This window comes from Blennius ocellaris (assembly GCF_963422515.1).
Source record: "Blennius ocellaris genome assembly, chromosome: 9".
Classification (NCBI taxonomy): Eukaryota; Metazoa; Chordata; class Actinopteri; order Blenniiformes; family Blenniidae; genus Blennius; species Blennius ocellaris.
This window is the reverse complement of record NC_137658.1, coordinates 28,646,174-28,790,352: the sequence shown is the minus strand read 5'-3', so window position 1 is coordinate 28,790,352 and position 144,179 is coordinate 28,646,174. Positions and strand designations below refer to the sequence as shown.

The following is a 144,179-nucleotide window of genomic DNA, read 5'->3' as shown; positions in this document are numbered from 1 at the left end:
GTCCTTCAGTACCCGCCCCGGGATGTTATCCGGGCCAGCAGCTTTGCGGGGGTTAATTCCCTGTAGGGTCTTCCTCACATCTGCTGTGGTCACAGTGAGGGGTGTCACCAGGCGGTGGTGTGAGTCTAGTGCTGGGGGGGGGGGTGTCCGGGTCTTCGAAGCGGGCGTAGAAATTGTTGAGTGTGTCTGGCAGGGAGGGGTCACTTGGGCATTGTGCATTCCTGGTGTTGTAGTCTGTGATGCACTTGATGCCCTTCCACATGCGCCGTGGGTCGTTGGTGGTGAAGTGACCCTCAATCTTTTGGGAGTATGTGGCTTTGGCCCTCGCGATGCCTGCATTCAGCTCTTTCCTTGCCTCTCTGAGTGCTGGTGCCTCTCCTGCCCTGAATGCAGCATCCCTAGCCTTCAGTAAGGTTTTCACCTCAGCGTTCAGCCAGGGTTTCTGGTTCGGGTAGCAGGTGATTGTCTTGGTGGTGGAGACGTCATCAGCACACTTGGAGATGAAGCCGAGGACAGAGGAGGTGTATTCCTCCAGGTCCACCTCTCCCTCGTATGTGGCTGCCTCCCTGAAGACCTGCCAGTCTGTGCATTAGAAACAGTCCTGGAGCACAGCGGCTGATCCTCTGGGCCACACAGTGACTGTCCTCTTTGTTGGCCGGCTCCGTCTCAGCAGGGGGCGGTATGCTGGCGCCAGCATGATGGTGATGTGGTCAGAGAGTCCGAGGTGGGGGCGGGGAAGAGATCTGTATGCTCCGCGGATGTTGGTGTACACACAGTCCAGGGTATTGTTTCCCCTTGTGGGGATGGTGACGTGCTGGTAAAACCTGGGCAGAGTGTCTGTCAGTTTCACGTGGTTAAAGTCCCCCGCAACCACGTAAAACGCCTCTGGGTGCCTCGTCTGTAGTGAGCTAATGGTGTCGTGTAGCTCCCTTAGCGCTTCGTTAGCATTAGCATCCGGAGGGATGTAAACAATGGTGACGAACATCGCCGTAATCTCCCGCGGAAGATAGAACGGCCGGCATTTTACAGTCATTAATTCTATCGCCTCAGAGCAGTGGGTTTTTTCCAGACAGCAGTTGGTGCACCAACCTTCGTTCACGTACGCACACAGTCCTCCTCCCCTTGCTTTCCCGGTCGCGGTCCGCTCGGAAGAGTCGCAGCCCGTCGATCTGGAAGGCTGAGTCCGGCATGTTGTTATTCAGCCAGGTTTCCGTGAGACAAAGAACAGCACAGTTCCTCATCTCCTCCGAAACACTCATCCTCAGTCGCAGCAAGTCCATTTTGTTGTCCAGTGAGCGGACATTGGCCAAAAAGAGAGATGGGATCGGCGGCTTCCTAGCCTTTAGCTGGACCCCCGCGCCTGCCCGCTTCCCTCTCTTTTGTTGTCGGGTGCATCGCTTCCTCCTGCCGGCTGCTCCTCCGGCTCTGCTGCGCCACTCCGTTGTTCTCAGGAGCCGCCGTCTGCCGAGCGCCGATTTCAGTCTTGATGGAATCATGCCATCCGAAATGTCCCTGATGGCCACCAGTTCGGTGGGGCTGTACATTACTCGTCTGTTAAGCACAGAGTTACTGCTAAAAGTGGTCTCAGAGGTCGTAAAAAGAGGCTTTTTACCGGGAGCTCGAGAAGCCGCTGCGCTAAACATTAGAAAAACAATTAGAACTTCGCCCGTAGGTAGTGGCCGCGCTACCGCGCATAATACTCGCACTGTTGGCGATGACGAATTACAAAAGGAACCTGCCGTTGGCCGGGCTTAGGGCCCAGCCGTTGGCGAGGTCCCTACTTAACCTTATGTGTGAGTATTCTGCCCTCCCTTCCTTCTCGGGCCTGGTTGGCAGGTAGATAACAGTCTTCATAAAAAGATGACGCTTTGTGGGTTCACACCACGATTTATTATCTTCATATGAAAAAACTGTAAAACTAAGAACAGAGAAAAGCACAGTAAATAACGGCATACATAAAATATATGTATAGAAAAAGTCCGCTAGCTTAATGAAACCCATTGACATGTTGCCCGTTAGCATCGCCATTGCAACAGCTTATTCAAACAACTAAACTGAACTACATTTTACTGACTGAAATTAACACAAGTAGTGACCTCTTCAATACTTACAGACATATTGTCTTTATCACTAAGACAAGAGGAACAATGATGTAAATTCAGAAGATTTGTTCGACAGCTGCTGAGCACAAAACAGGAAATAAGGATGCCTGCAGGCTCAAACTCACATCCAAACATTACCTCCATGGCCTAATCACAATGCGCCCCCTGGTGGAACATGGCTGCTAGAACAGAGGCAGCACAGTAAGAGAGAAGTACTTTATTCAATTTAATCTAAAATCCTAAGTTGAGTCTGTAAACTGTGATTGTTGTTGTTGTTGTTGTTGTTGTTGTTGTTGTTGCTATTTGATGTTTTATTGAAATCTAACATTAAATCCTGTAATCAGAGAATTAAACAATTACAAACCTCACCTACTACTACTACTACTACTACTACTACTACTACTACTACTACTACTACTACTACTACTACTACTACTACTGCTACCTGTGAATTAAACATTTAAACTAAACCTTAAATTAAAAGCCCACGTCTCTTACATAGTTGTATTTAAGAACTAAATTTAAATTCTTCAAAGTAACCTTTAATCAGTAAAAAAAACTCTTTGAAGCTCTCATCAGAACCCTAATAAACTAATTTAGGATGTTGTGACATAGGTGCTAAGTTCTTCAAAGTAACCGTTCAGAGGTCAACTCTAACATCTAACTGATTAAGACCATGTATACTGAGAATTAAACATTAAACTGTTTTAAAACATCACCTAATACAGGTAATAAACATTTAAAACATCCCTAATACAGGTATTAAACTATGTAAACCCTTGTATACGTCAAAATTTAACTATTTAAACCCTTCAGGATTAAACAAAATAACCTTAATTCAGTAAAAACTCCCCATAATTTAAATTAGGGAGTTCCCACGCGCCCACCTGCCTGTTTCTTCAAAACAATCGTAAACTGATTAGAACCTCGTAAAATGGCCATAAAAAAACCCATAAAACGTGACTTTATGACCTCCACCCCCCCGGCCACGCCCCTTTTTGAGCAGGACCTCAAAGGGTTTAGGGCAGGACTATTCAACTATATTTTTTGGAGGGCCACATTTTCAGAAAGCTAAGAACCCGGGGGCCGGACAATTCCCTGAGCTATTATTCCTGATCTCAACCTGACACAAAGCTCTGCCACATTCAAAAGTCTTTTATTTTGGTACATGGCAAAAAAGTACAAATCACTGACTTTATACACATCATACTGTTTTTGTTTTGGGACAAAGGCTGTTTCAGCCCCATAAACACATTTGAAACGTCTGAAAGATTATGTGTGTCTTTCTGTATAATTTTGTAAATTCTGACATCTCTACTTGTAATACAAATCCCTTTCTTTCAACAATCCACAGAAGAGGGCAAACAAATTATCAGAATTGCAAGATTAGCTGAACTTGCCAATGGATTTCATGTCACACAGTCGCTGAACATTTTGAGCATCTGACAACAAAAGCTGTTTATCGAACAGATTTAATACCACAGCTTTTTATTTTTATTTTTTTGTTTTTTGTTTCGTTCTGTTTTTCTCTTTTCCTTTTTTTTCTACTTTTTTTTCTTTGTTTTATGTCCTTTTATTTTTGCTTTTTGTTATAATTGTTGTGATTATTTTGGTTTTTGCTCTGTTGTTGTTCAGGCTGGTTTGATCTCATGGCAGTTGGAAAATATTTAGATCACTGTGATTACTGTATTATTAAAAAGAAAAAAGATGTATGCAGCACTAACAAGGGTATTGCATGTATCTCCCCACCAAGTCTTTCTCTGTCTCTCCTCTCCTCTCCTCTCCTCTCCTCTATCCTCTCCTCTCCTCTCCTCTCCTCTCCTCTCCTCTCCTCTCCTCTCCTCTCCTCTCCTCTCCTCTCCTCTCCTCTCCTCTCCTCTCCTCTCCTCTATCCTCTCCTCTCCTCTCCTCTCCTCTCCTCTCCTCTCCTCTCCTCTCCTCTCCTCTCCTCTCCTCTCCTCTCCTCTCCTCTATCCTTTCACCCCAACCAGTCCGCAGAATTCCTCCACCTCTGACTCTGGTTTCTACAAAGTTTCTCCTGTTGGAGGAGTTTTTCTTTCCACAGTCACAAACACACCTGCTTGCTCATATGGATATGTTGGGCTTTTCTATTTTCTCTATAAAAGCAAATTGGAATGACTGTAATGTATCTAATATGTCTTTCTTTAAAAAACATTTAAAAAGTAAACAGAACTGATCTGCAGGCCGGTCTGATTTCATCCGCGGGCCGGAGTTGGCCCGTGGGCCGCCAGTTGAATAGGCCTGGTTTAGGGTCATAGATTATTTATTTTAGTGTTGGGATCTGCAGGACCACAGAAAGTTTGTTCATTTCTGGGGAGAGACAATATTCATTTGTCATGAGACGCAGTCATGACATGAATTCTGACCCAGGAAGGTGATTGACCATCACACCCAGTGGGGGTGGAGGGCCTTCTGCAGGACCTTCCTCCCCCCCCTTTCTGCTCACAAGACTCTCCCCCCATGCAATCAGCCAGTCACTGATTGGTTGAAGCTCTCAGGCTTCGACACCTCTGAAGTCACACGTTCAACAAAAGACTTCAGCCAGCCTCCATTCTCTCTTGCAAAGAAAGACTCCAAGGAGGTGGGTTGCTGAAGAGCAGCTCATCCAGCGTTAGCACACAGCTAACACCAGAGGCCTGCAACCAGAGGCCTCCACTCCTCAACTCATCTGCTGACCCGACCACGAGGGTCAGACCTTCCCCTGATCCAGAGACCAGCACCCAGAGTCTGATCTCCAGGGAAACCAACCGGTTCCTCCAGGACGGACCAGGGACCCTCACAGAACTTCTTTGTGTTTTTCCTGAACAAGCAGGAAAACCATCACAGACCTGAGCGACCAGCTCCTCAGTCTGGACAAAAGGAACAACCAGGAGCTGTAAAGAAGGACTCCTGAAACATCAACTCCATCTTCTTCTCCTCAGCCTGCAGAACCAGCAACCACAGTTAGCAGGAGGTGCTAACTACAGGAGAAGACACCAGCTTCCCTCCAGCAGGACAACAACTGAACTCCTTCAAGGAAGTGGGAACAACTGGGCTTTACCTGAGATTAGTTAAACCTGATGCTATGATAGAACTGTTTAACTTTATGAAGATGTGTTGATTCTGTTACAGTGATTGAGTTCTATAGATAATGATATTAGGAGCTGTTATCAACCTGTAAACCAACGTTAGCTCTGCCACAGACACAGGGTCTGCATGCTAATCTGCTTTACTAACTTGTTAACTCACAACCCTACACATATCACATCAAAGACAACATCACACAGTAACTGAACACCATCTGACGACTCCTGACGTTTTACAAAACAAGTCTCATTCACATCAACTCATTCTAGAAATGGTCCTTTAGCAGAGACACACAGGAAGCAGATGCTACGGCTAGCTTCTATTGTTCTTTTGCTATCAGCACATGGCCGAGCTGTAAAGGACAGACCTCCTGTTCTCTGATAACCTCCATTTGGAATGTAGTTTCTTGTGATCCGCCATCTTGTTTTGTAGTCCCATCACACGTCACACACACACACTCCCTCCAACTCTCTCTCTCTCTCTCTCTCTCCACACACACACACACACACACACACACACCAAGCTGTATATAGGTAGTTAGAATCTGTGTTTTATTTGTTTTCATTGTAAATAAATATAATGTTTGGAATCATACTTGCTGTTTTATTAATGAGCACAAAGGAGAATGAAATGTCGACTCTTCTGTGTTAAGAACTCCAAAATCCTTCAAGCTTTACTGTTAATTCTGGTAATTGTAATTAATTTAACTATTAATTCAAATTCCTGATTAAGTGTTTAGTATATCTTATGAGACTGATATAACTGAATTGGCTATCATTTCCTGTTACGACAGGTGGAGCTCCGAGGTTGTTGAATAATTTCAACATTATTAATAACTATCTTTGATAATTATTAATCATTATCGATAGCCAACCAAAACATAAATAGTGATCCTTATGAGGAAATAATGGTCCCAACATTAGTCATTTGGCACATTCTTAGATATCTCTCTTATCCAGTAACAATATTGAGCCTTCATCATAAAAAATAAATAAATAAATAAAAAAAAAATTCAAAAAAAGGCTTTGACATTATTTGAACAAGGTCATGCAATTTCAAAGGTAAAGGTTCTACCACTCGACCATAACCAGCAAAACTGCTGATTAGTGTGAATCTTACAAAGTCTTTATCATTGCTTCACTCAATTCAACCTTCAGTTTCTCAGCTAAAATAAGTTTGAAACTTGTACTCATAAATAATCAACTTAATTAATGTTGATTCTAGTCCAACTCTTTTTATTGACATTTTTCAAATCAAATGCAACTGAAATGGTACATTTCGAAAGCAATAAAGACCCTCATGCCCTCCTCCCTTAACCCACCCACCCCGCTCAGGTCAAACAACCTTGGACACATGGCACAAACCTACAATACAAACATAGACATTCGTACACACACTCATACCACGTAAAAGACAGACATTAAAGATTGGAAATGAGAATGAGAACCGGAGTTTTTCCAATGTTAGATTATAGAGGACTTCTTTAGTCCAACGAGCATGTGATGGGGGGTGAGCCAACTTCCAATTGTATAAAATTAGTCGCCTGGCCAACAAGGTCGCAAAGGCAACAGAATGTTTTAATGACTTAGAAAATGTGGTGTCAGGGGAGAGGCCGAATATAGCTGATAACGGGTTAGGAGGAATTGTCTGACCATATGCCCCTCCTATAGTGTTGAAAATACTCTCCCAGAAAGAACATAGCTTAGGACAGGACCAGAACATATGAATATGATCAGCAGGAGATTGTTTGCATCTAATGCAGATATTGCTAACAGAGAGGTAGATTTTAGATAGTCTTGAATTGGTATAGTGAACTTTGTGGAGGATTTTGCATTGGATGAGGCCATGGCGGGCGCATATCGAGGAGGAATGGACCAACTTCAGGGCGGAGTTCCAATGTTGCTTGGATACGTTCGTATTTAAATCACTCTCCCATGAGGCTCGAATTAATGATAAGGGGTTTGGGGCAATTGAGCGTAAGGAGGTGTATAGCACAGATATGCACTTTTTTATGATTGGGGCCCACCGATAACAAAGTGTCGATCAAAGTTTCCGGAGGACGATTTGGAAAGTGTGGGAACTGCTTCTTTACAAAGTCTCTCACCTGAAAAAAATGAAAAAGGTGGGAGTTCGGTAAGTCATATTTAGAAGACAGTTCGGCGAAGGATAAAAAGATTTATCTAATTTATCGAAAAATGATTTTGTGATAAATATGGGGACATGTTGAAAAAGGTAGAGAAATTTAGGAAGGGTGATCATCTTGATCAAGTTAACCCGTCCAGCGAGAGATAGAGGTAAAACAGACCAAAGGGCAAAATCCTTCTCTATTTTTTCAATTAAAGGTAAAAAATTTGCCCGGAGCATGTCAGACATATTTGCAGTGACAAAAATTCCCAGGTAGCGGATCCCGTTGTCTGCCCATTTAAATGATGTTAGAGAACGTGGGAGCTGTTTAGCTAATGCGTTAACCGGAAACAGTTCACTTTTTTGATAATTAACTTTGTAGCCAGAATACATGCCAAACCGCTCCAAAATGCCAAAGATCACAGGAAGAGAGTTAGCAGGGTCTGAGATATACAGGAGCAGGTCATCTGCATAAAGCGAGATTTTATGTAGAGTATTCGATCTGGTAATACCTTGAAAGCCATCTTCTGCACGCAGCCAAAGAGCAAGGGGTTCAATCGCGATAGCGAACAGGAGTGGTGACAGCGGGCATCCCTGTCTAGTGCCTCTTTTAAGAGAGATGGGGGGAGATAATGTGTTATTTGCACGCGCCGAAGCCACTAGGGACGAGTATAAGAGTTTAACCCAGAGAATAAAATCTTTACTAAGACCGAACCGACCCATTACCGTAAATAAATACTCCCATTCAACCCGGTCGAAGGCTTTCTCCGCATCAAGAGACACCACCACTGCTGGCGTCATGGGATTTGGTAAATGGATGATGTTTAGAAGGCGCCGGGTATTATGTGAGGACTGCCGACCAGACATAAAACCTGTTTGGTCCAGCGAGATGATGGAAGACATCACCCGCTGGAGCCGGAGAGCGAGCACCTTGGAGATAATTTTTAGGTCTACATTTAGGAGTGAAATTGGTCTATAACTGCTGCAGAGCAAGGGATCCTTCTCCTTTTTCAGGATAAGAGAAATAGCAGCTTTTGATAAGGATTCTGGGAGACGGCGGTTTGAAAATGCCTCATTATACATGTCTCTTAGAGCTGGAGCAAGAGCATTGGAAAAAGTCTTAAAATACTCCGCACTGAAGCCATCCGGGCCAGGTGATTTACTGCTTTGCAATGATTTAATGGCTTCTGTCTTCGGATAGATGGAATAAGCCTGGAGGATGCTTCCTCCCGGATACGGTGGGCTAAGAGCTTCCCAGCTTTTTCCCCAGATTCAAAAAAGCATTGTCTCGATTTGAGTATTTGTAATTTTGCTCTGTTGACAGACATAAGGTCAAACTCTGTTTGTAAGCCAAGGCGATCTTCATATAAGGTCGGGTCTGGATTGGAAGCGTACCCATCATCCAAATCTTTAATCCTTCGGAGCAACTCAGCAATGCGAGTGGTTTCTATTTTATTTTGGTTTGAAACAAAGGATGTAAGTTGACCTCTCATATAAGCTTTAGATGCTTCCCATAATATTGCTCTGCTTATTTCTGGTGAGTCGTTTAGTTCAAAGAAAATTTTAATTTGATCATGTACGAAATGCTTGTCTTGTTCTTCTGCCAGTAGAGTGGAGTTGAATCGCCATTGTTTAAAGGGTCTGATTTGAGTGTACATATTAATATCAACTGATGTGGGAGCGTGATCTGAGATTACGATGCTATGATAATTACATGAATCAATTTTGGAGAGTTATCTGTTGTCAACGAGAAAAAAGTCTATACGAGTGTAAGTATGATGTATATGGGAGAAATAGGAAAACTGTTTAGTTGTAGGAGAGGTATGTCTCCAAGGGTCTATAAGCCCCAACTGTTTGGTGAAGGTATCTAATGTTTTAGCTGAATTGGATAATGGAAGCAATTTATTAGATGAGCGGTCCAGCCATAGGCACAAGCAAGTATAACCAAGGTATCATACAGCTTGCCGGAGACAATAACATAACGGCCAGCTGGGTCTGCTACAGTTTTGCCGAGCTCAAATGGAACATTTTTACGAACAAGGATAGCAGTGCCCCTGGCCCTTTCGTTGAATTTTGAGTGGAAGATATGGCCAATCCAGCCCCTTTTAAGCCGTGAAACCTCTCTGCTGCGAAGGTGGGTCTCCTGAATGAAAAATTAATCTCCTCTAAGATGTTGAAGATGGGTCAGAATTCTGTCATTTTTGGTAATGTTTCCCGCGCCTCTCACATTCCATGAAATAAATCTAAGTGGTTCTGTTCATATCTCACCATATCCAATTAGGAGAGCAGAGCGGGCTGGTGTGTACAAGCAGACCAGATGGAGGACCGGTGAGTAGCTGATGGGAACTGCAGATAGTACTATAAAGGGGGGGGGGGGGGGGACAAGCAAACCAAAAACACAAACATAAAAACACAACATTCTCTCTCTGACACACACACACACAAAAACAATAGACAGCAATGCCAGGTAAATCAAACCTGGCAACCCCTTACAAAGCCATGGTCCCAAAACCTGAGAACCCCAATGTCGAAACTGAACTTTTAGTGTCCTTTTCACCGCAGTACGCTGTCCTTGCGCCTGCATGGAAATATCCATTTTGGCTTCCGGTATTTCCATCCCTTAAGAACAACAGTTCAGCTCAAACTGAGCCAGAACACTTTAGGGTGGTACAAAACTGCAACCAACACTCATAAATTAACGTAGAATGTAGAATGCTCGGAGAACTTTGAAGATCCAGAGAAGAGAGAGAAAAAGAAAAAAAAATATATATATACATACACATGTATGCTTAAAACAAATGTAATATTTATGATCAAACTTCAAGCCGACTCCATATAACCATAATTAAACATGGTAAAACACAATCCTCATGAACCTGGGGAAGAAGAAGAAAGGTAAAGAAAACCCCAATAAAACAGACAACACAATGTCAAACACACATACAGTGAACTTCTATCAGTCCGTATGCTGACTAATAAGGCCAATATCCGCGCTATGGCCCATAAGCGCCACCATAATAGGCCAAGCTGGTGCAGTGTAATTGTGCATTATGTAGCAAACATATTCATATTAAAGTCCTTTCGAACGATTTTAGTCATTTGTGGCGCCTTGGCTGCGCTTATGGGACTTAACAAAGTCCTGGGCATCTTCAAGAGATGTAAGCCGCCGTCTCTTTCCATCCTTGGTCGTAACCATTAGCTTAGCCGGGTAGTGGAGGGCTGGTTTGAGGCCGAGGTTGTAGAGATCCCTCACAACATCTCGGTACATGGTCCGCTGTTCCAGCACTTCAGGGCAGTAGTCTTCAAAAATGTGGATCGGGGAGTCCTTGTATTTCAGTTTGCCTCTAAGTTTCCGAGCTTCCCGCACCACCAGCTCCCTCGTCTGGAACCTGTGGAAGCAAATCATGACGGCTCGAGGCCTCTCACCGGGGCCTGGCTTAGCTGTTAGCGAGCGGTGAGCACGGTCCAACTCCGGGGCCGACGTCAGCGTAGGTTCACCGAAAACCTCAAATAGGAGTTGAGAGAAGAATGTTGTTGGGTGTGGACCTTCGATGTTTTCGGGTAAGCCAACAATTCGTATGTTGTTCCGGCGGCTTCTACTTTCTAGATCTATGAGTTTCACTTTTAGCCTAGCATTTTCCTCAGCTACAGAAGTTAGCTTGGTGTCCATGGCGAGCACGTCTTGGCTTATCGTGTCAGCGGATAGTTCCAGTGAGAAGAGACGCTTCTGGTGATCCAGAAGTGTGGTCTGAATGTTGTCTAGTTTCTTCTCCAGTTTGGAAAAGGTGGTGTTAAATTCCGATGAAAGAGACATCTTATGATCCGCTAGCATCGTTGTTAGTGTAGTGGATAATTTCTGCTCCTCAGTGACGGCCGGAGTTTTAGAAAGATGAAGTGAGACACAGGGTGAGATGCTTAGAGTGGAATTTATTCGGAAGTAAAGCCGGAGCGCTCCCACACCTGACAGACAAAGACACATTCCATAAAACGTCTTCACACACACACAGGCATGCACAATCTGCCCCCCCGACAAACTCTTCTCCGTTGTATATAAAGTTGTTTCCCTGTAATCTCATCCTCCGAGGCCAGTTGCTGGCACCACCAGTAAAAACAACGTTGATTAAGGGGCTCAAATCTAACAACAACGTAACCGGCCTGGGGGGCAGTGACCTGGCAGATGGCATAAATATCAGTGAATACGGAGGCCCGAAATCAAACAGATCTTAGATATTCTACAACAGTTAGCATAGCCATAATGGCACTCGCAGCCGGATCCTCCTTTTTTTGCTCCTCTTTCTTGGCTCTGCTAGACATATTCCTGTTCATTACGAGGAGTTAATAGTGTTGTTCAAAGTCAGCAGCAGTGTCGGCAGCAGTTAGTGCTCTCAGTCGAGCTGTAAATAATAGTAGTACTGAATTTAGTGGGAGCATGGAAATATGCGACTACTCCATCTCGTCGCCAAACCGGAAGCCAATTAATGTTGATTCTAAACTGTTTGTTAGCTTTAGCTGCCAACAAGCTGGTGTTTGTGACGACACGCTCCGGTTCTGTGAAGCAGTGTCTAAATCAGCGCCAGCCAATCAGCTCTGAGCTTCTAATGACCTAGTGGGGCTTCGAGCTTCAAGCCCCACAAGGCATCAAAATCACATGATCTGAATTAATGGAGCCACAGCCTGAGCATGCACACTTCTACTTTACGGCGCGCAATACACACTGTTGGTGAGAGAGGGGCGTGGATGGGTGTGGATCAGGAGAAAACAAAGCCTGAAGCAGCAATAGGACCCAGTCCTCACACAGTAATTATATACTCCGTAAGAGGAAGTTTTACTCACGGACAAGAAAATATTGTAGATAATCTTAAAGAATTAATAGCATATTTTACATGCAGTTCTTTCTGATGACAGCAGGTGGGGCTCAGCACCACCTACCCCTAATGACCAGTCGCCACTGGACACATCTGATCCAAATAAGCATTTTGAAATCAAAGGATCCCTCTTCAGTAACAAAAATGCAGATATTTGTGGTTACAGATAATTAAGCCTTAATTTGGACTCATGCAGGACCAGCGTGCTAGCGAGGCTAAGGAGGCAGCCTGCTAAACCACCGCTTCCAAGTGGCACTTGGCACTTGGATGCACTGCGTGAGTCCATCGATGAACTACAGGTGGCGACTAACAACATCGTCAAGAACAGCTGCATTCTGCTGATCACAGAATCCTGCCTCCACTCATCGATTCCAGACTCTGCTATTCAGCTAACAGGCTACACAATACAGTGCCATGACCGGACTAGCGACTCCGGGAAAAGCAGAGGTGGGGGGCTGTGTCTGTACTTGAACAACAACTGGTGTCACTGCTCTCCTGACTTGGAGAACGTGACTGTAAAATTCAGACCCATTTATATCACCAGAGAGTTTACCACCGTCCTTATCACCATTGTTTACACAGCACCAGATGCTAACGCTAGCACAGCCACCGGACTGGCTACACCGCGGGGTTAGCACCCAGCAGACCAGGCACCCTGACGCCATGTCTCAGGAGACTTTAACCATGTGGATTTAAAACTAGTGCTCCCCAAATTCCACCAGCACATGAAGTGTGCCAACAGAGGAGCCAACACATTGGACAAAGTCTTCACGAACATTAAGCACAGCTACAGGGCTAAGCCATTACCGCACCTGGGCCAGCCTGACCATGTATCACTCTTCCTGATCCCAGTATACACCCCACTCAGGAAAACTGCCCCCACCACCACAAAGACAGTAAAAACTTGGCCAGAGGGAGCCTCCCAGCAGCTACAGGATTGTTTCAGGAGGACCGACTGGGGTATTTTTGAACACCCAAACCTGGAGGTGTTCAGTGACAGTGTGCTGAGCTACATTGAACACTGCACAGACACTGTTATAGTTGAGAAACACATCCGGGTCTACCCCAATCAGAAACCCAGGATGACCACTGAGGTCCAGAAGCTGCTGAAGGAGAGAAACACAGCCTTCAGGTCTGGTGACTACAGCACAACCCGCCCCAACCTGAAGAGGGGCATCCAAGAGGCCAAGTTGGAATATAAAAGGAGGATAGAGGACCACCTGGAGAGCAGCAACAATAGGTAGGTGTGGTTGGGCATCCAGCACATCACTAACTATAGGATGTGCAGCACTGGCAGAGGAGCTTAACCATTACTTTGCCCGGCTTGAGGTGGTATTGCCGGAGGCTTCCGGACCTCACCCAGGAAACGACAACTCCATTGCAGGGTGGAGGTGAGGTGCACACTGCGATCCATAAACCCACGGAAAGCAGCCAGACCCGATGGCATCTCAGGACGTGTGCTGAATGACTGTACTGATCAACTGGCTGGGGCCCTCACCGGGATATTTAACCAGTGCTAGTCCATAGTCCCGACCTGTCTTAATTCCTCCATTATAGTGCCTCTCCCCAAAAAACAGACTATTGACAGTCTCAATGACTACAGGCCAGTAGCATTGACCCCTGTGGTAATGAAGTGCTTCGAGAAGCTCATCAGGAACCACATGTCATTCATGTCATTCATCCCCCTTAGTTCGACCAGTTTGCTTACAGAGCTAACAGGTCTACAGAAGACACCGTGACCACTGCTCTCCATGCTGTCCTGTCCCACCTGGAACATCAGGGGAGCTATGCACGGATGCTCTTTATAGACTTTAGCTCTGCCTTTAATACCGTCCTCCCCCACAGACTGGTGTCTAAGATGTTGGACATTGGACCCCCACCTCTCCACCTGCCTCTGGATTAAAGACTTTCTCACAGAGCGTATCCAGAGGGTTAGAGTGGACCCCCAACTCTCCAAAGCCATCAGTCTCAGCACTGGCTCACCACAGGGCTGTGTACTGAGCCCCCTCCTTTACACGCTCTACACCCATGACTGTATCCCCGCCCACCACAGCAACACCATCGTCAAGTTCGCTGATGACACCACAGTAGTGGGACTCATCTCTGGGGAGGATGAGTGCACCTACCGGGATGAGGTGGAGCGATTGACAGCATGGTGTCAGAACAACAACCTGCTCCTGAACACATCAAAAACCGAGGAGCTCGTTGTTGACTTCAGGAGGAAGAAACACAAAATCCGGCCACCACACATGAACGGGGTCTGTGTGGAGAGAGTCTCAGACTTCCGGTTTCTGGGAGTTAACATCAGCGATCACCTGACCTGGGGACTGCACACTACGGAGCTAGTGAAGAAGGCCCAGAAAAGACTCTACTTCATGAGGGTTCTCAGGAAGAACAGCATCTCGGAGAAACTTCTGCTGTCCTTCTACTGCTGCACAGTAGAGAGTGTCTCTACCTACCCTCTACGAGTGACACCTACTGTCTCTGTGCATGGTTCTCCAACTGCACAATAGCACAGAGGAAAGCGCTCCAGAGGGTCATACATGCTCCCCAGCGGAGAGTCAGAGGCCGTCTCCTCCCACTTGAAGACCTGCACAACTCCCGCTGCCTCAAGAGCGCAGCAAGGATCTTTCAAGACCCCTAACATCCTGGATATGGACCGTTTGAACATCTGCCCTTAGGCAGACGCTTCAGATCCATAAAGTTAAGGACAAATAGACTAAGAAACATTTTCTACCCCACAGCCATAAGATCACTAAATACTGCTGAATAACATAACGTGCAATAATCATGACTATGTGCAATACATTTCTTTTTTCTTTTTTTACTGTGACATGTGCAATATTCTCAGAGAAACGCATGACTGGATGACTGCATGATCATATGTCTGTTGATAGTTTAGGCTCTTATTCTCATTTTTTTTATAGAATTGTGTATTGTGTATTACAGATCTTATCTATTTATTACTTTTCTGCACCTGCACCTGAAAATCGGCACCTGGATTTCGTTGTACAATGTCACATTGATACAATGACAATAAAGATTTCTGATTTCTGATCAATATTGTATGGCATCACTGAGCCCACAAAATTATACAAACTGCTTCATTAGCAAGTCAAACAGAAACCAACCCAGGAGTGAGCATCCTGGGAGTGTGTGGTTCATTTGTGTGTTTTTAATGAAAAAATGGATGAAGCCAGATTTTGATTTATACGTCGTGCAGCTGCTAGCAGTGTGGGAGCACATTTATCCCACATTTTGAGGTCTGTCAGGTCCTTTCAACAGGTGAAGGTTGTCTGTGGAAATGTAGAAGTTATTCACAATGTTAATGTCAGGATCTGGTGGTGAACAGGATTCAAACGCCAACTAGTCCGGGATGTAATTTGAAAATAAAGTTTATTTTAAGTCGCTCCAACGGGGCGGCAGTCCGTGGCGAGGGATCGGGAAGCAGAGGCGGACGTCACGGAGACGGGGTCTTCCCAGGAGGACAGAGCGGCGCACACCGGGACTGGACGGGAGAACAAACGGAGGTCAGAATACTGAGCTGCTTCCACACAAGAAGCGAACAACTCAAAACAATAATCTCGAGGGACAGAGTCTAGGTACCGCAGAGTAAACGTAACGATCTTGCAATGAGAGCCTGGGATCCCGGACCTTAAATACTGGCTTCCCTCATTCACTTCAGGTGTGCGTCCTGCTCCGTCTGCTCCGCCTACGATCACACACGCCCCAAAAACAACAACACAACAGGAGACATCTGCGGGTTGTGACAGTTAATGCTGTGTTTCATGATGAACACAGCCCAAAGCCTCTGACTCCCCTCCACAGCTCTCTTCAGTATTAACTGCTCATGACATCAGACAAAAGGTCCATTACATTAGTCTGTTTTTCTACTCTATTTATGACTTATGGCTGAAATGTCTATTTATTTTCATGTTACTTTCGTGGATTTGAACTTATCATGGTACTCGGGTACTAGATTGTCAGGCTTTCACAGATTTTATTTGATGTTTATTTCATTTCTTATTGTTTGACTTTATTTTACTTAAATATCACGCTGTCACAGCATCTATTTCAATTTTTTTTTATGTATTAACTTCATTGGACTTGAGGTTATTTATTTATTTGTTTATTTGTTTATATTTTTATATTTTTAGTTATTTATGTTTTAATTGATTTATGTATTTATGAAAGTAATGTTTCACTTCACTTCACTTTACTTAATGATTTATTTATTTGTTTGTTTGTTTGCTTTCTTGTTTATTGAAGTAATATTTTACATTACTTTATCAGTCCAGCCCACTTCAGAAGAAAGTGTGCCGTCTGTTGGCACTGAATTAAAGTGTTTGTCTGGTTTAGAGTTAAGTGCTTGAGCGTTGCCCAATGCGGACAACAACAACAACCAAAACCCTTAAATGTTTTACTTGATGAGGATAATATTGTTCATATCCTGCACTACAGCAGTTGTTCTTGAAAGCTTTGATATTTCTCAGCAAAGATTTCCTACATCTCCAATAATGCAGTTCAGCTGCCGCCAGACATCAAACTCGAGTTTGTGTTGGGCTCCAGCAGATTTTGTGTGTGGGCGGCGTTTGTTTCCTGATTCAAAGTATCTCCGGCGTGTTTCATCCCGATGGGAGAACAACATCATGTCTGCATCATCTTTATTGTGTTTGGCGTTTTTTGCTCACACTAATGGATGCCTGCCTGACAGTTTTAAAGCACGAATACACACTTTTGCATCTCAAGGCCTTTCCTTCGTTGTCATTCAGTGAGGATGAAAATCTGTGAGAAGCATTTCAATGACAGTCACACAATGTTCACACGTGTCTGTGTCTGTGTCTGTGGGTGCAGACAGAAAAGGAAACAAACGGTTTGATGTTGCATCACAAGAAGCAAATAATGGGCCCAAACTGATCGCAGGCCTGAGAGTAAGAGGAAACTTTCATTAAAATTTCTCACTGTATAATCCTGTGAATTATTACGAGTAAATGTTGAGGTCGGACTCAGATAGTCTTTTTTGTAATGAATGCTAAATGTGTAAAATCTGGTTTGTTGTTCATTGAGAGCAGAACTCTGCCACCTCACATTGCCAGTTTTTGCTTTTCAGAGTGTCTCACCTTCAAACTTCTGTTTAATTTCTTTTACCAGGTCTACTAAAACAGCCTATGTTTTATTGATGAAATGTTTATCTCTTTTGGTCTTCATAGAGAACTCACTAGAAAATGCCAAGTTTCAATCCCAGGAACTTTTATTACTCAATAGTTTTAAAAGTAAATATATTAAATTATATATATATATTTGATACACTACGGATTTTTGAAGTTTTCCCACTTACAAAGCATGTGTATATATATATATATATCAGGTTTTTATTGACTGAAAGACGTCTGTGGAAAAGAGAAACCAGGTCTATACATACAGGTGTGTATTAGCAAATTAATAAGATAGCGTTCATTGTAAAGAAGTTTTTTTCATAGATGTCTGCTGTTATTACACCTAAAAAAAACTGTTTAGCATTATTTTTGGTCTCATGTTTTCCAACTATAATGACAATTGTTGAAGCCAACAGTAGTACAGAATGTGTTTCTACCATTTAAACTGCAGACAAATTTAGAAAGTAATAAAACATGTATTAATCTTGATTGACATATAAATCCACAGTGACTTTTAATGGTGATGTTTCGTTTAATTTTGTTGACCTTGTGAATGAAAATAAACTGGCAGATTTATTCTGAAGGTTGTTGTACAAAACCTCAACACAAATTGAGCAAAGCAGTTTAACAAGTGTTGGAATTCGTACCTGTGTTCTCCTGAATTCCTGCGTGTTCGTTTGATCCGGGAGAGGCAGAAACAGAGCGTTAATTTCTTCAATAATGAATTTAATAATCACACAAACAAGAGATTACAAAAATGCATATCAGATTATACAATGCTACAAAATTCCATATATCAGAGATTACATCATACGAGCTCGGACCGTTCTTCCTTGCAGACCCAAGTATATAGGCTGGGTCTACAGTGAAGAAGGGCTCCGCTGCAACGCGTGGTTCATATTTATACATTTGCATACGACACCTCAACCTCACATTGGTCAGTTCCTCATGATGTATGCGTTGCTATGGTGAAGTTGCTATTCCTTTGTCTCTAAAACTGCTTCAAACTGGTGTAACGTGAGGGTTCGGTGTGTGGTGGTTTATGCAGTCTTAATGCTAGAAAGAGCAGAATGGAGACGGATCATTTCTTCAAGTAGCACTTTTACTTTCTGCCCGCATTTCAGCTCTCCAACAACCACCTTTACTTCCCCTTTCTGACCCTCCTAAGCCTCGACTAACCAATCAGAAGCTAGAAGGGCTGAGGTAACTCTACGGCAACCCAAAAGGTACATTCAGCACATTTATAGTAGCTGAGAAGATTCCAACATGAAAATATGCAAATAACAACAACTGCAGTCATAACTACATTCTATTGACTGTGTAAACATTAACTCATTTTTATAACTTAACTCCAAAATGAACGATATGAATCAGATTAACTTATGAACTTTACATTTCCTCCCCCTCCCACAAAAGAAACGTCCCCATTTCACAGACATCAAGGGGAAATAAGTATCCCTTTCCCAAAAAAAAACACAAAAAAAACAAACAATGCAATTGTTTCACTTGAGAACATAGTCCATAAGGTATCTGGGAGGTTTAGCTTGACGTTTGTTGGGACACCGAGAAGAATCAGAACCTTGACCAGGAACAGGAGAGAGTGTCGTGCCAGACTGGAGTGCCCTAGCCTGTCCGGAAGAGGGAGCGGTCACACACTGAGTCCGAGGGGAAGGTGGCAAGGGAGAGCGGGAATGAGGCACAGGTCCATGCGGAGTCTGGGGCTGGCAACTGTGAGGGGCCATTTGAGGAGCATGGTTGCGGCCATCTTTGTGATAGCCCGGTGTTGCTACAGAGGTCAGAGTTTTAAAGGGCAAGGCACCTGACAATGCAGTCAAGCGAGGAAGCTGCGGCTGCGAAGATGAGTCACAATCAGGTGTCTTATGTCCACAATCAGATACAGGAGCATTATATGGTCGGAGACGGTTATAGTGGACAATCTGAGACTTGTCAGGCTGGTCCAGGCGGTAGTGAATCCTGTATGTCACACCAGGAGAATCCACATCAGAGCCAAGGCACTCCAATATTTCAAAGGGGCCTTTCCAGTGAGGAGAGAGTTTTTGTTTTGACGTAGTGGGGTCATTTAACCACACATGGTCTCCAGGAGCATAGGGTGTGTGCCTGACACTTTTGTCATACTGTTGCTTCTGCCGGTTGTGGGCACAGTCTCTATTCCATGCAGCAGAACCAAAGGCAGCCTGAAGTTTCTGAGTCAACTGTGCAACATAGTCAGTAGGAGAGAGGGGAATAGATGAAGATGGCATGTTATTTGGTAGCAGCACGTTGGCAGGCATTCTGGCTTCCTGACCGTGTGTGAGGAAGAATGGAGTGAAGCCAGTTGTAGAGTGAGGGCTGGTGTTGTAAGCCAGAGCAACTTGGTTGAGGCAATCATCCCATTCCCCAGGCTGCTGGAGAAGTGTCTTAGCTAACTGATCAATAAGTGTTCGGTTGAATCTCTCGATCATGCCGTCACACTGAGGATGATATGGGCTGGTCCGTGTCTTTTTAATGCCCAGCAGTTGACACAGGTGCTTAACCAAGTCTGACTCAAATTGACGTCCTTGATCTGTATGCAGCATTTCGGGGATGCCATGCTCACAGATGAAATTTTCAAACAGACATTTTGCAACTGTTGTGGCACGCTGGTCTGGGATAGCATACAAGTTAACATACTTGGAGAAGTAGTCTTGAACAACAAGGACGTACCTGTTGCCATGACTGGTAATGGGGAGCTCCAGTATGTCAGCTGCCACCTTTTGGAATGGTTCCGTAGCAACGATCGTGTTCATTGGGGCTCTCTGATGAGGTGTGGGGCTTCGTCTGGCATCACATGGAGTACATTGTTTGCACCACAGCTTGATGTCACGTGACATGAATGGCCAGTAACACAGTTGCTGTGCACGTTTGAGGACTTTATCTGCAGACAAATGACCCGTTACTGGATTTCCATGCAGTAGTTGTAGGATAGTGTCTTTCAAGGCCTGGGGAACAACAACTTGATGCAACACTGACTTAGTGGGTGAGTTGAAAACTTTACGACAAAGTAAACCATTGTGAAAGGTAAGTCTGTGGTACTCATGCCAAAGCGTTTTCTCAGCAGGTGTGCGTTTCTTCAAGCGCCAGTAGGGTGGTTTCTGACCTATAGTTTTCCAGCCAATAACCTCAGACAGTACAAGATCTTGTTGCTGTTCCTGTTTAAGATCTTCTTCAGGGAGCTGAAACATGATTGTGGAAGCGACAGACTGCGTAGCATGCTGCAAATCTGGACTTGAAAGCTGTGACTTAGTCTGGTTACAGGAAACTGGCTCTTGATCAGTACTGCAAGAGCTGTGATGGTGTACAGAACTTACAGGAGAGGACGGATTTTTGTCAGTGTATGGACTGGCAGGAGCTGGCCAGGGGGTGTCCTGCTCTGTTGGTCTGGTGTTTTCAGGGCAACGTGACATTGCATCTGCGTTGAGGTGGCGGTAGCCATCTTTGTGAATCACAGTCCATTCAAAAGGATCAAGTTCAAGAGCCCAGCGTGCACGACGGCCAGTTCTGTCATTATCAATGGGTATTTTTCTGAGACCCAAAAGAGGTTTGTGATCTGTAATAATGACAAATGGCTGCTTGTACAGGTAGTGGCGAAAGTGTCTTACTGCCCAAACAATAGACCAGAGCTCTCTATCATAGGTTGACCATTTCCTTTCTGCTTTTGTTAGAACATGGCTTGCATAGGCAATCACTTTTTCCTGATGTTCCTGTTTCTGAGCCAGCACAGCACCAATAGCAGAGCCTGAAGCGTCTGTGTAGAGGGAGAAAGGTAATGTGAAATCTGGAAATGAAACCACAGGGGGGTGTGAGAGTGCATGTTTCAAGTAAGTGAATGCATCCTGACATTGAGAAGTCCAGCAGAAGGGTGCATTTTTTTCAGTAAGTGCATGCAGTGAGACACTGTGATGTGCAAAGTTGCTGATAAACTTACGGTAGTATGAACAAAGTCCCAAGAATGCTCTTACTTCTGTCGCTGAGCGTGGAGTAGGCCAGTCTTGAACACTTTTCACATTTTTGGGGTCCGGCTGAATGCCACTTTTGGATACAACATGGCCCAAAAACTTTACCTGATCTCTGGCAAAACAACATTTTGATGGATTTAGTTTCAAACCACTCGACTTGAATCTGGAGAGGATTTCTTCCAGGTGCTGGAGATGTTCACTGAAAGAGCGGCTGTAAATGAGGACATCATCCAAATACACTAGGCAGGTTTTCCATGGTAGACCACGCAGAACCATTTCCATTAAGCGTTGGCATGTGGCTGGAGCATTAGTAAGTCCCATTGGCATTACTTTGAAATGATATAGTCCACTGCCTGTTGTGAATGCTGTCTTTTCACGGTCTGTCTCCTCCAGCTCAACTTGCCAGTAACCATGTTGAAGGTCCATTGTGGAGAACCAAGCAGAGCCCGACAAAGCATCCAGTGCGTCGTCGACTCTGGGAAGAGGGTGGGAGTCCTTGATTGTAACTACGTTGACTTTCCTGTAGTCCAGGCAAAAACGCCATGTACCATTTTTCTTGCGTACCAAAACAACTGGCGCTGCCCAGGGGCTATAGCTTTCCTCAATGACATCTGCTTTGAGCAGGTTTTCCACTTGAGTTTGTATTTCAGCTCTCTGTTCTGGGGTTACTCTATAAGCTCTCTGTTTTGTTGGTGTGGCATCACCAGTGCGAATATGATGCTTGATTATGTCTGTACGGCCATAGTCCTCAGAGTTTTTACTGAATACTTCTGTGTACTTCTGGAGCAGTAATTTCAGAGACTGAACCTGGGAGGATGACAGGTTTGTGTCATTGATCTGTACAGGTGGACCTGAATCATACACAGGAGAGGTTGCGCAACATGCCTCTCCCGCTGGTCGAATATCAACAGATGAAGCAGCATGAAACTCACCAAGGTGTTGACCAGAATGTAGCTCAATGTCGTCTCTTGAGGGATTTAAGACTCGAACCGTAGTTGTGCCATTTTGAACTTCGCTGAGTGAGTGTGCCACGACGATGTCACACGCTGGATTGGGCATAAGAACACCACAATAGTCAGTTGGCATAGGGGAAGCAGGTGTAGCTGCTGACACACAGGCCGTGATGAGGGTTTCACTCATAGCTGGAATCTTTGTTGGTGTTAGCACAGACACATTACAGCAAGCGGCCACTTCATGTCCTTTGGGTATTAGAGGAATTTTCATATCCCAAAGTTGCAGTACTTTGTTTCTGAGATCGAGGAGGGCATGGTGTTTATCCAAAAAATCCCAACCTAGTATGACTGGCTGGTATGCACCTCTAAGAACTTCAAACTCCTGCTGCCATACCTGTTTTCCAAGTCTGATTCCAACGGTTAACTTGCCTATGATATCCAGGTGCTGGCCATTGACTGAATGAGCTGGCACAGAGGAGGCTGTCATGGGACAGGTTTCTTTAAGGCTGGATGAGAGTTTCGAAAATCTTCACTCACAATGGAAACAAAAGAGCCAGAGTCAATTAAAGCACACACTTCAATGCCTTCCACAACAGCAATGATGTTAGAAGAAACAGAGTCATCAGATTGTGAGTCTCTGTCATCAGGCATTAACTGTGGCGTATCCTTCTGGGGCTGTGGTGCAGTAGCTGATGTTTGCCCCTCAACAGCAGCTACTGAAAGTTTCCCTGATGGCTGAAGCTGGAATTTGCACGCCTCTCAGGAGACTGGAAGCGGACACTACTCTTCATGTGTGGAGCTGCATCTCTATTTCTCAGTGGAGCTGGACTCGGGCTGCGTCTGTGTCTGCTACGATCGTTGTCATGGTAACCATACCTGGAGTACTGGTAGGATGAGCGTGTCGGAGAGTGATGTCTGCAGAATGCCGCCACCTCTGACTCTGGTTTCTGCAAAGGTTTCTCCTTGTTGAGGGAGTTTTTCCTTTCCACAGTCGCAAACACACCTGCTTGCTCATGTGGATATGTTGGGCTTTTCTATTTTCTCTATAACAGCAAATTGGAATGACTGTAAAGTATTTAAAAATAATAAAAAAAAAAAAAAAAAAAAAAAAAGGAGAGTGATGTCTGTCACTTTTGTCACTGTTGTTCCACTCATCGCGTCTCTGCTGATCAGAAGAAGGAGGACGATGTTCATAGCGGGATTCTGGATTAAACCCATAATACTTTTCAGGTGAGTGGTAGTTTCTGGGGCGTTGTCTGGTGTAATAGGGTGAGGGAGAAGGACTGCGTGCCCTGTATCGAACATCACTGGTGGAGGATCTGTCAGCTCTGGAGTCAAAGTGCTGTGCAAGGTGACTGTGTTTCTCATGTAACTGCTGTACTTCATGCTTTAAGCTGGTGACAGTAAGGGTCAGCTGCTCAACTGCTTGGAGAAGTTTGTCGTCAGCAGGTTTAGGACGAATCATAGCTACTTGTTCTGAAGGCTGAGTGCATGGGGATGCTGCTGTGGTCAATTGCAGCGCTGCGCGTGCTCTCTCGCATCGGCTAGCAATGCGCACGGCGTCCTCAAGGTTCTCTGCACCCATCTCATGAATTTTTGACTGCAAGACTGGGTCCAAACCAGCAACAAAACGGCGAAATTTCTCACCTTCCAGTGCGTTGTGGTCATAGTTGGGGAAAGCTTCCAGCACAAGACGAGTGATGTCAGCACTATACACATCCAAACTTTCACCGGACTTATGAGGGCGAGCATTCACATGTGTTTGGAAGAATGGCAGGGAGTATTTTGGTCCAAAAACTTCCTTTAGCTTCTCCTTTACTAGATCATAGTATTTCTGTGTTGAAGAAGGCAGGCTGCCCCAGTACAGGAATGCAGCATCGGCTAAGCGAGTGGGGAGGATGGAGGCCATCATGGGGGACAAATCAGCATTAGGCGAGGTCATAGCTTGTACTGCTACTTCAAAACGTCGAGACCAACCTGTAAAAGATTCTGTCCCATCTCCTTTAAAGGCAGGTGGAAGGTCAATTTTCAGGGCACTGGAGACAGTTGCTGTGGCTACAGCAGCAGCAGTAGATGGTACCGCATCCAATGGCCTGCGTTGTTGTCCGGGAGAGAGCTGCGGCTCATGCGCAGAGTTACTTTCGTTGTCAGACATGGCAGGAAAATGTCCGGTACAAAAGTTACAAAAAGCCACAAAATGGGGAGAAAAGCACACAAAAAAATCCTTTGTATCTCCAAAACTGTCAGCTAGTAGTTTATCCGCTGCTTAGTTTAGTTTAGTTTATCCGACGAGTGCAAAAAAAAAATGTCCGTGCAGCAAAACGTGACGATAATCCACAGAAAGTCAAAAAAACTCACCAAACGCACAAAATCACCGAAAGATATCCCACCGCTGCCACCAAATGTAACGTGAGGGTTCGGTGTGTGGTGGTTTATGCAGTCTTAATGCTAGAAAGAGCAGAATGGAGACGGATCATTTCTTCAAGTAGCACTTTTACTTTCTGCCCGCATTTCAGCTCTCCAACAACCACCTTTACTTCCCCTTTCTGACCCTCCTAAGCCTCGACTAACCAATCAGAAGCTAGAAGGGCTGAGGTAACTCTACGGCAACCCAAAAGGTACATTCAGCACATTTATAGTAGCTGAGAAGATTCCAACATGAAAATATGCAAATAACAACAACTGCAGTCATAACTACATTCTATTGACTGTGTAAACATTAACTCATTTTTATAACTTAACTCCAAAATGAACGATATGAATCAGATTAACTTATGAACTTTACACTGGTTTTACTCAGAGCTTGATGCTCCGTGAGACCAAAGTGACCTCTGACCTCTTATCTGTTCCAACCTTACCTTAACCATAAAATGTGCAGAGTGGAGCGCTGAGGAGACATCCCAACCAACTTGGAATGTCCCTGAACATTAATTTACAGCTTTGTTTTTCCCAACTTGAGCAGTGGGAGGAATCCCAGCTGTGTAGGAAGATAACAATACAATGTGTTCAGTTGTCCCACAGAAATCCAATGTTTAACTTGTATGTTCCTTCACAAGTATTCCAGTACCAATATGTGGTTTGAACGTTTCGCAGGCCGGTTGTGGCCCACAGACCTTACGTTTGACGTCCCTGATCTAATCCAAACATTGTAACTTCCAATTTTATGACATTCACACATTTTGGTAAAAATACTTCTCATACTGTTTACACAGTAAAAACCCTCCCCTGTCATGTCCTTTACCCAGCGCTTTGTCCTCCTGGTGTAGTGCTGACGACACCACAAGGGGGATGCAGACTGCTGTGGCAGCGTCCCAGTGGCTGAATGCTTCTCATTAACTTCCAGACGTAGCGTCGGGGGAGTTTCACCGCTCATCTGCAGAACTGAGGCATGTAAATGAAACATGATATTTTTTGCGGTGCCACAGGTGGGACCATCTGATTTTAGTCGTTTCAACAAAGACAAATATCCACAAAATATCTCCTTTAATACAATTATTTCAAACAAAGTTGCTGCTGCTTTTCATTCAGTTTTATAAAGATGACAGAAGCATCGAACCCCTGGGTAAAAAAATGTGTCTCACCCCATTTATACAAAAAAACCCAAATGATGTGCATGTAATTACAATGTGGAGGGTTTACCTCCACTGTTGATAAAGGCTATACATTTCACTTGCCTCTCTGTTTTTACACGAAGGTAATTAGATCACAGTCGTCCCCTCATGGCCACCTCCTGGATGTGAGAGCATCTTTCTCTTCTGTAACCCAAATCTCACCTAATCTAAAGCCCCGTCTCCACCGCACACAAGTGCCGGGGCGGAGCGGAGCGGTACGGAGCAGTTCGGAAGCACTAACCCCGACCGAAATTTTGGGTCGTGTCTCCACAGCAGAGAGGAGCATGAAAAGTGGGCGGGGCTTATGAGCTCCGCAGAAATGTGACATTATAACAGAAAAGAACGTCGTCAGATGTAGATCTTATGAATCCTCTGTTGTTGTTTAAATTCTCCACTTTGCACTGTTATTTTTTGCAGCGGAAAAAAAAAAAAAAGTTATTTTTTGCAGCAGTCATTTTTTGCAGTGGAGAGCTGCAGCGCAACTTCAGTGTTTGTTGTGAGAGAGCGAGTCGCTTGGCCGCTTGCCAGCGACTTGCCCCGCACTTGAGCGCTCGGTTGCGGGGCAAGTGGCCGGAGTGTTCCCCCCGGTTGGCTGAGGCAGAGACACGGGAGTCTGAGCTTTCTGCTCAAACGCAGGAGGTTCTCCACTCCGGCGCCTCCGTGTTCCGGCAGCACAGCGCCGGAACACGGAGGCGCCGAGCTCCGAGCTCCTTTTCATGGCTTCCGCGGTCCGTCCCCGCGATAAAGCGCCACTGACCGCGGCTGAACAGAACGCTGACCGCCTCTGGGAAGCGGAGCTGCCGGAGCACGATCAGCGCCGGAGACGAAAGCTCCAGACTCCGGTGTCCCGGACCGCATCAGCGCCACGGCGAGCGCTATGCTGCAAACAGAAAACTCCAACGCGATGCAAAGTCCCTCCCCCCGGTCTCCCCCTGCCTCTAGTCGCTCTTTCACCACAATTCAGGATTCAGCCGATACATTAACATATTGAGGGTGTGTAGTAAATCACTGACCAATCAGCAGACAGCTCCTCAAACTCAGACCCGTTCCATGGTCCTGGTACCCCAACGGATGGGTAGCGGAAAAGCGGTCGGCTTTGGAGCGGTCTGGAGCGGTTTAGACTGCATTACATGTCGTGAGACGCAAGCCGGAGCGGTTTAGACCGGTCTAGGCTGCTACTTTCTGTGCGGTGGAGACGGGGCTTAAATGTGAGAGAGGGCCTGAGTTCTAAATAAAATTACAGAGGACACAACAACAACTGAACTTAGACTTTCTGGGCTTGCATTTATTAAAGAAAATAAATAAATCAAAACAGGTCAATAGTTTTAAAAATGAAACAAAAATATTTTATATTAAACCTTTGAAACAAAAATAGTTTTCCAGAAGGGTTTTAAACCTTAATTAAATGAATCTTTTAATAGAAATTCCTTTATCAAACCTTTTTGTAACTCAAAAGGAAGTAACTTTTACTTCCTTAAATCAAATACCAACCCTTTAAGAAACAGAATTTCACAGAATACCAGTGAACAACAAAAAAGTGTACTTAAATTTCTAAAGGGCCCACACCTTCCATCAAGACAGTCAAGGGGATTTCAAGGGGAAAAATGTGAAAGTTGCAGGCCTGATTCGAAGCTGGGGTGCTGTGAGGCCCAAAACTAGTTGGCCACTTCGCTCTTTGCTGAGCCTCAAAATAAAAGGTGCACCTTACTCACGGGGTCCAAAAGAGCAGTTTGTGTGATGAGCAGGGGAAAGGGGAGATTCAACATCACTAACTGGGACTGGTGTCAAGCCAGCCCTCACTTTGGAAAAGGACGTCAAGCCAGCCCCCAGTCTTTTTACTGGTGCGCCTATACACTATGCATTACTGTAAAAGCATTCAAAAATGGATTTCAACTGACAGTAGAATTTGAATTGATATTAAATGGAATTTCCCTGTTATCATTGAACCAATACATATCAAACTAATAGTCGGCCACCCCAGGATGTCACACACCAAGTATCAGACCATTCTGATGTGGCATTTCAAAATAAGAGCCCTTTTTAAAAACACTTGTGGGCTACATACATATGACATTAGTCTTAGGTGAAATAGGTTCTTAAAAAATAATTTTAGACTAATTTAGAGCGATTGGTGCTCAGATGTGCTATTTCAGTATGCTCTTATTTTGAAGTGCCACATCAGATTGGTCTGAATCTTGGTGTGTGACATCCTTAGGTGGTCTACTGTCAGTCTGACTTGGAATGGTTCAATGATAACAGGGAAATTCCATTTAATACTAGCTAGCATGAGCTCAGATGTGGTATTTCAAAGGGCTCTTATTTTCAAATGCCACATCAGAATGGTCTGATACTTGGTGTGTGACATCCAAGCAAAGCTAAGCAGTGGCTAGTCACTTAGCATCTAACTTCTATACAACTGGTTGAGCTGTATTCACAGAAAGCAAAAAGTGCAGGGACGGAACGGAGCCTTAAGGAACGGTACGGCAAAGCGTAACCGGAGACAAATCTGCTGCTGGTGTCCTGCACTGGGACACGGGAGCCCTGAGCTTTCTGCTTAAACGCTGAACCAGCCACTCCGGCAGCTCCCCGCCGGAACACGGAAGTTACTCCGAGTGTCTCTTTGCATCGCGCACTCGGTCCGTCCCCACACCGCGCCTTCTGCCTGACCACCGGCAGCGCAGACACCGAGCTTTCTGTTCAAACCCGATGCAGCAGCACTGACCAACAGAATGCTGACCGCCGCTGCATCGCGTTTGAACTGCATTAAGGATCGCGAAACCGGCTGGAAGCTAACTAGTTAGCAACGTTAGCCTGTCGTCTTGTAAACACTGCCAACTCCGCGCTGCGGCACTATAATGACAGCATGTAGCACTGGACACACTCTGATTTAGACTGTAGTCTGTAATAAAGTCAGCTCTATATGGAATATTGTGTTTCCACACTGAAGAATCCTCCAGATTGTTGCTCTTTGCTCTCCTCAGTGAAGAGGAGCTCCGTACTGAGCACACAGAAGGCAAACGGGCTCTAGAAACACCTCAAAGTCGTTTTCAAACTATCAACAGAAGCAATGCATCGTTTACTCGTTGGTGTACATGATCATAGCACATTTGACGCAAAATAACCTACCTTATATGATATTATAGATGCAAGTCTTCCCAGAAGTTCTCCGTTGAAACGAACGCGATTTCGCTGGAACAGGAAGTGCGTTTCAAATGGAATTGTGGGACAGAAGTAAAAGTGGGCGGGGCGGAATAAGGTCAATATATTTGTTCATGCAGCTTGCTACAGATGCAGCTAGTTAGCTGGAGCGTGAACTCTCTGAAAATCCAATCAGAGGGCTTGAATACACTGACATCATGCTAGGCCTTCTAGAAGGATCTGAGTTGCCAATATCAAAATCTGATTGGTTGAAGCAGGCATGTGACCAACACTAGTTTTACACTGCAGACGCCTGCAGAATTGAAAGTGAAGGCCGAAGGCAGATTTCTTTTCCGGCCAACAGATGATAGCAAAAGTGTGATTTGTTAAAAGCTTTAATGTGGAAGTATGTGTCTGGAACCAATAAGAACAATTTATTGTTGCAAACTCAGCATAGAAATACTCAGCCCAATATTCTTCTTTCAGAGGTGTAAAATCCAAAATGTGTATAAATATATTAAATAAAAATCCCCTCATCATTGTTCCTCCTTGAGCTCTCAGGAACCTTCATGAGGTTCTGTTTAAATCATGGAGCCAGCCATGATTTAACAACCAATATGGAGCAATTAATTCCTCCACATCAAGAATTGGCATTCGTGGGTGCTCATTGAGCATTTCACCCTTGTTACTGAAACAAGGCGTTTCTGTCAAGCCATCTGTGTGAAGTGGTGACAGCTGCCTGCCAGCCAGAATCCTATCTCAGTGTCCTACACCTATCCTCAAACACCTGACATTCCCAAAGTCACATGCCGTGACTTTGCTGGTAGATACACAAAGATTTAAAAAGGATTAAAGTGTTGGAACTCCGACATAGGAACACAAGAGAGAATCTGAGGAAGATACATTCACAAGCCAAGATGGAAGAAAGTGAAGAAGCGCCTCCCCAACTGCAGGACATTCACAACAAATGATGCAGGTTAAAGGCCTGCAAAACTGAGTGAGCCCCCTCCACCCAGCCACAGACAGTTCTCAGTGCTGCCAGCAAGGCGGCAATACTGCTGAGAGTACATATATTGTTTAATTTAAATAATCAACTACGCACACTCGACAATGTCAGATAATTATCTATTGTCTTATTTAATCTTGTGCATGTTAGTATAATTCCTCCAGGTACGGACAGACACATGTGGTTTTTTAACTGATGAGTTTATTGAATAAATCGACTCAATGCTCCGACACACAGTGAAAACTAAAAAGCACAGACAAGACATTACACCTGGCCTACTGGAAGCTTGCTCTGTTCAGGACTCAAGGCAACAGAACTGGACTAACAACAACAGAACTGGACTAACTACAACAGAACTGGACTAACAACAACAGAACTGGACTAACTACAACAGAACTGGACTAACAACAACAGAACTGGACTAACAACAACAGAACTGGACTAACTACAACAGAACTGGACTAACAACAACAGAACTGGACTAACTACAACAGAACTGGACTAACAACAACAGAACTGGCCTAACAACAACAGAACTGGACTAACAACAACAGAACTGGACTAACAACAACAGAACTGGACTAACTACAGAGACAAACAAACAGTACTTTTCACCTCCTTCGCTGCCCCCCCCCCCCCCCCCCCCCCCCCCCACCACCACCATGTTTTGTGCTTTAAATGTTTATTTTACTAATACAATTGTTAAAATTGTTGTGCTATAGAACGAGTTGTAAAAATATTTCACGGCACATTATACTGTGTATAATTGTTTTTCTGTGACAAATAAAGGACCTTTTTTCTCACATTTTCACATCACTATGTTAACACGTAAAACTTTTGCTGTGAAAACGGCAAAACGTGACAATGTTGCTCGGAGGTACTGGAAATGGGACCTTTTGAAAGTTTTATATCTCCGTGGAAATAGCAGAACATGCTGATTTCCCGAAACTAGTTGTTGTGCACATGCTCAGTTGTGTCATGACTCCCAATCCACATTCTACTGGGACTTGGTAGTTTTATTTTGACAGTCACCATAAATAACAATTCAACTTAATTTCATTGCAAAAAACAACCAACAGCACCAACTAGTGGTCCAACATGAAAATCATTTTCAGTGTTTAGGACATTTTGATGGAAGCCAACAATGTTTTCAAAGTCTTTCAATCGTGTACTATTTTCTGAAATGAAACCACAAAAACGTGTTTTGAATTGATGTTGGGGAAACGCTGTGTCCTTGACGATGAAGGTTATAGATCAGCTGTAGTTTCTTTGACAGATGATATTCTGTTGAGTCTACGCTGAGGATCCAGGCCAGCAGGTATCCAAGGCCAACCTGCCATGTGTGTTTGAGCAATAAGCTGCAAACCTACCTGTGTCAAGTCCATCAAATGTAAAAACTCCTCTGGGAGATCAGGCTTGTTTTTCTCAGTGACCTTCTCTTCTGTGGCTCAACAGAGAGCAGAAATCAAAAATAGGCATTTTCAGGGAAGAGGTTGGAAGAGTGAAGTGGAGCATTGAGGCTTTGTCAGTTTGTCAGTCAGCTGGGCCACCAGGATGCAGGAGAGCATCTGACACAAGGAAGTTGGGGTATTTCTGCCTCCTTATCTCCCAAAGGAGGAGGGATCATATCAGGAAACTGTGAGCGAGGAAACGAGAGGAAACATGCTGTGGGTGTATATGATGCATTTTATCATTGCGGCATTCACAGTGGCCTCCTGTAGCTCAGCTGTAGCTTGTGCGACACACCGCAAGCAGCTCAGATTATTGATACGAAGCGTTGAGCGTCTCTTCAAAGTAAAGGCCCTAATATAGGGATGTAAGAAGTAGTAGAGAGCAGTGCATGCTATTCTATTTCCATACCACTAATGAAGACGTTAATATACTGTGGTCACATGGGAAGCTTGTTTTGTCCTGAAATCCTGCTGATGACATGTTGGACATTTGTTTTAATTCTCACACACATTAACAGAGACTTTCCTCAAGTACATTTTTTTTCAGTTTTCCTTTTTTTTCCTTTCTCTGGTCATCCATGAGCCTGAAGTGCCACTACACTGCCCCCGCAGGGCATCAGTGGTATTACACCCTTCCCCCAAAGGTCACCACAGGTATTATACACCACCCATAAAGTTCATCACAGGTATTACACACCACCCCCACAGGTTTAAGAACCCCATAAAGGGTTGTTAAACTGCTCCACAGTGCCTCCTCGGGTTATCATGGGTATTAAAAACTGCCCCCGTAGGTCATCAGAGGGACTACAGTCTTTCATATACATCTGTAAACTTTCTGAAACCTAAGCAGACAAAAGCTCCATCTGCTTGTTCAGTGTCAAACATATTTGGGCCTGAAGAAGATTCCTGGCTCTAACACAGGAATCATCATTTAGGATGTACTTTAGGGCCAGTCCAATTCAGCTTGCAAGGTGATTAACAAACATTTCAGGTTTAGCAAAGAGATATTGAGAAGGGAGGAGCTAAAGAAAATGTACAGACAATGAATAATTAATTGTGCCTGCCTCTTTAAGAGGCATCGCACAATTATTACAATCCTGGGAAAGCGCCGTTTTTTTTAAATTATTTTTATTCTTCCCACAAAGTTTGCCGGCCTACTAGTCCCACACCGTTTGGAGGACGTACACAGTGATATATCAAAACGTGCGCAATTATCGGGAATCCTGTGCATCCATTTACATTATGGATATCGCAAACGGTTTCCGAACAACACGTAAAAAACGGCGAAGAATTTCTCATCCGCTTTACATGGGAGCCCAGAAAAAACAGAAAAAAAATCACACTTTTTCCCCGCCACATCACATCCCCAAATTTTCAGCTACAGACTCAAACTTACTCTTAAAACGTTGCCGCACTTGTTCTGTATTCAGATATGTCCTCAGATTTTTGAAAAGTTTCACCAATTTTCAACTGTCAGCCTTTGAATGTCATCAAGTTTTCCCTCCTTTTTCCAGTTTTGTATGGGTGTGTATGTGAAAAGTTAGAGTGACAAGATTTCGGTCAGAGTGAGAGAAACTGCCGTTTTACAAACAAAAAAAAGTTTTTATCTCGTCACCACAGACACATTTCTTCGTCTTTCTCAACATATTATACATCAAAATGTAGCCACAGGCCTTATGCTTCTCACGAGGGGACACTTTTGTCTCAGAGAGACACGGTTCTCCCTCCAGGAGACTTAATTGATAGGGAGCGCAGGATTCTGTCTCATCCGCGCCAATACATTTTGACGAGTCATTTTCTCCCCAAATCCCCAAAGTTCAGCCATTTGTTTCAAGTCCTTACGGGAAGACGGAACCTCGTGAGGACACGAAAACCACACCGTACGTCCTTCAACTTCTCCCGACACCCACGGTGAAGGAATTTTTCACCCAAGTGTCACGGTTCTCCAACTATAAGCAGTTGTTCGGGACCTGCGTTTGTGCTTAAACACCTTCTTCCCTCAGATAAGGTCTCATAGTCTCTGCCACCTGCAGCAGCCTGTCAATCAGGAGCCGTCTCCATGACATCACACAAGCTGCTCCCAATCTGCCTGGCAACACACACGGCTCCTCTGATTGACTGGACCAGTAACATGATGGCTGACCACACAGTGCTCACACACACACAGTAGCTTAGGCACCATACTTTTCAATGCATTTTAATGCTGATGGCAATGACTCAGCATCAACACTTATTGGCATGCCAATTAGCATGCTACAAAGTTTGTTCAACTGAGCTGAAATTTGGAGGGTGGCCTCATGGGGGTGCTGCGATCACGGCGCACTAGCTAGTTAGCCGCCGCGCAAAGCTAATTGTCTCAGCATCTCAGAATGTGACGTAACTCCAGATTCCAGGTCAGCCACACCTGGGACGTATCCTCTGCGCTTTTCAGGCAAATCGCAGGTGTTAGCATCGCATGCTAACAAGTTTGTTCAAATGAGCTGACATTTGGAGGGTGGCCTCGTGGTGGCGCTGCGATCGAGAATCACTAGCTAATGACATGGTTTCCACGTACTTAAATCGCAAGTGTTAGCATTGCATGCTAACAAGTTTGTTCAAATGAGCTGAAATTTGGAGGGTGGCCTCATGGTGGCGCTGCGATCGAGAATTACTAGCTGACCACATGGTTTCCACGCACTTAAATCGGTGTTAGCTGTTAGCATCGCATGCTAAAAAGTTTGTTCAAATGAGCTGAAATTTAGAGTGTAGCCTCGTGCTGGCGCTGCGATCGAGAATCACTAGCTAATGACATGATTTCCACATATCTTTCACACTACCGCGGCCTCGCTCGGCAGGAGGGGGCGGCAGGTGGCAGGCACAATAAAATTTCCGTGGGAATTTTCTAGTTATATTTTATCATGCACAATTGCGGATTAATCATGCACATCCGCTAAAGGTGAAGGAATACACATAAGCTGCATATAATCCGCTGTGCTTAGCATGTCTGCAGATATACAGGAAACTGTAGGCCTCACAGGAAACTTTGCAACTTTGGGGGCCTCGCTCTTGTCACCTCTGCTGCTGGATGGAAAAGGTCAGAATCACTTGTTGCAGTATGTCAGGCGTAACAAAGGTTCTTTTGTGGTTTAAGTTTTTGGAGGATGCCGTTATGAAAAACATTGAAGTGTCAAAGTTCTTGGAAAATGTTGTTATGAAAAACATTGAAGTGTCATAGATACAATTCCTTGAAGTAATGTACGTTGCATTAACTTTGGGGTATTTCCACGTGGGGAAAAGGTTAAATAGCATTGCTGAATGTAACTCGGGGCTCACTTCTGCTGATGCCTGATCCTCCCGGACGGTGTGGTTGATGAGCCCGAGATCTCGTTTCAGTCCATGTATTCTGCCTGAAGGTAATTAATAAATGCTTGCTCAAATCAATTGATTTACTGTCTGTTCATCGAATTCAACCAACACAAATATAAACTAACCAGTTTTCCTTCATTGACAACACACTTCTGTGGTATGATACTTAGAGCACATATTTATTCTTGCTTTACACCAATTTCAACAGCTTTATTTTAAGAAATAGTCCAGCTTTGCTTTCACACTATGTCATAAGTCTGGTTGCCAATGGCTGTGTACATACATTCATAACCACACAATAAGTTATTCCTTTGCTGCCAATGATATTTTCTCCCAGAATAAAGTATTTGTTGTCAAATGCTCAAAACTGATACCAGCATCAAACCTGCTGTCAGTTTAGTCTAGACTGTGGCTAATTTGTATTTAGGATTGAATGATAATGTGGTAATATAGTAATAAGTCCATATATTTTCTGATACAGCCTAAATGTTACATTAAATAAAATGTTAACATGAAGCATTAAAATCAATGAGCAATCATCAGCATCAATGTTACTGCAAATGAATGTTCATTAATTATTTGATACACATTTCAAATGTTGAGTATTTGTCTTTTAAAACTTTGCACATTTCAAGTTGTGTTTGTTTTTCTGGCCTTTATTTAATGTATGTAAATGTTGCATGCAGTTTAGATAGTTATGCTGTTCTTATATGTTAATAATTTAATAAAGTAAAAACTTTATTTTACTGAGCCGTGCTCCTGGACTTTATTCATCATCATTCTGGGGCCGGGAGGTCCTTTTTGCCTATGGCCCCCAGGGGTCCAGAAACGCCCCTGCTCCCATAATTAAATGGTTTTATCATAATCTTGAACTGATTCAAATTAATATGAAGAACAAGACACATTAAATAATCGTTTGAAAGTCCATAATGACAATAATGTGTAATTTATTATAAATTGTATGATCGGCAGAGAGAGCAGGGTAAATTCAAAAGCGCTGCGCTGCTGCCCTCTGGTGGTGAGATTGGTTTCGTGTAAGTGCAGCACTGTGATGTGTACAGTTCTGTGGATTCTGCCTTAAAAACAGATCAGTCACATGTAGCCTATAAACTCATCACCCATTAAATACGGAGTGTAATGTCTGAATGCGGTGAAATACTGAAGTATTATAAACTGTAAGAATATACATGACACAGAAACATTTCCAAAAGAACATTTAAAGAATAAATCCTGAGTTAAAAAAGATGTGTTACAAGGAAATCTGTAAAAGCATTCTTATACAATAATTGTATTATACATGTTTTTAGTAATATTTGCTATAACCTCCTGAATACACTAGTTCAGATTATTCACCTGACTGACGTTATTTCTAACTTAAGTAGTGATGGAAAGTTTGCAGAAGTACTTGGTATCCAAGAATATCAGCATTAATGCACTGTACTAAAATATAAATGGCATCATGAAAAGCATCATGAATAAGACATCAGTTCCCGGCCTTGTGCCTCCTGCATACTGAAATAAACGTGATGATTTGAGATTTAATAAATAGTGGCATACAGAGAAGGATAAATCATCAAAGAAAAGTAAAAAAAAAACAAACCAAAAAACCTTTAAAATAGTTCCTGTGTGATTTTACACACTATTTTGCATGGAACTTTATCTCCGTCTGCTGAGAACATGCAAATTCCACAGACATGAAGCCCGGACTCAAACCATATCCAAAACTGTGAGGTGAGAGCACTGACCACTACACCACCTTCTGGGTAAAGTGAAAAATAATCAAAGGGTCAGTGACGCTGAATGACATATATATCCAATATGAATGATTATGATGTACTAATTCCTATTTTGCCTATAAAAATGAAGGAAAAAAATATTTTTTGGCGTTTATACCGTCGTTAAAGGTGTACAGGAGGATTTTCCTGAATTGTAGGAAAGACCCGCCCTCTCCACCTTTTGAAAAAATGTGCATGCGCAACGCTGTACCTGCTCCAGAGACGGAACGCCTACTAGAACGTGACGAGCCCAGTTCTCCTCGTGCACGCTCTGTTTACAAGTCGGCATCGCTCACACAAGCTCACTTTACAAGAAGATTTGCACTTTTTCCACTATGTCAGACTTGCCACCGGTAAGTGAAAGTCTATTTACGACAAGCAAACATTTTTAAAAGAATATGTGTAAAGCCAACCGTAATCAGGGATTGTGAATAAACATGTTTTCGTGTCTCTGTACAAGCACCTCTACAGCTACATAACTACTGACGATGCAAATTAGAAAACAAACTAATCAAGCCTGGAAAGCTACAATATAGACGTAGATAACTTTTACTGGAAGTGATTTGAAATGGATTTCTCCAAATAGAATGCCAAACTTTACCTGTCGAGTAGAAACTTGGCGACTGAAGCGTCAGTGGGAAGCCCAAACTGGGCTTTCAGCGCACGCCATCGTGTTTCTCTCTTCCCAAGCCTTTCTCTTCTTCTCATACACTTCCAAGACACTTGTTCTCTTGCGACCCTCTGCCATATTCAAAGTACCCGGTGAGAACTGCGAGCTCGCTGAAGGCGTAGCTCACCATATACACCTGAAAGCGCGCATGTGCAGAAAGTGAAAACTCATAGATCCACGCTACCTGGGGACGAGCACGTACGACGGCCTTACATCACCAGAATGATTGACAGTTGGGAGGACCAATAGTCTTGATGATCCACCTGGAAGAAGAAAATCCTCCTGTACACCTTTAACATAAGTTTACTTGCTGTGTTTCGTCGATCGTATTTCCTATTTGGTATTGAACCAAATAGTAAAGACCCGACGCGCTGCGTTCTACTTCAGTTTGCCACGGGGCCACTGGAAGAACATATTTTCATCGTCTTTGAATTGCACCGACTTGCGATGAATGTGAGACAAAAATAAACGTTTTATCCTTCCACCTGGGTCAGCTGCATTAAACATGAATTCTTGTCTGATGATCCTTCGATGTCGGCTCTTCCTACCATTGTGAAGCAGAATTCACCAAGCGTTGGAGTGTTCACCCACTAATAGGGAATGTGTACTGGGTTTAGACCGTCGTGAGACAGGTTAGTTATACCCTACTGATGATGTGTTGTTGCAATAGTAATCCGATCTGTCAGACAAGAATTGGGACAATAAGTGTCCTTTGTTTTTCAGAAGGACCAGCTCTCTTGTTTCCGTAGCAATGGCCTCCATGTGGGAACTGTCGTCAAAGATGTGTGCAGACCCCTTCACACACTCACACTCCTCCAGAGTTCTTCACCTCAGCGAAAATAAGAATGTCCTGGACCTGAAATGAACACGGATATACGAATAAAGAGTGAGAATGAAAGTTCTTGCTGACAGACAAACAATAGAAGTAGAACTAGAAAATTCCCGCGGAAATTTTATTGTGCCTGCCACCTGCCGCCCCCTGCTGCCGAGCGAGGCCGCGGTAGTGTGAAAGATATGTGGAAATCATGTCATTAGCTAGTGATTCTCGATCGCAGCGCCAGCACGAGGCTACACTCTAAATTTCAGCTCATTTGAACAAACTTGTTAGCATGCGATGCTAACAGCAAACAGCGATTTAAGTGCGTGGAAACCATGTGGTCAGCTAGTAATTCTCGATCGCAGCGCCACCACGAGGCCACCCTCCAAATTTCAGCTCATTTAAACAAAGTTGTTAGCATGCGATGCTAACACCAGCGATTTAAGTACGTGGAAACCATGTCATTAGCTAGTGATTCTCGATCGCAGCGCCAGCACGATTCCACCCTCCAAATTTGAGCTCATTTGAAAAAAATTGTTAGCATGAGATGCTAACACCTGCGATTTGCCTGAAAAGCGCAGAAGTTACCTCCCAGGTGTGGCTGACCTGGAATCTGGAGTTTTATGACATTCTGAGATGGTAGGCCAATTAGCTTAGCGCGGCGGCTAACTAGCTAGTGCGCCGTGATCGTAGCACCCCCATGAGGCCACCCTCCAAATTTCAGCTCAATTGAACAAACTTTGTAGCATGGTAATTGGCATGCTAACAAGTGCTGCTGCTGAGTCATTGCCATCAGCATTAAAATGCATTGAAAAGTATGGTGCCTAAGCTACTGTGTGTGTGTGAGCACTGTGTGGTCAGCCATCATGTTACTGGTCCAGCCAATCAGAGGAGCCGTGTGTGTTGCCAGGCAGATTTGGAGCAGCTTGTGTGATGTCATGGAGCCGGCTCCTGATTGACAAGCTGCTGCAGGTGCAGAGACTATGAGACGTTATCTGAGGGAAGAAGGGGTTTAAGTACAAACGCAGGTCCCGAACAACTGCTTATAGTTGGAGAACCGTGACACTTGGGTGAAAAATTCCTTCACCGTGGGCGTCGGGAGAAGTTGAAGGACGTGCGGTGTGGTTTTCGTGTCCTCACGAGGTTCCGTCTCCCCGTGAGGACTTGAAACAAATGGCTGAACTTTGGGGATTTGGGGAGAAAATGACTCGTCAAAATGTATTGGTGCGGATGAGGCAGAATCCTGCGCTCCCTGTCAATTAAGTCCACTGGAGGGAGAACCGTGTCTCTCTGAGACAAAAGTGTCCCCTCGTGAGAAGCACAAGGCCTGTAGCTACATTTTTATGTATAATATGTTGAGAAAGACAAAGAAATGTGGCCGTGGCGACGAGATAAAAACTTTTTTTTTCTGTAAAACGGCAGTTTGTCTCACTCTAACTGACATCTCACCCTCTAGCTTTTCCACATACACACCCATACAAAACTGGAAAAAGGAGGGAAAACTTGATGACATTCGAAGGCTGACAGTTGAAAATTGGTAAAACTTGTGAGAAATCTAAGGACATATGTGAATAGAGGACAAGTGCGGCAACGTTTTAAGAGTAAGTTGGAGTCTGTAGCTGAAAATTAGACGACGTGATGTGGCGGGGAAAAAGTGTGATTTTTTTTCTGTTTTTTCTTGGCTCCCATGTTAAGCGGATGTAAAAATCATCGCCGTTTTTTACGTGTTGTTCGGAAGCCGTTTGCGATATCCACAATCCAAATGGATGCACAGGATTCCCGATAATTCCCTACGTAGCGATATGCTTTTTGTCTACGTACTCCAAACGGTGCGGGACTAGTAGGCCTGCAAACTTTGTGCGGCAGAGGAAGAATAATATTTTTTTTAAAAACGGCGCTTTCCCAGGATTGTAATAATTGTGCGACGCCTCTTAAAGAGGCAGGCACAATTAACTAGGGTCCACCAGGTGGCGACTGACCTTCGAGGGTCAGTGTGAGTAGGTGTAATGATCTCAAAGGGATGCCAGAGGAAGGTAGGTGTCTGGTTCCGGGCTGTGACCGTGACGACCACCAGGGGTGTGCGGGGGCACAGGGAGGGAGAGCACAATGACTCGATCCGACCACCAGGAGGGTGTAAAGAGAGATTGCGATGACCTACGCAGCCATTAAGGGCATTTGACTCGCTCTTTCTGGGGATGAGGAGGTTGCTCGGCCACCAGATAAACAAGATGTCCGTCGCGGGGGACGCTCAGAGCAAGCAGTCTCACCGGGGCCGAATCATTTCTGTAACGCTGGAGTTCAACACACAAGAAAGGATGGATTGAATCGAGGATGAAATAAATGTTCGTGTGTTTGTGTGTGTGTGTGTGTGTGTGTGTGTGTGTGTGTGTGTGTGTGTGTGTGTGTGTGTGTGTGTGTGTGTAAGCCTGAGTGGGGGTGTAATGACCACGAGTGTCCACCAGGTGGCGGCGGACCTTGGAGGGTCAGTGTCAGTGGGTGCAATGACCTCGAACGGACACCAGGTGGCGGCAGGCGTCTGGTTTGAGGCAGTGACCGTGACGACCACTAGGGGCGTGGTGGCGCACGGAGGGAGAATGCAATGACTCGACGTGTCCACCGAGTGGCGGCCTCTCAAGAGATTGCAATCACCCTCGCGGCCACCAGAGGCGCTCGGCGCACTCTTTCTGGAGGGCGTGACGTCACTGTGCTCGTGCACGGCTCGTGAGGCTGCTTGGAGCGCGCCTGGGGGCTCGTGGCCGAGTTTTCCCAGGGACAGTGAACTACACACGGTCACACAAGCGCCTGGGTAACAGCTGTTGCTGAGCTGCCTTTGTTAGTGAGGAGAGGAGAAGAGGGAAGAGGGGGGGGGAGAAGAAGCAGTGGACATGGTTTGTCTAACTGCACAGTCCCGCCGTGTGTGTAACTGTGCAGTTTGTCCACAAGTCCAGATATGAGAATGTACAGGATCTACACACCCGGAGCAGCTGAGAGAGAGAGAGAGAGAGAGAGAGAGAGAGAGAGAGAGAGAGAGAGAGAGAGAGAGAGAGAGAGAGAGAGAGAGAGAGAGAGAGAGAGAGAGAGAGAGAGAGAGAGAGAGAGAGAGAGAGAGAGAGAGAGAGCTGCACAGTGTGGAGGTTCGCGTGGATGTAAATCCAACGCGCAGACACAGATTGGTTGAAACAGGGATCGGCGTCCCTGACTTCAACACAATAATAAACACACAGCAATATTACAGTCACGTTATTCTCATTGCCTGCCCAGACTCTAAGCCTTACTCAGTTGGACGAGGGTGAACGTGGTGGCCGGGGAAAGTCCGTTGATTTCCCGGCTGCGGGTTTGTTTCTCTGGCGTCCAGGGAAACAAGCTGAACTGGTCTGTGGGCAGGAAAAGTCCACAGGATGATCCGAGGAGCGCTTCTTGTGAGGAGGGGAAGGAGAAGCGGCTTCAGGTCTGCATGCGTGAGGAGTGTGCACTGGCAGCTGCACACTCGGATTCGGTGAAGAAGAGGAAAAAAAGGAAAAACGAAAAACGAAAGTAATTCCACGGTGGTTCTCGGCTCGTCCAGCGAGATGAGGAACTCCGGCCTGGTCAGCGTTAACACATGCAGTACTTTCTCTCCGTGCGAAGAGGTGCGTCCCGGCTCGGAGCACATTCGGCTTGGAAGAGACAGAAATTACCTTCGCGGGGGTTTTTATACCTCTTGTTTTGGTTCCGGGTTTCCGCTGGGGTCAGGGCCATATGGACCAATCCTGAGGGAGGGCCCGCCCCAGACATTCCAGCTGGTGAGGGAGCTCTCGGGCTCCCCTGCGGTTGGCCTCCAGTATTGCACCTTGGAGGGGGTGAGATCCGGGGGGTGATCACATGACCAATGGCGAATTTTTCTTGGCCTGAGCATGTGATCTCTTTGTTCTCAAAACATGGTCCCCCCTCCCCACTTCCATGGGGAAGTGGGGAGAGAGAGCTTGCCTTGTTGTGTGTCGACGCTAATTGTGCCCTCTGTTCTGACTGACAGGGCAAAATTAAACGTGCAGATCCTGATTCCTGTGTGGCCTCGTCTCCCTGGGTGCTTCAACCAGTCTTAAGTCTGCTACACAAGTTTAGTTGTGCAATTAAGAAACATGTAATTTATTGATCACAATAACCAGCCAAAGTATTTTCTATGTTTACTACATTTAAAACTAAATGATCAAAAGTCTCAACAGACATTGGTGGACATTTAATGCATATTTCATCACCTGAAGAGTCCCACTTTGCTTTACATCTTTAACTTATGAACAAGTGAAATCACAGGTCTAAGTTCATGTTATTGAATGGTCCCTGAACATCTCACCTGTCTCTGGCTGTGAGGCCCTGTCCGGAGGGATGGATGAGCCCGATGAAACATGGGAGCAGCTGTTGGTGGAGATTTCCACTCAACGCTTTGAGGTGCTGCTCCAACGTTCCTCCACTCGCAGTGTCCTCCACTTGGACCATGGTTTAATTGAGGAAAATCATGTCACACTGAAAAAACAATTCTGTCATTTCATTTTTGAGTGTACTTTCTTAAGATAGAGCTGCTCAGGCTGGTTTAATGGAGGAAATCATGTTACTGTCTTAAGACAAAATTTGTTTAATCTCGACAAATCGTGTTACTGCCTTTAGAAAGAGCTGATCAGGCTGTTTAGATCTAGAAAATCAAGTTACTGCCTTTAGAAAGAGCTGATCAGGCTGGTTTGATTGAGAAAATCACGTGCTGATCAGGCTGGTTTAATGTCGACAAACCGTGTCACTGCCTTTAGAAAGAACTGATCAGGCTGTTTAGATCTAGAAAATCAAGTTACTGTCTTTAGATAGAGCTGCTCAGTCTGGTTTAATCTAGACAAAATCGTGTTACTGTCTTCAGATGGAGCTGCTCGGGCTGGTTTGATCTGGAATAATCGTGTTAATGTCATTAGATAGAGCTGCTCGGTCTGGTTTAATCTAGACAAAATCGTGTTACTGTCTTCAGATGGAGCTGCTCGGGCTGGTTTGATCTGGAATAATCGTGTTACTGTCATTAGATAGCGCTGCTCGGGCTGGTTTGATCTGGAATAATCGTGTTAATGTCATTAGATAGCATTGCTCGGGGTGGTTTGAGCTGGAATAATCGTGTTACTGTCATTAGATAGCGCTGCTCGGGGTGGTTTAAACTGGAAATATAGTTTTACTGCCTTTAGATAGAGATGTTCAGGCTGGTTTGATGTAGAAAAATCATGTTACTGTCTGGATAGAGCTGCTCAGGCTGGTTTAATCAAGAAAAATCATGTAACATCTTTCAGATAGAGCTGATCTGGTTGGTTTGATCTAGAAAATCACGTTACTGTCTTTAGACAAAGCTGCTCGGGCTGGTTTGATTGAGAAAGTCACGTTACTGTCTTTAGATAAAGCTGCTCAGGCTAGTTTAATCTCGAAAAATCGTTTTACTGTCATGCAGAATTCTCTGTATCTTGCATCGTTCACATTTTCAGCAGCTGACTGGACATACAGGTGGCACAGATATTTCAATAGTACTTCAAAGGCGGACTGGTCGAGGTATAAACTTCAACTCGGATTTGTAAATGCAGTGAGGTCAAATTGGCTTAAGTCAATGATTCTTGTTTTGTTAGAAACTCCCGTGTGAAAGCACAACCCACGTGGTCGATCTTTCTCCAGACTTAAATCAACAACTGCCACATTAGTACCAGGGCTCTTAATGATCATAGTGTACATCACACTTCTGTTTTCTCTCCAAAGCTGACAAAGACAATGTTGGTTTTTCAGGTCTATTACCTGTAGTTTGAAGCATCAACATCCTCATGTGCTTTCACTATAGTGATGGATTTTCTTCTCAGCTGATCCATCCACAGCACCTCTTGGTTCACAATCATTCTTTTCCTGATGATTAGGGTTGGGTACCGAAATTCAGTTCCAAGTAGGAACTGAGTCAAAAACGGTGGGTACACATAAAAACATTTTTTTATGGGTACCCATTAGGGCTGCTCAATTAATCGAACTCTAATCGCGATTACGATTACGGCTCCAGACGATCTCAAAATTCAACATGAGAGCAGCGGAGTGTAACACCAAAATACCTCCGACTGGAAACGCCGCCTCTCTACAAGTTCCCTACATTGGTGATCAGTCATAATTCACCCAGTTTCTGAGGCGTGGTGGGGAACTTTATTTTGTAGAGAGGCGGGGTTTGTGAGCGCAAGTAGTTTTGTTGTTCCACCGTGGGAGCGCTCCGTTGGTGATGAGAGAAAAAAAGAGAGAAAGGAAAAGCGTTTCCGAGTGTGTTCGTATGGAAAATAAAGTTGGAGTTCCTTGCCTCTTACGCAATTTTGTTTTGTACCAATGTATCTAAGTATTTATGTTGGACTTGTTTATTGAAGTAAATCTATCTGTTATTGTATTTTATTTATTTCTTCTTTTCAAAAGATTGAGTGCAGTAGTACAGTTTCTTTTTTACTACTACATTACAAGGTATTTCTATATATTCAACAGCAAATTCATGTTCAATAAATGCTGTTCCAAATTCAAAGACGAGATAATCGTGTAAAAAAATCGTGATTTCAATTTTGCCCAAAATAATCGTGATCGATTTTTTTACATAATCGAGCAGCCCTAGTACCAATATATCTTTATTTCAGTTTATTTCTCAGGGATATCTACTGATTGCAAACAGCTGTTATATACAGAATGCACTTTAATTGTTGATGTTTATTTGCTGTGACTACAATGCACTTTAGTATTTTAGCACTAATGCTGCTCAGACAGGGTTTTATTTTTGTTAACTAGTTTCTTCAAACGTAAAGGAATAAAGGTACTTTTGATAAATAAACAATTGACCTATTTTTTCACTATTTTGGAATCGAAGTAAGGAACCGTTAGGAACTGGAATCGATAAGCAGAACCAGAATCGGAATCGGATTTGGATTCATAAAAATCCTAACGACATCCATCCCTACTTGAAGATCTGCTCACAGCTCACGCTTATTTTTGAGTGTGGAAATGGCTGAGCATTTGTTTTTTCAGTGTGACATGATTTTCCTAGATTAAACCATGATCCAACTGGAGGACACTGCGAGTGGAGGAACGTGGGAGCATCGCCTCTAATGGTTGAGTGAAAAGCTCCACCATAGCTGATCCCACATTTCATCAGGCTCATCCATCCCTCCGGACGGGGCCTCAGTCAAGGACAGGTGAGATGTTCAAGGACCATTCAATAACAGGAACTTAGACCTGTGATTTCACTTGTTCACAAGTTAAAGATGTAAAGCAATGTGGGACTCTTCAAGTGATTAAATATAAATTAAATGTCCACAACTGACTGTTGAAATGGTTGATTTTTGAGTTTTAAACGTAGTAAATAAGTAGTCCATAAGGTAGTCCATAAACAGCACATTAGCATGTATATTTGTGAAGCAACCACACATTAGCATATTAGGTAGTCCACAAATCACACATTCGCATATTAGCTTGTCCACAAACCACACATTAGCATGTTAGTTTGTAAAAAAGAACATGACAGCATTGTAATCAGAGGCAATAGCGTTTACATGAGGGACTTCTGTGGGTGAGAATCATATTTTGGAAAGCAAATTGCAGACTTTCTGTTGGATTTAGGTTGATCCACATGATCCACATGTTGGATCATGTGTGGGCACATGATTTTTAGGTCGTGATGACACAAACAATTAAGTTTTGGCTTGATTTGTCCACGACATTCCCACGGGCCTTGGGACTCGCTCTAGTTTATGTAGTTGGTGCTCAAGAACACATTTTAGCCACCTTGGGGTTAATTTTTACATTTTTGTTCAATATTTTCCCCAGACTTGATGAACATGCCAGCTGTTCATCAAGTTGTAAAGCTGTTGAATAGAGCTGCAACTAATGATTATTTTAATAATCAATTAATCAGTCAATAATTTTTTTGATTAATCGATAAAAAATATATATATTTCAAAGGTCAACAGGACTCCCCCACTTTAGGTTAATCACATTGTTGTTTAAAAAAACTAAAGATATTTTAAGCACAGTGTAGCTCTGTGTCATCAAATGTGTTGTCAGAGACAAAATGTGTAATGTGCTCAGAAAATACGCACTGTGGCTGTAATCCAGTCCTTACGAGCCATGATGTAATGTAGTATAATTGAGAGATATGCAGTACTTCACTAAAGTGAAGCTCCTCTGAGAGCAACAAGCGATGCTGCTGATGTAAAGGTGCAACAATGTATGTACTGGTACCAAACATTTCCATTTTATTGCAGTTTGAAAATAGATGAGACCATCATTTTCGATCAACACATCCAAGTTTAAGAGTACTTTTCTCCCAATTTCTACAGTAATATTCTTTCATATTTCTTGTAGTAACAAAGGAGTATGCCTAGTATTGCGCTGAAGTGAAATTGGGTGTAAACCTATGAAGGATTCCGTTTTATTGCATTTTGAAATCAGACCATCTGTCTTTCTGTCAGCATTGCGGCCGTACACTGACCTGTGTTTTACCGTAAAGGCGTTAATAAAAGCGCAGTTAAAATTGAGTGCCGGCTCACTTGACGGCAGTTTAATAACGCGTGGCCATGACTTGTTTATCTCGTTCCCACGCCTTAATAACGCGTGGCCACGCGTTATTAAGCAATAATATTTTTTTCACCAATGTCACCAGAGGGGCTCCGTAGATTCCACACTGAAAAAGAAAATATATTAATATTGAACTAAAAACAGTCACAGTCCTAACAGCCAGAATGACGTCACACTGCACTTGGCATTAAAAAATAGAGTGGGAAAAAAGGAAAACCATTTTTACAGCATAAAAATCAGTTATTTAATTTTTTTCCAGAATAGAGTATTGAAGAAAGAATTATTATATTTTATCATGCACAATTGCTGATTAATCATGCACATCCGCTAAAGGTGAAGGAATACACATAAGCTGCATATAATCCGCTGTGCTTAGCATGTCTGCAGATATACAGGAAACTGTAGGCCTCACAGGAAACTTTGCAACTTTGGGGGCCTCGCTCTTGTCACCTCTGCTGCTGGATGGAAAAGGTCAGAATCACTTGTTGCAGTATGTCAGGCGTAACAAAGGTTCTTTTGTGGTTTAAGTTTTTGGAGGATGCCGTTATGAAAAACATTGAAGTGTCAAAGTTCTTGGAAAATGTTGTTATGAAAAACATTGAAGTGCCATAGATACAATTCCTCGAAGTAATGTACGTTGCATTAACTTTGGGGTATTTCCACGTGGGGAAAAGGTTAAATCGCATCGCTGAATGTAACTCGGGGCTCACTTCTGCTGATGCCTGATCCTCCCGGACGGTGTGGTTGATGAGCCCGAGATCTCATTTCATTCCATGTATTCTGCCTGAAGGTAATTAATAAATGCTTGCTCAAATCAATTGATTTACTGTCTGTTCATCGAATTCAACCAACACAAATATAAACTAACCAGTTTTCCTTCAGTATACATTGAGACGAAATGAATGAGAAGATCACGGAGAAATAAGCAGCTTTAAGTCGTTCAATAACGTGTCAGAACAGAGTGCAAACTCACAGCTCAGCAGAGAAAACCTGAGTCATTTTAAGTTTCTCCTGTTGATATGAGAAATCTGTAGGGATTCACATGAATGCTTTACTGTCACCTTACTGAGGAATTAACCAGCACACCATGTGTGCCTCAAGCATTCAGGAAATATCACGAAGAATACTCAATTATTAAATCAGAAGCATGCACCTTTGAATGCGGGAAATCACACACATGATTGTGACGTGACGCTGAACAAGCAATTATATTGTGGCAGGATGAAGGATGAGGCAGAGCTGAATCTTGGAACACGTCCTTATTCGTAACTCACAGAACTCAACTGGAAAAGCCCGCAACAGCCCGGGCGCGGCAGAACCCAAACCCCGCCCCTTTTCCCATAATCCTCTGGGTGAGAGGCCTGGATTATAACGGCCGCCACAATATGAATATTAAACATCAAACCGTCACACAGACGGAGCCAAACAGAGCCAAACTCTCAGCAGAGTGGGAGAAATAAAAGTGAGGGAAAAAAGTCATTTTAATCTCCTCCAGTTAATTCTGGTTCTCAAATGGTGGGGCGCACCCCCCTGGGGGGGCATGGTGGGGTGTCAGGGGGGGCGCGAGGCGGGCGCGACTTTCAGTATTAGTGTCTTTATTCATGCTTGAACAATAAAAAAAGGGCCTCCAGCCACTAGGTGGCAGCAGTGCTCACACTAATCAACAGGCTGCCTGTTCAACCAGTAGAGAAGAAGAAGTACTACACATGAACACCGGTGTACAGAGCTGGTGGAGGAGGAGGAGGAGAGGTGGAGAAGTTTCTGACAGGAGTGAAAAGAAGAAAGGATGAGGCGTCAGAGGAAAAGAAAACAGGTGAGAGTAAACATAAAGCTAGTAAGAGCAGGAGATATTACGATGCTACATCGCCCTTGGGTTTACCGTGAACACGTCGGAAACCAGGAAACACCCGTTTGTGTTTTGTGCCTAAAAACTTTGGCAGCGGAGCATGAAACCAAATAAATGAAGACGGCACCTGGAGACCATACACCATACACCTGGAGACCATACACCATACACCTGGAGACCATACACCATACACCTGGAGACCATACACCATGCACCTGGAGACCATACACCATACACCTGGAGACCATACACCATGCACCTGGAGACCATACACCATACACCTGGAGACCATACACCATACACCTGGAGACCATACACCTGCAGACCATACACCATGCACCTGGAGACCATACACCATACACCTGGAGACCATACACCATACACCTGGAGACCATACACCATGCACCTGGAGACCATACACCATACACCTGGAGACCATACACCATGCACCTGGAGACCATACACCATACACCTGGAGACCATACACCATACACCTGGAGACCATACACCTGCAGACCATACACCATGCACCTGGAGACCATACACCATACACCTGGAGACCATACACCATGCACCTGGAGACCATACATCATACACCTGGAGACCATACACCATGCACCTGGAGACCATACACCATACACCTGGAGACCATACACCTGGAGACCATACACCATACACCTGGAGACCATACACCCCAGTTGTCAGTAAGCCACTGGAGTTGTTTCATCGTAAACTCGATGAGTATCGCTGTGACGGAGCAGTAACAGGGCAGCGGCACACTGTCACACACACGCTCATACACCCAAACATACACGTCACACTCACTTCCTCACTCCCTCCGTACTGCACATCAGGTCATTCAATTAGCTCATTGCCCTCTCTCTCCAACTGTTAGCATAGCCGGACAGGGGTGCACACCTGACTGCTGTGATTTACCTGCACAAACATTCACACATTCATAAATACACACAGAAACGCTTACCGTGACATGACGCCTCACGGCAGTGGAGAGCCAAGACGGGGCGGAGCTAACTCCATGACTATGTAGCTCACCCGCACAGAGGTCATGTGATCACGAGTTACTTGGGAACAATTATTTTTTTTTCTTTTTGAATAAAATTATTTGCCGTTTTGCTGGGGAAAATGTTTTGTTTGCTTTGGAAGAAAAAGTGAGGATCCGTTTAAAAAAAAGAGTTGAACATGTATTTTCATGAATGTGATTGGCTGACAGAAGTCATCCCATGTCCGGGGGAGGGGCTTACCCTTTAAAAGCAGAGTGGGAAACTGTATTGGGAGAGTCTGTCCCTGCAGGTGCTTGTGAGAGCACAGATCACAAGAAACTCGTGAAAGCCGTCAGCTAAGAGAAGAGCTGATATCAGGTTTTGTTTGGGTTTTGCTTTTTGTACTGTAAATATATATTTTTGTTCCTGCACTGTAAATACTGAGCACCGGCACTATTTTGAGGGCAATAAATGCAATGTCGACTTGCCATATGGAGCGTGGTGGTAATTATTATTAGTAGTATTTGGACTGAATGAGAACCCCGCCACAATCGCCAACAAGCCGCTCATTTTGTCAGCGCGGCATCAGTAAACAAAGAAGCACTGTTAGCCTCTTACAAAGTTGCCCACACACATCGACATTAACATTAAAGTTGAAGTTGCTCTCAGCTCATTTTATTAATGTATTTTGATAATCAGGCGATTGTGTGCAGAATGCTGGTGCAGCAACTCATACAGTGCTTTATACAGATAAATAAATACATGTTATCAGGTTCTCAATGGTAGTACAATTCGGGGGGGGAGGCCCTGAAAAAAGTTCTGTCCTCTAAATGTCGACTTGCCATATGGAGCGTGGTGGTAATTATAATTAGTTGTATTTGGACTGAATGAGAATCCCGCCACAGTTGGTGTCAGAAGTGGGATATGGCAAGTCGAAAGAAAATGGTGCATCAGCCAAGACAGCATGCAGGACTCCGATCACAGAAACGGGGGCAGCAAGAAGATGCTGGAGCAGTTGGCGACCCGGCATGGGAGACCGTCCCACCTTCATCAGAGGAAGATGAGGGAGAAGGCGGAGCTGCGTTCGCCACAGCGTCAGTGAGGCAGCCCGAGCCTGAGCTGTTGACGCTGATGAGAGGCTTCCTGGAAGCACAAACCAGAAGAGAGGAAGGACTGTTGCAAGAGCTGCGCTACATAAGAGCTGGCCTTCCGGGGACTGACCAACCAGCTTCACGTGTCACGGGGTCAGCAGCCCAAGCGTCACCTGCCCCCACCATCGCCAAGTCGTTGGCGACAGTCAGCAGCAGCAGCCTCCTTTGTGACACAAGATGGCAGTAGTAGACTTGAGGAGCAAAGATCTGACCCCAAAATACCACCGTATAATACAGGAGAGGACATTGAAAATTATCTTCTGCGTTTTGAACGCATTGCCAAAACCTGGAACTGGCCAGAGAGTGAGTGGGCGTGCCGGCTTGTTCCGCTTCTGTCGGGGAAGGCGTTGGAGGCCTACACAGCGATGGATGAGGAGAGAGCGCACTGCTACAGAGACTTGAAGGCAGCATTGCTGGTAAAGTTCGACATCTCACCAGAGACCTATCGGCAGCAGTTCCGGGCGACGATGGTGCCAGGAGGAGAGAACCCCACGGAGACCTATCATCGCCTGAAGGGACTCTACCGACGCTGGATTCGTCCGAGCAGCACACCAAGGAGGAAGTTGGGGAGCTCATCATCCTGGAGCAGCTTCTTCGCGTGCTATCGCCGGAGGTGAGGACCTGGGTGAAGGAGCACGAACCGGCAGATGGGCTCGCAGCTGCCAAACTGGCTCTCCAGTACCTCAACGCCAGGAGAGGACCAGCTTTTCAATCCTCTGGTGCAGCTTCCAGACCACCACCACTACCTCAGCACCAGCCAGCCAGGAGGGAGTCGGTGAGCCAGGAGCCGCGAGGTAACTCGTACTCTGCCCCAAACTAACGAGGATCTGGTAAGGACTTTGTTTGCTTTTACTGCCAGCAACCGGGCCATAAAGCATCTGTGTGCCCGTTAAGAAAGGCCAAAATGACTGGTGCCTGTTATGCGCCCAGGCCTAAGGCAGGAGATGATGGTGAGCAGTTACACTGCTACAAGACTGTGACTGTAAACGGACAGAAGGTAACTGCACTTTTAGACAGTGGGAGTTACAAGTCTTTGATTAGACAGGATCTGGTCCCTGTGGGTTCTATGAACTATAACCAACACGAGGAAGTGACATGTGTGCATGGGGATAAGCACCCATATCCTACAGCGGAACTATCAGTGACTATAGATGACCAGTCCTATCTGATGAACTTTGGAGTGGTTGAGAGATTGCCGGTTGCAGCTCTCCTGGGAGTGGACTTGTCTGTTCTTCTGGATTTGCTAGGGGAGAATAAGCAAACTGTCTTCGGGGAAAAGATGAATGTGAACAGTAATGTTGATGTCACCTGTCCTGTATTGACCCGGTCCATGACTAAAGTGGGTGCCCAACCACTCCCAGACCGTAACAGTGGTCTGTGTGAGCAGGACACCCCAGAGTCCACTGATACTGACCCTTATGTTCATCCGTTCACAGACTTTGACCATAGTCTGTTTGATGGTGGAACAAAGGGCCCAAGAAAGTCCCGTCGCCAGCGCCGCTTTGAGAAACAGCTGAGGCTGGTAGAGCCAGATACTGTACAGACAGACACTTTGTGGAAAGTGCCGGAAAATATTTCGATGCTTCAGAAGGAAGATGGGTTGTTAAAACATTTGTTTGCCAAGGTTGTTGGGGAGGCAAAGGAAAAGTGTGTGGGGAAGGAAGTGTTTATTGTGGACAATGATGTGTTGTATGCGGTGTGTAATGAACACAAACGTCTGGTAGTGCCTGCTAGCTGTAGAGCACTTATCATGGATCTTGCACACACCATACCCTGGTCTGGACACCTAGGTCGCCACAAGACATACCTACGCGTCAGTTCACGCTTTCATTGGCCTTCCATGTACACAGATATCCAGTAATATTGTGCTACATGCCCCACATGCCAAAAAACATGCCCTGCCCGTAAGTCCGACCGAGCTTTCTTGCAACCTCTGCCTATCATCTCTACCTCATTCCGCAGGGTTGCTATGGACATTGTTGGTCCCCTGGTGAGAAGCACTGCAGGACATCAATACATCCTGGTAGTGTGTGATTATGCTACCCGGTTTCCAGAGGCGTTTCCCTTGCGCACAATCACTGCCCCTGCTGTCTTGCGAGCACTGGTACAGCTCTTTTCCAGGGTCGGAATCCCGGACGAGATCCTAACTGACCAAGGTACGAACTTCACCTCGAGGCTCATGCAGCTGTTTCATAAACAGTTGGGAGTTTCTGCCATCAGGACCACACCATACCATCCGCAGACAGATGGCCTTGTTGAAAGGTTCAACCAGACTCTAAAACGCATGCTGCAGAAATTTGTGGATGACACGGGCAAGGACTGGGACCGTTGGTTGCCGTTTCTGCTCTTTGCCTACAGGGAGGTACCGCAGGCCTCAACAGGATTCTCACCGCTTGAACTTCTGTATGGCTGGGAAGTTCAAGGGCCCTTAGACCTGCTACAGAAAGGTTGGGTGGCACAATCCACCCGGCAGACGGACAAAGGTGTGGTGCTGTTCGTGTTTGAGATGAGGGAGCGACTGGCGAGGTACCGGGAGGAGGCAGCGGTCAACCTACGTGAGGCCCAGAGAAACCAGAAAACGTGGTATGACCAACAGGCCCGGTGTCATGAGTTTCAGCCAGGACAAAAGGTGCTTCTTCTTCTTCCGTCATCCACCAACAAACTCCTCGCGAAGTGGCAAGGTCCATATGTGATCATTTGCAAGATGGGTCCGGTCACATATGAGGTATCGCACCCAGAGAGGAAGAAATCCAAGCAGACGTACCACGTGAACCTTCTGAAGGAGTGGAAGGAACGTCCTATCCAGGAACCAAAGGTGGTTCTTCTGGTCCAGGAGGTGGACAGTGATGAGGAGCTGGAGACAGGACCACAGACCTTTGGGGATGCGGCAGCAAGGCCTGTGCTGGCCCACCTTCATCCGGAACGGGAAATGCAGCTTCGTCAAGTCTTCAAAGACGTGCCATCGTTGTTCTCGGCTCAGCCTGGTAAGACCACCTTCGTTGAGCAGGCCATACGCCTGAAAGATACCCAACCCATCCGCCAGCGCCCGTACCGGGTTCCACAGCAGCTGGTCGGGAGGCTGAAGCAGGAGGTGGGGTAATTGAGCCTTCGAACTCTGAGTGGTGCAGCCCAGTGGTCATCGTGTTCAAAAAGGATGGGTCACTTCGGATCTGCATGGGCTTCAGAAAGCTCAATGCAGTCTCAGAGTTTGACGCCTACCCTATGCCAAGGATTGAGGAGTTGTTGGAGAAGATCGGTGCAGCCAAGTTCATCACCACCCTTGACCTATGTAAGGGGTACTGGCAGGTGCCATTGGCAAAGGAAAGCAGACAATACACAGCGTTCCAGACCCCAGCAGGATTGTTTCAATTCACAATGATGCTTTTTGGCCTGCACGGAGCCCCAGCCACATTCCAGAGGCTGATGGACCGAACGCTACAGGGGTGTGACCACTGTAGTGCTGCTTACCTGGACGATGTGGTGATCTTCAGCAGCACATGGGAGGAGCACCTGCAACACCTGACACACCTGATCTTGGTACTTGGGAAAATTCAGGAGGCTGGATTGACCCTCAATCCGGCAAAGTGTGAGTGGGCACGGCAGGAGGCACGGTACTTGGGCTATCAGCTGGGACGAGGAGAGGTGAGGCCCCAATTGGATAAAGTGGAAGCTATCCGGGACTGCCCTCGACCCCGCACCAAGAAAGAAGTCCGCTCGTTCCTAGGCTTGGCTGGGTGGTATCAGAGATTTGTGCCGCACTTTGCGAGCATCGCTACACCACTCACAGCTTTGACCTGTAAGGACCAGAGAAACCCTGTCACCTGAAACCCTGTCACCTGGACTGATAGGGTCTCTGATGAACAGAGAAGGGCTTTAAGGGCCCTGAAGGCTCTCTCACAGTCGTGAGAGAGCCTTCAGGGCCCTTAAAGCCCTTCTCTGTTCATCCCCTGTCCTCATGAGCCCAGACTTTGATAAGAAGTTTGTGGTGCAGGTGGACGCATCAGAGGTGGGACTGGGAGCGGTGTTGGCCCAAGGAGATCCTGGAGAAGAACGGCCAATCATGTACCTGAGCCGCAAGCTTCAGCCCCGTGAGTCCAAGTATTCTGCTTTGGAGAAAGAGGACCTGGCTATTAAGTGGGCGTTGGAGAGCCTGAGGTACTATTTGCTTGGGCGAGAATTTGACCTGGACACCGATCACCGAGCCCTCACCTGGATCCACACAATGAAGGACCATAACAGTCAACTCACACGCTGGTATCTGTCCCTACAGCCGTTCAAATTTGAAATCAGACATCGAGCAGGAAAGGCCAATGTGGTGGCAGACTATTTGTCCAGGTTGCCGCACATCGTCAACCTCCCGGAGGAGGGGGATAATGTGATGGGGCAGTAACAGGGCAGCGGCACACTGTCACACACACACTCATACACCCAAACATACACGTCACACTCACTTCCTCATTCCCCTCCATACTGCACATCAGGTCATTCACTTAGCTCATTGCCCTCTCTCTCCAACCGTTAGCATAGCCGGACAGGGGTGCACACCTGACTGCTGTGATTTACCTGCACAAACATTCACACATTCACACATACATAAATACACACAGAAACGCTTACCGTGACATGACACCTCACGGCAGTGGAGAGCCAAGACGGGGCAGAGCTAGCTCCATGACTATGTAGCTCACCCGCACAGAGGTCATGTGATCACGAGTTACTTGGGAACAATTATTTATTTTTCTTTTTGAATAAAATTATTTGCCGTTTTGCTGGGGAAAATGTTTTGTTTGCTTTGGAAGAAAAAGTGAGGATCCGTTTAAAAAGAAGAGTTGAACATGTATTTTCATGAATGTGATTGGCTGACAGAAGTCATCCCATGTCCGGGGGAGGGGCTTACCCTTTAAAAGCAGGGTGGGAAACTGTATTGGGAGAGTCGGTCCCTGCAGGTGCTTGTGAGAGCACAGATCACAAGAAACTCGTGAAAGCCGTCAGCTAAGAGAAGAGCTGATATCAGGTTTTGTTTGGGTTTTGCTTTTTGTACTGTAAATATATATTTTTGTTCCTGCACTGTAAATACTGAGCACCGGCACTATTTTGAGGGCAATAAATGCAATGTCGACTTGCCATATGGATCGTGGTGGTAATTATTATTAGTAGTATTTGGACTGAATGAGAACCCCGCCACAATCGCCAACAAGCCGCTCATTTTGTCAGCGCGGCATCAGTAAACAAAAAAGCACTGTTAGCCTCTTACAAAGTTGCCCACACACATCGACATTAACATTAAAGTTGAAGTTGCTCTCAGCTCATTTTATTAATTTATTTTGATAATCAGGCGATTGTGTGCAGAATGCTGGTGCAGCAACTCATACAGTGGTTTATACAGATAAATAAATAAATATTATCAAGTTCTCAATGGTAGTACAATTCGGGGGGGGGGGCTGAAAAAAATTCTGTCCTCTAGGGGGGGCATGACAGAAAATAATTGAGAACCACTGAGTTAATAAAACAAATGTCCAGGAATTCACAATAAATGTTATCACCTATCACTTATCAAATAAATCACCTACCAGATCCATAGCAGAGTGAGACAGATGGGAAAATAAGCGTCCTGTAGAAATTGTAAAAGAACCGGAGAGGCGACAATTTCTAACCTTGATCACACAAGTGTGTGCATCGTTTATTTTTACTCTCGAACCGTAAAGTGCAAAAAACAATATGGCGACTGCCGTAAACCATAACCCGCAAGGCTTCAGGTCCTTAAAGGGACCGCAACTTCCAATAACATACATACAATAATGAACATGAACCTAAACTGCTTTAAATGCCACCCTGTCGGTTTAGCAGTAAGCAATAACATTGCATGTAAATCACATGTTATAAACAAGGCCATCTCTGGCTTAAGGTGAATTATGTCGCTTCTGTAGTTGTGGTAAATGCAGTCACTACAGTCCTGCCAATCAGAGTGAAGCAGAAACAAGGTCTGAACTAATGCAGAATACTGTGATTTGAACGTCATTTTTGTTCGGCAAGCTCCTTCTGGCCAAACAAATGAGTTTTGCCAGTGCCAGCCATCCTGGCCAAACTGTGTAGGTGCCGCACTTCGGCAGTGACGTGTGCTGTGCATGCGTATTCCAGCTCTCTAATCACTATCAGTCATATTTTAATCATATTTAGTTTCTAACATTGCAACTGCATGAGCACCGCAGCTCGTTAAAATGCCATGATGCACCTGAACGCATCACCCAAAGTGGTCAGCTCTCGCAGTTAAAACTGGACAAACATTGCGCTCGAACAAAAACTCTCTCTTTTTTTACTGAAACAGTTAAAAAAAATGCATTTCTGACAGCACAGGAGTTGAAAAATAAAATGTGCAGTTGAAAAGTGAAAACGCCGCTTCATAGACGTGTGGATGCTGTCAGGGGGCGTGGCCTGTGTGTTCAGCAGCGTCTTGCAGTCACCTTTTCTTCATTTCCTCCACCAGAGCATTCCTCTTCCTCCTTACTTTGAACATCTGTCTTTCTTCATCCTCTTCCTCTCTCATGAACTTGAAAACTACTCTCTCCGCCATTGTGTCACTCTATCGCTGTCTGTGATGTGTCAAGATGGGTACATGCCACAAGGGGCGTGGTCTGTGAGTTTGGCAGTGTCTTGTGGAGTATGAACAGACCTGCTGAACAAACGTTTTTTTAACTTTCGTCTTGCTCATATGGCTTCAAAAAGGGAGTATGCAGGGGCCTTTAATGTACTAATAGAGGTAATATTACAATACAAAGAGGAAAATGATAACGGGGAAGATGATCCAACAATCTTATGGGACACCTTGAAAGCAGTACTGAGGAGATTTCATCACAACAGTCACAAGGGAAGCCAAGTCTGAAAAATACCACCACCAAACAGAAAAACTAAAAGAATTGGAACAACAATACAAACGTACAAAAGACCCAGACACTTTAAACCAAATTGAAGAAGTTTGGAAAAAACAGACGAGATCGTATGAGAAGACGTATTTAGGAAAACAAGATTTAGTTAGACAGACTAATTCCGAGGAAGGATCTAAAGCCACCAAATCCTTGGCTAGAGACATTAACAAACAACAAGCATGAAGTAATATAAATAAAATCAGAGACTCAACAACAAAAGAAATCCTATATTAACCTGAATAAATAGAAAAGGTGTTTGAGGACTATTACACTACAGCCTCCCTCAATAGGAGACAGGAAATGTGACCCTTTTTGGACAAATTCGATCTCCCAGCAATCGGTTTAAAGCAGAACATAATACTGACTTCAGTAAAAACTTTAGAAGAAATAGAAAAAGCAATTAATTGGACTAAACCCGGGAAATCACCAGGGGCCTTATTTATAAAGCTTGCGTATCCACAAACAGGTCCTGAAAGATGCGTACGCCACTTCCCACGTAACGTTTGTGTTTTTAAAAAAATGTACGTTGCGGGAGAATGTGCATACTGGTAAACTATAAACCTTGCGCACACACATTTTGGAGAAAGGGAACATAGCAGCGCTGATGGTGAGGTGTAGAATTGAAGCCAGATTCATCTCGTACATTTAATATCTTCAAATATCGAACTTATTAATCCACAGTGGAACATTACTACTGAATCAGCAGCACCATATTCATATGTCAAACTTTCATCTTCAAGTGATACAGAGCTGTAGATGGAACTTACAATAGTAAATCAGATGGAACAAACTAGAATTGCAGTTGTCACATGCGCTGGCATTGCGACACTTCCAGATGCTTTCAGGCTGGTCGGCACTGATGCGTTGCCATGGATACTGCAGCCAGCTGCTCTCATCACTATGTTTAAAGTGGGAGGAGTCTCTTCACCTCTCTGTACAATGCTAATGACGCCTCCAGCAGTGAAAGTGACGTGAACGTCCAGGAACTCAACGTCTCACCTGAAGAAACATCTGGGAGGATAAAACCTGCTCACTTTCACTTGGACTCTGTCCACTTGTCTTATTAGCTCATAACCTGCCAATAACCTGCCAACACCAGTACTGGTGCTGATGGTAGGAAGACATTTTCAATATGTTTAGAGCAGTTGTTCTCAAAGTGTGGTACGTGTACCACTAGTGGTACTTGGGACTTCCTCTAGTGGTACGCCAAAGAATCACTGAAATAAATATAAATGCGCTGACTACAACAGTTATTCACAGTAGCCGGTAGGAATTGATGGCAAGAGGTGGAGGTTTTAAAAAGTTAAGAGCAACAAACTACTGTCATGGCTTCAGTCTGCGAAGGGAACTGTGGATGAGGCGAGAGCGAGAACTGAAGAGGACGAGTGTGGGCAGAGCAGGTGCTAACAGCAGCGGCGCCAGCGAAGTGTCGGACGGCACCGGCACCGGCCGGGTCCCCCGTCCCCCGCAACCCGTGGTACGTGCTGAGCAGCAGCACGTTTGAGTTTTTCTTGGCCAGGTAGGACACCAGCGCCGTGTCCCGGGTGTAGGCGAACCGAGAGGAGAGGACCCATCTCCCCCGAAGCGCGAGCAGGGCCACGGGGAGCTCGGGCTTGTTCTTTCTGATCGTGCCCAGCAAAGTGACGTTCCTCTTGCGGAGGAGCCGCTGCGCGAGTTCGTAGGACGTGAAGAAATTGTTGCAGGTGACGTTGCTACCAGCGAGGCTTCCCTTTCCCCTTTTTCCTCTTTGCTCTACCGAGGAGGTCGCGTCGTCCGCGGCAGCGGCTGTGTGTGTGTGTGTGTGTGTGTGTGTGTGTGTGTGTGTGTGTGTGTGTGCGTGTGTGTGTGTGTGTGTGTGTGTGTGTGTGTGTGTGTGTGTTTCTGCTGTATGAGCTCTTGTGTTTTGCGCAAACGTAGCTCTGGTCTGAGGGACAAACTCCATTGACTCAGAGTGCTGGGCTGGGCTCTTGTGAGTCATCGCGAGTCATCCTGAGTCCTGGCATGCGAGATCTTTCCGGTACTTTCCACTGACGAAGAAGCAGTGTGAAGTCATGTGAGACACATGACTCACATGTGTGAGCCACCGCTCGTGAGAAACAAGGGAAGGATGGGTGCAGCTCGGAGCCTAGTCAGGGAGGTTATCTAACCTGTGTGTGTGTGTGTGTGTGTGTGTGTGTGTGTGTGTGTGTGTGTGTGTGTGTGTGTGTGTGTGTGTGTGTGTGTGTGTGTGTGTGTGTGTGTGTGTGTGTGTGTGTGTGTGTGTGTGTGTGTGTGTGTGTGTGTGTGTGTGTGTGTGTGTGTGTGTGTGTGTGTGAAGGTGAGAGACACAGACACAGAGAGAAGGCAAACAGCAACAACTCAAAGCAAGAAACTGTGTTCAGTCAAAGACTGAACTTGTGCATAGCCACAAAAACAAAGAAAAGAACTGTGCTCTCCAGGAACAAATGTCCAGCTGCAGGGAATAAGTTGTGTGAAGAAAAACAAAACAAAACAAAGAAAAACTATGAATTAATTAATTAATTTCAATCAATCAATCAATCAATCAATCAATCAATCAATCAATCAATCAATCAATCATTCAAATAAATAAATAAATAAATAAATAAATAAATAAATAAATAAATAAATAAATAAATAAATAAATAAATAAATAAATAAATAAATAAATAAATCCAGCAAGGTAGTGTCCAACATTGTTCGGGGTTGAAGAAACCCAAGTCCGGTAGGGACATGCTTGTATGTGGTATAAAGGGAGACGCAGACGTAGAACTGCAGCCATTACAACCGCCAGCATCAATACAGCCATGTTTCTTGGGTCTGGCGGCAGTCAGCCACAGCGAGTGGAGGAGAAGCGAGAGGGATCCCGTCGCCTGCGGCAGCAGCGCAGCCGGTATGAGAGGAGTGCGCTGGCGACGAGGAGGCTGCGGCGGCAGCAGTCCACCGGGGCCCGGACACCGTGGGGATATCACCGGGACTGGACAACGAGTAAGAAGCTCGACCCTCTTCTCTGCAAATGCCTCGCAGCCATGGGGATGTGTCGCTTCATTGAAAACTTTGATAACTTTACCCAGTTCATCCGCATGTCTGCTATGAGGTGGCTGATGTGGAGTCCCCTGTCGCCGTCAACGAAGAAGAAAAAGAAGGAGAAGGCAGAGAAGGCGAAGGCCGAGAAGGATAATACCAAGAAGAACAAGAAAAAGAAGAACAAGAAGAAGAAGAAGACCGCGAAGGCCATGGGAGCAGAGTCCCATTTATCCGCAAATGAAGCATCCCAACACTCCCCCTGGTGACCTCATTCACTGTACGGACCCGCTTGCCTCCCCGGACAACATGGACCAGTGTGCTCAGGGAATGTGCTCGCACATCTACGGCACGTGCGACGCTTACCATAAATGGGCCGACGTATACATACCACAGAACTGACTGAAGCTGCGTGTGTGCTTTTATTTCTGACCTTTATGTCTATGATGATAACAGAGAGAAAATAAAAAGTGAATAAAATTGAATAAAACAAAGCAGTGATGCTCTGATACGAATTTTTTTTTTTCACTATTATTCCTAAATTAAATCTTTCAAACCAATCCTTGACCCAGAGGACGATACCGAAACACAGTTGGAGTGATAAGATAAGATACGCCTTTATTAATCTCACAGTGGAGAAATGTACTTGTTGCATTCAGCTCTTGAGGACACATGAGGAAAGGAGAGGAATGTGCAAACTGTTAGTAGAATAGGCAAGGACAGTGCACACAGTTAGTAGAATAGAGGTATCTTATATACAATTTTACAAATTAAGTGACTTAGATAAAGTGTCCTATGTGCAGGGGTTGTTGCACATACTGTCACTGTTACTACACAGTCTTGTTGTCCAGTCTGACAGCAGTGGGATGAAGGACTTGCTCCGTCCTACACTGAGGGTGTCTCAGTCTGCCACTGAGAGCTCCTCAGCTCCTCTACAGTCCCGTGCAGTGGGTGGGTGGTGTTGTCCATGATGGAGGTGGCCTTAACTACCACCCTCCTGTCACTTACCTCCTTCACAGAGTCCAGGGGCCAGGGGCCCAGGATGGAGCTGGCCCTCCTGAACAGCTTGTCCAGTCTGTTCTTGTCCCGCTCTGTGCTGCCAGGGACCAGGGGGCCAGGGGGCCATGGGCCAGGGGCCCGGGGCCCAGCACACGGCAGCGTAGTGGAGAGCAGAGGCCACCACAGAGTCATAAAAAGTCCTGAGCAGAGGCCTGCTCACTCCGAAGGACGTCAGTCTCCTCAGAAGGTGGGGGCCACTTTGGCCCTTCTTGTACAGGGCGTCGGTGTTGTGCGACCAGTCCAGTTTATTGTTGAGGTGAACACCCAGGTACTTGAAACTGTCCACCTCCTCAATGTCCTCCCCCTGGATGTTCCCGGTGTGTGTGGTGGTCTCTTCCTCCTGAAGTCCATCACCATCTCCTTCGTCTTACTGGTGTTCAAGCACAAGTGGTTGGATCACACCAGTCCACAAAGTCCATGATGACTGACCGGTACTCCAGTTAGTCCCTGATGACCGACCGGTACTCCAGTTCGTTCCCCTCGGACACCCGGCCCACGATGGCGGAGTCATCGGAGAACTTCTGCAGATGACAGCTGTCCGTGTTGTAGGTGAAGTCCGACGTGTAGATGGTGAAGAGGAACGGTGAGAGGACGGTGCCCTGAGGGGCCCCGAGGGGCCCCGGTGCTGCAGACTACCACCTCAGACTCACATACTGTGGTCGGTCCGTGAGGTAGTCAATGGTCCATGCAGTGAGATGTTCATCCACTCCCACGTCCTCCAGCTTCCCTCGCAGCAGCGCCGGCCTGATGGTGTTGAAAGCGCTGGAGAAATCAAAGAACATGACCCTCACAGCGCTCGGGCTCCCGCCGGGCTCCAGGTGGGTGAGCGCCCCCTGCTGCAGGTAGGTGATGGCGTCCTCTACTCCGATGTTAGGCCTGTAGGCAAACTGCAGCGGGTCCAGGGTGGAGCTCACCACAGTGCGGAGGTGGGTGAGGACGAGCCGCTCCATGGTCTTCATCAGGTGGGAGGTCAGGGCGAATGGTCTGTAGTGGGCCGGTTCCCTGGCTTGTGCTGTTGTAGGAACCGGGATCACACAGGAGGTCTTCCACAGGACTGGGACCTTCTCCAGGCTGAGGCCCAGGACCTGGGAGAGCTGGTCTGCACAGGTCCTCAGCAGCCTGGGACTGATGCCGTCTGGTCCTGTAGCTTTCCCCTGCAGGAATGGGGGGGTGTTTGGAAAATCGGTTTCTATGTGTCTGCAGGAGAAGAACACTGTGACCTTGACTTTGAAAGGAAAACCAAATACTTCAGTTCGGTCAGCTTGTATACTTGTCTACCAGCAGATGGTGATGTGGGACTCATTTTGCAAGAGCCACAGGTTCCCTTGAGGGGAGAGGAACACTGCCATCTGGTGGCAGAAACTCAAATTACAACTTGTGTTTGTGCAGACAAGTCCAGGAGTGTCCTCGCTCTCTTACAGCAGGCAGCATTCAAAGTGCCCAACAGGCACGCGCACACACACACACACACACACACACACACACACACACACACACACACACACACACCACACACACACGCAGTCACGCACGCTCACACACAAGGGGTTAATGAAATGAAAATAGCAGTTAATCCACTTAATAATACTGGTTGAAACTGCTTGAACCTGTTAATTCCATAATAAATTGAGAAAGTACGAGTTTGTTCTAATGAAATAAAAACTATTATTCCAAAATCACACTGTATCTCATGTGGAGCATCTTTTCGGCCTGTTTTAGTGAAATGAAAATAGCAGTTAATCCAATAAATAAAACATGTTAAAACTGCTTGAACCTGTTAATTCCATCATGTTAAATTGAGAAAGTACGAGTTTGTTCTCGTGAACTAAAAACTTTACTCCAAAATCACACTCAGTATCTCGTGCAGAGCATCTTTTTGGCCACAACTGATGAGATGATAATAGCAGTTAATCCAATAAATAAGACAGGTTGAAACTGCTTGCAACTGTTAATTCCATCATGTTAAATTGAGAAAGTACCAGTTTGTTCTAATGAAATAAAAACTTTATTCCAAAATCATACTGTATCTTGTGTGGAGCATCTTTACGATCAAAACTGATGAAATGATAATAACAGTCAATCCAATAAATAAAACAGGTTGAAACTGTCAGAATTGGTGGAGTGCAGGATTCAAACACCAACTAGGTCGGGATGTAAAATTGGAAACTATGTTTATTTAAGTCTCTCCAACGGAGCGGTAATCCGGAGCGAGGGGTCGTAGGAGCGGAGGCGGGCGTCACGGAGACGGGATCTTCCGAGCAGGACGGAGCGGCGCACACCGGGACTGCAGTAGGGAACCAACGGAGGTCAGAACACTTGGACGCTTCCACAGTGCACGAAGCGATCAGACTCATAACAAAGGTACGAGGGGCAGAGTCAAGGTACTGCAGAGTACACGTAACGATCTTGCGATGAGAGCCTGGGATCCCGGTCCTTAAATACTGGCTTCCCTCATCCACTTCAGGTGTGCGTCCAACTCCGTCTGCCCCGCCTACACTCACACACGCCCACACACACACAAAAACCAAAACACAGCCGAAGACATCTGCGGACTGTGACAGTACCCCCCCATTAATGGCGTCCTACCCGGCTTCTCCGGATGCTCCCGGTAGAAGTCGGTCAGCAGAGTCCTATCCAGGATGTGACCCCGTGGCACCCATGACCGTTCCTCAGGACCATAACCCTCCCAGTCAACCAGAAACTGGAACCCTCTGCCCCGGCGACGAACGTCCAAGATCTTGCGGACTGTGTACGCCGGATGGTCATCAATGAGCAGGGGGGGCGGCGGGGGCTCGGTGGAGGGGCTAAGAGGGCCGGAGTCCGTCAACGGTCCGCCAGCCTCTTGTTGCACGCTGACGAGCGAACTAAGGCGGCCCTCGCCTCCTTCCAAACACGGCGGCAGCGACGAAGGTGGGCTCGCACTGAGGCCATGGCCACATCCTCCTCCTGGGTGGGGAACAGGGGGGGTTAGTAGCTGAGGGCCACCATAAACGGGGACATACCAGTGGCCGAGCAGGTGAGGGAATTATGGGCATACTCCACCCATGGCAACTGAGAGCTCCAGGAGGATGGATGCCGAGCCGTCACACACCGCAGTGCCGCCTCCAGGTCCTGGTTGGCCCTCTCTGTCTGACCATTTGTCTGGGGGTGATACCCTGAGGAGAGGCTGGGAGAAGTTCCAAGAGCTCTGCAGAATGCCTTCCAGACCTGGGACGTGAACTGCAGGCCTCGGTCAGACATCACATCCAGGGGGATCCCGTGCAGCCGGTACACCTCCCTGACCAGCCGATCCGCTGTCTCCATAGCCGTGGGTAATTTAGGAAGGGGGACAAAGTGCACAGACTTGGAGAAGCGATCCACCACAGTCATTATTACCGTGTTAGCATCAGACGGGGGGAGACCGGTAACAAAGTCAATGGCAATGTGGGACCAGGGTCGACTCGGGATGGGCAAGGGACGGAGCAGCCCTGCAGGCGGTTGGTGGGATGCCTTGCTTCGGGCACAAACGGCTCAAGCAGCCACAAAGGTCCGGACGTCCCGGGACATGGAGGGCCACCAGAAACATTGCCTCAGAAAGGACAGGGTTCGCTGGAAGCCTGGATGACAAGTCAAATTAGACGAGTGCCCCCACTGCAGAACCTTCGACTTCATTGGCTCCGGAACAAAGAGACGGTTATCAGGACCATTACCCGGATCAGGGTGAGTGAGGTGCGCTTGTCTGACCTGATTCTCGATGTCCCAGAAGGCGGATGCGACCATGCAGGTGGAGGGAAGTATATCCTCTGGTTCCCCCTCAGCCCTCTCAACGGTGGTCTGCCGGGACAGGGCGTCAGGCTTAGTGTTCCTTGAACCTGGTCGGTAGGTAAGTGTAAAATTAAACCTTCCTAAAAACAGCACCCAGCGTGCGTTGAGTCGCTTGGCAGTCTGCAGGTACGAGAGATTCTTGTGGTCTGTCCAGACCACGGATGGTTGGGAAGCACCCTCCAGCCAGTGCCGCCACTCCTCCAAAGCCAGTACTACTGCCAACAACTCCGGCCCACATACCGGACTACCGGAGTCCTCTGCACGCTGGGACAACACCGCACCTACACTAGTGTCCGAGGCGTCAACCTCCACAACGAACTGCTTGGTGGGATCCGGATGGCAAAGCACCGGGGCCTGAGTAAACAGCTGCTTGAGGTACTGAATGCCTGTTCAGCTGCCAGCATCCACTGAAACGAGGTTGACGTAGATGTGAGGTAAGTGAGGGGGGTTGCTACCTTACTGTAGTTCCGGATGAACCGTCGGTAGAAGTTGGCGAACCCAAGGAACCGCTGCAGCTGTTTACGGGTAGTTGGTCTGGGCCAGTCCACCACGGCTTGGACCTTGGCTGGGTCCGCCTTCACCTGTCCCTGTTCGATGATGTACCCCAAGAAGCTCACCGAGGTCGCATGGAAGACACACTTCTCCGCCTTCACAAATAGCCGATTCTCCAGAAGACGCTGGAGCACTGCCCGGACGTGAAGAACATGCTCCTCCTGGCTGCGAGAGAAGATCAAGTTGTCATCCAGATACACAAATATACACTGGTTCAACATGTCCCGCAGCACGTCATTGACCAGGTGCTGGAATACTGCAGGAGCATTTGTGAGTCCAAAAGGCATAACTAAGTATTCAAAGTGCCCGAGGGGAGTCTTAAACGCCGTCTTCCACTCATCTCCCTCGCGGATCCGAATGAGGTGATAGGCGTTCCGGAGGTCAAGCTTGGAAAACACGGTAGCTTCATGGAGAGGCTGGAAGGCAGAGTCCATTAGCGGTAGGGGGTATTTGTTCTTGACCGTTATGTTGTTCAGTCCTCTATAGTCAATGCACGGCCGTAACGTACCGTCCTTCTTGGCAACAAAAAAGAACCCGGCCCCCACGGGAGACGATGAGGGACGGATCAGGCCAGCAGCGAGGGACTCGTGGATGTACTTCTCCATGGCCTCTCTCTCAGGACGGGACACATTATACAGGCAACTGGAGGGAAGGGGCGCCCCCGGGAGAAGCTCAATGGCGCAATCATATGGTCGGTGAGGGGGAAGGGAGGTAGCTCGCTGTTTACTGAATACCTCCCTTAGGTGGTGATACTCAGGAGGAACGGAACCCAGATCGATCTTCTCCTGGTTGGTGGAGGGGGGTGTTGGGGGGCGTCATGGAGCCGACTGGAGACAATGAGTGTGGCAGTAGGTTCCCCAGCTGGAAATGGTGCACAAGTTCCAATCAATGTGTGGGTTGTGTCTCTGAAGCCAGGGGAGACCCAGGATCATCGGAACGTGAGGAGATGACAGCACCAGGAACCTAATCTCCTCACTGTGGTTCCCGGAGACCAGTAGATGAAGGGGAGTGGTGCGATGGGTGATGTGAGCCAACCTCCTGCCATCCAGGGCACTCACAGTCCAGGGGTTAGGAAGAGGCTCCAACGGTAGGCCGGCCTTCACCGCGAACTCCTGGTCCAAAAAGTTGTTGTCTGCTCCAGAATCTACCAAGGCGTGCATATATACTGTTAAGTTATCAACTCCAACTTTACTGTCAAGAAAATTATATATTTTCTGAAATGTAAAAGGATGTTTTGTTTATTAAAATGTAGTATTCCTGAAATGTGTTGGATTTTTTTAAGTGAGTTACATTACACAACTATATTCTAGTATGTTTTAAGTGCAGTTGTCTTTGAAGACATTTTTACTCAAAACATGATTTGTTTGCTCATATATATATATATATATATATATATATATATATATATATATATATATATATATATATATATATTAGTTACATGAGCCAATCAAACTCAATCAAACTCTTTTGATTCAAATGGTTGAATTGGTTAAAACTATTCAGATTCAAGGTGTTGAAATTAGTTAAACTCTTCAAAATATGTAGTCTTATGGTGTGAACTGGTTAAATCTATTCTAAACATATAGTCAATATGTTGAAATGGTAAAACTATTCATATTCAAAATGTTGAATTGTTAAATCTTTTCAAAACTGCCCATCGTCACTAAGTTTGAACACTTCAAGCAGAAAGAACTTGTGAAAAGCTATGGCAGGGAACTAGGAGGGACACACTTCAGTGTTAACAACCGATTCCTGATGGAGATGCTGGAGCGTCGTCGCTTGTTGTTTCCTGAGAGGAAGAAGCTCATCCTGAAGGATCCCGAGACGTCATCACTGTGGACAGGCTCTACGTCAACGGCCCCCTGGCTCCACTGATGAGCCTCAGAAATTGAGTATTAACCCCTCCAACACACACACACACACACACACACATAGACACGATGACATGCACACAATGCACACACACACAAACGAACACACACACAAACAGACACAAAAACACACAAAACCAACACGAGCACACTAACACAGACACTCAACACACACTAACACACACACACGCAGTGCACACAACACACACTCACACACACAAAGACAGACACACAAAAACACAGACACACTAACGCAGGCACACACATAAACACAACATGTTTATGTCCTCATGTCATGTCCTCAAACTGAGTATTAACCCCTCCAACACACACACACACACACACACACGCACACACACACGCACGCACGCACGCACGCACGCACGCACGCACGCACGCACGCACGTACGCACGCACGCACGCACACACACACACACACACACACACACACACACACACACACACACACACACACACACACACACGGACAGTAACAGACAGACACACACTAACATAGACAGACAGACACACACACCATGCTCATGTGCTCAATTAGTCATTTCATGTGTATTTTCTTTATAATATAAGGGGCATGTGTGTTTGTTGAGCAGAAACTTATATGGAATTATTTGCCCGATCCTGTGTTCTTTGTTGGACAGTGTAATGTTACATTAAATCACAGGGATGCATTTCACTGTTCAAATATACATTTATTCGAACTAAAAAAAAAAGCTATTTTATCACAAAAAAATTTTTTTTAATAAAATAAACATCCAAATATAAAAAGAGAAGGGGAGCGGGAGGAAGAACTGTGATGGATCATGTCAGGGTTTGTGAACTCTATTGCACGACAGAAAAGAAGTGCGGTTCAACAGTGTTTTATTCTCAAAACCACAGCAGAAGCAAAGTCAGGCAGTCCAAGATCAAAAACCAGAGCAGGCAATGGAGGAGGAAACCCAGGAGGCAAGGTCGGGCAGGCAGAAGGTCGAAAACACACGGAGGCAACACGAGGGGAAAACAAATCAAATGAATGAATACAAATATATACATTGCACATCAACTATCAGATAAAGAATAAAGTGCCTCATCTCTTTTTCTGTCCCAAAGCTTTAGTTTGAAATTCAAACCCAGACTCCACCTACTGGATTTGGTATTCCAGACACAGGGCAATATTGTTTAAGAATATATCATTGACAAGTGGGTTAAATGAACGCCATCACGTAAGAAATGCTCAAAACCTAAACCTTATCTGACCGTGACGCACCATGACTCCATTGATAGATGGCATAAATGCAGCCATCACACTGTTGACAAAGCGCTGGGCTTTGTCCATCTTCTGGGGGTGTACGTACCTCCACCGGCAGCGCTGGGTGATGGAGGAGGAGATGATCTTCATCCCACGAAGCTGCCAGTGGAGGTCCAGAAAGTTCTCCATCATCTCAACAAGCTGGGCTCCTTTGGTGGACCCCAGTTAGTTTCCTCCACAGTGGATCTGGGTGCAGTGACATGCCGTGACTATCAGGGTAGGGTACACAGAGCCTAATACAATCAGACCTCCAAAGTTGATCAGCCATGCAGGCAATGTGGGTATTAGATTATGATTGTAAGTTGATTGCAACTGCAGATAACAGAGGCACCAGATGACACACACAATCTTTGTCACTCCTGGTTGCCAACCTACAAATGTTAAACTAAGCTAAACTAGATCAACTAACTAACTACAAACCTAATATAAGCCCCAATAAAGGCATCTAAAAATCAAAAAACCTAAACTGCAATACATTGCAATGATCAGCTCCATGGTCGTTACATAATTGTCATCAGGAGTGAGAAGAGCTTTGTGTTTTATGGCGTTCTGCCATTGTTCCTGTTTGTGCCTATCACTATAAGAGCCTCCGTCAACTGCCGTGGGCTGATGTGTTTATCTATACTATTCAAGATCGTAAAATACCATCAAATAAATAATTATTCAATAGCAGTCACCAAAATCTCCCAACAAGAAAAATGTCATGCCATGTCAGCCATCCACTGTGCTGAAACCACTCCTGCTGCGCTGCAGCCAGGGGGAGAGAGAGAGAGAGAGAGAGAGAGAGAGAGAGAGAGAGAGAGAGAGAGAGAGAGAGAGAGAGAGAGAGAGAGAGAGATTAGACTTCACATATTTGAAGATGAAGTCCATACACCTGTCCTTCTTGACAAAGACGTTGATCACAGAGGTGTAAACGTCAAAATGCTAGCCATATTTAGCGAGACTGCAGTTTTGCGTCATCAAAGTGGGCTGACAGATCATCAGACTTTTTTACAGTCAACAACACTCAACAGAAAATCAAGTTCTCCCAGGTTCTGGAATCGTGCCTCCATTTTCAAGCTGATGTTATCAAGGATGGTGTAAAACAACATTGGTCTCTCCTCTGCGGCCGGCTGCTTGCTGCGCATGTTGCTGTCAATCAAGTTAATCGCGTCGCACTGCAACACAAAGCGATCATGGAATGAGTCAAACAACTCGTTCTGGTTTTTGTCCCCAACCCTGCCTAGTGCAGCAGCTCAATGGAACTTTCATGTTGCTCGTCCAAAGCCAGGTCAACTCTGCTGTGGACAAATGTTTTCAGAGCAATCTGGCTCTGTAAGTGCACCTCTGATTTTTTTCCCCTCACTTTTATTTCTCCCACTCTGCTGAGAGTTTGGCTCCGTTTGGCTCCGTCTGTGTGACGGTTTGATGGTTAATCTTCATATAATTGCTTGTTCAGCGTCACGTCACAATCATGTGTGTGATTTCCCGCATTCAAAGGTGCATGCTTCTGATTTAATAATTGAGTATTCTTCGTGATATTTCCTGAATGCTTGAGGCACACATGGTGTGCTGGTTAATTCCTCAGTAAGGTGACAGTAAAGCATTCATGTGAATCCCTACAGATTTCTCATATCAACAGGAGAAACTTAAAATGACTGAGGTTTTCTCTGCTGAGCTGTGAGTTTGCACTCTGTTCTGACACGTTATTGAACGACTTAAAGCTGCTTATTTCTCCGTGATCTTCTCATTCATTTCGTCTCAATGTATACTCTATTCTGGGAAGAAAAAACAAACAAACTGATTTTTATGCAGTAAAAATGGTTTTCCTTTTTTCCCACTCTATTTTTTAATGCCAAGTGCAGTGACGTCATTCTGGCTGTTAGGACTGTGACTGTTTTAGTTCAGTATTAATATATTTGCTTTTTTCAGGGTGGAATCACAACCTTTTTCACATTACGGAACCATTGTAGTTTAAAAAAAAAATTCTATATGCGCTCCTCCCTTTGTTTTGTTTGTTGTAAAACTTCAAAGGTGAACAGCGTGGGGGAGGGGGACAGGACACCATAAGTTCTGATCATATAATATCACAGCAGAATAAATCATTCACTGTGTCGTCTCAATGTACTACTCAGTTTTTGGATTGATTGATTTATTGGTTGTTCACAATACATTGTCAACCAATCTAACACGTTTATCTCCAACTAAAAACTCCTGGTGTCAATTCACACATTATTGTATCATCTCATAATGGCCACACACACACACACACACACACACACACACACACACACACACACACACACACACACACACACACACACACACACACACACACACACACACACACACACACACACAGTACCATAAAGTTTATTGTGACTTGGTGAGATGCTGCATGCTTTATATATTTGCTCTGAAACCTTTGGATTTGTGGCTGATTGTGTATTGTTATGCATTATTGTGTATTATTGTGTGCCATCATGTCACCGGTCTGACCACCTCCAGCTTCTCCGTGAGTTTGAATGAATGAAAGAAATTAATTTTTTGAACTTGAACATGATTATTTGTAACAAAACATATTTTAGCAGAAAATAAGAAAATTAAAAGTCTCAGTATGTTCAAAAAAAGGAGAAGTAAGAAGCTAACTTATGTTTGCCTTCCCCTTTTACACATCTAACTTTGAAAGGGCTACTGTTTACTGTCAAGATGTCATAATTTCTCCTTATTGAGAAAAACGTAATCATTTGAGGTACAGTAGTCTGAAAAAACAACAACAACATATAATGTAAATAAAGGAATTAAAAAAATATGCAAAATGGCAAAAATTAGACTGTATGGCGATTCAAATCAACATCTTGAAGAGTGTAGGGATTAACTACCTCATATGGATCACTATTTATGTTTTGGTTGGCTATCGATAATGATTAATAATTATCAAAGATAGTTATTAATAATGTTGAAATTTAATCTGATGTGTATCAGAACCTCGGAGCTCCACCTGTCTTAACAGGAAATGATAGTCAATTCAGTTCTATCAGTCTCATAAGATATACTAAACAGTTAATCAGGAATTTGAATTAATAGTTAAATTAATTACAATTACCAGAATTAACAGTAAAGCTTGAAGGATTTTGGAGTTCTTAACACAGAAGAGGTCGACATTTCATTCTCCTTTGTGCTCATTAATAAAACAGCAAGTATGATTCCAAACATTATATTTATTTACAATGAAAACAAATAAAACACAGATTCTAACTACCTATATACAGCTGGGTGTGTGTAGGTGTGTGTGTGTAGAGAGAGAGAGAGAGAGAGAGAGAGAGAGAGAGAGAGAGAGAGAGGTGGAGGGAGTGTGTGTGTGTGAGACGTGTGATGGAACTACAAAACAAGATGGCGGATCACAAGAAACTACATTCCAATGGAGGTTATCAGAGAACAGGAAGTCTGTCCTGGGTCTCCACCATGTGCTGGAGAACAATGGAACATGGAAGCTAGTCTTTAGCGTCTGCTTCCTGTGTGTCTCTGCTAAAGGACCATTTCTAGAATGAGTTGATGTGAATGAGATTTGTTTTGTAAAACATCAGGAGTCGTCAGATGGTGTTCAGTTACTGTGTGATGTTGTCTTTGATGTGATATGTGTAGGATTGTGAGTTAACTAGTTAGTAAAGCAAAGATTAGCATGCAGACCCTGTGTCTGTGGCAGAGCTAACGTTGGTTTACAGGTTGATAACTGCTCCTAATATCATTATCTATAGAACTCAATCACTGTAACAGAATCAACACATCTTCATAAAGTTAAACAGTTCTATCATAGCATCAGGTTTAACTAATCTCAGGTAAAGCCCAGTTGTTCCCACTTCCTTGAAGGAGTTCAGTTGTTGTCCTGCTGGAGGGAAGCTGGTGTCTTCTCCTGTAGTTAGCACCTCCTGCTAACTGTGGTTGCTGGTTCTGCAGGCTGAGGAGAAGAAGATGAAGTTGATGTTTCAGGAGTCCTTCTTTGCAGCTCCTGGTTGTTCCTTTTGTCCAGACTGAGGAGCTGGTCGCTCAGGTCTGTGATGGTTTTCCTGCTGGTTGAGGAAAACACAAAGAAGTTCTGTGAGGCGTCTTTTCCCTGGTCCGTCCTGGAGGAACTGGTTGGTTTTCCTGGTTGATGGGAGATCAGACTCTGGGTGCTGGTCTCTGGATCAGGGGAAGGTCTGACCCTCGTGGTGGGGTCAGCAGAGGAGGTGAGGAGTGAAGGCCTCTGGTTGCAGGCCTCTGGTGTTAGCTGTATGCTAACACTGGATGAGCTGCTGCTGGGGAGCAGCTCTTCAGCAACTCACCTCCTCGGAGTCTTTCTTTGCAAGAGAGAGATGGAGGCTGGCTGAAGCCTTTTGTTGAACGTGTGACTTCAGAGGTGTCAAAGCCTGAGAGCTTCAACCAATCAGTGACTGGCTGATTGCATGGGGGAAGAGTCTTGTGAGCAGAAAGAGGGGGAGGAAGGTCCTGCAGAAGGCCCTCCACCCCCACTGGGTGTGATGGTCAATCACATTCCTGGGTCAGAATTCATGTCATGACTGCGTCTCATGACAAATGAATATTGTCTCTAACCAAAAAATGAACAAACTTTCTGTGGTCCGTTGAGATCCCAAGAGGAAATGAGATATTTGTCCCATGTCCACCTTAATTTATGTACTTTTCTAATGCAAACATTTTAAACCTTTACCTTGCAGGTAGACTATTCCACAGCCTCACCCTATTGGCAGGTATGCACATGAGTGTGGTGCATGCCATGGATTGTGAGAGATTTCCTCTCCTTCTTAAATTATGTCTACTATCTCTTTCTTTGAACCATTTGTGGATATTATTTGGGAGTACTTTGTACATAATTTGTGTGGTCTTAAAATCCACCATGTTCATAAACTTTAATGTTTGTAGTTTTAAAAATGAATCATTTGTGTGTCCCTATGCAGCTCCAGGTTTTTAGGGAATCAGAGCTCCCTCATGTGGTGACATTGAGAATCTCAGAGATGAAAGTGTTACACTATCCCTGTGCTCATTGCTTGCCCCCCCCCCCTTACAATAAAGCCCCAGACCAGTCAGTTAGTTATTTATGTTTTTATTGGCATTTTCTGGAGAAGACCAAAGGTTTGACGACAGATTGAATAATTCAGAGCTGGAGAGTGAGAGCATCATTCTATCATCGACTGCTGCCTTCAGCTGCTGACAAACTCCTAACCACCATAGAAACAAAAAGAAAACAAGAACTCAACATTTCTGATTCTTTAGTAAATAACACCCAGGGTTCATCATTCAATTATTGAAGAAACAGAAAGGGAGAGGATTTAGTTTATATGTTTTAACATTTGTCTTGTAAAAGGAGGGAGTGAAATAAGGAGTGATGAGGGAGAGAATCCACTGTGGGAGAAGAACAGGTCAGGAGATCATGGGGGGTAGGGGGGGGGGTGATTGGGGGAGACGCTGATCTGGGGTGTAGGCGAGGGGCTACAGCCTCCACGTCCTCGAGGACACTGGAGTTATTATATATACACATAAGAATATATAGACGACACAGCTGACGAGGTGTGTGTAGATCTATATATTTCCATTACATAGATACTGTGAGGAGGGAAAGACAGACGTTCTGTTTGTCGCTCGTCCAGGAAGAGAGACGTCATCAACGCTGCGCCACCGCCGCTCCCGGTGGAGCTCAGAAACCTGCAACACACACCAGCAGAGGCTTAACCATTGAGCTGCACCTGGAAACAGGGGGAGCTGCACCTGGAAACAGGGGGAGCTGCACCTGGAAACAGGGGGAGCTACACCTGGAAACAGGGGGGCTACACCTGGAAACAGGGGGGGCTACACCTGGAAACAGGGGGAGCTGCACCTGGAAACAGGGGGAGCTACACCTGGAAACAGGGGGAGCTACACCTGGAAACAGGGGGAGCTACACCTGGAAACAGGGGGGCTACACCTGGAAACAGGGGGGGCTACACCTGGAAACAGGGGGGCTACACCTGGAAACAGGGGGGCTACACCTGGAAACAGGGGGAGCTGCACCTGGTAACAGGGGGAGCTGTACCTGGAAACAGGGGGAGCTGCACCTGGAAACAGGGGGAGCTATACCTGGAAACAGGGGGAGCTGCACCTGGTAACAGGGGGAGCTGTACCTGGAAACAGGGGGAGCTGCACCTGGTAACAGGGGGAGCTGTACCTGGAAACAGGGGGAGCTGCACCTGGAAACAGGGGGAGCTACACCTGGAAACAGGGGGGCTACACCTGGAAACAGGGGGGGCTACACCTGGAAACAGGGGGGCTACACCTGGAAACAGGGGGGCTACACCTGGAAACAGGGGGAGCTGCACCTGGTAACAGGGGGAGCTGTACCTGGAAACAGGGGGAGCTGCACCTGGAAACAGGGGGAGCTATACCTGGAAACAGGGGGAGCTATACCTGGAAACAGGGGGAGCTGCACCTGGAAACAGGGGGGCTACACCTGGAAACAGGGGGAGCTATACCTGGAAACAGGGGGAGCTATACCTGGAAACAGGGGGAGCTGCACCTGGAAACAGGGGGAGCTGCACCTGGAAACAGGGGGAGCTACGCCTGGAAACAGGGGGAGCTGCGCCTGGAAACAGGGGGGCTACACCTGGAAACAGGCTCAACAACTATGAGTCGGACGTTATAGATTTAACATGATGAAGGACTTTGAGTTACAGTGAAGTATCACACGTCAGTGTTGGTGGTAATAAAGTATCACACGTCAGTGTTGGTGGTAATAAAGTATCACACGTCAGTGTTGGTGGTAATAAAGTATCACACGTCAGTGTTGGTGGTAATAAAGTATCACACGTCAGTGTTGGTGGTAATAAAGTATCACACGTCAGTGTTGGTGGTAATAAAGTATCACACGTCAGTGTTGGTGGTAATAAAGTATCACACGTCAGTGTTGGTGGTAATAAAGTATCACACGTCAGTGTTGGTGGTAATAAAGTATCACACGTCAGTGTTGGTGGTAATAAAGTATCACACGTCAGTGTTGGTGGTAATAAAGTATCACACGTCAGTGTTGGTGGTAATAAAGTATCACACGTCAGTGTTGGTGGTAATAAAGTATCACACGTCAGTGTTGGTGGTAATAAAGTATCACACGTCAGTGTTGGTGGTAATAAAGTATCACACGTCAGTGTTGGTGGTAATAAAGTATCACACGTCAGTGTTGGTGGTAATAAAGTATCACACGTCAGTGTTGGTGGTAATAAAGTATCACACGTCAGTGTTGGTGGTAATAAAGTATCACACGTCAGTGTTGGTGGTAATAAAGTATCACACGTCAGTGTTGGTGGTAATAAAGTATCACACGTCAGTGTTGGTGGTAATAAAGTATCACACGTCAGTGTTGGTGGTAATAAAGTATCACACGTCAGTGTTGGTGGTAATAAAGTATCACACGTCAGTGTTGGTGGTAATAAAGTATCACACGTCAGTGTTGGTGGTAATAAAGTATCACACGTCAGTGTTGGTGGTAATAAAGTATCACACGTCAGTGTTGGTGGTAATAAAGTATCACACGTCAGTGTTGGTGGTAATAAAGTATCACACGTCAGTGTTGGTGGTAATAAAGTATCACACGTCAGTGTTGGTGGTAATAAAGTATCACACGTCAGTGTTGGTGGTAATAAAGTATCACACGTCAGTGTTGGTGGTAATAAAGTATCACACGTCAGTGTTGGTGGTAATAAAGTATCACACGTCAGTGTTGGTGGTAATAAAGTATCACACGTCAGTGTTGGTGGTAATAAAGTATCACACGTCAGTGTTGGTGGTAATAAAGTATCACACGTCAGTGTTGGTGGTAATAAAGTATCACACGTCAGTGTTGGTGGTAATAAAGTATCACACGTCAGTGTTGGTGGTAATAAAGTATCACACGTCAGTGTTGGTGGTAATAAAGTATCACACGTCAGTGTTGGTGGTAATAAAGTATCACACGTCAGTGTTGGTGGTAATAAAGTATCACACGTCAGTGTTGGTGGTAATAAAGTATCACACGTCAGTGTTGGTGGTAATAAAGTATCACACGTCAGTGTTGGTGGTAATAAAGTATCACACGTCAGTGTTGGTGGTAATAAAGTATCACACGTCAGTGTTGGTGGTAATAAAGTATCACACGTCAGTGTTGGTGGTAATAAAGTATCACACGTCAGTGTTGGTGGTAATAAAGTATCACACGTCAGTGTTGGTGGTAATAAAGTATCACACGTCAGTGTTGGTGGTAATAAAGTATCACACGTCAGTGTTGGTGGTAATAAAGTATCACACGTCAGTGTTGGTGGTAATAAAGTATCACACGTCAGTGTTGGTGGTAATAAAGTATCACACGTCAGTGTTGGTGGTAATAAAGTATCACACGTCAGTGTTGGTGGTAATAAAGTATCACACGTCAGTGTTGGTGGTAATAAAGTATCACACGTCAGTGTTGGTGGTAATAAAGTATCACACGTCAGTGTTGGTGGTAATAAAGTATCACACGTCAGTGTTGGTGGTAATAAAGTATCACACGTCAGTGTTGGTGGTAATAAAGTATCACACGTCAGTGTTGGTGGTGGTATTAGGGATAATGCATGTTTTATGAATCAAAGCAAGATACAAGTAAAACTCCTCCATATCCGTGCTCGTGCTGAAGGAAAATCCTCATTTGGTAACCGACTGTCTTCACGCTCTGATTGGCCGGTCACACACAGAGCCCGCCCCTCCCGACATCTCCACAGGCAGTTCAGACACACACAGTTACAGTGGCTGTCTTCAGTCCTCCTCAGATTTTCTTCAGCTCACCTCTACTTAGGTTTGTATGATATTTAAAGTGACTTGGTGAACTTGTTTCATAACGTACGTGGTGCATTTGACAAGACGGCTGAAAACGGCTCGTGTCGCGTCGGACACTGCCTACACTCCGGTCACGTTTCTTTTTTTTTTTTCACTATCTACTTGCTCCCAGTTTGGCTGGTGGTGTAAAGTCAGTTGGAAAACTTTGCTCGTCCTGAACGTGGTGCTTTTGAGAAGAATACAGTGAACAAGGCTGACATGTTATTTCCCTGTTTGTCTCCACTGGATGTTTACATGAATCACCAGGTTCACACATCATTAAAAAATAAACAGTCTTACACACCACTAACACACATACACATAGCTGAACACACAAAGTAGCCTATATTGATATGCTTATTGTATGTAGCTATTCATAAAATATATTTTATAAATATTACATATTAAGCTTTATATACTGTATATAGGTTTTTATATACAAAACAATGAATCTCAATTCTGAGGCTGTTTTGTAAATAGTTTTCAAATAAATAAAAGCAACTTCTGATCAATCCATATCAATTTCACGCTTAAAATAATGTAGTGTGTGTCCTCGGGCCCCAGGGTGGTACTGCGGGCCCCCCCCACAACAGTTCCATTCACATCCAGTGGACAAATCACACACACTTCCACTCCTCATTGACGAGATTTGCTGCTGATTTTTCTTATTTTCTGTTATTCTTTCAACTATCAAAATCATGCTTTTTTGTTCTTTGTTTTGTGTCCTTTTGTTTTTCTTATCATTGTTGTGATTGTTTTGCTTTTTGCTCTGTTGTTGCTCAGGCTGGTTTAATCTCATGGCAGTTGGAAAATATTTGGATCAGTGTGATTACCGTATTAAAAAAAATATATATATATATATATATATATATACACACAGACCAAAAGTTTGGACACACCTTCTCGTTCAATGAGTTTCCTTTCTTTTCATGACTATTGACATTGTAGATTCACACTGAAGGCATCAAAACTATGAATTAACACACGTGGAAATATGTACTTAACAAAAAAGTGTAAAACAACTGAAAATATGCCTTATATTCTAGTTTGTTCAAAGTAGCCACCTTTTGCTCTGATTTGCACACACACTGCATTCTCTTGATGAGCTTCAAGAGGTCGTCACCTGAAATGGTTTTCACTTCACAGGTGTGCCTGTGTCTACCAAGTCACTGTTACCAAGTCTCTGTCTCTCCTCTCCTCTCCTCTCCTCTCCTCTCCTCTCCTCTCCTCTCCTCTCCTCTCCTCTCCTCTCCTCTCCTCTCCTCTCCTCTCCTCTCCTCTCCTCTCCTCTCCTCTCCTCTCCTCTCCTCTCCTCTCCTCTCCTCTCCTCTCCTCTCCTCTCCTCTCCTCTCCTCTCCTCTCCTCTCCTCTCCTCTCCTCTCCTCTCCTCTCCTCTCCTCTCCTCTCCTCTATCCTTTCACCCCAACCGGTCAGCAGAATTCCTCCACCTCTGACTCTGGTTTCTACAAAGTTTCTCCTGTTGGGGGAGTTTTTCTTTCCACAGTCACAAACAAACCTGCTGCTCATGTGGATATGTTGGGCTTTTCTATTTTCCCTATAAAAGCACATAGGACTGGCTGTACTGTATTTAAAAATGTCTTTTTTAATAAAAAAAGAAAAAAAAGAAAAGGAAAAAAAAGTACAGATTTTAGCCCCACCCAGTTTCAATTGAAAACGCCCACTTCCGGTTTAGGCCACACCCGCTTCAAGTACAGATCATTTGGATGGTTGAACAGATACAGATAGTGGTGTACTCACTCATCCCTACGTAATATGGTAAAGTATCACGTCAGTGTTGGTGTAATATGGTAATAAAGTATCATGTTAGTGTTGGTGGTAATATAGGAATAAAGAATCCCGTCAATGTTGGTGGTAATATAGGAATAAAGAATGTTCGTGTGGGTGGTACTATGGTCAAGTATCAAACGTTAGTGTTGGTGTAATGTGGTAATAAAGTATCACACGTCAGTGTGTTGGAGTTCACCCCGGTGAACGAGAGGGTTGCATCCCTACGTCTTCAAGTAGGGGACAGGTCTCTGACTGTTGTCTCGGCCTATGCACCGAACAGCAGCTCAGAGTACCCAACCTTCTTGGAGTCCCTGGGAGGGGTGCTGGATAGTGCCCCAACTGGGGACTCCATTGTTCTCCTGGGGGACTTCAACGCCCACGTGGCCAATGACAGTGAGACCTGGAAGGGGGTGATTGGGAGGAACGGCCTCCCCGATCTGAACCCGAGCGGTGTTCTGTTATTGGACTTCTGTGCTAGTCACAGTTTGTCCATAACGAACACCATGTTGGAGCACAGGGGTGTCCATAAGTGCACGTGGCACCAGGACACCCTAGGCCGGAGGTCAGTGATAGACTTTATGGTCGTATAATCTGATCTCTGGCCGCGTGTCTTGGACACTCGGGTAAAGAGAGGGGCAGAGCTGTCAACTGATCACCACCTGGTGGTGAGTTGGATGCGCTGGACTGGGAGGAGGCCGGATAGACTCGGCAGGCCCAAACGTGTTGTGAGGGTCTGCTGGGAACACCTGGCCGAGCCCTCCGTCCGCGCAGCCTTCAACTCCCACCTCCGGGAGAGCTTCTCACAGATCCCGAGGAAGGCTGGAGACATTGAGTCCGAGTGGACCATGTTCTCCACTTCCATTGTCGAAGCTGCTGCTCGGAGCTGTGGCCGCAGGGTTTCTGGCGCCTGTCGTGGGCAATCCCCCAACCAGGTGGTGGAAACCGGAAGTAAGGGATGCCGTCAAGCTGAAGAAGGAGTCCTACCAGGCACTGTTAGCTCATAGGACTCCCGAGGCAATCGACAGGTACCGGCAGGCCAAGCGAGCTGCAGCCCGGGCTGTGGTGGAGGCAAAAACTCAGGTCTGGGAGGAGTTCGGAGAGGCCATGGAGGAGGACTTTCGGTCGGCCCCGAGGAAATTCTGGCAAACCGTCCGGCGCCTCAGGCGGGGGAAGCAGTTCTCCACCAACACTGTTTACAGTGGAAGTGGGGAGCCGTTGACCTCAACTGGGGATATTGTTGGGCGGTGGAAGGAATACTTTGAGGACCTCCTCAATCCCACCACCACGTCTTCCATTGAGGAAGCAGAGGCTGGGTTCTCAGAGGTGGACTCGTCCATTTCCCAAGCTGAAGTCACCGAGGTTGTTGTGAAGCTCCTCGGTGGCAAGGCACCGGGAGTGGATGAGATTCACCCAGAGTTCCTTAAGTCTCTGGATGTGCAGGGACGGTCGTGGCTGACTCGTCTCTGCAACATCGCGTGGCGGGCGGGGACAGTACCTCTGGACTGGCAGACCGGGGTGGTGGTCCCTCTCTTCAAGAAGGGGGATCGGAGGGTGTGTTCCAACTACAGAGGGATCACACTCCTCAGCCTCCCCGGGAAAGTCTATTTCAGGGTACTGGAGAGGAGGGTCCGGCCGTTAGTAGAACCTCGGATCCAAGAGGAACAATGCGGTTTTCGTCCTGGTCGTTGAACACTGGACCAGCTCTATACCCTCCACCAGGTGCTTGAGGGTTCATCGGTGGCTGGGCGCACCCGTAGATATAGGGTGAGGAGCTCCGTCACCAGGGAGGAGCTCGGAGTAGAGCCGCTGCTCCTCCACATTGAGAGGAGCCAGCTGAGGAGGCTCGGGCACCTGTTTCGGATGCCCCCTGGACGCCTCCCTAGGGAGGTGTTCCGGGCATGTCCCTCCGGTAGGAGGCCTCGGGGCAGACCCAGGACACCTGGAGGGACTATGTCTCTCTATGGCCTGGGAACACCTTGGGGTGCCACCAGAAGAGCTGGAGGAAGAGTCTGGGGTGAGGGAAGTCTGGACAACTCTGCTCGGACTGCTGCCTCCGCGACCCGGACCCGGATAAGTGGCAGAAGATGGATGGATGGGCGTCAGTGTTGGTGTAATATGGTAATAAAGTATCATGTTAGTGTTGGTGGTAATATAGTAATAAAGTATCACGTCAGTGTTGGTGGTAACATAGTCAAAGTATCACGTCAGTGTTGTTGGTAATAAAGTATGTTAGTGTTGGTGGTAATATGGTAATAAAGTATCACGTCCGTGTTGGTGGTAATATAGGAATAAAGTATGTTCGTGTGGGTGGTACTATGGTAATAAAGTATCACGTCAGTGTTGGTGTAATATGGTAATAAAGGATCACACATCAGTGTTGGTGTAATATGGTAAAAAAGTATCGTGCTAGTTTTGGTTGCAATAGAGTAATAAATTATCACGTCAGTGTTAGTGGTAGTATAGTCATAAAGTATCACGTCAGTGTTGTTGGTAATAAAGTATGTTAGTGTAGGTGATAATATGGTAATAAAGTATCATGTTAGTGTTGGTGGTAAAGTATGTTAGTGTTGGTGGTAATATGGTAATAAAGTATCATGTTAGTGTTGGTGGTTATATGGTAAAGTATCCTGTGGTTTCAAAAACCCATCACGGCATCAGTTTTGTCACCATAAAAAAAAAACCTGCTGTGCACAAAGACCTGTCGGGGCCGAATATATTGTTGACTATTATTTCTTTAAAATGCTTAAACAACGAGCGTTAGTCCAGTACTTAAATATGTGTTTGAGTTTTGTATTTAATACTATTAAAGCTATTAGTAGGCCACTAAGTTCCTCTTAACTACCGTATTTTCCGCCCTATAAGGCACCTAAATACCTCAAATTTTCTCCAAAGCTGCCAGTGCGCCTTATAACCCGGTGCGCCTTATATATGGAAGAATTGCACTACTTGAGACTGCTATTTGACAGCTGAACACCCAGAAGCTTTTATTTTGACAACTCTAACTTCTCTACCGGAGCTTCAGAGCGGACGACACTCCACACAACATCTTCATCACTCATGGTTGCACACCAACATTCTAACAAACCAAAATAAACTAGATGAAATAATTACTCCCTAAACTGGGGAACAAAAACACATAAACACAATCAACACACACACAAGCCCAACAAAAACCCACAATAACCTCCAACAACACAAAATTTGTCGCTGCAAGGCATGATGGGACATCCTGAGCTCCTCAGTGCAGCCGATAGAAACTCCCATAATTCATTGCAGCTGTTTGTGGTGTTTTAAATGCAATGATTGGGGGTTCTATTTGGTTTGTGGTGTCGGTAATAATTGTGTTGTGTTGTGTTTTTGTTGCTTACTTCACGTAGTTTAGTTTATTATCATTATTATTACTGGTAGTTGTAAGTTGTCAACCAGCAGTGAAGAAGGTTTTGTGTGTAGTGTCCTCCTGGCATAGGCTGCAGGTAGAACTATCAAAATAAGGCATGTGCACCTCTCTGGGTGTTAGAATCAGTGGAAAATGTAACTTAATAGCTTTGAGCTGTCAAGGTTGCCGACCACTGGTCTATTCCATGCGCCTTATAGGGCGGTGCGCCTTATATATGAACAAAGTTGTAAATTATGTCAATTAATGTAGGTGCGCCTTATAGTCCGGTGCGCCTTATAGGGCAGAAAATACGGTATTGTTTGGGATGATGACAGTTAAAAGTTTTTGGCAGTGACGTTGTCTCGTGAAGCTCAGAAATGAAAGTGAAACAGAAGACAATACTGCGAGCCGCACACCGAGCCAGTTGATCTCAAAGACTTTAGAAGTCCAGTACCAACTGCCTGGATGCAAATACTTTCCAAAAACAGCCCTTCCTCATTTATAGAACGTGAGAAAAGAGATTCACATATCAAGTGTGAGAGAATCCTTGACAGCTGCACAAGGTCATGAGGTAACATGACAACATGCCATTACACCAGAACAACAGAAGCTTGACTCTAAATGCCTGAGTGTCTCGGACTCTGCCATAACATCGCCGGGGCTTTTCACGGCGTGGTGGCGGAGAGTTAACTGCATAGGGAAGCGGAGCTGGATGATGAGAGGATAGGATCTTCTGACTGTGAGCTGACATTAAGTTGTTTGAGGCCTACAGACAAATGGAAAGTCTCATGAATGGAGAACTACATGTACATGCACCGCTGCTTATTGATTGATTGATTTTTCACATTTTGGCTCTGTAGAAACTACCGTTATATTCTTTGGCTCTACGGAGCTTCATATCAGGTCAGTGAGCAGAGCACAAGACGAGAGAGGAAAGGCTCCGGCTCTCTTCATAAATTAGAATCTCAATTATTTTCCTGGACAGACACGTCATAAATGGTATTAGTAAATAGTGTCATACAGAGAAATCTTTCATGGAGAACACCAAGATATATTGTTACAGCAAGTGACTGATGTTAGAATGATGGAGATTGTGATTTTTAATTAGTGACAGTAACACCGTACGCCGGGAACATGTGGGGATGGTTTAGCAACCTGAACCTGCTATAACCCATATGAAACAACCTGAACCTGCTCCATCCACATGAAACAACCTGAACCTGCTCCATCCACATGAAACAACCTGAACCTGCTCCATCCACATGAAACAACCTGAACCTGCTCCATCCACATGAAGCAACTTGAACCTGCTATAACCCATATGAAACAACCTGAACCTGCTCCATCCACATGAAACAACCTGAACCTGCTCCATCCACATGAAACAACCTGAACCTGCTCCATCCACATGAAACAACCTGAACCTGCTCCATCCACATGAAACAACCTGAACCTGCTCCATCCACATGAAGCAACTTGAACCTGCTCCACCCATATGAAATAACTTGAACCTGCTCCACCCATATGAAATAACTTGAACCTGCTCCACCCATATGAAATAACTTGAACCTGCTCCATCCACATGAAACAACTTGAACCTGCTCCATCCACATGAAACAACTTGAACCTGCTCCATCCACATGAAACAACCTGAACCTGCTCCATCCACATGAAACAACTTGAACCTGCTCCATCCACATGAAACAACTTGAACCTGCTCCATCCACATGAAACAACCTGAACCTGCTCCATCCACATGAAACAACTTGAACCTGCTCCATCCACATGAAACAACTTGAACCTGCTCCATCCACATGAAACAACTTGAACCTGCTCCACCGACATGAAGCAAACTCCTTAGACTGTTTTTTGTGTGTAGAAACTCCATGAATGTTGAAGAGAAGCTTTGTAACAGACTGAGCTGCTGCTAGTTTCCATCTGCAGAAAGACACTAACAGATTACGGTGCCTAGAGTAGCATTAAGTCCCGTTTCCACTGCACAAAAACTACAGGAATGGACAGGTATAGTCGTTACGGTGCGAGTTTCCAGCGCAAAAATGTGATTTTCCAGAAACAACCGCTCCAAAGGCGGTCGTTTTTCCGCTACCCCTCCGTCAGGGTACCCAAGACTATGGAACAACATGGAAGTTGCAGCTGCAGCTCTGTGGCTGCAAAACCTAAACGTTAGCAAAACAACCACTGCAAAGTGGAGGATGTAAACAACAACAGAGGATTCATAAGGTCCAGATCTGCCACCTGGCTGAGACGACTGTTGTAACGTCACATATCCAGGGAGCTGTAAGCCCCGCCTACTTTCGAACCTACTTTCTGTAGTGGAAACGGGCACCGGATTTGGCTCCAGTTACGCTTTGCCGTACTGCTCCATTCCATCCCTGCACTGTTTGTGCGGTGGAAACACGGCTTTAGAACTCTATCAGCGTTACCTCCACATTCTTTCAGTAGTGGTGGGCTGTCATTCCTCAATCGGTGCAGACTGAACATAGCTAGCATTTTGGCTGCTCATGCTAGTTTAAGTAGCGGCAGCTGCATTTCACTGTTTAAGACAGTGAGCCTCCAGCTGTCACTTTTCTAATAAAGACGGCTGATAAAATAGTGCACGGGTTGTTCAAAGCCTCGAAAATGTGTACAGTTGAACCTCAGACTAGGAAACCCAGTAAGAGCCTCTGTTAACACGCCTGAATGACTGAAGAGTCTCCAGCAGGGGTGCTGCTGTGAAACTTACTTCAGTCAAACATGAGGCCCGTGGTCCAAAACCAGCTGCTAAAAGCTCCAATCAGCCCCACAAACAACCAAGCAAGCGGTTGTATAGGATTTATAGTAGGGTTTATTTTTTTCTTCTTTTACATTTCACTGTATTTTGCTGCGGAATGCTTTATTAAAATTAACTTTGTTGCGATTGTAGTCATTTTCATTATTAATTTGATCTTGCAAAATTAGTTGCATCACGTACACTGAGCGACACAACACCACAAACCTTTACAGTTTGTGTGTGTGTGTGTGTGTGTGTGTATGTATATATATATATATATACATAAAACAGTGAAATTCCATTTGGTTACATCTCTCTTAGAGCCGCAGCAGCAGCATGTCACATTCACAGTCAGATAAATACTAGTCTATGGTAAAGTGCATTACTAAAGTTGCAGCCGCAACTTCCGTGTTTGTTGTGAGAGAGCGGACGCTCCGGCCGCTTGCCGGCGACTTTCTCCGCACCCGGAGCGTTCCCCCCGGTTGGCTGAGGCAGAGACACGGGAGTCTTGAGCTTTCTGCTCAAACGCAGGAGGTTTTCCACTTCGGCGCTGATCGCGGTCCGGCAGCTCAGCGTTGGAACACGGAGGTGCCGAGCTCCGAGCTCCTTTTCATGGCTTCCGCGGTCCGTCCCCACGATATAGCGCCACTGACCGCGGTGAACAGAACGCTGACCGCCTCTGGAAAGCGGAGCTGCCGGAGCGCGATCAGCGCCGGAGACGAGAGCTCCAGACTCCGGTGTCCCGGACGCACATCCACACCACGGCGAGCGCTATGCTGCAAACAGAAAACTCCAACGCGGTGCAAAGTCCCTCCCCCCGGTCTCCCCCTGCCTCTAGTCGCTCTTTCACCACAAACACTAAAGTTGAGCAGCAAAGAAAAGAAAATGAAAATAAAAACAACCAGAGCAAAGCTGACCACACTGACAGCAGAGGATTCAGCCGACACATTAACATATTGAGGGCGTGTAGTAAATCACTGACCAATCAGCAGACAGCAGCTCAACCTCAGACCCGTTCCATGGTCCTGGTACCCCAACGGAAGGGGAGCGGAAAAGTGGCCGACTTTGGAGCGGTCTGGAGCGGTTTAGACTGCATTCCTGTCGTGACACGCGAACCGGAACGGTTTAGACCGGTCAAGCCTGGCACTTTTTGTGCGGTGGAGACGGGGCTTTAGTGGCCTGTCGGAGGAGCCGGCTCGAGTAGATCTCCTCTGGGTGTGGTAGTGGGGAGCCAATGAGCCACTGAGCAGTCTTGATGACCCGCTGCAGTTGTTTCTTTTCGTTTGCAGTGCAGCTGGAGTACCACACCAGACAACTGTAGGTCAGCACACTTTCGATTGTGCAGTGATAAATGTTTTTTTAGCAGCGGTGTGGGGAGTTTGTTCCTCTTCACCGCACACGCACGCACGCACGCACGCACGCACACACACACACACACACACACACACACACACACACACACACACACACACACACACACACACACACACACACACACACACACACACACACACACACACACACACACACACACACACACACACACACACACACACACACACACACACACACACACACACACACACACACACACACACACACACACACACACAGTTTTGTGATTCTTAAATAAGTATGTTTCTTCCATGTTTGGTTTGTTCAATATAAACTGGTCCTATAACTTATCAAATGTCATAATGTAGTATTTAGTCATCCACAATGCATTATGCACCATTAAAGGTCAATTCTTCTCCAAACTTTTCGGGGTTTGTGATAAATATTTTTTTGCTCTATTTATTTACTTTTATGATTGTATAGTAATATGATCAGCATTGGTTGCTACACAAATGCTTCAAGTACAAGAAAAGGTAAACTACCCCTGGGCAGGAACATGTTTACACATTACAGAGCCCACAGTAGCACTAGTAACTATAGTAATACGTTACTAACTTCAACAATTACCATTAAAATTCATCAGCTGGTTTCCTAAACTTCACACAGCTAAAGGCCGTATACAATAAAAATGCAATGGAGAATGAAAATGGACCAATGCTGACATGCTTTCATGGTGTGTAGAAAAGGTTGCAGTCTCTAGACCAGGGGTCGGCAACCCACAGCTCTTTGGTCCCTCCACTGCGGGACTCCTTGAGCCTCTGTCCCACTGCAGTTCATCCTGGAGCGGGGTGGTATGGGCAGTAAGGCAAAGGCCTCTCCACACTACAAAGAGTGGGGTAAAATGTATGTCATGACAGCCGGAGCTGCAGCTCTGGGCTCCACGGCTCAACTGGTATCTGAAGCTGGGAGCTTCCTGCATCTTTCACAGGAAAACCACTGCGCTGTGGAGCGCCGGCAATTCCAGGAGGTTCATTGCAGACTTGTTGAGAGTGACGGAACATTCTAGTGAATTACACAACAACTAAAGGACACTGAAAGCCACACCATGACATTCATGGTTCTAACAATCCAGATCTCCCACATATATCTTCCATTTTAATAATGTGTCGCAATAAAGGAGCTGAGAGCTGCAATGCATTATGGGAGTTTCTGTTTATCGAGTTTAAATGCAATTATTGGGGGTTATATTAGGTTTGTAGTGTTGGTAATAATTGTGTTGTGTTTTTGTTGCTTAGTTCATGTAGTTTAGTTTATTAGTTGTAAGTTGTCAACCAGCAGTGAAGAAGGTTTTGTGTGTCGTGTCCTCCTGGCATGGTCTGCCTGTGGGACTGTCAAAATAAAAGACTGATGTCAAAGGGGGGTCAAAGTCAGCTTTTAGTGTGCTGATATGCATGATATACAGCACAGATGAAATTTCAGTCCTCTCAGACCCACAGTGCAAAGGCATGTCATAATATATTAAGAAAAACAATATAAAGATTTAAAAATCTATACACCCTATAAACATATAAACAGTAAAGTGGCATGAACACAATGTCTCTTTTCAGGTAGAGACGTCTGTTGTGAAGTATAATTTTGTCTAGCGTGCTTCTTTGACATTACTCGCCATAATATCACAGTGATATTGTGAGTGACAATGTAGGCATGTGTGCACATGGGCAAGCTGGAGTGTGCACGCGGGCGTGTGGCTCTCTGGGTGTTGTGTTCAGTGGGAAACGAGACCAACTGGCTCTTTGAGCATTAAAGGTTGCCGACCCCTGCTCTAGACGACTTCAGACTGGAAGCCAATTCCTCAGCATGACAGTTTACATGATAATGCTGTTTGTGTAAAGGTGGAGGATGTTTTGCACTGTTTCAGGGATGTTTGGATGTATATTCAAAGAAACCTTTAATGAATTGTTTCATTGATGCTGGAGACATATCATTAACCACTTTGAAGATGGTTCTTAAGATTGTATACAGAATGTAATTGTCAGCCTTGAGTATTTTGTATTTGCTAAGAATATGACAGTGATGACACAAAGGCGTTTTCTGTCTAGGACTTTTAGAACCGGTCTCCAGAGACATGAGTGTTTGAGACCAACGGGATGAACAAGAAGTGAAGTCTGGCGACTGTGGTCTCAAAGAATGTGAAAGATGCTTTGATGGTAAGACTCTTCCTGGTGTGGTGCAGTGAGAAGGTACTACTGTTACATCGTTTTTTAATGTGCTTTTTGAAGCAGTGTTTGGTCCAACCTCCACCAACTACATGAAGCCAACACTTTAATATTAACCTCCATTAACCACGTGAAGCCAACAATTTAGGGCCTCTCCACACCATCTCACATCAATGCACCGTTGTCTGATCAACATGGCGCAGCGTTTTAGGAGCCTGAATGTTTTGTTTTGTTTTTTTTACTTGAGTCACAGAGTGAGAAATTCTAAAACTCCAGCTCAGTTTTGAGGCGCAGACAATCAATTCACATGTGTGGAAAACAATGTCATCACTGTCACTGACAAATCAGCAGACTGCGGTGGTGTAGCTCCTCCTTTTTTCAGTACAACCCACAACTCTCATCAGTGGAAACGCATGACTGCATGCCTCATCCTGGACACCAGAAACAAGGTGTAGGTGTGTGTGTGTGTGCGCGTGCGCAGAGACCAAGTTTGCGGCAGACCTCCAATGTGCAGCCCATTGTCTGCTTGGTTCACATTAGATTGGTTGTTGTGAAACAGGACTAAGTTTTAGAAACTGGCAACTCGTTCCGGTGCTGTTGGTGTCCAGAACACATCCAACGTAGTTTCTTTTAATAGCACTCTAAAGTGAAATGCCTTCTACATCCTTTAATTGAATGCTGCCAGTGAAGAATAGACGTGCAGCTAAAATTAAACCAGTCGAGTATTGTGAAGTATGTTTGTTCGGTATTCTGGTACTGGATTGGTATCGCAGTACTGACTGCTTTAAATCTATACTATACTGGGCTCGGCTGGTACCGGTAAGTTGGGGTTTTTTTTACGTTGCCGCGAAGCGCCACTATGTTGCAATTTGCACCGCAGAGAGTAGCCCGTGTCTGTGGGCGTCAGCCAGCTGCTCCGCTTTCTGACTTTCATTCACTTAGGATTTTGTAGACGGGGGAGTGTCGTGAATGACCAGGGGTCCCTTAAGGGAACTGAGGTGAGTGCACGCGAGATATTGACAGCTCTTTGTGCAATCGGGGGCGGGCGGTTAACAGATGTTTTGGACAATCGGAAGTGCGGAAAAACAAGTGCGTGAAGTGCTATATGGAGGAACTTTGGCTTCAAAACAAATTAGCATGGTGTCACGGTTAAAAGCCTTGTGTTACAAGCCTGTCTTTGTGGTGTTTTATTTACAAATGTATATAGCTCTAAGATTTTCTGGAAAAAATAAAACAATAATGCCATTTTTTGTGTTCTCTTTTTATTTGGAAAAGAATTGAAAGTATAGAAATACATGGTGGTATCGATACCGTGACAACACTATGGTGAAGAAAGGAAGAAATGGGATGTGATTCGTGCTATCCTTAACCTTAGCATACATATTCTGTGCTGTGACTTGTACTTGACTTGTGCCATTGTTGAAGCAATTTAGGGTGTGAGCAAATTCAAACCTGCCAGAACCTGAAAAAAACTTCAAACAGGGCAGGACAGCGAGAAAGGAGAAAATCTTTGGAAAGCTAAAGCTTTAAAGCAGGGGTCTCAAAGTCGTGGCCCACAGGGCAATATCTTGTGGCTCCCAACTTGATATGAAAGTATAATTAGTGTGGCCCGCGAGGGGAGTGGACCTCCAATCCTGGCGTGTTTTGCCAGCCCAAGCACAAAAGGAAAGGCGACTGCTACGAGCTACAGCAATGCAATGTCTCTTGTTGTGAAATACATCAATCAAATCAGTTCCAGTGGCTTCAGCCAAAGGAGGTTCCGCATGCGCCACGTCTTCAGCGAGACATGTAAAAAAAGAACTCAAAAAGTCAAGCTTATCTTTATACCTGCTGTAGGCAGCAGAGGCTTTTATTTTGACATGAAGCAACAGGAACACCATGGCAGGAGCACATGACACAAAACCCTCTTCACTCCCGGTTGCCAACTTAAAACTAATGACGAAACTACATGAAATAAATAACGACATGAACTAAGCAACAAAAAACACAACACAATCATTACCAACACTACAAACCGAATATGACATTGAGACCCAATAATGACATCGAAAACACGACGAACAGAAACTGCCATAATGCTTTGCAGCAATCAGCTCCATGAAGCTACATTATGTAGCGCTCATGGAGTGGGGTATGTGGTGCAGGTGTTGTCCTGCCATGGTGTTTCTTTTGCTTGTGTGTGTCAAAATAAAAGCCTCTGCTGTCTACAGCTGGCATGAAGGACATTCTCATACTTTCGAAGGATTCTTCCACATCGCAGTTTTCAGAACCCCGAGTGTGAGTGGTGTGGCTGTCAATATCATTTCGTCATTGTGTAATTCACAATTATTCCTAGTTAAAAGATTATTTGCCAGACGACGCACCAGTGTTGTTGCGTAATGACATTACATGCCTGCGTTGTTCACATACCTGCCTACATTTTACCGCACTTTGTCATGGGGCCGTGCAATACAGTTGATCTGGGTGTGCTTCGCCTTACCGTACCGTACAGCCCACTCAGGGATGTACTGCAATGGGACCAAGGCTCAAGGAGCTGTAACAGAGGGACCAAAGAGCAGCATGTGGCTCTGGAGCCCCAGGTTGCCGACCCTTGTTCAAGACATTCTCAGGGTCTCAACTGCTTCCTCTCTCAAGCCAAATGTGGCTCAGACATGTGAAAATAAGTGCTGCCAAGTCTCCAGCAGCAAGGAGTAGCAAAAGAAGAACCGTTCATGATCTTCATTCAATGTTCTATTCATATTCAGGAGAAATCGTTAAAACTGTTAATGACATCAGGACGAATCCCTGATGTGGCCCAGCCGCACCCAGACTCTTCCTCCAGTGGCCCCCAGGCAAATTGAGTTTTAGACCCCTGCCTTAAAGAATTTTTGCACGTGATCGTTGTTCCCGTCACCAGGAGGAAAGTGAGGCTGCTATTTAGTGAACTACTAGACAAAGTAGAGTACCGAGGAAAGTTCAAAATCTACCCAGAATTCAAAGAGTGTGAGGGCTTTGTCTTGTCATCACATCTACACTTAGTGGTGCTAGTATTTCAGACATATCTTCATTTGTCATGGTATTAAAATCACGCTTGTGAGTCTGGGACTGGAAACGTGGGAGCTGTGGGGGTCGGGGGTCGAGATCAGGGTGTCATGGTGCAGGTTGTTTGGACTGTGGCAGTAAACCAGAGTAACGGAGGAAACTTGCACAAATGTGGAGAGAGAACACAGAAACTCCACACAAAGAACCAGCCATGGTTTGAACCGGGGACCTTCTGGCTGTGAGTGGGACGTGGGTACAGGAACATGTATCATCACATCAGATCAACAGTCATTCTGTCGCAATCATGTCACCCCGACCATCATTGTTGATGTCTGGTCTTCAGATCGTCTGAATCTGATGGAATTCCTCGGTTGATCGTCAAGATACGACTCAAATCTGTACGCCTGACCTCCAATGCTACCGCCGTCACTCTCTCTTACTCTTTTTCTTTCGCCTTCAACTACTGTTGAACAGTTTGACATATCAGAAAATATTTCTTCACTCCCTGTTTTCAGACAGTCTGCTGGAGCCTGTTACTCCTGTGATGTCACAGCCAAGATGGCAGCGGGTCAGAAAGCTTGCTAGGCTGCAGCCACAAGAATCAACTATATTTCACTAGTTGTCCGCAGTTGTTTACGAGCAGATGATGAAAATATGACAAACCTTTTATGATTAAAGTACTTTTAATAGTATTTTTCAAAAATGATGTGTCATTAAGGTCTTTTGGCAGACATCCCCTCGCTCTCTTCCTCTCTGCTCGCCAGCTTGTGACCATGGCAGCCCAGCTGGTCCTCTCAGCCAAGAGGTCAGAGCTCAAATAGACAACAGAGCCCAGCACTCAGTGTCTGGGAAGAACCCGTTCTGGTTTTCCCAAAACTAGGGGCGGGGATGATTTGATCCAGTATCAAGTTCTGATATAAACGGAATTCACGAAGCCTGGTCTGTGCTTTACATTCTGCTGAAATGACTCCACAGTGTTTCCTTGCTGGCTACTCTGCTCACTGGCTGCAAACAGTGGAATGGATTTCAGTGGAATGGATTACAGAGGCGGGTCTCAATGGGACACGAAGGAATGAGTCAGGAAATCCATTGCAGTTTGCAGCCAGCTCGTAGGCTAGATAAGTAACTTTTCATGACAACGTGTTGCCGTTTGAACGTATTTTACGCTGAAAACACCACAGCAACGTGCAATGTTTGCAAAGCCTTTGTACAGCGAGGCGTCGCTCTGCCGCCAGGTGTCACCGTGATTAGTGACCGTGATTAGATTACACATGAGTGGACCTGGAAAAGATCCTGTTTAAAGCTTCAGGAGGTGATGATACGTTCAGTTCAGCTTTTCTCTTCACTGCTTTGTCTACAAGTCTGTGCAATCGTTCTTCAGGAAAAGACAAAGAACTATGCCTTCTTTACAGCAAAATAAAGAAAACTTTGGTGCAAACCAGCTTCAAATCGTGGACATCAGGGGTGACCAAACTCTGTCCTTGAGGGCCTTCATCCTGCACAAGTTAGCTCTGTCTGCTTCAGCATACCTGAATCTAAAAAGCTTGAGGAAAAACCCAATATCAAGCCTCTCATTGCAATCAGGTGTGTTGCAATTGGGAGGGAGCAAAGACATGCAGGTCCTGGAAGACAGAGATTGGACACCCCTGGTGTAGATGATTTGGAGTCAAATCACACAGTCAACCAAGTGTCTAGTAAGGAGGGAACAACAAAGACAATATTGGAAACACCATCCAATTGGAAAGGGGATGTTAATGAGGAAAGACTGCAGAAGAATAGGCGCGAGTTGGTCAGCATTAAAACAGTCACAGCGGAGAAAGCCCGTTGTCCAGGACCAACAGTGGAACAGAATAACATTACATTAAAGTTAGTAGTCAAATTCCCCAAGGACGTCTTTGCTTCTGCAAGACAGACCAATTGTTCCAATTTTGATCTTCTCAAGTTTCTTTTCTTGTAGGGTGCCTCCTCAAACTGACATGGTGCTTTGGTGTCCTAATTCCAGCAGCATTTTGGATTGTCCAATTATGTGTTGTTAATGGGCACTGGGACAAGGCACTGAACTTCACCGTCTAATTTTCCCTAAATACAATATGAAATCAATATGTGCGCAATTGGCGTCTGTAAAAAAACGTCACTTGGCTGTTTGCTACTAACCTTTCATGTTAGGCTTGGGTTTGTCAGTTTGCTTGCCTGTGGGGGTTTGTGCCTGCTGGCCCTGGCCCCCGGAGGAGGCCCCTTGCTGGGCTGCTTTCTGTTTCAGCATGGTCCAGTCGAATGTGTAGTCGTACTGGTGGTTTAGAGTCCTGCAACAAATGGTAAATAGATTTCACTTATACAGCTTTATAGCTGTATGAGCAGCCCCAAAGCGCTTTACATAGCTCATCACATTCACCCATTCAGACAACGAACAACACAATCACTCGATTCACTGACTGACGTTCAGAAAGAAACCTACACAAAGAGAAAATAAACAGTACATACATTCAGTACTGTGGGGTAGGGCTCGGCAAAAACATCAATTTATCACATTTGTAGCTTATAAACATCCCTGGCTGGTTTTACGTTGTGTGTGTTTACCTGAAGAGGATGCGAAACAGCTGGCGCAGGTACATGTAGTCTGGAGCCTCCTCAAAGCGTAGCCCACGGCAGTAGTTCAGATACATGGCGAACTCTGCTGGGAACCCCTGAAGACAAGTGTTCAGTGAGGTGCGTGGGCCTGCAGCACACAGCACTGACCATTCACATTACTGGACTCTTACCTTACAAAGGACCTCAACGGGGGTCGACATCTTCTTTTCCGAGATTTTCTCATACTTCTGTTTCTTTGTAGCAGCCTGACACAAAACACAAAACAGATCTAATGTCACCAGAGTCCCTGAAATGATCTGACCCGTCACTTTGTTCTCACATCCACTTTAAACTTTGACACTGTAAAAACTATGTTAGTGTTTTCTTTGATCACATAGCACAACCAAATAAGAGTACCTCCAAGAGACAGACACTGTGCAGGGTGAGGCTGGTCCTGGATTGCATACTGACCTTTAGTCCCTGCCACGGCAGACTGGTTCTGTTGAAGTACATCAGCACATAGCCTAGTGACTCCATGTCATCACGGCGACTGGAACCACAAGACAAGAGTTCATGAGTCCAGAAGCCTCTGATCAGCATGCTGATAATGTCATGAGCTTAGCGGCATCAAACACAAGTTCTAATTTGGCCAGCAGAATAACATTACACAGACAATTCCTGAATCTTTCCTTATTTATTTACGGGAAGGTTTTTTTGATGGCTGCAAAACAAAGGACTTTGAAAAAAATCTTTTTTTGCAACATTTCCCTCTATTTTGCTTCATGAACCATTACATTGGTACCCTTTTACCCCTACACTAAAGAAAGCGTAAAGATGTCAATCACTTTTTATCAGGAGGTTTTTGTGTTATGTTCACTGGTGAAATTAAGGGGCATGAAGGCTAAAGTTTGTCCGCCTGCATCAGTTGAAATCCACATGATCAGAGAAGGTAAGCTCAGGAATACGTTTGGTTTGGCTTGCTTTGTTGCACTGAGCCTGAAAGTCGTTTGATGGTCAGGACTGACAGATTCATTGTCCACACTGACCTCTGTTCGATGCCCAGGTGTGCGTTGATGGAGGCATAGCGTGCCGTTCCAGTCAGGTTTTTGTCTTCTCTGTAGGGGATGTGCTGCCGTGTTCGGTTGTCTCGGTACTTCTTTGCCAAGCCGAAGTCAATAAGGAACAACTGAGGGTGAGATAGATTGAAATAAATTGATCGTTAGAAGACTGTGTTGGCCCTCACATTCATTAAAACATTAATAAAAGCACTTTCCACTAGCCTGGACTCTCACTTTATAATAATCATCAACTGTTTGACTACTAACTGAAATCCTTTCACTTATGTGTGTGTTTGTGCTTTCTTGCTTAAGTTTCTGGCTTCAGCTGGTAGACTCAACTCTTCAATCAAGACTGAAACTAAGGATATTAGGACCTATATTAGATACTTACCAATTATAGTTTACATGATTCTTCACATATCTTTTTGTGATCTGACAAATGTATTGTTTCTTTTACAGACTCAACAGTACAACTGCATTTAATTACACATTACATATATTCTTCTGTATTACGCTGATAGTCATGTCAATAATTTAGACTGGAGAGTTCACTCAAAAATCACTTTTCATCCAAACTGTTGAGATTTTGTAGAACACAGTTCTCTAGCCAGCAAAGCCCGCCTTACTCAACAATAACCGAACAGATGATTCAGCCAACGCTCAAGGCTGACAGGAGTCTTGTGTGGGCTTGTTCAGCAGCATACCTGCTTAAAGGTTAACAGCCAAATACCAGAGCAGACATGGAGCTGTAGACCAGAAGACACACCTAGACACTGACATTCAACCCTTTGGCCACCGCTTCTTAAGGTCTCGTTCAAAAGGCTCCAACTAGAAAATGATCCAAGATAAAACGGTCCACTGTAAAGGAGAACAAAATCTACTCCAACCTAAGGTTTGGGTGTACATTCACTAATTTAATAGTTATAGAAATGGCAGCCATATTCAAGTACATTTAGCACGGTAGATTTTTGTATTTATTTATTTGTCGTACTGTATTAATCCCTAAGGTGAAATTTGTAGGGGGTGTTGGGGGTTAGTGCGGGTCGAGGGTCTTGTTGGGGAGGGTAGTGGGGGATTGGGGGTCTTGGGAGTTGGAGGGGATCAAGGGTCTTGCTAACGTGGTGGAGGTGGAAGTGATCAAGCGTCAAGGATCCTGGTCGGGTGGAGCTAGGGGGGTTGAGCCCCAGAATTCACTGATTGGAAATGTGAAGTTTTAAATCATAATAATTCCCTACAGACTGGTACACTTCCTGTCTCACCACCCTGTCACGACCTCCGCTGCCGTTTTGACCCCAGCTCTTTCTGTTACCACCGCAGTTGTGAAAAACAAGGCCTGGACTTTATGATCATGAGCTTCTTTATGTGAGCCGTGAACAGAAGCTCCAGTAACACAGTCCAATTCTTGAATCCCTACATCACTCACTGTCATGGAGGGCCAGTTTCAGACCGCTTCATTAAAGATTTTGATTATACACATGAGCCAGGACTGAAGCCACATGCGTCTGCTTCAGTGCTCAGCTTTGAAAATACTTCATATTGTAAAAGTGCTTGAATCACCTGTAGGAAAACCACCAACCAGGTTTGTGTTGAAATACAAAGGAATGGTAATTTCAGGTATCTTTGACATTAAAAGCTTCAGTTTCAAACACATTCAGATGTTTGCCATATTCCAAAAAGTGTTCCACAGGGCCTCCACCTTTCGCTTAGCTTGTTTTATACCACATTTATACCAGGTAAAAACTCCCGAATGTCACCAAATACCCATCAAGCCTGATATTGCAGGTGCTGAAGGTCAGCCAGGTGTCATACTACTTCATTTGATAGTTCATATTATTACTTGAATCGAGTATTCCTCAATCCATCACATACAGTCCTTTCTTTTGGAACAAACCTTAAGGGGATATTAATGATTGGTTAACACAAAGCCTCAATGGCAAAAGCAAGAAGAGCTCGTCCTATTCCCTTACTTTTATCCTGACAAAGTTTGGAAGCGAAATTGCTCACAAAGCTACATCACACGTTCAGAGAAAGCATATCAAAGGAAGTCGGTGCAGCTGTCAACAGAGCCAACAGAAAACAGTGCTAAGAGGAGCAGAGTCTGCTGACTGGTATTTCTGAGAGCTCAGACTCCTGACGAATACAACACCCAGAGGAAATGTTGACAGGCTGAGACTGAAAATAAAGTAAATGGTGGGAGATAATCATGACCCTTGTTTCACAAAGAACTGCAACTCACAACAATAGATACGAAGGCTTCATACAGCTCAGTGGCGTTTTATTCTGTTTCCAACAAAACTGTGATCATCACATCACATATCAGGCATATTTAGGATTTAACATCCTCAAAGTTAAAACCCTTTTTGACTACTGGAAAATTGAAAACACTCAGTAACCTCTGATTTTAACAGACTTTTCACAAAGACAAAACTATCAAAATGTCCAACACACGACGTCAAGAGGCCATCGCCTGCAGGAAAATACTTCCATCAGGTGCTGATAAAAGAAAAACAAGTACAACTGAAGCAAACTACTTTACCAGTCCAACCTTAAATACATGCATGCAATGCACTTTGAGTCCTGTCTGCAGATTCCTTTTCAGGGTTTTACAGAGTGAACAGTGTGGCCTGCGCAAACATTCACAGACACCACCGATCTTGCATCACAGACATGAAGTTGCAAAACAAAAAAGAAAGTTGTGTTAATAGTTGAATAACATCACCCTGTGTTTGTGCAGCAGAAGCAGATGCAGCAGCAGAACACTTCCTGGTAAAGTACATTAACTTGACAAGGATCCTTCAAGAAAACTGCAGCTCCTACACTTGTTTCTCGGACTCGAGGCCATGCCAAGTTGTAATGGATTCTATTTTCACATTGTTCAGCATCTCACGCTTTGTTTTAACAAGACTGTGAGCATCTTGTATGACTTGACATTAAGTTGGTAAAGGGGCTTTTTGAACCACAAGTTGCTTTATTGTAGTCGTCAAACAGTTTCTGTTGCAGTGTTACTGGTGGTGTTTAGAATTAAAACTGAATACAAGTAAGGATTGCTGTCGTTACTGTCCGAGCAGTCTGCTCCTGCCCCATGTGGCACAACAAGACATCTGAAAGAACAGGGATAACCTTCTCTAGAAGATACATGTTGGAGTCTGTGATCCTACTCCACTGTGACAAGGAGCACACCGGGAGAAGGATGGAGTACATGTGCTGCGTAGTGTGAGATGAGTGCTGGTGGACTGACTCACTTTGTACCAGTGTAGTTAAGCATGATTGCAAAGCAACAAGTGCTGTTGTGAGGCAGCTGGTGTTGTGGTAAAACTCACACCTGGTTTAATCCTGAGAAAGATGGGTCCTGAGAAGAGCTAACAGCCAAGCTTCTTTTCCTCTTCCCCACTGACGAGTCTAAACACTAGGGCAGACAGTAAAGGGGCAGGGGTCAAAATTACACAGCCTCCATCCACCTTCAGTCACAGTCACCATAAGTACAACGGGCACATCTGTCTGCACCCACATTGTGTTCCGAGCCCTTATCTGACCAACGGTGTCCAGTCCAGTGTCTGTACATCCAGCTCTGGACGGACAGAGGCAACGAGACTTGTGGTACAGATATGATCGTTCTGGCCATCGGTCTCGAGGACGGGACAACCGTGGAAAGATCAACCCTGTACCACAGCAGGACAAAGACAAAAGTGTTTTTGGAATTGCCTTGCTATTATGTCTGATGTGGACAGAACAGGCCCGGGCAGACAGGCAGCGTTATAGCTCACAAAGACTTGAAGGGGAAAGAAGTTTCTGGCATTAAATAGGAAACAAGTCACAAGTCGTCTCTTCCTTACCAAGAAAACATGTGAAATGCTTCTACAGAGAGAAATCATTTACCAGCCCTAAGAAATGGTGGAATCATGATATTGGAGACGATGCCCGTCTCCAGTATACATGAAAAACTAAGATCATTTGTTTATTCCTGTGGAAGACACATGAACGCTGTACTACAGTAGAAACAATCAGTCTTCTCTGGTGTGGTCTTTACTGTCCAGCTTTTTAAAGTGGTCCTTGAGTTTCTTGTTTAGAAGCTTTCCTGTGGGACAACACCTGATCTGAATGCAGTTATGAGGCCTGATGATCCATTCACTTCAATTAGACGTACCGAGAAACCTCTAAATCATCCACAGCAGTACAGTAAAATCTGCTTTAAGCTGGTCCGTGTTCAACTTTATTTTTCTATTTTAATGTGCTCTCTTCACTGCAGAGCACAACATTTACACACGGATTACCAGTTTGCACACATTGATTTTCTGGTACACATTACCAGGCAATTACATTGACTGCAGGACAACAGAACTAATTCAAATTAGCCCACAACAATAAACAGTACTATATAGACGCCTTTTTTCTTGCTGTGCGAGCACCATTTTGAGACAAGTACGGCCTATTTAAAAACAAAATACAAGGGACCACATGAGCATCACACTGTGCCAACTTGAGGTCGATGCATAAGTGAGACAATCAAGACAAAGAAAGTGCTGTACAAATGAGCAGAGAGGCCATATTAGATACACTATAACATAAAAAAACCCGGAAGACAATAAGCCATTAACTCTGGCCTAATTGCCATGCCAGCTTGTGTATGTCTAGAGAGGGACCTAGGATGATGAACTGGATTTGGAGGTAAACACATGGGAAGTTTTCTAAATAGAAAATCGCCGAGATAGCTGCTGTCCCACCGCACTTTTTGTGCTGGGGGGGGGGGGGGGGGGGGGGCAGGACAGGTTTTCACAAGGTCCCACTCCGAAAATTGTGGATGTTACGGAAATAAACATGATCACCGGCTACGATTTTCCGTCTTTCATCTGTTGAGGTATCGAGCACCGAGGAACGGGTCTTGTGAGGAGGAGCGACAATTCAGCTGTCTGCTGATTGGCAGTGACCATCATCAATCTTGATTTAGAGGCAATATTTAAATATTTCATCGGCTATAAAACCTCCTGTTGTAGTTTATATACGCCGATTTGCGCTCACTGGTTGTTTTGTTAGCTCAGTTTATTGAAATGTCGTCACACAACACAACATGACAGTCTTCTAACGAGGTGCATACACTCCTCTCGGTAACGAGAGGAGATTCAGCAGAAGCTGGATGCTGCTGTTCACAATGAGAAATCTTGTGCTGCGTCACAGAGAACGACAGACAGCGGCAGAGTTGTCGCCAAGTGACACCGGCTGCTACCGACCACTTTCATGTTCTTTGCCTGACATGTCCCTGCGTCGTTCACAACCCCACCTACATTTTAACCATACCCTCCCACCCCAACCCTGTGTGGGACGTACTCCTTGGTGGAACTGAGGCTGATGTTAGGGGTATACTGTGGGGAAAACAAGTATTTGATATACTGCTGATTTTTGAACTTTTCCCACCTACAAAGCATGTAGAGGTCTGTAATTTGTATCAAAGTTGCTCTTCAACTGTGAGGGACAGAATCTAAAACAAAAATGCAGAAAGTCACAGTGGATGATTTTTAAATAATTAATTTCCATTGTATTGCATGACATAAGTATTTGATACATCAGACAAACAGAACTCAATATTTGGTACAGAAACCTTTGTTTGCAATTACAGAGATCAGACGTTTTCAGTAGTTCTTCACCAGGTTTGCACTGCAGCAGGGATTTTGACCCACTCCTCCATACAGATCTTCTCCAGAGCGTTCAGGTTTCGGGGCTGTCGCTGGGCAACATGGACTTTCAGCTCTCTCCAAAGATTTTCTATTGGATTCAGATCTGGAGACTGGCTAGGCCACTCCAGGACCTTGAGATGCTTCCTACGGAGCAACTCCTTAGTTGCGCTGGCTGTGTGTTTTGGGTCGTTGTCATGCTGGAAGACCCAGCCACGAGCCATCTTCAATGCTCTTACTGAGGGAAGGAGATTGTTGGCCAAGATCATACGATAGATGGCCCCATCCATCCTCCCCTCAATACGGTGCAGTCGCCCCGTCCCCTTTGCAGAAAAGCATCCCCAAAGAATGATGTTTCCACCTCCATGCTTCACAGTTGGGATGGTGTTCTTGGGTTGTACTCATCCTTCTTTCTCCAAACACGGTGAGTGGGGTTTAGAAAAACTCCACTTTTGTCTCATCACACAACATGACCTCCCATTCCTCCTCTGGATCATCGGCAAACTTCAGACGGGCCTTGACATGCGCTGGCTTGAGCAGGGGGACCTTGTGTGCAGTACAGGACATTAATCCATGATGGCGGAGTGTGTTACTGATGGTTTTCTTTGAGACTGTGGTCCCAGCTCTATTCCGGTCATTGACCAGGTCCTGCAGTGTAGTTCTGGGCTCATCCCTCACTGTCCTCATGATCATTGATGCTCCACGAGGAGAGATCTTGCATGGCGCTCCAGACCAAGGGCCATTGACCGTCGTCTTGAACTTCTTCCATTTTCGGATAATTGCACCAACAGTTGTTGCCTTCGCACCAAGCTGCTCGCCTCTTGTCCTGTAGGCCATCCCAGCCTTGCACAGGTCTACAATTTTATCCCTGATGTCCTTGCACAGCTCTCTGGTCTTGGTCATTGTGGAGAGGTTGGAATTTGTTTGAGTGTGTGGACAGGTGTCTTTTATACAGGTAACGAGTTCAAACAGGTGCAGTTAATACAGGTATTGAGTGGAGAACTGGAGGGCTTCTTAAAGAAGAACTAACAGGTCTGTGGGAGCCTAAATTGTTACTGGTTGCTAGGCGATCAAATACTTATGTCATGCAATACAATGGAAATTAATGATTTAAAAATCATTCACTGTGATTTTCTGCATTTTTGTTTTAGATTCTGTCCCTCACAGTTGAACAGTGCCTTTGATACAAATTACAGACCTCTACATGCTTTGAAAGTGTGAAAAATTCAAAAATCAGCAGTGTATCAAATACTTATTCTCCCCACTGTATGTGAGGTGTAGCTGGGTTTTGACCAATAAACGCTAATAATAGTAAATGTGTGTCATGAAAAAAACTTTTCCAACAAGAGTGCAATCATTTTGAGTGTACACAAACAAGAAATTGAGAGCAAAGTGTGGCGGCTGTTATCTGAAACTCACAGCAACAAGTTTAGAGTTCACCTACATAAAACACAAGACTTGAAGTGATAAAGGTCAGTCCATCGACAGGACGGCAGACAGTACATAAACACCAGTTCCAGCCTGCAGTTCAGATTCACTTACTGAATCAAAATCCACAACACAGCTTATGAGAAGCAGCACTGCTTGCCATATCCATTCTGTTCACTTCCAACACAAACCACACATGTTCTCCCATCAAGTCTGACCAGTGATCAGTTAAATGGACAGGTCAGAGTTCAAACTGCAATCTAAAGGGTGCAGTTCCCTCCAGGGTGGAAATGTTTAGGATACATTCACAAATACCAACGTCTCATCTGTTATAGAGCCAACACTAAAGGACTGAAAGCTGGTTTACAGTTATGTACATGAGAAGATGGGGAAAGTTCATTTGCTGTGGTTTTTCCGTGAATATTTGACCAACAGATGAATGACAAGATGCACTGATGAAAAAGCACTCCTGTCTGTATTTCTACTTGGGAGTGTGAACCACCGACACATGGTGGGAAATTATATCTCATAAATGTTTTCAGAATGGTGACTGTTGGAGGAGTGAGGAGCATAAAGAGGATGCCCATTAATGTGGGTCAGATGAAGATTGAGTCATCCAATTACTTTAAATTCAGCATTTATAAAATCCCATTATCTTCAACTGCAGTTAATGTACTTAATCTAGGGCTGGGCGATTTAGCCCCCCCAAAAAAAAAACTGAATTTATAAAAGAAAAATCGATATTGTTCTTGATGCACTTAAAATGCGTGCATACATCAGATATATTGCCAAAAGTAAACCTTTATTGCTGTGATTGTCCTCATAGCTAAGCTTTACTCAGGTTTAAGCAAAAGTGCAACAGCAACTGGGGTTGGGGGTCGAGTTTGCAAAATAATAATTTTTAGCTACAAATTTTATAAACGTTTTGCCCAGCCCTGACTTCTAAACAGAGGTAAAGTTGAATCAAAATCCAACTGTTTCCCTGTGTGGAAGAAGGGCTTCTTTGTGCCCACTGGTGCAAACATAACTGCTCAGTGTCCCAAGGAATCCCAGTGAAAGAGACCAGAGCAGGTAGCCGTGTGTTGCACAGATTGTCGGGAACTGAAGGAAAGGTTGTGGCCAAAAGTGACAATAATCTGCAGTACCCAGTTCCTGGCGGTATAACCTGCAGACAATCTGAACTGGAAAGCTCCAATTTCAGCTCCTTAAGCCTCTGGAGAGGGTCTGCAGTGTCAGGACGAAGATGACAGGACACAAATGGACCAACATTTCAAGAGGGCGCGTGACAGATATTGTGGAGGAAGCAGGCTTGGACTTTTCACATTGACAGACTAAATGGATAGGTAACTTATTTCTACAGTATAGCTACACTCTGAGATAGAGAGGAATCTCTTGGTCTTTTGGAAACATTTTCCCCACCCAAGCGAGCTTGGCTTGAGGCCATGTGGATATGGAGTCGTCAGTATGAATTAACTTTGACATGAACTCCTGTAAACCACACATGTTCTTTTCTTTCATAGCAGTTGCACAAGCATATTCTCTAGAAATAAACTCTTAAAGGAGTGCAAATAATTATTTTTTGGAGGAACTAAAGTTTCACTGGTTTTTAAATGTTTAATTACATTTTTTCATTGATTCAAAACAAAAACAGTTTTCAGAATTGACTGAAATACATATTCTTCATTCTGGAGCCTTGACTGAACTGCTCAGTTCAGTACAGCACAGGATGGGTTTTCGTGCATGCCCAATGACAAAAGTTGTGGATGGTACCAAAACAATCGTATCCAACATTTGTGATTTTTGGTAACCCATCAGCTGATATTGCTAGCACATCGGTACGGGCTCATAAGGAGCCGTCTGTTGATTGGTCAGTGATGATCGTCACTGCACAGGCCCCACTGACAAAGTTGTGGGTGGTATGGAAAAAACTAACCGTTACGATATCCGTCCCCCCTCCATTGAGGTACCTCGCACTAAGCAAGGGGTCTCATAGGGAGGACTGACAATGCAGCCATTTGCTGATTGGTAGTGACCATCGTCACTCTTGACATGCCCACAATATTGAAATAATCAATTGGCCGTAAACCCTCCCATTGTTTACATACGCTGCTTTGCGCTCACAAGTTGTTTTGTTAACTGGGTTTATTGAAATGTTGACGGTCCACAGTAGGGATGGGGACGATCCGATCCAGAATCGGGTTCCAATACCAACGTAATTCATGGACAGGAAATTTCCGAGAAGCCTCGTCTGTGCTTCACTGTATGCTGAAATGACTCAACAAGGGATTCCCTGCCTCTCTGCTCGCTGGCTGCAAACTGTGGAATGGATTTCCTGAATGGAGGCGGGTCTCAATGAGACGCGGAGTAATGAGTCAGGAAATCCATTCCACAGTTTGCAACCAGCGAGCAGGCTAACATAGTAGCTCTGTGGCTATTCAACTTTTCATGACTACATGTCCGCTGTTTGAAAATATTTTACGCTCAAAACACCTCGAAGCAAGACTGAAACATGCAATGTTTGCAAAGCTGTTGCAAAAGCGACGCAGCCACTCTGGCGCCAGACATCAACGTTTACAAACACCAGCTCACCGAGAATAATACTGACATCAAAACAATGAAAGCAGTTCAACGATGTCAGCAGGTGATTCACACATCCGTGAAGCTGCGTCCCACTCTGTGTAAAACTCGGTGGGATTTCAGCTTTACTGTAGCGTGCGCTGGGTAACAGAGGAGTGAACCACTCCTGTGGTTGGTTTATAATCCATGTAAAACCTGCATCTCATAGTGATGTGAGGCTAGACAGTTTTCAAACAGTAAACGCTTCAAAGTCTGCTTCTTCATAAAGTTCTTTCACAAAGACAAACGATTTATTCCACCGAGTCTACCAAAGTGAACAAACAATACATATTGGACTTAGAGATGTTTTCTCTATCAACTCCTCAATTTTTAAATACGAGTGTACTAAAAGAAGCCAAGTACGTTGTTTTTATTTCAGGGCCCTTTGAAGCCATTAATCACAATATTCCCTCCAGATGTTGAAAGTTGTTGTCCAAGGTTAATATTCAAAGTGCCAGCTTCATGTGGTTGGTGCAGGTTAATAAGGCGTTGGCTTCATGTGGTCGGTGGAAGTTAACCAAGCGAGCTTCTTATGGTTGGTGCAGGTTAATAAAGACTTGGCTTCATGTGGTTGGTGCAAGTTAATAAAGCATTGTTTCATGTGTTGGTGCAGGTTAATAAAGCATTGTTTCATGTGGTTGGTGGAGGTTAATAAAGCACCGGCTTCATGTGGTTGGTGGAGGTTAACAAAGCGTCGGCTTCATGTGGTTGGTGGAGGTTAACAAAGTGTCGGCTTCATGTGGTTGGTGGAGGTTAACAAAGTGTCGGCTTCATGTGGTTGGTGGAGGTTAACAAAGCACCGGCTTCATGTGGTTGGTGGAGGTTAACAAAGCGTCGGCTTCATGTGGTTGGTGGAGGTTAACAAAGTGTCGGCTTCATGTGGTTGGTGGAGGTTAACAAAGTGTCGGCTTCATGTGGTTGGTGGAGGTTAACAAAGCGTCGGCTTCATGTGGTTGGTGGAGGTTAACAAACTATTGGCTTCATTTGGCTGTGCAATGTTCCAGTGCAGGGATTACTGTATGTGTCAGTTCGCTTTCTGTTTTAGCGACTCCGCACTACACTACTCCCGATTACTACTTTTGGACAATATCAGTGCATAGATGGGATAAGTTTGTGCAATGGTAATATATTTAAAGATGCAAACAACAGATCAACATATCCACGGACGGTGTGTTTGTTTAATATAAGGAGCGATCACTGTCAGCTTTTGCCAGACCAAGGCAAATATACTACTTAAAAATCAGGCCAAAAAACTGAACACATGATTTTGCAGTTCTGCGCTGCCATCTGCAGCCACTTGAATATTCTTTGTGATAAGACACAGAAAAAAGACTCTTCTTCGGGATAAGGCCATTAATGAAGCTACATGTGTATATCAGGCAGACATGAGGACAGTGTGGCACCTGGACGGGTCTTACCTTGTTACAGTGACGGCCAATGCCCATGAGAAAGTTGTCTGGTTTGATGTCTCTGTGGATGAAGTTCTTTGTGTGTACATACTCAATTCTGCTGATCATCTGAAGAGGAAAACAACTGGGGTTAATGTTTCATCTGGATACACTGCTCTGCCTTCTCTATCTCCACTGAAATTCTATAGATTTTCACAGCCTGGACCAGCAAATTAACCACTAAATGAAAGGCAGGCATTCTGGTATCATGCAGGATTGTGCTGAGAAAGTGAAATACACAGTAGTTCAAGCTTGGAATTTTCTACGTAGTTCTCTGGTGAAGTCGAAGCAACCACTGCTACATGCGGTGGTCCACGCGTCTCCAGCATGTCCACTGTAGGGGAAGTGACTGAGTGCTAGTGGGCTACCTGGTCTGCCAGCATGAGGACCGTTTTCATGGTGAAGCGGCGAGAGCAGAAGTTAAATAGATCCTCCAGACTGGGTCCAAGCAGGTCCATGACTAGGACGTTGTAGTCCTTCTCTTGGCCATACCACCTGGTGACAAAACGGCACATGTTTAAACACTGACCTTTAAATAGACAGAGGACATTAGACAAGTTAGATGAAAACATCTACTTTACAACAAACAAGGAGACACACATAATTGAGATGGCAAACAAAGGAGCCACAATGTTTATGGAGAGAAATATAACTCTGGTAACATCTGTAAAAAGCTAATGTAGTTCATTTGTCTTCCAATTACTGCGTATGTAAATGGTACCCTTAGAGATAGGGTGAGGAGCTCAGTCACCCTTAGAGATAGGGTGAGGAGCTCAGTCACCCTTAGAGATAGGGTGAGGAGCTCAGTCACCCTTAGAGATAGGGTGAGGAGCTCAGTCACCAGGGAGGAGCTCGGAGTAGAGCCGCTGCTCCTCCACATCGAGAGGAGCCAGCTGAGGTGGCTCGGGCATCTATTTCGGAATCCCCCCGGACACCTCCCGAGGGAGGTACTCCGGGCATGTCCCTCCGGTAGGAGGCCTCGGGGCAGACCCAGGACACGCTGGAGGGACTATGTCTCTCTATGGCCTGGGAACGCTTTGGAGTGCCACCGGAAGAGCTGGAGGAAGTGTCTGGGGCGAGGGAAGTCTGGGCAACTCTGCTCGGACTGCTGCCTCCGCGACCCGGCCTGGATAAAGCGGTAGACAATGGATGGATGGATGGATGGTAAATGGTTGTCTCGCACGATCTGGGATCCTATTACTGTACCCTACTCCCTGTCTTTAAAAGAGAACATTAGTTTGGTTTAAGTTATGATCATCTGTACCAAATGTTCTGAAAAGGTTTAGACGGACAGCTGTACTAGGAGTCTTTGAACAGTGGTTCAGTGGGTCAACAGACAAATGGGAATCATGTCACAAGCTTTTCAGTAAAGGAGTCTTCACAAATCATGCAGTCTGTAGCAGAGGGAGCCAGCAGGTTCACTACAAGGGGGGGTTCTATAAAGTACTGGACCTGGATGAAGCAGCAGACACTGAAGATGGGTGGTAACATGGAACAATATGATTCCATCCACAGAATGTTTAAAGTAACAAGAGGAAAAGAGCCGTCATGTCAAACTATGCCTCAATAACAATACGAGGAGAGGGAAATCCATCATTCTTCAAAAGATGGTGCCTGTAGCAAAGAACAGTTCATTCAACAGAAATATCTTTATGATTTGATATTGAATGAGAACTTTGGAGTTGAGTGCCTTACAGTTTGATAAATACCCGGATCAGCCTTTCTGATAGACTCCTTTATTTCTGAGCGCTCAGGCTCACCAGCGTGCCAGACTCAAACATTTAATTCTTTCACTCAACAAGCAGGAGCAACTCCGACCCTTCAGCTAAGAACTAGTCTATTCTGCACCCAGTGCTGATTTTGAATCCACCACATATCTATAATATCTCCAGTAGTGGTCAAGTCAACGTAGCACCAGGGAACAGAATTAGCAGTAGTTTACCACCAGGTGAAGGCTTTGACTTGGCACAAGAATGACTGACTCATCTGTGGAAGAATGCCAGGTTCAAATCAAAGTTAGGCTTGATGCAAAAAACATACCCAAATGTAAACGAGGCAACTTTTTTTTTTTTTTTTTTATAACAGCAGCAAGTGCAGCATTGGCTATTAGGAGACAAAGGTCTGTGCAGTCATCCTGAACTTTACAGTAGAGCTGTCATAAATAGTCCACAATGAAAAGTTGTCAACAGGATGTATTTTAGTCGACTCGTCATTTTACTATTAGACCACCTATTTCTATTTGTTGTCCGTCTCAAACAGTTCATCTAGTTTCACTTGTGCTGAGCTCCAAATCCCCATCATCCACTAGCTAAAGGGACTATTTTTCTCCTGTAGCAGGAGTATTGAAATAAAATGTTCAGAGGTCCAGTTTGACAACATTTCTTGATGCAAGGGTATGGAAGGCCAGAATGTCTAACTAATGAGTGTGAAAAATATTCACATATACTCCGGTTTCCTCCCTCAGTCCAGGAACATGCCATGAGGTTAATAGGTCAAATGCATCTAGGTGTGAACGTGAGTGAGTGTGGTTGTCCCTGTGCGTCCTGTGATAGACTGAAGACCGGTCCAGTTGTATTCTGCCCACACCCATAATAAACTGGGCCTGCCTCCAGCATCCTGACAAGGATTAGAAGATGGGTGGATATATTCAGTAGCCTCGTAGTTCTATCAACATCTGCATGGACTCAAAAGCCGATTGTTTGATCAAATGAATTCAGAGCAATCCAAAACATCTCGACTATTTATTATCATGGAACTGAAAGTATATGTATGACTGCTGATGTGTTTTATCAATTATTACATAAATGTCAGGCTCATTTTCAAAAGGAGAGAAAAAAGATTAAATAAATTGTGCATGTCGAAATAGAGTGCTTGATTTCAGAACGATGGAACACATTGTACGGACAAATCTAAACATTCTTCTGGACTTTTGGAGAAAAATTCACTTTCTTCATCAAGGAGGAAGCCCAGTTTCACTGTGGCGAAAGCTGCCTGGCAGTGGTGTGTCCTGTACAGCACTAGTTTCCTCAGGCCTGGGGAAGAGTCTTGGGACCATTTGGAGTCAGGGTCAGTTTTAATAAACTGCTTCTTTCAGGATTGAACTGCTTGGAGATCCACCATTAACACCAGGAGAGGTGCTACATTTCCCCACTTAAAGTCTGAGTGACTTCCTGCGACAATCTCCTGACGATGAGATATGAGAAATGAATTTTAATGAACTGAAGAGCTGTAGTCCAAAGCTGAAGCTCCCAAAACAGTTGCTTCACATTCAGTTCATTAAAAAAGTCCATCTGAATGAATGAATGTGTGAAGGATCTTGGTGGACTGGTCATACTACTCTGACTACCAATATTCACTCCACACGTTTCTGATCTCAGTGGTTAGTCAGTTCAAAAGCTTTACGTTTTATCTCATGGTGTTTTACCCTTTAATTAGTGTGAAGTTTTCTGAGCCAATCAGACACGGGTTTGGTTCTTCCAGCAGTAAGAATGGCCAGGAATAACTGTCCATCAGGGCTAATTGCTCCATTATCACTTCTCCCTTTTGAGGGCACCATCTGGTCCCCATTTTTCCTCAACTTCCGCCATCTCATCTGTCTTTTTCTCTCTTTCATTCCATCTTTTCTCTCATTTTGTCCATTGTAAACCTTGTCAAATTTTGCCCCGGAAATACACAGATTTGATTGGCTGTGTGATTTCACATGTCATGGCTTAACTCACATGTACAGTGGGGAGAACAAGTATTTGATATACTGCCGATTTTTGAACTTTTCCCACCTACAAAGCATGTAGAGATCTGTAATTTGTATCAAAGTTGCTCTTCAACTGCGAGGGACAGAATCTAAAACAAAAATGCAGAAAGTCACAGTGGATGATTTTTAAATAATTAATTTCCATTGTATTGCATGACATAAGTATTTGATACATCAGACAAACAGAACTCAATATTTGGTACAGAAACCTTTGTTTGCAATTACAGAGATCAGACGTTTTCAGTAGTTCTTCACCAGGTTTGCACTGCAGCAGGGATTTTGACCCACTCCTCCATACAGATCTTCTCCAGAGCGTTCAGGTTTCGGGGCTGTCGCTGGGCAACATGGACTTTCAGCTCTCTCCAAAGATTTTCTATTGGATTCAGATCTGGAGACTGGCTAGGCCACTCCAGGACCTTGAGATGCTTCCTACGGAGCAACTCCTTAGTTGCGCTGGCTGTGTGTTTTGGGTCGTTGTCATGCTGGAAGACCCAGCCACGAGCCATCTTCAATGCTCTTACTGAGGGAAGGAGATTGTTGGCCAAGATCATACGATAGATGGCCCCATCCATCCTCCCCTCAATACGGTGCAGTCGCCCCGTCCCCTTTGCAGAAAAGCATCCCCAAAGAATGATGTTTCCACGTCCATGCTTCACAGTTGGGATGGTGTTCTTGGGTTGTACTCATCCTTCTTTCTCCAAACACGGTGAGTGGGTTTTAGAAAAACTCCACTTTTGTCTCATCACACAACATGACCTCCCATTCCTCCTCTGGATCATCGGCAAACTTCAGACGGGCCTTGACATGCGCTGGCTTGAGCAGGGAGACCTTGTGTGCAGTACAGGACATTAATCCATGATGGCGGAGTGTGTTACTGATGGTTTTCTTTGAGACTGTGGTCCCAGCTCTATTCCGGTCATTGACCAGGTCCTGCGGTGTAGTTCTGGGCTCATCCCTCACTGTCCTCATGATCATTGATGCTCCACGAGGAGAGATCTTGCATGGCGCTCCAGACCAAGGGCCATTGACCGTCGTCTTGAACTTCTTCCATTTTCGGATAATTGCACCAACAGTTGTTGCCTTCGCACCAAGCTGCTTGCCTATTGTCCTGTAGCCCATCCCAGCCTTGCACAGGTCTACAATTTTATCCCTGATGTCCTTGCACAGCTCTCTGGTCTTGGTCATTGTGGAGAGGTTGGAATTTGTTTGAGTGTGTGGACAGGTGTCTTTTATACAGGTAACGAGTTCAAACAGGTGCAGTTAATACAGGTATTGAGTGGAGAACTGGAGGGCTTCTTAAAGAAGAACTAACAGGTCTGTGGGAGCCTAAATTGTTACTGGTTGCTAGGCGATCAAATACTTATGTCATGCAATACAATGGAAATTAATTATTTAAAAAGCATTCACTGTGATTTTCTGCATTTTTGTTTTAGATTCTGTCCCTCACAGTTGAAGAGTACCTTTGATACAAATTACAGACCTCTACATGCTTTGAAAGTGTGAAAAATTCAAAAATCAGCAGTGTATCAAATACTTATTCTCCCCACTGTAAGTGGTCTGTGCGTTTGCTCATCCACTACCGTAAATAAGCCTGGGACGATGTCAATAAATCAATGAATCGAACGATGAATAAAATTAACTTGATCATTTTTCCTGAAGGGTCAGTGTCTGGGTCTGGACCTGCTAAATTATATGTATTTTTTTATGAAGAATTATAGCGAGATTATGTGAATATTAGCAAATATTATGAATGGATTTTCACTAAACAGTCATCCGACAGGTATGGTTTCTAAAAATTGCGTTTCTGGGCTGCTTTGAAAGAAGGACAAAACTGAGTGCATACCCATTATAGAGAGATGGTCTGTACTTTATATTAATGAAACATAGTCTGTACTTCTTGTAAAGTCTTTGGACGATATGCAGGCTACTTAGACTATTTGGCAGTTATATTAAAAAAAACAATAGTGGGAAAAAATAGGTCAATTGTTTATTTTTTTTAAAGTACCTTTATTCCTTAATGTTTGAAGAAACTGGTAAATAAAAATAAAATCCTATCTGAGCAGCATTAGTGGTAAAATAACAAAATGCATTGTTTTCATAGTAAAACAGCAAATAAACATCAAGAATTTAAGTGCATTCAGTTGTTGGGATCTGCAGGACCACAGAAAGTTTGTTCATTTTTTGGTTAGAGACAATATTCATTTGTCATGAGACGCAGTCATGACATGAATTCTGACCCAGGAATGTGATTGACCATCACACCCAGTGGGGGTGGAGGGCCTTCTGCAGGACCTTCCTCCCCCCCTTTCTGCTCACAAGACTCTTCCCCCATGCAATCAGCCAGTCACTGATTGGTTGAAGCTCTCAGGCTTTGACACCTCTGAAGTCACACGTTCAACAAAAGGCTTCACCCAGCCTCCATCTCTCTCTCTTGCAAAGCAAACTCCAAGGAGGTGGGTTGCTGGAGAGCAGCTCATCCAGTGTTAGCATACAGCTAACACCAGAGGCCTGCAAGCAGGGGCCTCCACTCCTCAACTCATCTGCTGACCCACCACGAGGGTCAGACCTTCCCCTGATCCAGAGACCAGCACCCAGAGTCTGATCTCCAGGGAAACCAACCGGTTCCTCCAGGACGGACCAGGGAAACGACGCCTCACAAAACTTCTTTGTGTTTTCCTGAACAAGCAGGAAAACCATCACAGACCTGAGCAACCAGCTCCTCAGTCTGGACAAAAGGAACAACCAGGACCTGTAAAGAAGGACTCCTGAAACATCAACTCCATCTTCTTCTCCTCAGCCTGCAGAACCAGCAACCACAGTTAGCAGGAGGTGCTAACTACAGGAGAAGACACCAGCTTCCCTCCAGCAGGACAACAACTGAACTCCTTCAAGGAAGTGGTAACAACTGGGCTTTACCTGAGATTAGTTAAACCTGATGCTATGATAGAACTGTTTAACTTTATGAAGATGTGTTGATTCTGTTACAGTGATTGAGTTCTATAGATAATGATATTAGGAGCAGTTATCAACCTGTAAACCAACGTTAGCTCTGCCACAGACACAGGGTCTGCATGCTAATCTTTGCTTTACTAACTAGTTAACTCACAATCCTACACATATCACATCAAAGACAACATCACACAGTAACTGAACACCATCTGACGACTCCTGACGTTTTACAAGACAAATCGCATTCACATCAACTCATTCTAGAAATGGTCCTTTAGCAGAGACACACAGGAAGCAGATGCTGTGGCTAGCTTCTATTGTTCTTTTGCTATCAGCACATGGTGGAGACTCAGGACAGACTTCCTGTTCTCTGATAACCTCCATTTGGAATGTAGTTTCTTGTGATCCGCCATCTTGTTTTGTAGTTCCATCACACGTCTCACACACACTCCCTCCAACTCTCTCTCTCTCTCTCCACACACACGTCTCACACACACTCCCTCCAACTCTCTCTCTCTCTCCACACACACACACACACACACACACACACACACACACACACACACACACACACACACACACACACACACACACACACACACACACACACACACACACACACACACACACACACACACACACACACACACACACACACACACACACACACACACACACACACACACACACACACACACACACACACCAAGCTGTATATAGGTAGTTAGAATCTGTGTTTTATTTGTTTTCATTGTTAATAAATATAATGTTTGGAATCATACTTGCTGTTTTATTAATGAGCACAAAGGAGAATGAAATGTCGACCTCTTCTGTGTCAAGAACTCCAAAATCCTTCAAGCTTTACTGTTAATTCTGGTAATTGTAATTAATTTAACTATTAATTCAAATTCCTGATGAACTGTTTAGTATATCTTATGAGACTGATAGAACTGAATTGGTTATCATTTCCTGTTAAGACAAGTGGAGCTCCAAGGTTCTGATACTGATCAGATTAAATTTCAACATTATTAATAACTATCTTTGATAATTATTAATCATTATCGATAGCCAACCAAAACATAAATAGTGATCCATGTGAGGACATAGTGGTCCCAACACAGTATATAAAAGCTGCTTACAATCAGTAGATATCCGTGAGAAATAAAAATTATGGGTACGAGGGCTGCTTCATTATGGAAAAAAATTCTAATCACTATTATTTGGGGCAAGATTGAAATTATGATTTACACGATCATGTCTTTGAATTTGGAACAGCATTTATTGAACAGGTTTTTTTTTTAAAAACCTTCCTGCTAAATATATACAAATATCCTGTAATGTAGTAGTAAAAAACAAACTGTTGTACTGCACTCAATCTTTTTAAACAATAAATAAATAAAATACAACAACAAATATAATAAAATTGAGTCGGAGGTGGCGTGTTCAGCAAGGAACTCCAAACTATTTTCCACTCGAACGCACTCAATACGCTTTTCCTCTCTCTCTTTTTTCTCTCATCTCTCCAACAGAGCGCGCACAGTGTGACAACAAAACTACTTCCGCTCGAAAACCCCGCCTCTCGACAAAATAACATTCCCCATCGCCCCACAGTAACTGGGTGAATTATGACCTTAACTGATCACCACAGCGGGGAACTTTATTTTGTAGAGAGGCGGGGTTTCCGGGCAGAAGTATTTTGGTGTTACACTGCGCTGCGCTCTTGTGTTGGACAGAGAGAAAAGAGAGGAGTTCCTCATAAGTGTGGTTGAACGGAGAATATAATTTGGAGTTCCTTGCTGCACACGCTGCCTCGGACTCTGCAACCTAATCGTTTTTCTTCGATTATATGAATTTTGAGATCGCCTGGAGCCATAATCGTAATTGAAATTAGAATTCGATTGAGCAGTCCTAATGGGTACCCATAAAAAAATAATGTAATCATTTTATGGATACCCGGTACCCGCTGTTTTTGATTCGGTTCCTACTTGGAACCAAATTTCGGTACGCTCACTGTACTGATAAAAGTATCTTCCTATTTTCTCCATCGGGGGCCTCAAACTCTGGTCCTCGAGGGCCACAGCCCTGCATGTTTTCTATGTGGCCCTCCCCCGAATGTCCTGATGGTTCATCACCACATTCAGCATAAAGCCAGATAACGAGCTGCTCATTGCAATCAGCTGTGTGGAAGCAGGGAGATATGGAAAACATGCAGGGCTGTACTGAGTTTGAGACCCCTGTTCTATATATTCAGCCAAGGAACAGCAAAAGCTGAGCCATGTGCAAAAGACCCTAAAAAAAACTATCAATATCTTGGCGGTACTTGATGTACCCAGTTCGAAGAACATTCTGAGTACATCCTGATGTTACTACAGGTTTGACTCTTTAACCTTTGGTTAAAGCTGTTTTAAGGTTTTTTACATTCAGAATTCACATTAGTCACATTGTGAAAAATCCCATTTAAAATAGCAGCTGGAATAACAGTGAAAATTTAAATATGAAGCAATGGCAAAAGTCCTATATTGGAGTTTTATGTGCCATACTCTAATAGAAATTCTGTTCTAATTCTAATTAGATTCTAATTTCTAATTCCGTTAGAGAAAACCACTAATATATGGCTCCTTGACCTAACAGCTCAAATAGATATTGGCTATTTTTCTTGCGTCTTTCATCTGATGGACTTTCATAGAAGCACTGAACTCTGGTCTGGAGAAGTGGATCTTTGTTCATTGCCACATTTTGTTTACAGTGTGAAACAAACAGGAAGTGAACTGATGGAGTGATGTCGAGTGCATGTTGCATGTTGAGTAGAAGAACACAAGCTAACAGAGCTACAACTAAGAAAACAAAGAACATGTTCAGAAACTGTCTGGTGGACAGACAGCGAGGTGTGGACACTTATAGATCCCTGGGGCCTGTACTACGACACTGGATAAATAAACTCCTCTCTACAGTAAAGTATGAAATGTACAAATGCATGCATGTATTCTCTCAAAAGACAATTGAAGGTTAATATGAGGTCAGAAAAGGAAGCAGTCCAAAGTATTTTTGTTCACTTTGGACAATGTGGGGGTCTGCGTGATGTCATCATTTCATGATAAACTAGTTCCATCTTTAAAACCTCAGAATCACTTTATGAATTCCTGGAGAAATTCTTTATCAACGCAGCACCAACAATGTTTCCAGCTCTAACGCAACACAAATGATAGGGACCATTTTCAGGGCGTTAAAGAATGGAGAAGGAATCAGCTTCGCAGTGGTGTGAATCTCCTGCTACTGCGGAGGACCGAGCCGTTTTGATGCTCTGGTCAGCGCTGCTCTCCTCGGCGGGCTGGCTTTTTAAAACGGTGACGTCTGGTAGCAGAGCGTCCACTACGCTATACAACGGCTTTGCAAACATCTTTGCTTTGCGGTATTTTGAGTGTGAAATACGTTCAAACAGTGACATGTCATGTTGGCTAGCTGCAATGCTAACTTCTCAAGCAGAGGAGCCGGCAGGGAAACACTTGTGTCATCATTGCAGTAACAGTGAAGCACAGAAGAGGCTTCACGGATCGGAAATCTCCACAGGCTGGATCGGAAATTTCTAATTTTGTACGAGTCCCATAGACTAGCCACCGGAAATTTGTACTATTCCGTACAAATATGTACTAGTCTCGGACTGGCGTTAAGATCGACCCCTGCTAATGTCTGAGCCTAATGTTTAATACATATTCAAGTGCAATTTTGTTGACAGAGACTTTATACTTTATTGTTTCAGTTGTGTGCAGTTTTTATTCAAGTGCATTTTTTATTAACAGAAACTGACAGTCCATTTTATTTATTGTTTTTGGTTGTTTTGATTATTTATTTTGGATATTTACAATGTCTTTTTCATAACACAATTCCAATTTTAATTATTCTTAAGAAATAAAAGTGTATTTATCTTTAAAAGGGTGTACTTGCATTATTAAATCATTATTATTATATTAGTGGAAAAATGGCATCAAACGGCAATATTATTGTTTATCCCAATAATTTAGATAGATAGTGGAGAGAATTTGTCTGACAGGGCTCAAAAAAATGCTTCATATGTACACACACATAAAAGTCATTAAGAACAGAACAGCAATACCCTATATACTAAAATATGCTAACATTTATAGTCCAGCAAAATGTTATCTTGACAGGCCTAACATTAGGTTTTAAAATAGAATTATGAATCATATAACAATAGGTAATAATGTACAATCATGATTATGTACATTATTATCTGCCAGTCCGACACCAGTACATACTTCTAACGACGAGTACACCTTTCCGACGGCCAGTCCATGGGACTTGCACAAAATTAGACATTTCTCGTCTGCTTTACCGTTACCTGCCGGCTGCTCTGCGAGGGAAGTTAGCATAGCAGCTAACCAACTATTCACGACATGTCCGCTGTTTAAACGTATTTTACACTCAAAACACAGCACAGCAAACATCAACGTTGATGTTTGCAAAGCCGTTGTCCAGTGAGGCGGATGCTCTGCCACCAGACGTCAGCTCGCCAAGGAGAACGGCGCTGATCATCAAAACACCAGCTCCTCCGGGCTGGAGCAGCCGATTCACACCGCAGTGAAGCTGCGTCACACTCCGCGCAAAACTCACTGAAAATAGTCCCATCATTTGTGTCACATTAGAGCTGCAAACATGCAGTTTGTACTGCATTGCTAAAGAATTTCTCCAGGAATTAATAAAGTGATTGAGGTTTTAAAGATAGAACTAGTTTATTATGAAATGATGACATCACGCAGACCCCCAAATTGTCCAAACAGAATAAAAATACTTTGTACTCTTTCCTTTTGTGACCTTTTATACTAACCTCAAGTTGTCCTTTGAGAGACGCGCTGCTCTCCTCGGTGTGCTGGCTTTTTAAAACGGTGACTTCTGGCGGCAGAGCGTCCGACTCGCTATACAACGGCTTTGCAAACATCCACGTTGATGTGTTGCTTTGTGGTGTTTTGAGCATAAAATTCGTTAAAACAGCAGATAGGTCATGAAATGTTGGTTAGCTGCAATGCTAACTTCCCAAGCAGAGCAGCCAGCAGGTAACAGTAAAGCAGACGAGGCTTCATGGATCTTAAATCTCCACAAGTTGGATTGGAAATTTCTACTTTTAGTCCCACGAACTGGCCATCGGAAATGTGTACTAGTCCGTAGAAATATGTATTGTTCTCAGACTGGCATTAAGATTGACCCCTGGTAAATCACAGTTCGTATTTTGTCGCCCAGGGAAGAGACCAGCTGTTTCCACACTATGCTGACAGTATAGAACTGCAACATATAGAATCCTTCTACAGACGAGTCTACGATCTCTCTTTTTTGTCAGATCGTCAACAAGTTTGTATTCCTTTACCATCTAATATCACACACCTATAATTCAAAGTGTAGTAAAATATCTCCTAGTTATACAAGGGGTGCCTCATCTTTCCCTGACAGAGAGCTCAATACTTCAATTGTATTTTCTGTACAAGTCATTTAGCAGACAGCTACACAGAAGATGCCACCTTCTCTGATATCTCATTAAATTATGCCTACAGTGCTGTTTAGTCTTGTAACTGCAGATTTGTTGGCATTTTTAGCATTTGAAGTGGAAAAAATACTTTGATATTATGAATATCTTTGTACTTATTGCCAACTCTGTACGCACTGACAAATCCCATTACATGTACAAATTCTAATACAGATGAGCTGATTTGTTACACATTTCCTAATTACAAACAGACAAACTTAAACGACTTTTGCAGATTCAGGTTGACATTGACAAATTGTTTTACACATTGGCAACTGTCACTTTGGACAGACTGATTGAATTACAGTGGTCCCTCAATATATCGAGGTTCACCTTTCGCGGCCTCGCTGTTTCTCGGATTGTTTTGTGTGCGACTTTGCATGCGTTTTTTTTTTTTTTTTTAAGGCGTATGAACGTGCACAGTGTTCAGCATCCTGATTGGCTATGGGAGAACCTGCACATTGTATTCTGTGTCCTGATTGGCTAAGGGCCTGTAGACCCTTGTCAATCAATCTCCATTCCGTGTCTCATGTACACAATGTCTGATCGATAGCAGTGTGACCCTGAAGTGCTGCATGTGTGCGAGTTTTGTTCCTGACAAACCCCACGTCGACAAAACGTTCTGCACCGACAAAGGCACCTGCGGTCACAGGCAAAAGGCAGAGGTATATTTATGCTTTAAAATCTACGAAGGTTTAAACTTTGGAAGTGTTTAAACAAGAGAGAAATTTGAGAAATGTTCATTCCTGTCTGAGAAAAGTGTATAACGTGTGTGGTGATGGGTTTTACAGCCTTAAAACATATATAATACTTGTAAAAAAAAAAAAAAAAAAAAAAAGTTAACTACTTTGCGGATTTTGCTTATTGCAGATTATTTTTAGAATGTAATCCCCGCGATAAACGAAGAACCACTGTACAGACAGAAAAGTCTTCACACACATTGACAAATAGTTATGCTACAACAATGCCCCCGTAACAGGCTACCATACTGGGCTAAAGTGTATTCCAGCAACTCCTGTCATGCCTGAGGTTTGCACTCTCAATGCACTGTGGAAGTGAATACGTCACTGTTGAAGATTACCCTCTCACACTACCTGTGGTAAGGTCCTGTCTGTTTGCCTGATTTGTATATGGAAGAATTAAAAATGAGTACCTTGTTCACGTTAGGATTCTATGTCCTATTAGGTTGATGTGTGGACCTTCACGTTGACCTTCACTGCACTGCCAGGATAGACTTCATGTGATCGCACACAGTCTGACCAAACAGTCTGGTAGCAATGCGATTTTCACTTCAACTGAAAGTTTGTGCCGCCCTTCTCCACAGAGCTGCTGTTCTGTAAACCAACTGCTAAAACTTGACCGTTTTCATGTGACAACTTGACATGGACACACAACAGGAGTTCCTATTGTTGTGCTTATCATGAATGTGTGACACTGAAATAGATAGAACTCTTTTAGACCTAATCAGAAGTTGTATAATAATATATATAAAGCCCCAACAAACACTCAGAACTTCTATTCTTCTACACTTGAAATCAGAAAGCTTCAATGAGGGCGGAAGTCACCCAGAATGAGGAATAGTGTGCTGGGCTGTTGCAACAGTGGAGGTGGGGCAGCAGGTCCAGCAGGTTAGACAGGTTTCAACACGAAACTAGCCGTTGTAGCACAACAGGCACACCTGACAAAGACAGAAACACTGGAAGCACAGCTGAAAAAACGTGTCACAAATCAAACAGCCATCCGAGTTCCTCACTGACTGACCACGACTCGTAATTGTTTACTCGGCTTTCCATTAGTCACTCTGACGCAACAGTGCTCAGGGGTGTCATACACGACACTTCTTATGTGTGACCCAACAGTCAGATAAACATGCTTTTGCACATGTACACAAGAAATTGACTTATATCTGCCTCATCCATCCATTGTCTATCCAGTTCAGGGTCGCGGGGCGCTTGATCCGATCCCAGCCTATTGTGGGCAAGGGCAGGGTTCACCTGTACAGGTGGCCAGGCTGCTTCATAGCCTGCAATCAACACACCTAGGTCTAACTGCGAATGGCTCATTTTAGGTACGATTAAGGATTCTTGAAGGCCACTTCATACTACTTTCCCTGTCTGCAGAGTCCATGTTGGTTCATGTGACGTGGATATAGTCACCCACCCTGTGAGCGAGTCTGCCACGTACAGCCCAATGTTTGTGACTTTGCATACTGAGCACACTGACTGTACCAGAGCAACAGCAACAACAACAGAGTCTACTGAGCATAAGTGAGGAGATCCTCCATCTCCCGTCTGAATAATCAGTATAGAAGAAAATAAAAATGCAGACGGCTCACAACTCTTGGGACTGAAATATAAACTATTTTAGGAAAGGAGAATGCCGCCACCAGACGTGGAGATATTTTCAGGATTGTTAGATAATGGAACGCGTACCGACATGGACCCTGAAATGCAGTATGAATGGAAGTGTGTGTGCATCGGCGGACGTGTAATGCAGAAATAATGGACGAGCGTTAACAGGCCCTCGGCTGTGAATCTGACTGGAGAGGTATTGCTGCTGCAGCGCCACCAGACACAACAGCAGGTGAAACAGGAAAGTGACTCAACATTTGAGCCGACACACTGCGCAGCCACTAATTAATCATATGGCAGTTCACAGCTTGAGGTGAACTGTACTTACAGTCACACCCAGTCAAGTCAAAGGTTTTAAAGTTATGTGAAGAGTAGAAATCATGTTCAATGAGGTTCTTCCTCTGCAGCCAACTGTGAATGTCTAGCAACACAATTGCTGAAGGAAAATGATATAAACTGAAGCTGTCATTTGTCCTCCATGTTCTTATTCCTAATGTATTCCTCACAGTTTTGAATAAAAATATTAAAATATTACTGGACCACAGCCTAATGTTGGTGTGAATGATAGATTTAGGCTGCGTCTCAAGTCTACCCCTTAGCCCTTGATCTTACCCCTACCCCTTTGAAATGCGCGTTCGCGAGAGTCTGAGGGGTGTCCCATTTCACTACTGTGCAGAGGCAGAGGGGTGAGGGGAAGGGCTATTCACCCCTTGAAACGAAGCATTTACAGATGCACACTTTAAACAGAGGAGTATGAGGACATGGTGCCGAAGGACTTGCATTCCACATATATACGCTTCTAAAGTTATATAAACCTGTTGTGTTTTATACTAGTAAGAACGGCAGTAGCGCTGCCGTATGTAGCTTCTGTGTGTATTTGTTTCGTAGAGACCGTGTTTATAGCATTTTATTATTACACTGTAGAGTTCCAATGTCTTCTAATATGGTGTTTTGAAAACAGGGACCCCCGAGCAAACAAAGAAGCTCATCTGCTTTCACATGGTGAATGAGGAAATATTTCTGAAGTCCAAATACAGCGCAAAAGCTGAAGTAATCCATGTCTCCGTCTATTTCTTCACCTTGATGTGGAAAGGCGGAAAACGAAACAAAGCAGCCAAGCTCCTGCAACATGTCGAATTTGGGACGGCAGGACGATGGTCCTGCTGGAAAATCAACAAACATCCGTGGTTCAGCTCTTCTGATATAATGGCGCCGTATTATGACGTCAAAACTGTGAGACGGAGCGAGAGGGGCGGGGGTGAGCAGAGGGAGAGGGGTGTCCCAAATCTAAGGGCTGAAACTGCCTTTGCCCTCGTTTGGAGGCAGAGGGCTAAGGGGTAGGCATAGGGGTAAAAATATAATTGGGATTGCTCCTCATATTCCTATGGATGCTTTACCAGTGTCACAGTTATGCAGTTCTAGGATGGTGAGTCCACCAGGGGGCAGGCAGAAACATTCAGTAAATGATCAACAGCTGATGTGTGGTCACTCAACAACAAACCTGTCAAATGTCAACATTAATCAATACCTCTCACTACGGAAACAAGTATTTCCTGACAGCCTCTTTCAGTGAAACTCCAGCACATCTAAAAATAAAAAGGTTTGAACAACGTGCGTAGGCACACACTAAACATCAGACAGGTTAATATACCAGCTGTGGCCACTGGGGGCAGCAACCTGTGCAACAACAACCAAGATGTGCTTTGAGGGTCTGTGTCTGCAGGATCACACTCACCATCAGTACAAAACAAACAATACAGGAAGGGAAGTTCTATGCTACAGTCCTTTTGAAAACATTGTCGCTCCACGAACGTATCTCAGCACTGCTATTATTGAAAATGCGTGGCTGTGTCATTCGTTTAGTTTGAGTTAAAAGCCAAGACCTGACAGTGTCTCTTCTCCCTGCAATGTCCATAGCTGACTGAGAGGAGAGTCCTGCACACATCATATCGGTAGGTTTCCTTGTGAGGACAAATCTGTGCTGCCTTTCATGAAGCGCAACCATTTCTTGAGCCAGGTATATTCCAGATGTGGTGTACAATGCTGCTCAGACAGACACAGAACATGGAAGGAAAGCTACCCCAATCATTCATCTGCTTTAACTGACTTCACAAATGGCCAGCACCTCATTGTTCATGTGAAACAAATGGCAGCCATTGACTGTCAGCTCTCTGGTAGCAGCACATAACCAGTTGGTACAGGCTGGTGTTTGAAGGAATGCTCTCACTTGGTCCTTCCACAAGGCTTTCAGGCTACAAGGTGAGTCACTGACTTGCCAGAGTCAAAACTCCTCTTTAAGTCAACCTATGAATAAATATGTGTGCCACTGTATAATGATACCACTCCACATGTAACCGGTCACCCAGCTAAGTCTGAATAAAGTCCTTCAACATGTTGCTGATCTCTGACAGCTCTGAATGAACCATCAATAGGTTCATTAGTAAACAGTTTGAGAAACTGTGACAGTTTGAGTTATTCTTCTAAACCCTTGCAAATGGGACTCAGTGCTACATGATTTGTCAAAATGCTTCAGAGATCAGTGACAGGGAGGGTGGAGTCCTGTAGCCAGGTAACAGGAAGAAAACCAGTTTTTACTCAGTGACAGTAAATATTCAGTTAGTAATCCACTTCGGCTCTCATTGTGTGGCCCCAGTTTAAGCTCAATAATTAAAAGTTTGGGTTGTCTCGTATGGCAATACTACCATCACCTCACCTCAACCTCACAGCTTTTGACAAACAAAGAAATCTATCTACAACTAAAGCTAGAAGAGGCCAGCCTGACAGCACTCGGAAGACCTCTCCACTCACACACAGCATGGACATGACAGCTTTAAACACATATCACAACTACTGCTACTACTGAGAAGAATGTGAAGGCAGGTCCACCTGGGCAAGTGACACTCAACACACGTACTTTTAACTGTGATTTGATTTTGCCATACATACATTTAAAAACCAGTATATCCTTCAGCTGCTGTGAAACAGACAGGATGACCATGAGAGTCAAATAGTGTAAAATAAATGTATATAAACTGTGATTTCTGAGATGAAGAGTGCAGATTGATAGGCACAGTCCAACCATTAAAAATATATTTCTTATCAAGAAAAGGTGTGGCCGCTTTAATCCTCTGAACTTTAACAGAGTTGACAATTTCCCAGATGTTATAAAACAGAGGGCAGTGAGTCTTGTTACTGACAGAGATTAGTTTTTAAAACAAAAAGCAGTCAACAAGCAACCAGGTTAAAAAAAAAAAAAGTTATCTTTGGGTCGTGAGGTTAACTATCAGATCAACCAAAAAATATATACGGAAATATGGAAAGACGGGAAGGGGTTTGACAGAAACGTGTACAGAACATGTAGCTTACGGCTACCACCTGGGAAACGTTTCATCTTGACCAGCCTGGTTGGAATTACTGTACCCAGCCATCTCTCTCTCCCTTCCTGCCCTGCCGGGGCAGGAGAGGCCCAGGAGGAGGGTTGCTGTTGTTTTCTTCCTCCGCTCTGCCGCCATTTTCTCTCCCCACAGGAAGACATGTTAGAGCTAGCAAAACAAAAGAGGAGCGGCCATTTCCAGCCACGGCTCCCGGAGCCAGGCTTCATCCCGCACAGTCGACCGAGCAGAGATGAGCCCGGAGCCGGTGTCCGGGCTCTGTTTAGCAGATAAAAGAGTTCGGTCTCGATCAGCAGGCCTCATGAACCGAGCTGCTACTAACAACTGTCGCTTATACACCCGAACCCGTCCACAAACCCGGGCCATCCTGGCGACACCGGACAGGACTCACCTGATGTGTGGGATCCCGACTCCTCCTTGTAGGATTTTATACAGTTTGCTTTCGTACAACAGCTGTGGATGTCTGGCTTTCTGCGACTCCAACTTAACGGCCACCTCCTGAAAGCCAAACAAAGAATGAGATTAATTCAGTGAGCTGGCTGGCCCACAGGCCGGTTTAAAGTTCACACAGCTGATCCAGTGGATCCCGCTGGACCGACTCCCGGTCCTCGGTGAGGTTTGGTATATTACACTGGTAGAAACGTTACCTCTCCGTTCGTGATGTTGATCGCCAGGTAAATGTCGCCGAAAGAGCCCGAGCCGATCTTTCGGACGAGTTTGTATTTCCCACCGACTATGAACTCGGCTTTGGAGCCGCTGCTGCTCGCCATGGCCACCGACTGGAACAATCCAACGATTAACTGACAACGGAAGTGGCGGAGGAACCGGGCCGTCAGCAGAACATTCAGTCCGGTTCTGTTCGGATTTCTGAGGACGGGCTGCGACTCCAAACAACAGCCGACGTCTTCCCGGGAGAGTCGTTTTATACCGGTGCTAACGACTACAGCGGAACCTCGTAGCGTCCCCAAAGAAACTTAAAGAAACGGAGAGAGCGAGAGAACGAGCCTCGGGCCTCCGACAGCCGCCTCCGAGCTAATGCTAGGCAATGCTAACGCTGGCTAACATAACACTCAGAATACGGAAACACGTCCACACCGCCTCCGAACCGAGGGGCAAAGCTGCTTTCTGTCGGTGGGAGTCGTTCCCCTTTCCGTCCGTAAAGCCCCTTTTCGATTAACTTCGAGGGTCGCGGCAGTCCGAACAGCGAGCAGCCCACTCACTCCGCCATCTTGTCTTCTCTACCCTCTGCCTCAGCTTCCGCTCCGCAGCGCGAGGAGCTCGGAAATCCCGTGAGGTGTTCAGGGACTGTCGGAAATCGCCTCTCCCCCCCCCCCCCCCCCTCTCTCTCTCTCTCTCTCTCTCTCTCACGCATACGTTACATAATTCATAAATCTTTTTTTCAGTGCAATGAACACGATTTAGAGATGTCGGTGGAATAAAGACATTATTTTCTCCTGATTAGTGATCATTACGAGATCAGATCAACATGATGAGTAATCAATACCCATCCAAGCAAGCTCTTTTCAGTAGCAGGCTCTGTATCACAGGTCTTAGGGTTGTCTCCACAAGTTCCAGTGGGTTTTACAGCTTCATCATAGCACAGAGACACTCTGATCAAAGTCATTAATAATCTTCTCATGGCCTCAGACAAAGGACTGATCTCTTTCTTCTGGATTCTATAAAATCAACAACATGTTAACTTGGAGTGACTGAGAAATGAATCCATCAAGTGTTCCTTCCAGATAGAACAAAGTGATTTTAGTTTATCTGGAACAATCCTGGGTGATATATTGAGTTGAAACAGCCATTTTAACACAAACCAGTGACTGTGCTCACAGCTTATAGTAAAAGTGTAGCATGACCACCTTGACCTTGTATTAGAGACCCACCTCCGCCCACCTCCACTCAAATGTATCCAGATGATAACCTCTCACTAACCACTATTCAATGAGCTGAAGAAGATTCACTGACTGACACACGTTTGTCCAACAAGGAAATAGAGTCACTAAAGGCACAGCCCTTTATTCTGGACACGGTTGAAGGGTATACTATGTACTGTGGTGTGCACCTGAGGGGGAGGTTCTCCCAAACAGAATGGAATGGGTGTGTCGGTGACTAGTGTGGTGTGTTGGTAGTGGGGAGGAGTTATAAAGGGAAGTGCGTGACACAAGGGGGTTGGTTTTTGACAGGTGAACTGTCAGTGCTGTTGGAGGAGATAAAAGAAAGCGACTCGACTCCTTCGTCCGTCTCCTCTTTCTTCGCCTCCACAGTACATTCATTATACTCTTTTTTTTTAAGCATATCTTTATTATTTCAATGCTCGCACAACAATACAGCAACCAACAAACAACAACCCGAACAATTTAAAAATATGGCATTATTGAAAAATAAGAAAATACACCAACAAATATTCACCAAATTCTAAGCAATAAATGAAGAGAAAATAAATAAATAAACACATACATAAATGAAAATACTCATTGACAATAATGATGAAAAAGAATATTCTCAATACAAGTTATAACATATACTTCCATCAAAGAAAACAAAAATGTATATACATATCTTTATCATCTCACTCTCCCAATATCTCCTCCATACCCCGTCCCTCCAACAGTCCCAGAAACATCTTCCAAATGTCATAACATTCAGAAGCCCTCTTTCTCACAATATAAGTCAGCTTCTCCAGAGCCAAACTCCATGTTCAGTGATTCAACCAGTGTTTAACAGAAGGACACCTAACATTCTTCCAACATAATCCAATACAACGTTTGGCCTGGAGGAAACACAGATCAACCATTTTCCTTTCTTTGCAGGATAAAGAACAGTTCTCAGGATAGACACCTAAAATACATAGCTGAGGGCATAGAGGTACAGGAGAAGTTGTGATTTGAGAAACATATTTTAACACTGAACTCCAAAATTTTTGAATCTCTTCACATTTCCATAAACAGTGAAATAATGTACCCTGGTGATTGTTACATTATAACATAGATCAAGAATATTAGAATTACATTTATTTAATTGTACAGGGGAAATATATGTTCGCATTATCCAATTAAATTGTATCATTTTCAAACGAGTGTTGATGGTTTGAGTCTGTGCTTTTAAACATAATTTACTCCATTCACTGGCTGAAATTTCTAATTGTAAGTCACGTATCCACTCCTGCCTCTTACTATTAGAGTTTTCCTTATGGTTTTCAACCAGTAAATTATAAAACCGGGAGATCAGCCCCTTTCCAAAACAGTTTTTTGTAGCATGTGTTTCTAAGATGGATAGTGGAGGTTGTTGCACTGAGTTGTTTAAATTGGCCAGAATAAAGCTTCGAAGTTGTCGATACTTAAAGAAGTGTTTCTGTGGTATATCAAACTTTGTTTTTATCTCACTGAATGACATTAAAGTATGATCCTCATATACATCCTGCATTTGTTTTATGCCCTTGTTCATCCAAGTTTTAAATCCCATATCCTTCTTTGCTGGGGCGAAGTGATCGTTACCTCAGATGGGGGAAAAACAGGACAACCTTGAAGAGTCACCCAAATATTTCTGTGCTTCATGCAAAACAACAATAGAGTTTTTTACAAAAGGATTAGTTGTATCCTTCTTTAGTGTTTTAAAAGAAGCCGAGTATAGATAGCTATTCAATGGCAAATCTTTTGAGGAGCGTTTTTCAATTTCTAACCAGGGTATGAAGACATCTTTAGAAAACCAAAACATTATGGCCCTCAACTGAGCAGCCCAATAATACCATTCTCGATTTGGCAGCTGTAATCCTCCCCTATCATAAGGAAGATATAAGAGGGAAAGTCTGAGTCTTGGCTTCCTATTGTTCCAGATGAAGTTACAAAGGAGCTTTCTGATCTTGGGGAAAAAAGAAAGAGGAGGAACTAATGGAATTCATTGAAAGATAAATAAAAACTTTGGTAGTATAGTCATTTTTACTAGGTTTATTCTTCCCAACAATGAAAGAGGCAGTGTTGTCAGGATCTGGTGGTGAACAGGATTCAAACGCCAACTAGTCCGGGATGTAATTTGAAAACAAAGTTTATTTTGAGTCACTCCAACACGGGGCGGCAGTCCGTGGCGAGGGATCGGGAAGCAGAGGCGGACGTCACGGAGACGGGGTCTTCCCAGGAGGACAGAGCGGCGCACACCGGGACTGGACGGGAGAACAAACGGAGGTCAGAATACTGAGCTGCTTCCACACAAGAAGCAAACAACTCAAAACAATAATCACGAGGGGCAGAGTCTAGGTACCGCAGAGTAACGTAACGATCTTGCAATGAGAGCCTGGGATCCCGGTCCTTAAATACTGGCTTCCCTCATTCACTTCAGGTGTGCGTCCTGCTCCGTCCGCTCTGCCTAAGAACACACACGCCCACACACACACACAAAACAACAACACAGTAGGAGACCTGCACAGGTTGTGACAGTACCCCCCCACTTAACGGACGCCTCCTGGCATCCTACCAGGCTTCTCCAGATGCTCCCGGTAGAAGTTGGTCAGCAGACTCCGATCCAGGATGTGACCCCGCGGTACCCATGACCGCTCCTCAGGACCGTAACCCTCCCAATCCACGAGGAACTGGAACCCCCTGCCCCGGCGACGAACATCCAAGATCTTGTTGACTGTGTAGGCCGGGTGGTTGTCAATGAGCAGGGGGGGTGGCGGGGGCTCGGTGGAGGGGCTAAGAGGGCTGGAGTGGACTGGTTTCATTAGAGAGACATGGAACGTTGGATGTATCTTTAAGGACGCCGGCAGTTTCAGCCTCACCGCCGCCAGATTGATGATCTCCTCGATCTCAAAGGGCCCAATGAAACGAGGCTCCAGCTTGTGGGACTCTACCTGGAGTGGAAGGTCGCGGGAGGAGAGCCATACCTTCTGACCCGGGTGATACACGGGAGCTGAAGACCTTCGACGGTCCGCCAGTCTCTTATCGCGGGCAGATGAACGCACCAAGGCGGCCCTCGCCTCCTTCCAAACCCGCCGGCAGCGTCGAAGGTGGGCTTGCACCGAGGGCACGGCAACATCCTCCTCCTGGGTGGGGAACAGGGGGGGGTTGGTAGCCGAGGGCCACCATAAACGGGGACATACCAGTGGCCGAGCAGGTGAGGGAATTGTGGGCATACTCCACCCATGGTAACTGTGAACTCCAGGAGGATGGGTGCCGAGCCGTCACACACCGCAGTGCCGCCTCCAGGTCTTGGTTGGCCCTCTCCGTCTGACCATTTGTCTGGGGGTGATACCCTGAGGAGAGGCTGGGAGAAGTTCCGAGAGCTCTACAGAACGCCTTCCAGACCTGGGACATGAACTGCGGACCTTGGTCCGACACTACATCCTGGGGGATCCCGTGCAGCCGGTACACCTCCCTGACCAGCAGATCAGCCGTCTCCATCGCCGTGGGTAATGTAGGGAGGGGGACAAAGTGCACAGACTTTGAAAAGCGATCCACAATGGTCATTATCACTGTGTTACCTTCAGACGGGGGGAGACCGGTAACAAAGTCGACAGCAATGTGGGACCAGGGTCGACTCGGGATGGGCAAGGGATGGAGCAGCCCTGCAGGCGGTTGGTGGGATGCCTTGCTTCGGACACAGACGGTGCAGGCAGCCACAAACGTCTGGGCATCCCGGGACATGGAGGGCCACCAGAAACGTTGCCTCAGGAAAGACAGGGTTCGCTGGGAGCCAGGATGGCAGGTTAATTTGGAAGAATGCCCCCACTGCAGAACCCTAGACCTCATAGGCTCAGGAACAAAGAGACAGTTATCCGGCCCATTACCTGGATCGGGATGGGTGAGTAGGGCTTGTCTGACCTGATCCTCGATGTCCCAGGAGGCAGATGCGACCATGCAGGTGGAGGGAAGTATATCCTCTGGTTCCCCCTCAGTCCTCTCAATGGTGGTCTGCCGGGACAGGGCGTCGGGCTTCGTGTTCCTGGAACCTGGCCGGTAGGTAAGGGTAAAGTTAAACCGCCCCAGAAACAATGCCCAGCGTGCCTGCCAGGAGTTTAGTCGTTTGGCAGACTGAAGATATGACAAATTCTTGTGGTCAGTCCAGACCACAAATGGTTGGGGGGCTCTCTCCAGCCAGTGTCTCCATTCCTCCAATGCCAGTACAACTGCCAGCATCTCCCGGTTACCGACATCATAATTTTGTTCAGCCGGAGTCAGGCGTCGCGAAAAGAAGGCGCAGGGGTGAGTCTTAGAGTCCTCGGCACGCTGGGATAACACAGCTCCAACGCCAGTGTCCGAGGCGTCGACCTCTACGATGAACTGCTTGGTGGGATCAGGATGGCACAGCACCGGGGCCTGCGTGAACAGCTGCTTCAGGGTGCTGAACGCCTGTTCAGCTGCCTGTGTCCACTGAAAACAGGTTGAGGTGGACGTGAGTTGCGTGAGAGGGGCTGCGACCTTACTGTAGTTCCTGATGAACCGTCGGTAGAAGTTGGAAAACCCGAGAAACCGCTGCAGCTGTTTACGGGTAGTTGGTCTGGGCCAGTCCACCACTGCTTGGACCTTGGCTGGGTCCGCCTTCACCTGTCCCTGTTCGATGATGTACCCCAAGAAGCTCACCGAGGTCGCATGGAAGACACACTTCTCCGCCTTCACAAATAGCCGATTCTCCAGAAGACGCTGGAGCACTGCCCGGACGTGAAGAACATGCTCCTCCTGGCTGCGAGAGAAGATCAAAATGTCATCCAAATATACAAATATACACTGGTTCAACATGTCCCGCAACACGTCATTGACCAGGTGCTGGAATACTGCCGGGGCATTTGTGAGTCCAAAAGGCATAACTAAGTATTCAAAGTGCCCGAGGGGAGTCTTAAACGCCGTCTTCCACTCATCTCCCTCGCGGATCCGAATGAGGTGATAGGCGTTCCGGAGCCTATCAAGCTTGGAAAACACGGTAGCTTCATGGAGAGGCTGGAAGGCAGAGTCCATTAGCGGTAGGGGGTATTTGTTCTTAACCGTTATGTTGTTCAGTCCTCTATAGTCAATGCACGGCCGTAACGTACCGTCTTTCTTGGCAACAAAAAAGAACACGGCCCCCACGGGAGACGATGAGGGACGGATCAGGCCGGCGGCGAGGGACTCGTGGATGTACTTCTCCATGGCCTCTCTCTCAGGACGGGACACATTATACAGGCAACTGGAGGGAAGGGGCGCCCCCGGGAGAAGCTCAATGGCGCAATCATATGGTCGGTGAGGGGGAAGGGAGGTAGCTCGCTGTTTACTGAATACCTCCCTTAGGTGGTGATACTCAGGAGGAACAGAACCCAGATCGATCTTCTCCTGGTTGGTGGAGGGGGGTGTTGGGGGGCGTCATGGAGCCGACTGGAGACAATGAGTGTGGCAGTAGGTTCCCCAGCTGGAAATGGTGCACAAGTTCCAGTCAATGTGCGGGTTGTGTCTCTGTAGCCAGGGGAGACCCAGGATCAGCGGAACGTGAGGAGATGACAGCACCAGGAACCTAATCTCCTCACTGTGGTTCCCGGAGACCAGTAGATGAAGGGGAGTGGTGCGATGGGTGATGTGAGCCAACCTCCTGCCATCCAGGGCACTCACAGTCCAGGGTTTCGGAAGAGGCTCCAACATGAGACCAGCTTTCACAGCGAACTCCCGGTCCAAAAAGTTGTCATCGGCGCCGGAATCCACAAGTGCGTGCAGAGAGAAACTGCCTTTCTCAGCAGTGAGGGAGGCTGGGAGTTGGAGGCGAGAGGGAGCCGAAGGCTGGGTGCTGGGGCTATGGCTCATCAGGACCACCTCCAATCCTGATGAGCCTAGGCTTTTGGCTGCTGGGTCCGTTGATTCCTGCGTCGGAACCGGAGTCGATTATCGACACGGATCGCAAGGGCGATGAGCTCCTCCAAATCAGCCGTGTCGTCCCGAGCTGCCACCTCATCATGGACCTCGTCGGACAGCCCCTGGAGAAACACTCCTTGAAGCGCTGGATCATTCCAGCCGCTCTCCGCTGCGTAGATCCGGAAGTCCACGGCATACTCAGCAACCGACCGCGATCGCTGGGACAGAGACATCAGACGACGTGCTGCCTCCTTCCCCTGGAGAGGGTGATCGAACACCTGCCTCATCTCCGCCATCAAACGTGTGCTTGATCCGCATATGGGTGACCCGTGCTCCCACAGTGCAGTCACCCACTTGGCCGCCTTACCGGACAGTAACCCAACTAAATAAGCAACTCGAGAGTCATTAGTGGAGTAGGTGGCTGGCTGCTGGCGAAACACAAGCTCACACTGGAGGAGAAAACGGCCACAACCTCCCAGTTCTCCAGAATACCGTTCCGGAGTGGGGATCTGGGGCTCCCTAGCGGCTGTCGACGGTATTGTCGCGGGTGGGGGAGGAGCCGCGGCAGCGTCACCCGGCGGTTGCGGACCGGCAACGAGTCCGTTCAGGCGGCTGGTGAAGCGCGACATCTGGGCGTTCAGTTCATTTAGTGACGTCCCAATCTCCCGGAGGAATACCTGGTGTTGAGACAGGAGGTTACCGTGTGAGGATATAGCGCGCTGGAGGACTTCCGGGTTGGCTGAATCCATGGTGGCAAGATCGTTCTGTCAGGATCTGGTGGTGAACAGGATTCAAACGCCAACTAGTCCGGGATGTAATTTGAAAACAAAGTTTATTTTGAGTCGCTCCAACACGGGGCGGCAGTCCGTGGCGAGGGATCGGAGAAGCAGAGGCGGACGTCACGGAGATGGGAATTTCCCAGGAGGACAGAGCGGCGCACACCGGGACTGGACGGGAGAACAAACGGAGGTCAGAATACTGAGCTGCTTCCACACAAGAAGCGAACAAACACAAAACAATAATCACGAGCAGCAGAGTCTAGGTACCACAGAGTAACGTAACGATCTTGCAATGAGAGCCTGGGATCCCGGTCCTTAAATACTGGCTTCCCTCATTCACTTCAGGTGTGCGTCCTGCTCCGTCTGCTCCGCCTACACTCACACACGCCCACACACACACACAAAACAACAACACAGTAGGAGACCTGCACGGGTTGTGACAAGTGTTGTCCATCTCGAGAACTCTTCTGTTACATCAAGTACCATGGGCTCATAATTGGCTGAACTAAGACTACTTATCTTTGGGGTTATTTCGATGCCCAAGTACTTAAATCCCTCCAAGGCATTCACAAATGGATGAGACACCAAAGGTTTCTTCCTCTCATTTCCATTTAAAAACATAATAGATGATTTTTCTTTGTTCACCTTAAACCCAGAGATACTTCCAAACTGACCAAACAACTCCAAGAGAGATGGTATCGATTCTGCAAGTTGTGATAAGGACACTATCGTATCATCAGCGTACATTGCTGTATTGTGTTCCAAGTCTCCAATTTTAATACCATGAATTAAGGGATGGGATCTGATAGCTATTGCTAAAGGTTCCATGGCTAATGCAAAAAGAAGAGGTGCAATCGGTGACCCTTGCCTTGTGCCTCGAAACAACTCGAAAGGCTGAGAGATGAGACCATAGCTGAAGAATCAACAAACAAAATTTCGATCCATCGACGAAAATACTCACCAAATCCAAACCGCCTAAGCACCTCGAGTAGATATGGCCATTCGACTCAGTCGAATGCCTTTTCGGCATCTAGTGATAATATTGCAGTATCAGGGGACTCCTCACATTCATAAATTATGTTAAGAACTCTCCTCACATTATGGAACCCTTGCCACTTCTGCACAAAGTCATTCTGGTCACCATGAATAATGGACGGTAGAACCCTCTCAAGTCTCATGGCTAGAACTTTGGCTATAATCTTTGCATCTGAATTTAAAAGTGATATGGGTCTGTAAGAACCGCGTTCTGTTGGCACTTTGCCTGGTTTTAGAACAAGAGTGATCAGAGCACTACGTATCGAATCAGGGAGGCAACCAGTTTTAAAAGATTCCACATAGACATCTAGTAGAGGGTCTGATAATTTTGTCTTAAATAATTTATAAATGTGGATAGGAAGCCCGTCCGGTCCTGAAGCTTTACCTCCTCTCATGTTTGTAGTGGCATTAGAGATGTCATTTGAATTTAATTCCCTCTCTAGTTCAGTTTTTGAACTCTCAGAAATACAGGGAATAACCAGCCCATCCAAGAAATTGTTTTGGTTTATCTGGTCTTGAGGAGTGTCAGAATTATAAAGAGTTTTATAAAATGAGGCAAAAGTGTTGTTAATTTCTGAGGGATCTGTAGTTAATTCTCCTTGTTCATTTCTAATTGTATTGATGGCTCTGTCTGATTCAATTTTCTTTATCTGCCAAGCTAGTAGTTTTCCTGGCTTTTCACCCTGATCATAAAAAGTTTGTTTCAGTCTTACTATACCATCCTCAGCCTTAAGCATGGAGAGCTCCTCATCTTTTGCTTTAAGGATCTGTAATTCCTTTTTCTTTTGTGTCAAATCATCTATGCTAACTTCTCTCTCCAATTCTCTAATTTTGGAGTCTAATTCATTCATAGTTTGTTTGAATTTGTTAAATTTAGAGCTGGTGAAGCTGATCATTTGTCCTCTGATATATGCTTTAAAAGCTTCCCATCTAATGGCTGCAGAAGTTTGATTTGTATTAATAGAGAAGTAGAGATCAATATGATCTCCTACAAATTGTATAAAGTCGGAATCGTGTGGCCATATAGGATGTAGTCGCCAACTGGCTGATTGTCTATACACTCGTCCCATGTTGTAGAAAAGTGATGTTGGGGCATGATCAGATAGAACAATACTATCATATACACAATTAGATATATTAGGTAGCAGAGATGAGGAAATTAAAAAATAATCTATTCTGGAGTGTGTTTTAAATACTGCAGAGTAGCAGGAGAATTCCCTTTTATTTGGGTTTTGCGTCCTCCCAGGACCACAGAGGTTTAGGTCTTTAATGTATTGTTGAATTTTTTTTCTGGATTGGGAATGGGATGCATCTATCCCTGTCGATCGATCCAGTTTCGGGTCTAATACACAATTTAAGTCACCTGCCAATATTATCTTACCAGGGAGTGTGGCCAGCAACAGAAATATATTCTCAAAAAATGAAGGGTTCTCATCGTTGGGGCCATACACATTAACCAAATTAATATTTTCTCTCAGGAGAGTTCCTTGAACCACCACAAATCTACCACTTTTATCATAAATAGTATTGTTTATTTGAAAAGGCACCGAATTGTGAATTAACACCATAAGCCCTCTTGAACGAGAAGGGAAACAGGAAGCTACTACTTTGCCTGGTCATCTCCTATGTACTTTCACCAAGTCCTCTTTGAGCAAATGAGTCTCCTGGATGAACACTATTGAAGATTGGAGTTGTTTAAGCCTGGTAATCACCTGTTTTAATTTAGTCAACTTTACCATCCCGCTAACATTCCAAGAAGTGAATTACATTTTTTTATTTGCAGTCATCTAGTCTTAATAATATGCCAGATTGTACAGCATAGCATCGTCTTTTAGTTCTTTGTGAACCTGAAGAGTATCTCTGAGTATCATTTTGGGAGAGTACCAATGAAACATCACAAGATGTGGAAAAAACAAAAACAAAAACACTTAAACTTTGTGATGAACAAACCCCTTTAGCTGTCAACCAGAACAAGACAGCCCCTGGCCTCCCCCCCCCCCGAACCTGGGGTGCAGATAAGTACAAGAACTGATCCAATGCGAACAAGGGAGCAGTTAAACCAAACAGATCTCAGAGGACTATTGTGTCCCCTGGCAAAAAAAAATATGATCTACATAAACAAGTATATATGAAATGTGCTTCATAGTCTTTCTTGCAGCTTAAATCTCTTCTGGGAAAGCAGACAGTTTGCTTAATAATCACTTTCAAAGTATTGCAATGAAAACCCACTAACAGGTTGTGTGTGTCAGTCTCAGTATAAAAAGTAAATGAAAAACGCGTTTACATCTGAGGAGGGAGGTGGAATGACAAAATGATGTAAACAAAACAGAACTCTCCTCAGAAGAAAAGAAAACTCACAATCATTTCAAATGTGTGTAACTGGCCCATAACGCCAGTAATATGAAACTATTGCAGTTTCAGGTGGATAATATAGGATTCAGCATTCCATTGTAATTAGACTGTGAGTCCTCCGTGTTCTGTAACCCTTGTATGAATTTGTCAGCTTCTGCTGGGGTTTCAAATTCACGTGATCGTCCATCGAACGTCACTCGTAGCTTGGCTGGGTAGATTATTCCGTATCGAATGTTCATGGATCTCAGATGTTGTTTTGCCCGGTCAAAACCCCTCCTGCGTCAGTGGAGCTCCGCCGAAAGATCCGGGAAGAACATGATCTCTTGACCGGCGTGGATAACTTTGCCTCTGGCTCTGGAAGCTCGCATCACTCGGACTTCATCCTGGAAGTTTAAAAACTTCACGGTGATGACTCTCGGAGTGGTTGATCGATTCGGTTGCGTCCAGCCAGGTCACCTGTGCGCTGTTTCAATGAGAGGAGGATTCGGGAATGTCGCTGGTCCCAGCACCTCGGGGAGCCACTTCTCCAGGAAAGCTACCCTCCTTCTTCTCAGGCACGTTAATTATCCGCAGGTTGGAACGGCGAGAGCGGTTTTCGAGCTCGTCAAGTTTGTTCGTGAGGAGAGTCACTTGTTTAGCTCGAGCATCAGCCTTTCTCTGAGTTGACCGTGTCTTCTACGGTGCTGATACGCGCTTCCGCCTCATCCATGCGCGTCGAGAAGTCCTACACGTCTCTCTTAACATCTTGAATCGCTTTCAGTACCACGTCAATCTTTGTGGAAAAGTCCTTTCTGATCCCGTCGAGTATCTGAATGACGTCCGCGTTCTGGGGCGCTCCAGTGACCACATGGTCCTCACGAGGCCCGGGACCCACAGCACACTCCGGGTTAGCTGGGTTGCTAGCATCTGGAACGTGGTCTTCTTCAATCTGAGAAAAGTGTGCTTTCCAGCTGTTCCTCTTCAGCATACTGTCGCAGGAATGCAGTATTAGGTCACCGCAAAAAAAAAAGTTATCACTGTTTATGCAGTAAAAGGAAAGTTTACAGGATTTTACTAGAAAATCGCCAGGAGCTCACAAAAAGATGTGTGCTCGGTTCAGCACCATAGCCACGCCCCCTCCACAGTACATTGATATTGAAATACGTCGTAGAATACATGAACTGTGACCATTGTGACCAGATGTATCAAATATGATACAAATGAAAATGCATATGGAAAATGTTATTTCAATTTCACACGTGTCCTATTGTATAACTGTCACGGATACGGACAGGACCCAAGTGCAGGACTCTGGAGGCAGGCTGGGTTCAATCAAGTCTTTTATTATAATGACAGCACAGACCGATGATTCACAGGTTGCTCCTTGACGTGAGGAGCACAGCAGACTTGACTCCAACGCCCTGGACAGGACAGACGAGACATGGAAGACTAGTACTGGACCGGACGGACGGGACATCGCTAACAAACAAACCAACACTGAACAAACACACAGACAGGACATATATAGGGCAGGGTGATTACCAGAAGTGGCCACAGGTGAGGTGCCGACAGCCCAGACCTATGGCCCGCCCACTCTTAAAGGGGACCTCACCCTACACCCTGACAATAACAAGTTGGGCATCAGCCTGTAAGACGCCACTAAAGCCAATTGAAACAGTTCATAAACAAGCTCTGAAAGTATTGGATAAAATAACACAAAAAAAACAACCTCAAACAGACCAACAAGATCTAGTTCTAAAGGTGATGGTGTAAAACCTTTTAGAAAGAGTGCATTTAGTCAAGCCTCTTTTTCTGTTGGTGCTTCTAACACCTGGAATTCAATAGCAAGCACAACATGAGCTCCAGACTCTGACATCTTTTACCAGACATGTTAAAGCTTGGCTATTGGGTTAGGGTTAGTACCTTCCACAATTTCTACCGAATACATTCATAAATGCCACTGTTTTATTGTCATTACTATTACTCCCTCTTCCCCATTAATATATTTGGTATTTATTGTATCTTTATTGACCTTTTAGGCATTTGGGCTACAAGCAAGGCAAGACACACTTTATATTTCTTAGAAATGGGTACTCTTCCCCAGACCAAACTGGATTGATCCAAAACAGACACTCCTTTTCCAACCTCAGGTGCCTCTTCAATGTCACTGTTCTGTCATGCATAAAAGATTCATTTAATATGTCTAAAACTCAAAAATATTCCTCTTTTTGTTTTTGTAATGTTTCGCATGATTACATCATCCTCCAGTGCACAAACATGGCCAGTTCAGTTAATGTGCATTTAATTTTAAATAGAACTTTAGTTCACGGAAGTGGCATATTCAGCAGTGCAAAAAGCAGATGACAGCAACAAGCAGCTTGTGTTGTCTCCAAGACCGCAATGTCTGTATGTCTTGAGGTTGCATTGCCTGTGTGTATTGTACACACATATGCAACATGTACATTTAATATTCAGAATGTACTTTAGCAGCTAAAAGTAAGCTAAGCGACCGTAGAATTGAGTTGTAACAGGCTAGTTGCCCGTGAAATACAAGCTCAGCATGATGGCGTCTCGGCCACTTACTATGTTTTTTCTTACATGTCAATGTGGTTGTATTAGGCTATAAGCAGTTGTTATGGAAATCTTGTTTTGTCTCATAAAGAATGATGTGCAACTTTGCAGTCTGTGTTCAAGTATGACCTGTGTCAGCACTGTTGAAACCTCTGTGCTGCTTTTGGTGTCCTTCAATGCAGACTCAAAACAATCCAGCCTTTAACAAGGCACTGTCTGACTTCAGACTGAGGCAAACTCCTGGACAACCATGCAGAGGTTGTACTGTGACTTTGTCTGTTCTTGCCAGAATAACCAAACAAACTTTCTCTTAAACTTTTCAATCACTCTCAGTCTCTTTCCTGTGTATTCTGTCTCCCTGAGGTTTTCTTATGACGAAGATTCTCCTGACAACTTGGTCCCTCGAGCCGGATTCCAACATCCCTCTCATTGCCAGGATCGGAGCTGAAAAGTGCACGGGGCAAAGGCTGTTCAGGCTTTTCCTACAAAAAGTCCTTGAACTGAATTGTTGTAGGCCGATTCCACTGGAGGTGAGAGGGTGACGGAATCCGAACAACAGTTAACAAACGGAGACAGATCCAGGATCAGCTGGGGTGAGAAAGAACTCTTTTGTGTGAAAGATCCTCTTGTGTGGAAGGGACGGTGTTGGATATCCGTCCATAGGGTTGCAATAGTATGGTAAAAGTGAAGACAACGTTATTCCCGACAACTGATACCAGGTCAAACTTGTCCTTACTAGGTGTAGGTATTTAAGGTTACCCTGTTTAAGGGAGGTCAAAGTGAATACGAGGTTATTCTGGACAAACAATATGGGGTCTACTTTACTTAATGCTGAACAAGCCAGAGTCATTGAAAGAAGACTACAGGAATAAAAAAAACTTCGTCCTGGACGTTAAAAATTTCAAGAATGCTGATGAACACTTGCATGAATGAGAACTGGGTGAATGTGGTTTCCCTTTCTTTCTGAAGTGGGTGCTAGATATTTAAGTGGTGCATCAGTGCATTCCCATACTTCGTGTTGCAGGATTACAAATTGCTGAATTGTCTGGATGCTTGGGACATAATTGCCCTAACAAACTTACAACTGGAAGGCATTTGTAACACATTTGACTGGCCTGGTTGTTCAGGAAGCAATTTGCATTCAACCAGTGGTGGCCGGAGGGCAGAAAATATGAAAATATTTTAAAAGAATGCAATGAATAAGTCCTCAAGGGGAAGCAACTAATATGAGAAGTGATGTGAAGTACAATGCAAATAAACCGAAAAAGCTTTGACTTTCTTTTAAAATAATTCAAAAGTAAGACTTTTTAAGTTTTTTGCAGAACAATATTGTGTTTAATTGTGTCTAAAACCTACAGACTAGGCTCTGGCGGATGGACTTGTGAGAGGAGAGAAAGAGAGAGAGCAGAGAGGGGAGGGGGACTCATCTCATGAGCGTGTCTCATTGTTCAGATGCATAGCGAACAGGAGCGCGCCTACAGATACAGCTATTCCTCTTTCTGCGTCCAAGACACAGTTTCACAAACACATCTGGGACATTTTAGACAATCTGACTTTAGAAATATTCCTGGTGATGTTGAGATATTTTCTAACATTTATTTGACTTATTGCCTTTTCAAATGTTTCTTTCAGTACAGCAGTTTGGGCAATTTTTATTTGCTTGTTTGTTTATTTTTGGTGTTTTGGGGGATTTAGAGTCTTATTATTCAATCATTTCAGCCATTTTGTCTTCCTTCAGTTCTTTTGCAGTACAGACAGAAGACGCAGAGACAGTTCAGTGCGTGTGTAGGAGACACCTCGCCACACTGAACAGCCTCAGATGAGATAACATGGGACTTGAAACAAAAACAAAACAGCAGCCTTATCAAGCAGCTAAGTCATGTGTGAATGATCGATTCAAAAAGACTGTAAGATAAATACTAAACTTGTGTGATGATTCACACACCTCGCTCCGGCACCGGATCCTCACGGACACTCCTGCAGGCAATCAGCTAATTGATTGCCCTGCACTCTTAAGCCCTGCAGTGAGGAGGGTCCGGTGCCAGAGGATGGTTAGTCTCCCGTCGACTGCTGCGAGTCTGTGTTTGTCCTCCCCGGGGAGTGAGTGTCCTCCCCGGGGCGGGTCCCGTTCCAGTCCGAGATGCCCGAGAGTCGTCGGGTCCCAGTCCGAGATGCCCGAAAGTCCCGGGTCCTAGTCAGAGAGGCCCTGGATCCCAGTCAGAGAGGCCCCGGGTCCCAGTCCGAGAGGCCCCGGGTCCCAGTCCGAGATGTCTGAGATCCCCGAGCCGTTCCAAGATGCCCGAGAGTCCCCGGGCCCCAGTCCAAGATGTGTGTTGTGTGTCTTCCCTGTGGCCAGAGGATTCTGTCACGGCTGGCGGGCCGGTGCGTGGAGTGTCCTGAACCCAAAAGCAGACCTCAAGCAGAATAGGTGCAATTGTCAGTTCTTTATTGCGCAGCCATAAACAAGGGGAGCGGGAAGGTGCCTCGCACCCAAACAGAAGCGCTGCGCCGGCAGGACCACCGCAGCAGGGAGGTGCGCTGCACCACATGGAGGGGTGTGGATGGCACATGTGGGAACGCCGCCGGGAGTCCTGCACAGACAGACACACAACGGACACCACACCCCAGGGAAAACACTATACACCATGTGGTGAGGTGAAGGACTCACCTCACCACAGGGAAGACACACAACACACATCTTTGACTGGGGCCCGGGGACTCTCGGACATCTAGGACTGGGATCCGGGGACTCTCGGACATCTAGGACTGGGATCCGGGGACTCTCAGGGATATCTCGGACTGGGATCCGGGGACTCTCGGGGATATCTCGGACTGGGATCCGGGGACTTTCGGGCATCTCGGACTGGGACCCGACGACTCTCGGGCATCTCGGACTGGAACGGGACCCGCCCCGGGGAGAACACTCACTCCCCGGGGAGGACAAACACAGATTTGCAGCAGTCGACGGGAGACTAACCATCCTCTGGCACCGGACCCTCCTCACTGCAGGGCTTAAGAGTGCAGGGCAATCAATTAGCTGATTGCCTGCAGGAGTGTCCGTGAGGATCCGGTGCCGGAGCGAGGTGTGTGAATCGTCACAACTTGGTTTGAGACTATTTTAGTATTAACCATAGTGGTAATATACTCATCAATTTATTTGAAATTTAAACTTAAATAAACAAATAAAACTGCTAAATTACTGAATAAAATAATTGGATGAAATAAATGTAGCAACCGGGGAATTCTTTACAATATTTTGTGTGTGACAATATGCATGAAGCAGAGAAGGTGAGTTCACTCCACAGGTCCTCCTTATCAAACAGCTGTTGTGGTGGCCGAGGACATTGAATGAAAACAACCATGGAGGCACGCAGCCTGAAGAGGGCATGTAAGTGATTCACCTGATGCATTGGTCAATAGAGAAATATATAAAAAAAGATGAATACTACTTTTTGCTTTCTTTTCTTTTGCTTTGAGTTTTCGTTGTTAGTTCTTTGTAGGCAACGCTGCTCTGATTCACAGCTCCGATCTCTACTCTCCTTCCACCATCTTCCACCAGACTCCAGAGGTGTGGACTTCACTGCAACGTTAACCTTCTAAACTAACGTGTTGACTAAACTAAACTAAACAATGAAGCTTGGAAACAGCCAGCTTCCAAAAAACAAAACCTCAAATTAAAAAACTGATAAGATGATTCGCAACAATTCTTTAGATAATAGATTCTTACCTGGGAACATTTTTTATTATCAGACATAATCTATATAGAACGTCAATGAAAAAAACCAACAAACAGAAACCCACTTTAACTTAGAGCTAGTTTATGATGTGCTGCTAAAACGAGCCATGTAGGATCTCATGTCCCAAAAGGAGGGAAGGTACACATCATAAATGGATTTCTTATTACTCGAAAACATTTACTCAACAGTGGACTGCAAAAATGGTTTCCTGAACTCGGTGCTGACTCAAACATAGAGATATGGAATGGACTGTGTCATTCTACTCAACTAAACTTAATAGTGTATCACGTGCAATGCCTGTGGTAGCAGCCTCAATGGCAATACAGGCTTCATTGGTGCTGTTGTCACCCACTTACACTGAAAGTACTGCATGCAGTGTCTGTGATATTACTTCAAAACAAAGTTATCAATAACCTGCGAGACATGACAGTTCTACTGTCTCCCCAAAAAGTACAGCCTTGACCAGATTTAACAATGTTTGTAGATCATGTCAAAAGAACACAGATGGTTCAAACTCAACAGGCTATGCTGAAGTGACCTCAAACAAAATCCTTGAAGCTAACATCTATCAGCACAAGCAGCTGAACTAGTAGCATTAACAGAAGCAT

The 144,179-nt window shown here is 45.0% G+C and overlaps 1 protein-coding gene across 4 annotated transcripts; it reads right to left on the bottom strand.

Moving 5' to 3' along the window:
- Nucleotides 1–74,275: 74,275 nt before the first annotated feature.
- csnk1a1 (casein kinase 1, alpha 1) lies at nt 74,276–126,548 on the bottom strand (the record flags this gene model as incomplete). Of its 4 annotated transcripts, none has more annotated exons than XM_080502699.1 (11): nt 125,955–126,548; nt 125,699–125,805; nt 107,700–107,826; nt 107,302–107,400; nt 99,496–99,579; nt 96,162–96,301; nt 95,587–95,665; nt 95,307–95,381; nt 95,125–95,231; nt 94,702–94,850; nt 74,276–74,891 (listed from the first exon to the last, which is right to left on the bottom strand). In XM_080502699.1, exons 1-11 carry the CDS (start codon nt 126,075–126,077, stop codon nt 74,884–74,886), a joined length of 1,098 nt encoding a protein of 365 aa, XP_080358825.1. In that variant the 5' UTR covers nt 126,078–126,548. The 4 variants fall into 4 exon arrangements, with proteins under 4 accessions (XP_080358825.1, XP_080358827.1, XP_080358828.1 ...); XM_080502701.1 differs by having other exon boundaries at nt 94,738–94,850; XM_080502702.1 differs by lacking the exon at nt 99,496–99,579.
- Nucleotides 126,549–144,179: the final 17,631 nt, after the last annotated feature.